General features: G+C 38.4%; 6 protein-coding genes across 14 annotated transcripts in view; 5 read left to right on the forward strand and 1 right to left on the reverse strand.

Annotated features, from left to right (window-relative positions):
• Positions 1 to 19611, forward strand: part of LOC111575996 (plasma membrane calcium-transporting ATPase 1-like) — a 153092-nt gene extending 133481 nt beyond the window's left edge. For 2 of the 5 annotated variants that reach the window (XM_055010767.1, XM_023281472.3), the window contains 5 exons: positions 55 to 266; positions 2882 to 2989; positions 4428 to 4610; positions 11159 to 11309; positions 16420 to 16560. In XM_055010767.1, the coding sequence (XP_054866742.1) occupies positions 55 to 266; positions 2882 to 2989; positions 4428 to 4610; positions 11159 to 11309; positions 16420 to 16424 (659 nt within the window). In that variant the 3' untranslated portion in view covers positions 16425 to 16560. Of the gene's footprint in view, positions 1 to 54; positions 267 to 2881; positions 2990 to 4427; positions 4611 to 11158; positions 11310 to 16419 lie in introns of all 5 variants that reach the window. The other 3 variants (XM_023281468.3, XM_023281467.3, XM_035953448.2) reach the window with 2 other exon arrangements.
• A 14500-nt stretch (positions 19612 to 34111) lies between these two features.
• Positions 34112 to 36748, forward strand: pth4 (parathyroid hormone 4). Its single transcript, XM_035953453.2, has 3 exons — positions 34112 to 34167; positions 35691 to 35773; positions 36410 to 36748. The coding sequence occupies exons 2-3, from the start codon at positions 35694 to 35696 to the stop codon at positions 36690 to 36692; spliced, it is 363 nt and encodes a 120-aa protein (XP_035809346.1). The 5' UTR covers positions 34112 to 34167; positions 35691 to 35693; the 3' UTR covers positions 36693 to 36748.
• A 6214-nt stretch (positions 36749 to 42962) lies between these two features.
• On the forward strand, positions 42963 to 72582 carry cept1b (choline/ethanolamine phosphotransferase 1b). Of its 2 annotated transcripts, none has more exons than XM_035953452.2 (10): positions 42963 to 43159; positions 47902 to 48192; positions 49592 to 49766; positions 52163 to 52310; positions 52395 to 52536; positions 54542 to 54626; positions 58122 to 58253; positions 59918 to 60076; positions 62600 to 62725; positions 68473 to 72582. In XM_035953452.2, the coding sequence occupies exons 2-10, from the start codon at positions 48002 to 48004 to the stop codon at positions 68593 to 68595; spliced, it is 1281 nt and encodes a 426-aa protein (XP_035809345.1). In that variant the 5' UTR covers positions 42963 to 43159; positions 47902 to 48001; the 3' UTR covers positions 68596 to 72582. The 2 variants fall into 2 exon arrangements, with proteins under 2 accessions (XP_035809345.1, XP_023137242.1); XM_023281474.3 differs by lacking the exon at positions 54542 to 54626 and adding an exon at positions 57738 to 57822 and having other exon boundaries at positions 42964 to 43159.
• Positions 72583 to 76815: 4233 nt separating this feature from the next.
• Positions 76816 to 102646, forward strand: dram2b (DNA-damage regulated autophagy modulator 2b). 3 transcript variants are annotated; one of them, XM_035953451.2, is made up of 9 exons: positions 76816 to 77012; positions 77452 to 77556; positions 80648 to 80832; positions 82815 to 82882; positions 90918 to 91060; positions 96073 to 96250; positions 96324 to 96406; positions 98152 to 98244; positions 100390 to 102646. In XM_035953451.2, exons 3-9 carry the CDS (start codon positions 80702 to 80704, stop codon positions 100522 to 100524), a joined length of 831 nt encoding a protein of 276 aa, XP_035809344.1. In that variant the 5' UTR covers positions 76816 to 77012; positions 77452 to 77556; positions 80648 to 80701; the 3' UTR covers positions 100525 to 102646. The 3 variants fall into 3 exon arrangements, with proteins under 3 accessions (XP_035809344.1, XP_023137243.1, XP_054866899.1); XM_023281475.3 differs by lacking the exon at positions 77452 to 77556; XM_055010924.1 differs by lacking the exons at positions 76816 to 77012; positions 77452 to 77556 and having other exon boundaries at positions 80135 to 80832.
• c5h6orf89 (chromosome 5 C6orf89 homolog) lies at positions 101876 to 118296 on the reverse strand. 2 transcript variants are annotated; one of them, XM_055010923.1, is made up of 8 exons: positions 118158 to 118296; positions 116476 to 116710; positions 114804 to 114969; positions 112732 to 112880; positions 111340 to 111491; positions 105197 to 105332; positions 103975 to 104098; positions 101876 to 102895 (listed from the first exon to the last, which is right to left on the reverse strand). In XM_055010923.1, exons 2-8 carry the CDS (start codon positions 116662 to 116664, stop codon positions 102813 to 102815), a joined length of 999 nt encoding a protein of 332 aa, XP_054866898.1. In that variant the 5' UTR covers positions 116665 to 116710; positions 118158 to 118296; the 3' UTR covers positions 101876 to 102812. The 2 variants fall into 2 exon arrangements, with proteins under 2 accessions (XP_054866898.1, XP_023137245.1); XM_023281477.3 differs by having other exon boundaries at positions 116476 to 116730.
• Positions 118297 to 122133: 3837 nt separating this feature from the next.
• nfs1 (NFS1 cysteine desulfurase) lies at positions 122134 to 139773 on the forward strand. Its single transcript, XM_055010756.1, has 13 exons — positions 122134 to 122482; positions 126214 to 126290; positions 126404 to 126520; positions 129604 to 129687; positions 131506 to 131658; positions 131874 to 131967; positions 132062 to 132196; positions 133553 to 133710; positions 133792 to 133897; positions 134821 to 134902; positions 134998 to 135081; positions 136629 to 136718; positions 136906 to 139773. The coding sequence occupies exons 1-13, from the start codon at positions 122377 to 122379 to the stop codon at positions 136967 to 136969; spliced, it is 1350 nt and encodes a 449-aa protein (XP_054866731.1). The 5' UTR covers positions 122134 to 122376; the 3' UTR covers positions 136970 to 139773.
• Positions 139774 to 144179: the final 4406 nt, after the last annotated feature.

Here is a 144179-nt window from a genome sequence, read left to right on the forward strand (position 1 = left end):
ATTATAGAAGATTTTAAATTCACTTTGTGGTTCTTTTCTTTCATTATTTCTCAGGTGAGAAGTTGTTCGACATCGACAGTGGCCGCAATGCTCCCCTGCACTCCCCGCCATCGGAGCACTACACCATTGTGTTCAACGTGTTCGTGATGATGCAGCTTTTCAATGAAATCAACGCGAGGAAGATCCACGGAGAGAGGAATGTGTTCGAGGGCATCTACAGGAACCCCATCTTCTGCAGCGTTGTCCTGGGAACCTTCATCCTGCAGGTAACTAATGCTGTCATATTTCTCTAGATAGATAGACTAGATCATTTTTTCAAGGTATGCAGTTGCTTATAAGTTACATTTCTGAAAAATAAGGACTCCGTCAACCACTTCATTCTGTTGGAAAGGTTATGAAATATTTGTCTTTCCAATAATTGTGTAAGTTGGTTCAGAAGCTCTTGTTCTGGCCACATGCAGTCAGTGAGGGTGGAGGGTCTTCTCTCAGACCCTGAGAGAACACCTGTTTTAAAGAGTTCAATACTTGGTCCAATGGTTTAACATTTACATCAACAATATAACCCATGCCGTTGCCAATTTGCACATCCATCTGTACGCCGATGACATCATTGTCTATACATCTAGTTCCTCTCTCCACACTGCACTGTCTGTGCTACAGATTAGCTTCAGTAACATTCAACACGCTTTTTTCGATCTTCTTATGATGCTAAACATAAGCAAAGCTAAATGTATGGTCTTCAACAGAAACCTCCCGCAAATCGAAAACCCGACCAAATTTCTCTCACTCAACGGCACTGAGATTCAATTTGTGTCCTGCTATAAGTATGTGGGAATTTGGCTTGATTGTTCACTGAACACATATCAGTCCACTCCTCTCCAAAGTTAAATCCAGAATCAGCTTTCTCTACTGTAACAAATCTTCATTCACGCACTGTGCCAAATTCCTTCTTGTTAAAATGACAGTCCTTCCATTATTTGATTATGGTGATGTGTTACACAGATCCGCTTCAGAAACCCTCCTCCATAACTTAGACACTATTTGCCACTCTGCCATCCGCTTTGCTACTGGAGTTCCTTACAACACCCACCACTGCAGTTTGTACACACTGGTGACCTGGCCCTCTCTTCACTCCCGCAGACAATTACACTGGTACACTCTGTACCAGTGTAATTGGTACAGAAACCAATTACACTGGTTTCTGTACATTTAGAAAACCCTCGTTGGTAAAACACCACCATATCTGTGTTCATTACTTCCTATTCTTAACTCCATTCGTACTCTTCGTTCTAACAGTTTCATTAACCTCCACATTCCCTAAGTACGTACCACTCTCAGTCAATCCTCATTCCAGTTTTCTGCCACTAATGACTGGAAGTCTCTGCAACAATCCCTAAAACCTACGTCATACATATCACTCTCGTTGTTTAAAAAATCAGCTAGAGAAACACTTCAGGACCACTGCACCTGTTTTTAGCCTTTCTATTTTAGAAGTCTTTGTGTAATTTGTTTTGTAATACTGTGTGATTTGCTGTATATGTATTCTGTTTTTGTTATTCATCTTGTTGTAGCCACCTCTTGACCAGGTCGTTATTGTCATTGAGAACCAGTTCTCAACTAACTTACCTGGTAAAATAAAGGTTAAATAAATAAAATAAATGCGCAAAGTATCGTGCAAATTATGTTGGTAGAAGAAATAAGATGAAAAACTGTGCTGGTATTTAGAATAAGAAAAACATACTAAAAAGTCTAGGTAGAGTATAAAATAGAAATAATGATAAGCCTATCAAAGGAAGCAGAAGAGGAGAAGAACCTAAAAGAAAATGTTGCTGAACAAACTCTCCTTACCTACCACTATGGTAGCTGATGATGTGCTGTCTACACAGAGCTGATGCTCAGCCTGAAATCAGGGACAGAATGGCTTGTCACAGATGTCCACATTTTGGTTAAAAATGATGTTACTTTTTCATTTCTGAGTTCTCTGCATTTTGTTGGTTTGTACCAGTCGCTACCACAGGAGTATTCTGGAGCCAGTCGCAAAACTATATTATGTATTATAATGCGCATCTGAGCATGCATAATTTACAGCTGCCCTATTTCATTTGGAGATGTGTGTGAACAGCACTCAGGCTGCAGCTTCAGGACAACGCGTGTTATTGTTGTTGTTCAGATTAAACAGAGCGTCAGCCTTCAATACATTTTTGAAAACTGAAACTCTAAAGCAACAATCCATTCATGAGCAATTAAAAATGAAACAAAGAGATAGTTATACATTTGTCTAGTGCTCAAAAAAGGGTGATAAAAGTTTCAAACACAGTTTTCATGTGATTCATTTTGATGGTGTGAACTGAACAAAGAGCTGCAAAGTGTTTCTCGGAGCCAAAACCAGCAACGTCTTTTTAATGTTGAATGACCTCCCTGCCCTGCCTGTGGCACCAGTTAGCACTGCAGTCACACATCTTTGAACAGCTCACAAATACATCAAATATTTCCAAAAACACATCACTGCAGCTCTGAGCAAACAGGAATATGCCTTTGTTGAGGACTACTTTCAGATGCGGATTAACACATATTTGGAGCTGGAATGAGTATTTGTAGCAGCAGGAAAGTGTGTCTGAGATTGAGTAAAAAATAAATTACAGTGTAGTGTATATGTTCGTGGTAATGAAGGAACAGGTCACTCAGTTTAACACTGTGTCTCACTTTTATGTATTTAATTATATTCAGACAACAGTGAAGCTCTTTCTTACAGAGGAACAAGTTGTGTCCGGCTGTGGATACACAGACGGTCCATTTTAGTTTTGTTGGCAAGAAAACAGTATTAAATATCACCAGTGTAATCCTTTAAGACCGTACACTCAGAGTTTCTTTTCATCCACAGATCATCATTGTTCAGTTTGGAGGGAAGCCGTTCTCCTGCACGCCTCTGAACATCGAGCAGTGGCTGTGGTGTGTGTTCATCGGTGTGGGGGAGCTGCTGTGGGGACAGGTGAGACCGAAGCCACAGGTGGTTCTGCTCTGAACAAACAGCCAAACATGAAATAGCAGCCTGACTTCTGAGAACAAACAGCATGTACTGAGGACGGGATAAAGAGGTGGATACATGAGGTTTGTGGCAGCAAACTGTTGCCTGTCACACTGCTGCAGCGTTGCCATCGCGACCATTGCCACGGTAATGAGCTCAGCACATGAAAGCAGTGTGACTCCTGTTTATGAACACCGGGGGAAAACAAACCCAGCGTGTCAGTCCCACTGTGGATACTCACACCGTCATATGCATTATCCAGTTAGCACACAGGCTTAGAAAGCATATGTTATAATATAGAAGAAAAAAAGTTCAGTCATGAGAGGCCTGCTGGGTTCAGTTGAAGGGCAGAGACTGAGAGCACAGAGACAGAAAGAGACTGATCTGAGCTTTGTGGTTTATTTTAGAGGTAAAGTGCCTTTTGTTTCTAACAGACTGAGGGAGGAGGTGACAGAGATATAAAAAGCTGATGTGCAGCTACAGCGGGGTGTGTCTCTCTCCTCTTTTTAAAGGTGGAGTCAGTGACACTGATCCAAGACACATTTTGTCAGTTTCTGTGAACATCTCCTCTGTCTGCAAGCTGTTTGTTCTGGTGCACTACAAAAAATCTGTACATGAAACAAAATGGGTCAGACGGATCTGCACACCAGGAATCAGTGCAGCCCAACAATTCTCCAGAATCACAGACTCCACATTTAATTTATTAATGAACAAACAACAATTCAACAGCTGTTAGATGGTATATGAAATACAATATAATACAAATTCAATATACAAGTACATACGATGAGTATGTTATTTATATTATAAATATGTGAGCATAAAAAGTAATAGAACTAATTACACTTTACAGTATTTCTATCCTTTGAATCCTTTCGACGCATCGCAAAACTTTCTTCAAACGTCTAAACTAGCCGTCGAACTAAAACGAGGAAAGATTCAGCAACTGCACAGGTTATTTCTCGCCTCAAACGCTTTCAGAAATACTTTTTGTTGAAGCGTTTTCAAAATAAAAGAGAAGTTTTGCGGCCAAGCCGCAATGTTGGTCCGATGCATCTACCGGACTGAAGGTCTGAAGGGCTGTCACATGACTACCTGTCACCTGCTAGTGACCGCCCACCAAGCGGGCGATTTTCAGATGCGGTGCGAGTTTTCAGGTGAACTGCAGGCAGTGTTTCCACAGAGAGGAGACATCAAGAGAGACTGAGAGGAAAATCAAACCTAGTGGATCAATAAAAAAAATGCAGTATGGCTCTAAAACAGTAAACAGAGGAGCAAATTGTTGGAAGAAAAATTCAGCATGGTGAAACATCTTTCTATAGCTGATGTGCAGAGTAGAGAGGAAAAGATTATTGATTCTTTTTTTCAGTTTCTGTAAAACTTGTTTTTCTGTGAACCTCAGCTGATCTCGGCCATCCCAACACATCGCCTGAAGTTCCTAAAGGAGGCAGGTCACGGTATCAGAAAGGAAGAGATCCACGAGGAGGAGCTGACGGAGGGCGCCGATGAGATCGACCACGCCGAGATGGAGCTGAGGAGAGGCCAGATCCTCTGGTTCAGAGGCCTGAACCGCATCCAGACTCAGGTACGACCACACAAACACTCAGGTCCAGCTTTCCCACTAACTTCACTTCTGGTTTCACATCACCAGGTTGGTGTTCATGAAGGCAGACACTGTTGCCCTGCTAACTCAGGAGTCTCCACGGGGAAGAACGAGAGCTTTCTGGACTTGCTGTTGTTGATGTTATGCTGTAACTTTTTTGTTTTTGGTAACTTGTCTCATTGGTGAATTGCTGTTTAAAGCTGTGAAATCTTTTAGATAAATTTCTGAAAGCAAACACAACTAACTTTTGAATTCAGCTCCTGACGGATCGTCGACTAAATGGGATGGAAAAGAAGCCGAACTGTTCCAACAGAGACTTTATCAAGATGATGCCTGTGTAGATTCTCAGTCATCCAGATCATGTCAAATTCAGAGGTTCAGTAAAAGACAACTGGAATTCTCTTTTAGCTTCTTAAAGACATTTCAGCTTTTTCAATTCAGAAGCATTTTGGATGAAGGTGAAACATCTCATCCAATAGACCAAAATTAAAAAGAGAAGTTTACTGACAGTCTTGGGATTCATTTAAGATCTCTTTTCCAGCCTCAATATTAGTTCCAACAGCTGACTCCATTTTGGGTCTGGTTTCAAGTTAGTACCCGGACAGGTTAAGCACCACAGCCAACAAATACTCGATCAAATTCTTGATTTAGAGTCACTCTCAGATCATGTACTTTGTCTCTTTGTGACTCTTCAGGCATCTGCAAAAAACTTAAACCTGGTGATGTATATGAATGTGATAAATGAAACAGCTTTGAGTGCGTCAAATGTAGTGTGTCAAAAATACCAGGATATTTTGTCACATTTCAGTCAGATTTTACAGTTTGCAGCCAGGGTGTTTTTCTCATAATTCTGACCCACAATCCTCTGCAGCAGTTACGTCACATATGTCACTGTGATGAACACGAGTTTAAACAAGCTTGAGCCGCCGACAGACAGCGGATTTCACACAATAGATTGCGACAGTCAAAGTTTAAGGTGCAATATTATGTCGAAGTCCTAACTGTATGTACTTTGTCAGGTGTAGCACACACTTAAAGCAACGCTGCTCAGGTTTTAGCTTCTCTCATCAGTTGTTCAGAAACACGGCTCTTGTCATATGTGCATAAACAAACACTAGACTCAAAGAAACGGAGTCGAATCAGGCATCAACTATCAGGGGAAGTTATAATTTGCATATTTATCAGTGCTGCATTTTTTAATGAGAGAGGAGGTGTAGATTTCATTTCAAGAATTTTCAACCAGGTAATTGTGTCTAACTTGATTCATTAAAAAAATCTAATTATTATTCAAAGCAGAGGAGATTTATATGCCTTCAGATATGTCTCTAGGCCGAAGTAGCCTTAGTAAGAGGCATAAACAGAAATGCTTCTCTTCTTGTTTCTATTAAGACAAACCTTTTTCAGACAGCACATAGCAACATCCTTATCTCCTGTTATGAAACACACAGCGGTAACTACAGCAGCTTGTTTCACGGTGGAATTAGCAGCAGAAGAGTAGAGGATGTCTTTATCTGACCTCAAAAGAAAAAGTATATACGTAAACCTCAGTAAACAGCTGATAAAACATCTCCCCATTTTGTCTGGTAATTACATAAATAGAATTTATGTAGCAGAAAACAGTAGGTTAAGAGTAAACAAAACTTCTTAAATGTGTTTTAGAATTCACTTTACTGTTTTCATGTCAAGCTACTTTGCCGAACTTTCTGCTTTTGCCTCTTTAATATTTGCTGCCTCAGGTCAGGCTGAATGGAGCCCAAACCTCTTTTATCACATTTAAAATCCAGCTCAGATGATCAAAGTCAGAGATAAGTTCAGTGCAGCAGCAGCTCGTTAGTTGTCCTACTGGAGCTTCATGTCGTCTCCTCTGTGACACAAACTGTTCAGTTTGTGTTAGTGTTGGAAAGAAATGAAGACACACAGTCGAGTGTGGAGAGTGGAGAGTGGAGAGGTAAAACTGTAGATTCAACACACACTTCAGCTGTTGTACAGTTAATTTCACACTCTGCTGCAGAGCTATAATATAGAACCACTTCATTAAAACACAGAAATTAAAGACAGTGACCAGCGTTTGACACACAGCTTCATCCACTCATTTCGATACATATTTTCAATTTGTGTCATTAGCCTGAGTGACCACACAGAAAATTCCAAAGTCACTGTCTTTGTAAAGGTTGATGAATCGATGACACCAAAGCAGGATTTAGAGAGCACATCTTTATAACTATATTCCTTGAATGGCGTGGAACAGATAAATATTTACCTCCATGATGTTTTTAATCAGGCTGAAGGAATTTCATCTGCTGTCTTTACCAGAGTTACACCATGTGAGGAAGATTCAAAAAGACTTTTTTCAGCTCTTTTTGAATTATTTTTTATTTTCGCTGCAGACGCACTTTCTTACCAAATCCCCCAGTATTCTAGACTGAATCATTCTTTCCAAATTGAGTTATTTAAGTCATCTGCAAAAAATTCCTTTTTTCATATCGCAGAAAACAAAATATCATAATGTCAGATTGTTCTTCATGGTGCAGTCCTGTTTCTTACATAGTTTTCAATCATTTGTAGTTTGACCAGCCCTCTTTTAGTCACCTGTGTCGTCTTCTTCCAGTTTAACATCAAGCAATTGAAAATCAGCTGTTTACATTGATAAAATAACTTCATGCTACATTACATTCTGATTGAAACTGAGTTAGTTTGTCTCCACCAGTTACTCTCCTCATGGAGTGTGTGTTATCCTCCTCCTACAGGATAGTCCAACACTCACTGAGCATTAGCATGTCCACAGGCAGCTCCATTCAGTCCCTATGGGCTTCATTAGCCTCAGTGCTAACACCCACTTACAGTAACAGTAGCCAGTGCTTTGCTCCCACACACGCACTCAGAGTCAGCGAGGTCAGGTGTTTTCCTCTCAGCACTGCACTAACTTGTACTTATTGTGGCCACAGGCTAAACATGTGAATTAATAATAACTAATAAGTTCTTCTGCCTTGTCTTCTGGAGTTTCTCTGTTGGAGCTCTGCAGCTGCAGCTGATCTCTGCTTCCTCACTCAGACTCTCTCACTGATAAAATATCACGATTAAATATTTCTGCAAGTGTTTCATGTTCAGAGACAAAGAACAGAATCTTATCTGACACCAAACTTCAATTCAACACAAGTCACCGATCGAGGATGAAGTCATAGAACAGTTAAATAAAGACAGAAAAAAACGTCAGCTAAAACAACTGACAATAATCAAGCCTTACCTTCAGACAACAGTGTCGGTGGTTCCACCGTCTAGATAAGAGTCTGACCAGGCTCAGTTCAGAATCAGTTAAATCCAAAATAATGCTGTTTGAAGACTGAGATAACCCACAATAAATCTGGTGTTTCAGGAGAGCAGACATTAGCAACATCTGCTTTACGCTGCAGCTTCCAGGGACTCATACTGTCTTTGATACAGCTCCACAGGTGGACAGTGTACAGGGGTTACAGAAGGCTTTAAAAAGAGAGAACTTTACAGTCATGGTACATTGACCACATTTATAGCACGTCTGCTTGTGTCTGTATCGTGTGGGTCTGCCTATAAATGCCATTATCATCAGTAAGATCACAAGTTTTATAATAACCTAAATATGTAATCTCATTTCACAGTTTAAGGGCAGAACCAGGAAATTCTAACTATCTCTCTTCCTTACTTCTAACAATCCTAGTATTTTTCTTATTTTAGTTATATTTGGTGTCCACCACAATGTGGGCAAACTCATGATAATTAACTAAATAATAATAAACTATTGAAACTATAAGGACAGAAAATCTACAAATGATTTGCATTCACACGGTGATTGAAGCACTAACCAACCATCCATGTAACTGTTAAATAAAATAGGAGATAAGGTGGCACCCCGTCAAAGTCCATTACTCACATAAGACGCTGGTGCTGGTTTTTATTAAAAATGCCTGTAAGTCGGAGGCACTGCAGGCTTAACTGAGTCCACCAAATTTTATCTGACAATGGCACCATTGTCAGATTATTTTAGAGTAAAATTAATATAAAATGTTACACACAAAGTGAGCCATTGTGTGCATTGTGACAAAAAGAAACAAAACAAAACTTGAAGAACCAGAGTTTTAGCTACCAGCTGGAGTGACATTAATGTACCTTACAGGTTATTAATGCTTATTTTAATAATACATTTACATGAGCAATCCATCAAAAGGTTTCCCCATATGTGCTGCTGAGGGGACAGAGTTCACCCATAAAGTCCAAGGACACAATAAACCAATATTAATAGCAAATAAGAAAAAGAAACCTGACTCTAAAAAGTGTCTGAACGTGTATATAATATAGTGTCTCATGAATTCAAACAAATCCCAGAGCACATGTTGAGCTACTCAGACCACTGAGAGACACTCTTACAGCACTTTGAACAGCAGCAGAGATGATTGTCTTGATTGGTGGTCAGCGGATGGTGACCTTAGCGCGGCCACCAATCAGAAGCAGGGATGTGGACAAAACCAGGACAAGTTTAAACTCGCAAATGTAGGGCAGAAGCTCAGGACTGAAACAAACCTTCACCCGGCTGTCGTGAAGCCACTGAGCATCGCAGCGGGACGTCATGCGAGAACATAAACAAAGCTCTCCTCCATCATCAGACAAGCTGCAGAGAAACAAGGAAGCTGTTCTGTTCTCTTCACGGCTGCGTATCTGTAATATCAGACTGTCATCCTCCTGGGATGGGAGGATGAGGGAATGGAGGGGGAGGCGCCGAAAGGCTGCAAGCTAATTAGGTTCTTATCTCTCCACACTCCTCTTCCTGTCCTCCTCCTCTCTAATCCTGGTGGGCAGCGTTGTGCCGTTCAACACCTCAACAGTCAAACACAGTGGGGGAATAATTGGTACAAGCAGCACCTCGCTGCCGAAACTTGATCAGTCACTCCAAACGACACATTTCTCCTCTTCCTCCTGTCCTCACCGCTTCTCCGTGCAAGTGCCATCAGCTTGGTTCAGAAGCTCTTTATTCGTTGTTCCACTTCTTCTCAACCCTTCGTTCTATAGCAGTTTATTATGGGTTTTGCAGCTTTTTCTCGAAAAACTTCACCTGCACTGATCTCAGCCTCTTCTTCCGCCTCTCGTCTTTGGTTCTCTTTCATGTTCTTGTGTTTCTCTAGCTAATATTTGCTTTCTGCATCACTGGGAGCTGTGGAAATAAAGTTAAATGCATGGGCTTAAGAGTGCAAGAAGCAACTCCTAATGTTTATGATGTGTCTTCTTTATGTCAAACGCAAAGTCATCTGACATGTGGAAACAGTTTTCAGTACCATCTCTAATATGGCCTGAGTTCTCCCTTAGTATTACTCTGACCTGGGTGAATGAGAATCTTCACAGACGTATGAGCTGAGTTTTGCTACAGATATCAACATGATGCATCTTTTAATTCCTGACAAACATGATTTTCTAATTTTGCCTTGAAAATTATGTCCTTGTGTTTACCTGTTAATAAGGTTTTAACAAATATTACAAGTAGGTCCCACAGAGCAGTTTCACTTCTTCAGGGTCTTCTCCAGTCTCCAGTTACCTCCTCATTGTACAAATGATTTGCATATTAGGATCCAGTCACAATGATGAGGGCAAAGTGGAGATAATAAGAGGACTTAATCCAATGTTCGTGATTTCTGTGGTGGTTTAGAATTAATCTAGATACAGAGCACAGATTAATTTGAATATATTGGATATGAATTCACCCTACAGAAGTTCAGTAACTTACTGAGGACAGTTTTGGTTTAACTTTGTGACCAGAGAAGAACTTGTCCGACTCACCAGATGTAGACTGTAGGTATGAGCCTGTCATTGGCTGCCAATGTCTCATTACTTTCTCTTCTCCTTTCACTATGTACATGTTACTGTTTTTCAATTCCCTTTACTACAAGAAATAACAACAAACTGAGCAGCAACTGAAAATTTCAAGATTAGCCCCTTTGATGACAGTTCAAGCCTCCCTGCAACAAAGGTTCCACCAATAGTCCTTCCATTGCTACTTTGAGTGAACAGTGTCGGTGAATCCTGTTTTTTAGCTCTGCCCAAGTTTATCATGATTGATTTTAAGAAATTAAAACACACCAGAATGTTTTTGCCCTTGGCAGAATGATACTAAGGTGTAGCAGACCATTCTCCACAGGATAATCTCTGAAGACCTGAGAGCTTTTTAAGTGCTGTCTGATTATATTTGCAGCTAAAAATACCTGAACCTGTTGTTGTCTGTCAGGTCAAACTTCTGACAGTGTCCTGATGAACTTATCACCGTCCACCAGTGTTTCCTGCCACCTAACAATATCTGTAAACTGTCTATAAAAAGATCACTTCTGTCACATTCACCCTCCAGATCTGTACTTCTTCAACTTGAACCTCCTCTTCTATCTGTCTGTCTGCATAAAGTGATTACTGACTCAAACACAGACGTCCTTCTCTAACATTTGCAGAAGTCTCTTCCTCCTGGCCGCTTTCTTGCTCTGTCTCTGCTGTCTAACAGTGTGCTGTGACTGTCCTTTCAGATGGATGTGGTCTATACCTTCCAGACGGGGCAGGCAGCAGTGCCCGGTGCCCTGCGCCGCCAGCCGTCTGTTGTCAGCCAGCACAATGACACCACTGCCGCCAAAACTCTCTCTAGCCCCACCCCCGCTGCTTCCTCTTCCACTGCAGGCAGTGAGTCAGTGATGGAGGAAAGAGTACTAGCTGAAAGCTTCACTGCTCTTAACTCTATTCCTTGAACAACATTAACCTGCATGATTCACCATCCCACTGCTCCTGTCATTAACAGGCTTCTGCATGTTCTTAACTAATCTCAGGTATCTGATGTGTCCAAGGTATGCAGAAAATATTACAAGTAGAAAAAACAGCAGGTGGAGTTAGCACGTGAGAGCAGATGCAGCTGAATAGAAAAACAAAAGAAACACTTATGTATCTTAAGATAAAGACATTACAGGCGAGATTTAAAACTGAGCGACATATGTCACCAATTTTTATTTATTTATTTTTGAAGAGTAGCACCACTAACAAAGCTCTTCTAATCTCAGTGTCTGCTAAACTGCTTTGTCTACAGCTGCCTTACAATAAAAGCCTCCCAAAGGTTTTCTGGTGGGAAACTCTTAATGCAGCACCAGCAGGAAATGCTCAACTTGCATTCACAGTAATTAAATAAGAAAATAAAGCCGTGAAACAGCTGCAGGAAAGCGATAAGTGAACGATGATAAGAATCAGAGCGATTCAGTTAGGTGATGCAAAAGCAGCTGAACATCACAAGATTTTTATAGAAAGAGTTACACATTTGGGGAAAAATTCACATTTTCTGTCTTTCTTAATGAGAAGATGGAGATGAATGTTATTAATAGAGCTCAGATACATAACAGTGAGCCTGGACGTGGGCACAATTCAGAAATACAACTGCAATCACCTCTGAAGCTCACCAAATATCAGCACAAAAACAGAAATGCAGCAGCAGCCACTTTACAAAATCAGCCCTTTAAAGAATAATTTGGAGTGAATCTGCCCCAGTCAGAAGATCCTATGAATATGCAGATAACCTGATCTGTGTTTCCACCTCTAACTCTGATCCTCGTGTTTCCTGCTTCACCTTCCTCTGTCGTGGCTTATTCTTGATCTCTTTCTTCTTTTTTAATTTCCATGACTTCCCTCTCAGCCTGCTGCTTCTCCTCCTGCATGTTATGGAGATTTAAACTCTGAACATGCATCTATTAACCCAGAAGAGACCTGCTGGCTGACAAGTCGCTAACAGATCAGCAAGAAGAGAAATGAGGCTGTGAAGCCTTCAGACTCGTGACAGTGAGAAAAATCCCAGTCCTTTTTTCTTTGTTGTGGGTTTTTTTATTTTCTCTTTTCCTTGGAGGCAACAGCCTGGACACCGAGATAATTTTATGGGTTAATCCTGAGCAGGGTTAAATCTGTCAGGCTCAGCAAGTCTCTCATGGTTTAACAGCCAAGAGCTTTTTAACTTGTGCGCTGTGAGTGTGTCTGATGGTTGCATGCATGCTCTAAGCTGCAGTGCTCATCCTCCAGCTCTCTTGTGGTTCAGTAATAGAATGCTTTGAACTGCAGGGTTATTAATTATAATGAAGAGTGTCTGCTGGTGCGTATAAATCAGTGTGATCAGCTGTAGCCTCTGTGGATTCATCACAGAAAACGACTTTAGGCAGAGAGAAGAGAGCAGCGAGGGGACGAACCGATTGTGGCTCCGAGCACGATTATAAATACGCAACAGTGTGCATGTGTGTGTGTTGTTTGCTGGTGTCAGGAATAATTCAGTCCTGAAAGTTTTCCTGTTTGTCAGTTGGTTTGTCTGTATTTTCATTCATGATTTAAAGAGATTGACTCTGGGATTTTTAAAGTTAATACAAGTCAATACAAATTACTGGAGACCAAGAGGACCAATAACTGATATTTAGAACTGATGTTTTGCAGTGAAAATTAAAATTTTAGTGCCAAAACTTAGAAAAACACAAAAATTTTGTCAAAAAGCCTTTATTAACTTTTCAACATTTATCTGTCAGTGCTGACAGCTGCAACAATAAATTAACTATAAGCTATTCTGATAATTAATTAGTTTGAGTCTAAATTCTCTGATTGCAGCTTCTTAAATATTATCATTTTCTGGTTTTCTTCCTCCTCTCTGATGGTAAATTGAATATTTTAGGACAAGACCAAACATTTTTTTTATCTCTGGCAAATGATGATCCACATTTTTCTTCCATTTTATAGACCAAACAGCCAACCAATTATTTAAGAAATCATCGATTTATTGATTTAAAATTAAAACACTGCTTAGTTGCAGCCTTCGTTTTGTGACCATCTTCAAGCATGAATATTATGGGATGTATAATAGTTTGAACAGCAAAACTGCAGCAGTTTATGTATATTAGTCCTAAAAACAATCATTGGTATCCTGGCTGTGTTTCTGTTTTCTGATAATTCACCAAAGAAAACTTTAAAAAATGCATTCTGGGTAAAAATTCAAGGCTCATATCAGCATGTGTGATAGGTGTTTGGTCAGAACAAGTTCTAGACAACGAAAGGATCATTTGGACACACATTTGTAACCAGGATCATCTAATAGACATGATGAAATGTCGTGTTTATCTGCTGTACTGATGAAGTTCTGAGACTCAGAAATGACAGAGGAGGTTTTTCAAAGTGCCAAATTTGGACCTACCTCTATGTACTTCAAGGACCTGTAACAATGAGAATACTTATAGTATGAAAGTAAAATGTTGCATGGCTTCATCAGCTATAATAAAGTTACTGTAAATTAACCCTTTCATGCATAGAGGTCACTACAGTGTACATGTATCAGACTTAAAATGATTGCTCACACTTCACAGGATCACCATGTTTATTTTCATTTTTATTATTTTCCTATAAAGGAGAGACACAGGACACAACTGAGTAACACACACGCAGGCAGTGTAGTCTCGCTCGATATCAGAAGCTGTCCCACTTTTTTTTAGTGCATTAAACAGCAAATAAACGGTAAGCAAAATACAAAGTATCATAACCCTCCTATAAAGGAGTGGCACATAACGAACTACTCGGCTAAAGAAACACAAAAATAATAACAAAATAATATCCACGTTTTGAGAATGTTCACCAAAATAAAATACATTATATTCAAATATTTACTCAGCTACATACAGCTATTCAAAAGCTGTTTTCTTGTATATGCATGAGTTCTGATGGCATAGTTGCACATCAGCTACTACGGTGGATGCTATTGCATCATGACATGCACTGCCACTTATTGGTTAGCCATTACAATTGAATTTTTAAAAAAAGAGTAAAACCAAGATGGCCAACAGACAGCCAGAAACACCAAGTTGCCCATTTTTTTTTTGTTCAAACCTTCTATAAAAGACACCCTTGCAGGTAAGAAAAATATGGTGACATCAGGTAACATCTAATTGCTAAATCTTCCAAGTATTGATTTTATATTGGAAGGAAATTATGATTAATCACAATGAATCACAATCACATGTCCACTAAACTGTACATTGCATCACTAGCTGTATTTCAATTACAATCCATAGACTACAATTGGGCTATTACTGCTGCTGTTCTTAAAAATACTTCATCTGCAGCAACTTTTTTTGGCTGTAAATAAACTTGTTTATGTTTTTAGAATGTAACTTGTAGTTTCTGTATATCTTTATGTATATCTTTGTATTTGGTAGAGCTGAGGAGCACAGCGTAATAGACAGGCCTACAGGATATTGGAGGAATTACCACAGTCAAGTGAGGAGGATGATGCTCCTAGCAGTGAGGAGGACTGGATGCCAGAACAGGAAGGATTAGCAAATACTAGCAGTAGTGACAGTGTAGCTGAGGACACTGAGTGTGGAAAGGATGCTGAGGGAGATGAGGATGCAAATGATGGTGAAGGAGGTGAAGCTGAGGATGCATCACCTAACAGCCAAACCGAAAAAGGCACAAAAAAAACAGCAGAAATGTCTGAAAAACTAAAGATGAGTTTGAGGGACACTTGCCTCCTTTTTAAGGAGAGTGGAAAGTGGATGTTGAGAGAACAGAACCAATACATCTCTTCATGCATCTATTTGCAGAACATCTGATAGATGATAAAGTGCACAATACAAACCTGTATGCACTCCAAAAAGGAAAAGAGAATCTGGCCTTGACATCACAGGAGCTGAAAAGGAGCTGAAAATATTTCTAGGAGTAAATATGGTCATGTCATACATCAGATACCCAAGATCAAGAATGTATTGGTCATCAGAGGCAGGCCTATGTCTCGATTTGATTGTAGATGTCAGTGAACAGGTTTGAGTAGATTCTGAGCTACATTCACTTTGTTGACAACTTCTCACATGACCCTGATAATGCAGATAAGTTCTTCAAAGTAAGACCAGTATTGGATGCACTCAAGGCAACCTTCTGTTCAACAGTCAGTCCTGAAGGATTTCAATCAATAGATGAACAGATGATTCCTTACAAGGGCCGCCTGTCTCTCCAGCAGTACGTCCCCAAAAAGCCCAAACCCCGGGGTGTGAAAGTGTGGGTGAGAGCAGGATCCTCTGGAAACATGTACAGATTTGAAGCATATCAGGGTCCAGCCGGGGGGCGAGGGCAGATCGGTCAGTTGGGAATGGCTGGAGACATGGTCATGCGCCTCTGTGACGACATACAGCAAAATAATCACAAGGTGCTTTTTGACAGTTTCTTTTGCACCATTCCACTCTTTCAGGCAGTCATCAAGGGACATCAAGAGATCTATGGCACTGGCACATGCAGACGCAACAGGCTCCATGGAGCACAACTGAAACTTAAGAGTGAAAAGTAATTAAAGCAAGAAGGGAGAAGATGTTTGTCTGTTGTCACCAATGCTAAGAACATCACTATCATACGATGGTTAGATAGTTCAGTGATCCACTTGGCCTCTTCCCGTGCCAGCCAGTCTCCATTAGATGTGTCCCAGAGATAGAGCAAGAAAAAAAAAAGCTCAACATCCACATCATCATAATTCATACATGAAAGGGTTAACAATCAGCTGATTCTGGGGGGAGACTGACTGATTTTTGATGGAATGAATTGGCTGTTTTGTGATATTTTTCCCACCACGTTCTCATTTGGCTGTTTGACTTGTTGATGTTGTGTTTTGTGGTTTTGCACATCCCTGCCCAGATTCAGGCGCACGACCGCCACATGTCCCATCAACCCCTGCTGTCTGTTTGACATCACTCTCACAAAGATGTAGTCTGTGTGTTGCTAAGGCCTGTTCTCTCTGTTGCAGATTAAGGTGGTGAATGCATTCCGTAGCTCCCTATACGAGGGGCTGGAGAGCCCAGAGTCCCGTTGCTCCATCCACAGTTTTATGGCCCATCCTGAGTTTGTGCCCCTGTCCGAGGAGGAGGCTCGCATCCCCCCCATCGAGGAGACCGGAGACGAGATAGACCCCCTCCCCAGCTCCTCGTCTGGGGCCACAGGAGGAGGAGAGCCGCCCGGCGCCCTCCCCCACAGCTCCGAGTCATCCATCTGAGCTCCTCCTCCCTCCTCCTCCTCTTCATCAGCATCATCTGTAACCCACCAACCGAACTGTCACCCTGAGGAGGGTTGGAGAGCCCACAGTCCCGTTGCTCCATTCATAGCTTCATGGCAAGTCTTGAGTTTATGCCCCTGTCCAAGGAGGAGGCTCGCATCTCCCGCATCGAGGAGACTGGAGATGAGATAGACCCCTCCCCAGCTTCTCGTCTGGGGCCACAGGAGCAGGAGAGCCGCCCGGCGCCCTCCCCCACAGCTCCGGGTGATCCAGCTGAGCTCCTCCTCCCTCCTCGTCCTCTTCCTCCCTCCTCTTCATCAGCATCATCTGTCATCCACCAACCGAACTGTCACCCTGAGGAGGGAAGTCATGTCTCTGCTCATCCCCTCATTCTGCTTCACCTCGTCTTCGCCCCTCGGTCATTCCTGCCACGTTGTGTTTCTTTCATACTGACTGTGGCGTCGCTCTGCCTGTAAGTTTGTCTCTCCGCCACCAGGACACAGTCAGTCAGTAGAAGGTGGAGTCCAGCGTCTCCACAGCCAAACGCCTGTCCTCACTCATCTGTTTTTGTTTTGTTTTTTTTTACTTGACAATCCTTTTTGAAAAGCTTTTAAACTTCGTTGGGTTCAATCTTTGCTGGACTCACGGCAGCATGTTGTGTTCTGTATTCGCTTCATTCCTGCATTCTGAAAAACGGCACCGAATTTTTTAAAGAGTGCAGTGATTCTGATGTACATAAGTTCCGTTCTACACAGCTCTAAGCTGGTTTGGTGTTCAGAAGATTTTTAGGCAAATGCAAAAATGTAACCTTTTGTTTTTTTAGATGTTCACCTGTTGTTTGTTTTAAAAATATTCAACTAATGTTAATTGAAGGTTGATTCTAACTCCTGAGAATGTTTTATGAGTGTCAACACTACAGTCTTCAAGGTTAAACCAATATTATTCCCTTTATCGTGTCTGTACGTGTTGGTTTTTCTTTAGCTGCTGTGTTGCATGTGGAAGAACGGGATGTTCACGACCCAAAAACCGCGAACACAGCGGTGTCCAGAGATCTCGCTTTCTGCTCAGTGGCCGTCTGACCTCATCTCATCCAGTCAGGGTTCTCTGCCCCTCCCCGCCATGGATAGTAGGAAACAGGAGTGTGGTTCAAGTTCCCCCTCTAGTAGGATGCATGTTTTGTTTCATTCGTGTTACGTCGCATGAAAACTTAGGAATGAATATTTGAGATTCTCTTTCGACTGCCATGTGTGTTCGTCTGCAGCAGCGTTTGTTCAGAGCTCCGTGAACTTCTTGTCTGAAGCACAACAGGACAGAAACAGGTTCATCGATATTGAGAGTGTCACTGTCTGCGAGTACAATCATTCATCCTGTTTGGGCCTCGCTCAGATTGTACAAAAGGCAGCCAATGGTGTCACAGTACAGGTAGCTCTGGTGAAATGAGGCCACAACAAGAAAGGACGCCGCCTGTTTTTCCACTGCCTCCCCACAGTCAGCTCACTGCCTGTTCTACTCTGAATTCTGAATATAACAGTAAGAACCAGACAGCGAGACTGAACCAACCAGTTCAAGGACGAAGCTGAAGTTTCAAGTTTCTTTCATCTTTTTCATGTGTCGCTTCTGAAACCTTCTTGTAGTTTGAACACACTGAACACTTAAGTGTCGATGAGTCTGTCTCGGGTCTCAGTCGGGACGTAATCGGAGCTCTGAGTGGCGTCCGGACCGTCTGCCTGTGTTTCACACTAATCTTAGTACCACTTCTGATGTTCCCTCATCTGTCGGATTTTATGAACAGAAACAGAATAAGCTGTCAGTGACATCACACGGCCAGCAGCAGCGAAGGCGTTTGATTACCATCACTGCCATTCTCCGCTCTGCCGTGTCCGATTGACAGGCATCGGCATCGCAACCGCACTGAGGTTTATGGGAGACTGACGATGTCACCAGTCAGCATGTAGAGTTAAATCCACTGTGTCTGCAGATTACTGTCTTAAAAGAAGAAGTAACCATCCTCCAATCAGAAGCGGCGATGCGTCTAATCCCCTCTTAGTCTGACTAGCAGCCATCAACCTCTATACGAACTAGGACGCGGTATTGAAGTAATGTGCTACTACTGCCATATTTCCAACTTTTTGTCACGACTTGGTTCTTCCTCTCCCCTCTGATGAGCTTTTTCTATGTAACTCAGAGCCATATTTTATAGGTTGTCTGTATTGTTTTTTATCTCATTGTTCTCGAGGTTTCCTTTGGACTTTCTCACCCCCACCCTCCCCCTCCTCCCCCGGCCCTTCACTCCAAACACGACCAAAAAACAAGGAGAAAATCTTCAGTCGTCACTGCCGAACCAAGTTTAAAGGACCTCTACAATGTTTACATGAAAAGCGAGTCGGTGGCAGTTCGCCTGCACTTCTCTCATCCGACCACTTCCCTGTCATTCCCTTGCTTTCCTGAATCTTAGAGTTACTATTTAACTAAATGGGGAATCTTTCTTGCATGGTTTTCATATAAAATTCAATGTTTTGCTCATTTTTTACAATTCTTCTGTATTTTTATATTAAGTACTTTTTAATATTTTGGAGATATATGAATATATATGTATGGGCTGAAGAGTTTGGTGACAGTACAGTACATGAATGAGATGAATCTACCGTGGACTCTGTCTTTTTACAGCTCTCTGAATATTTATGCCACGTGTGTCGTCTTGGTCACCTGATGTTAGGGCTCAGAAACCTGCAGTGACTTGTTTACTTCTTGTTGGCCGTTCAATTGGAATTGCAACAATCTGGTCCCATCAGCCCCCTTTTACATGAGTATAACACTTTATCTAAGATGTTGTGGCACACTACAGGCTATGTGATTTCACAGTTATCCAGTTCCATTAGAGTTCAGCAACATGAATACAGCTAACTGTATCAAACATTAAATGGGAGTGTTTAATTATTTATCCAACCTCTGGGTTTGTTTGTTTCTGTACTTTGAAGCTACGGCGACTGATTTCTTTGAATGAGTGGACTGATGCTGTTTTCCAGCCGCCAGGTGTCAGAGCTGGCGACTTTAAAAAGGATCAAAGCTGCATTCTGCCTTAGGCTCCGCCTCCTCTCGAGGGGCGTGGCCAATGAGGGCCCTCTCCACAGCAACCTCCCATTGTCTCAAACCAAACCTGAGAAGGTAATCTGTGCACAGCCTGTTGTGGGACAGTGCAGGTTTAAAAACCGACCCAACACATTTGCCAAAATAAACTTTGTTTTCCGGCTTCAACGACTCCAGAATCTGAGACCCAGAGTGGTATCAGGGTTGACTGAAAACTTACAAGACTGTTTCTATAAAAAACAGAAACCAAACCTGAAAGAAATTCACCTCAATCCCTGTCCAAGTAATGTCCTCATGCAGTGATTCTCTGCTCCAACTGCTCCTGCAACAGTTGTAATGTTCACTGTAAACATGTCCAGAACCTTTAGAACCTTTTAAACAGTCAAAAGCGACACTCAAAGTTGAATCTCAGTCAAGGGAACAGAAAGAAATCACAGGGTGACAAATCTGATGATGCACATGCAACATGTGAACAGCCTCAGAACTTTTTGATCGACCCTCGTGCACTGAATGTAACATGAATCCTCTGTGACTCCCGTCTCAGGTCAGATCTCGGTTGTTAGAAACAGATATCTCGTCCCCCGAACAATGACTTCTGTCTCTGAGTCACCCTGTTTATTATTTGCCATAATTCTAGTATTTTAAGATAATATTTGATGACACAGTCCAGGTATTGACCTTTTAAATGTATAAATTGCAGTGAGCTGTTAAATCACGTTTACACACCCGGGGCCTCGACCAGTCCGTCTCGGACTAAACCACAGACTGCATCATCTAAATTCCAAACTCCTGATTTTTAAATGTAAAACTGAACAGGCTGAAGGAGGCGGAACCTGTGACAGGACGCAGCTGTAGTCATCACCGATTTAAACACGACTGACAGTTTTAGAAACTGTTCCCAGAACAGAGAGTGGGACAAGAGAGGGGGTTGTTACAGCGTCCAGACGATGTGTCATCCTGCTGAGCTCCCAGAGTCAGAACAGTGTAAATATTGTCCTATAAGTGACTGAAGTGAAGCTGCCGGTAAACCGGTAGAGAGGGGCCAATCAGCCAATCACCGCCCAGTTGAGCTTTAACAATGTTCTGCCAAAGTCTGTTCTCTTTTCTTTCTCTGCACAAGTTTGTTCTATGACACCTGCCTCCCCTCACCTGGATCAGATCTTCCTCTGCTCTGCTCTGGCAGCCATCTGTTGGACTGGTTGGACTGGTTGCTCTCATGTCTCCCGATCGGCGCTCAGTGCAGCCATCAGAGACTCTGCGACCTGTTTGTGCTTCTAGTTTCAGCCACGTCACCAATAAAAGGTTTCAGCAGCGGACTGAAAATCTGCACATGGATTTAGTTTTGCGGTTTGTGGACTGTGTAACATCTCAGTTTGCCATCATGACTTCTGAACGGAGAAGGAACTCACTTCTTGTCCAGTCACCGTTGCATTCTGACTGCATTGCTTCTTCTTCAGACCACTGCCTTTCTCAGAAGAACCTTCACATCGACTTAAAAACCAACCAATAAATAAGGTTCAGACAAACTGGAATATCACAGTTGGAAAAGTCATAACTACTTAACATATATATCTATATATTTATATACTATATCTATCTATTTATGTCTGGTATGTGTGTGTGTGTGTGTGTATATATATATATATATATACATACACATATATATTAGATATAAATATAGATATATTTGGTTTCTCAGTTTAACTTCATTGCAAAAAAGACTGAAAAAGATTTTTTCTGTAATTACTATGATACACAGTAATAGGCGTTGGTGTTATTTTTGTATAAACATAATATCATCTATGTGGCATGCATGACATATATACAAATTTGGTGGTTTAAAGCAATATGTCCAACCTGGTGCGATTGGTTCCGTCGTGTTCTGTGTAGCCTAAAGCCACTCTGTACGAAAAGAGATAAAAAAAAGAAAAAAAACTGCATTTGGATAAAACTAACTGTTCAGTATATGTGTTCAACGTTCTGTGTTCTGCATGTTTTAGTACAGAATGAAACATCCCAAATGTTGACTTGTTTTCCAAATGAATCTTAAACACACAACTTCACACACATGTATTTGCACTGTGAGGTGAAACACGCTGAGGAAATTAAAACTGTGTGACTTCTGGTGGATGGATTGATGAAAGATGAAGATTCTTCTTTTGGTTTTTCCATCATCTCAATTTGTCCAAAAACTAAACAGATCTCATCCGCCTCCCCGCCGCCTCATCCGCACTCAGATTTACAGACTGTCCTGAACTCATCACCGCTCAGCTGTGCAGTGGGAGGAGGAGGAGGAGGCAGACAATGAAGGTAAAATTGCCTCAAACATGAGCTTCAGGTAGGCGTTCGCTCTGCGGGAGTCGACATCTCACCGATCACATCCATCCATCCATTATCCTGCTGCTTCTCTGAGAATCAGGAAGATAATGGAGTCAGTCGATCACCTGTTCAGTGTTTGTGTTCATGTCTGAGCCTCACCATTGCTGATGAATCACTGTAGTATCATTTCACATTGTCCATCTGATGTTTAGTTTTCAGCTGTAAACTGTAAGGCTGCAACCACTTTCACTATTGTTTGTTCTTTCATTCATTGAAGTTTTCTGTTTAAAGTGTCAGAAAATCAATCAAAACGCCCAAAACACCCAAGACACGTGACACATTTTCACATCTGAGATTGACTCAGCAGTTAAAGTTAATCTGCAGCTATTTTGTGTAGCCCTTTACATCTTCTAGACTAATCAGAAACTAATTTACCTGCCTGTTGTCCTGTGACATTTAGTGAAATTTAGTGATGACCATAAAAAGTCTAAAAGAACTTTAAAACCTCTTAAAGACTATATTCACTGAAAGCAATTTCACCAAGTCTTTAAGTTCACTAGAGGCGGTTTCAGACTTCATCAAACAAGAGTCATTGAGCTTCGTGGCAGATTAAAACTTGGCGAACATTTTCAGCGGTGAAACACCAGCTGACATTAAACACTAATTACAGGTCTCCAGATTGAAAATGATTCCTGAGGACGTTTCTCTCTTTTTCTTTGTAGATGACACGGTTTTGTCATTGTTTTGTCTTCAGGTTTTTGGTTCTGTTTCTTCTCTGTTTATTATAGCCACGTAGCCCACAGTGCCACCTTCTTTTCTAAAGTGTTTGCAACATTTCAAAAGTTTGGTTTAAATTCTTTCTACAGTTAAACAGAAACACATCTTGGTCTCCCCTCTGTGGACAAATCTGCTGTAAAGCTTTACAGCAATCAAAAGGTGAATTCTAAACTAATATCCATCTTAACAGAGAAAATCAACAAGAGAATTGTCAGGAAAGTTTCTTCAAACCCAGATGAATTAAAAGCAAAGAGTCTGCTGTAGTTTTATTCACAAACTTCACTATAACGCAGCTGAACATTATAAATATGTATGGATGCTTGTAGTATTTATAGATGCTGCATTTATTTGTGTTATTGGGTAGAAGAAACAAGTGACAAAGTGCCAGCATTAAAGTTTTTCATCTCAGTGGAGATGAATGTCTGAGTTGTGTTCACATTAAAGCGCATGAAGCATGAAATCTGCGAGACTAGCCGCTGACAGGATTAAACAAACACTAAGGTCATGACTGCTGCTGTTCATCCTCATTAACTCCTCAGCTCGTGTGTTTTCTGTTTTCTGATCCCAACACAGTGAGCTTTAGAAATCCTTCACTTTAATTGTTTAAGGCCTAAAAGAAGTTACATTATTGTGTGGTATGTTGAGTCTAGAAGTCCTTGGAGTTCTTTATTGTTAAAAGCCAAAGCTGTTACCCTTCAGTCAGAATGTTTGTGCTAAATTTCACATCAATCTGTCCGGTAGAACTTGAGATATTTTGCTCAGGGCCGCGAGTGTCAATGTCGTAGCTGCACCAAAGGAAAGCTGTGAGGATGTTTTGTTTGTGTTGAGATATTTCAGTCAGTTGGACTTGTTGCACCAAACTTTTCTGTTGGGAACAATTAAACCTGAATTACATGTAAAATGTAATGGAATCTTTAAAAATCCAGGTCTTATGAACTGATCTGTTCCACCTGATGTGTGCGTTGATACTTTATTTGTGTACCACTCGATTGTCCTGAAATAAGGTCGCCACTGGTGACCTCTATTTGATGGATTGTTCTGAAATCTGTTGTCCTTAAAGTTGACACAAACATTGACAATTCTTTGACGTATTCTAATGACTTTCCTCCAGTGCTGCTGCGAGGTCGGCACTCGAAATCCTGAGCTGGACGTCTATTTGATGGCTTGACCACAGCAAAGCTTGCGATGACTTGAGCACAAAGCAATGGACTGCTTTGGTCCAGACTAACATGTCTGAACACATTTTAGATGAATTATCCTGAAATTTCACACAAATACATTTGTGCTTCTCCAAAAATGCATGGTGACACTGTAAGTCAGCACTTGTGGTCCTGAATGAAATGTCTCGACCTCTAGGTTACTGATTAACATGAAATTTGAAGCAGACATTAATGATTTTCAGACAGTGCATCTGGACAACTTTCCTCCAGTGCTGCTGCAAGGCCAACACTTACGGTCCGGAGCAAAATATCATGACCTTCATTGGACAGATTGTCTTCAAAGTTGGAGGAAATATTCAACAACAAAGTATCCTGACTATCCTCTCATGCCACTACAAGTTTTAAACTTTGGTCTTGAGCAAAACATCTCAGTCTCTGTTGAACAGATTGTCGTAACATTTTGTTTAAAGACGTGGACTGCTTTGGTCCAGACTAAGGTATCTGAACCCATATTAGATGGATTGTCCTGAAATTTGGTACAAACATTTGCAAATCTCCAACCTCCAACAGTGGACCCGATGACTTTCCATTGCTGCCATGAGGTCTACACTTAAGCTACTAAAGGAAATATTTCGATCTCTATTGGATGGATTATTTCACAATTTGGTACAAAGTGTTGGACTGCTTTGGGCTAAAGATCAACACTAAAATATCTGGACCTATATTAGATGGATTGTCCTGACATTTGGACAACTTTTTCATGGTGAAAAAGGTCGAGACTTTCAGTTCTGAGCAAAATATCTGGGCGTCTGTTGATCAAATTGTTCTAAAAGTTAGAAGAAACTTTTGTGATTCTCCAACAAAGTATCCTGACTTCCCTGTAGTGGCACCATGAGGTTTAAACTTTGGTCCCGAGTCAAACATCTCGACTTCTACTGGACTGACTGACGTGAAATGTAGCATTCTGAGTGAAGGCTAACAGCTCTGGTGGTCCTTTAGGTTTCTATCTAGCGCTACCATCAGGCCAAAGCACTGATTTATGACCAAATACCTGCCAAACTAGGACATTCCAGAGGCCGTGACCTCTTCGTCTTCAGTCCTGTCAGCGAACTCTGATCCTCAGCAGCGATTTGTTCTTGAGCCAAAATAAACCTTCCTGTGCTTCCCTGAACGCTAGAGAGTGTGTGTGTGTGTGTGTGTGTCTGTCGGCTCGGTGGAGTTGTGTTTCCTCAGTGTGTGCGTCACCTTGTCTCCGTCACACATCCTCCTCCTGTTTGCTTCAATCTATGCAACAGAATCCTCCAGTTCGGCTCCGGCGGTTCATTCGGTTCCTCACGTTCTTCTCCCCCTTTGCGCTCTCACTGGTCTGCTCATCTCCATCTAATTCTGCTTTCAGTTCTTTGTAAAGACAGAACCACGACACCTGATGTATGTATGAGTGTGTGTGACGCAGCTGCACACTCATGTTTTCTTTACTCTTTTGTAAGATATGATCATGTGGAATGCCTTGGTCTTAGTGTCATGTCCTTTGAACTTAAGCTGAACAAAAGATGATAATCAAGCAACTGAGTAAAAGGTATTACATAAATATATATAATATATAAATATATATAAATATATACAAATCTATATACATAAAATAAAGCCATTGGACTTTGAAATAAATCTGTGTCACTTTGTGATTCTTTTAAACGTTCAGATTTTTCTGTTTATTGATGTGTCTTGACGTGGGATTGTCAGATCCTCCCCCTCCTCCACTTTCTATATGTTATTGTTTTCAAAACACACTGAAAATGTAAAGTTTAGCAGAGAATTTGGATCATGTAGTAATGACTGGATAGTATTTTTCTTAACACCACTTCTCATCTGACTGCTGCAAATGTTCCCCCAAAACAATTCTACCGTTCCTATTTTGATGAAACACCGTCACTGCTACTTGAGCTTAGCTGTGCCCAAGACGACTGTGATCGGTTTAAAGAAGAAAGGAAAAAAACAGCAGTTTTCCCCTATAATACAGTCAGACCATTCTACATAGCGCTGACTCGGCATTCCAGAAAAGACTGACCATAAGTGCCAAAAACTGCAGCTCCTTCAATTATCGCTTGAGATTCCAAAAACAAGTAAATCCCCACAAACTTCCATTTCAGATCTCTGAACTCCAAGTAGCAGTTTCTCTGTTGTTTTTTTGCTTCTGTTACATTTTTCTTCACTGTGGACTTATTTTTCATAGCAATCGAAAGTCCTGCACGTCTATGGAAACAGAACAACCATGAAGAGAGACAGAGAACTCAGAAATGTCTTCTGTTAGAATGACATAGAAAGACAAAAGTCATAGAAAAAAAGGAAAGACCTAAATGTTTATTTTACAAAAATGGAAAAAACCTGGAATCAACATGACCCAGTGTCTCCAGGTGTTACCAGCAGTAGGAAATAAAAGCAGCTCTACATACTATAGATATTTTACTACTTGTATTTCTATTCTCTCTATTTGTAAACACTGCCGTTGTAGTTCAGCTGAAAACTCAGAATTTTTGTCACGACTGTTGGTCGTAGCTGCGTCAGTCGCGGCTTTAGGATTGTGCCAAGGAGAAAATCATTTTTTTTAGTTTTTCTGCAGAATCTAGTTGGAGCAAAATTAAATTTTAAGTTTTTAAATTTATGTCTCCAGCATGAAGTGATTTTGATGAGATAATCACACTTTTAAGCTCAGTTTTGGTTACATTTTTGACACAAATCTGATTCTTTCTGTTTTTACAGTTGTGCCTCTGATAGATGGTGTCATTTCACAGATTTTTCTTTCATCTTAGCTTGTTTAGACAACATTTATTTAAACCTCACAACAGATTTGGGGTTTCAGAGGGTTGAACTTTACAGCAGAACTAAACCTGTTTAGAGCCTGAAACAAAAAATGTTTTGGTCTCTGTGGCTAATTTCATTATATTACACTATACTGTACTATTCTATACTATACTATACTATACTATACTATATTATAATATACTATACTATACTATATTATGATATATTATGCTATACTATACTATGATATATGATATACTATACTATACTATACTATACTATACTATACTATACTATACTATACTATACTATACTATACTATACTATGATATACTATACTATGCTTTGCTATGATATACTATTCTATACTATACTATACTATGCTATAATATACTATACAATATTATGCTTTGCTATGCTATACTATGATATGCTATACTATACTATGCTTTGCTATGATATACTATACTATGCTATACTATACTATTCTATGCTATGCTATGCTAAACTATACTATACAGGTGGTGATTTTTATAAGAACTCACCTGTTTAAATAGCATGAAGACCTGAAGTCCTGGATCAGCTCCACCTGTTTTATCATTTTCTGATTTACCTGGAGTCAGTGGGGGATGGAGGATCGTCTTCATGGAGAGTTCAAACGTCTTCATATCCAGTCAGTGGAAAAATCTCCTCTTACTAGATCTGTATGAGTTTATGTTCAGATGTAACCTGACGATATTGGGCTTCATCAGCAAAAACTCACATCAGGTCAACAAGTTTGACAAAATGACAGAACACTACAATTTATCAATATCAGAAGAGTAAATGGTTTGAAAAAGATGATAAAAGACCAAAAGAAAAATAAAAAAACTGTAAATGTGTGTTGTGTGTGTGAATCTGTTATTAACGAGTCCGAGTTTTTAAAGTTAATGACAGTTAATTCAATCATTCCTTTCTCATGACAAGAACACGATAATTTGATCGTGTTGTGTTTTGGTTACCATGAGGACTCCGGTGTCTCCAGGACAACAGATGAAGGGACGAGTGAGAGATGCTGAACAATTCAGACCGGAAGAGGAAAGAAAAATAGAAGAAATTTAGTTTGACGGTAAACATTTCATGACGGTTCTGCACATCATAGAGCTGTTTGTTGGTCCTGTGGCTGTAATGAACTGAGCAGCCTGCAGATGGTGCTCTTCAGCAGTCTAAATCTACTGAGGTGTCCGTTACACTGGAGATAAAATCAGCGTTTTAGTTTCCTTTGAGATGAAACATGAAACCACTTTATAAACAGCTGCTCTATGTGATACTGCCACCGTGTGGACAAACGCTGCTTTACAGGACAAAACCTCAGAAAACCTGATTACTGCAATATTTACTCATTTCTGAGCCAAATTTATAATAAAGCTTTGTTTCTATATGACCAGGAATTAGCCTGACCCTTGATGATTTACTGCTGTAATCAAATACAAACTTTTAGCTCCCAGCTGGAATAAAAATCTTATTTTCTATCTCACATGTTATTATGGCCCATTTACATTTTTTATTTTACATCTACTTAACAATAGTTTGACCCGTTAGATAGTCCTGGAATAGAGATGCAGCTGCTGAGGAGAAAAATCCTCAAACACAATAATAATATAACCATAATAGTAATAACAATAATAAACAGAAGGAGTGTGGAGGTGATGAATAAAACGTTAAAGCTGCAGAGTTTTAAATGACTGAAGGTATTTTTGTAAAAGTGTTTGTTTTGGATGGTTTTTGTTGTAGATTTTAGTTCTGTGTGAAAAATCTCAAAGCTTATCTTCATATAAAGGTGTTTTTGTAGTTTTCTGTTCTCTTTCCTCATCTTCTGCTGTGATTTTTATTGTTGATTTGAACTTACATTGTGTATTAGTGTTAATAAATAAAATAAATTAAAAGACTTAATGCAAGAGGGGCTGCACAGTGGCGTAGTGGTTAGCACTTTCGCCTTGCAGCTAGAAGATCCCTGGTTCGCGTCCCGGCTTTCCCGGGATCTTTCTGCATGGAGTTTGCATGTTCTCCCTGTGCATGCGTGGGTTTTCTCCGGGTACTCCGGCTTCCTCCCACAGTCCAAAAACATGCTGAGGTTAATTGATTATTCTAAATTGCCCGTAGGTGTGAATGTGAGAGTGCTTGTTTGTCTTTGTATGTAGCCCTGCGACAGACTGGCGACCTGTCTAGGGTGTCCCCTGCCTTCGCCCGAGTCAGCTGGGATAGGCTCCAGCACCCCCCACGACCCTAGTGAGGATTAAGCGGTGTATAGATAATGGATGGATGGATGGATGGACTTAATGCAAGTCTTGGTATTTATTTATTATTTATTTATCAGTTCACGGTTCAGACAAAACTGATTAAACTTTTACAGCAAAATGTTTCTAATAAAAAAAATCCTGAACCTGTCTTTAGTATCATGTAATCAGATGTTTCTCAAGTCTGCAAAGTTTAATAAAACACAAACTAGAACTAAACTAGCTGCAGTTAAAAAGGCCCAACCTGGTTTATATTCCAGATGTTTTCTGGCCTCGTCCACTTTAAACCTAATTTTTCGGGTATTTAATAGTATAATATGTAATATAACACACACACTAAATACTCCAGGATACAGGATTTAGTTTCAGATTTTTTTTCACATACTTTGATCTACTTTTGTCCGACGTAAATAGAAACTAATCAGTGGAGACTAGAATGACAAATGAGCTGAATTAAATGTGTGATCAACTTAAATAATCAGAATTAATCAAAAAGGAAATAAATGTTTTTTTTACCATCTTTTGTGAATTTTTCAACAAATTTTTCTTTGGGTCGTGACTGATGATTCCTTATAAACAACTTTCTGTCATGTGACCTCGATAACATCTGGAAAACGTTTTATAGAAGAACGTTCTACAGTGTGATTCCTTAACAAATGGTAAACACCTTCCAGGAACATGATTATACACTACTTATTGAGGTTTATTATTACTCATAACGCATTTAATACCTGTTCCCAGCTAACATGGAACGTTCCCACAACATTGGCTAACACTACCTGCAAATTGTAATCAGCTAGCGAGCTACTGCTAAAGGAAGCTAATGTAGCATAACAATACTAGCTTCACCTAATAAGTTCACTTTATTACCACTGATATTTACATTCATATAACATGAAATTAATGTCAAACTAGCAGCAATGTTTAGCTGACAGAGGCAGAGAATGAGCCAATAAAGCATAAAAAATATAAATTTAACATAAAGTCAGTTAGCTAGTTAGTGCTACAGCAAGCTAATATAGCATAGAAAATATTAGCTTAACATAAAGTCAGCTAGCAAGCTACTGCTATGGTAAGCTAATATACTACAACAACATTAACTTAACCTAAAGTCAGCTAGGACAAAAGTAATTGCTTTAATATCATTGACCATTAAATTCATGACTTCAAATTAGCAGGAACAGATAGCTGACAGTTTTGAGGAGTTTAAGCTAGTGAGTTAACAATACAAAAAGCTAATACAGCAAAACATTACCAGCTTAGCATGAAGCCAGTCAGCTAATGAGTGCTACAGCAAGCTAACATGGCATAAAAAATATCAGCTAAACCTAAAGTCAGCTAGTGAGTTACTGCTACGGTAGCTTAACCTAAACTCAGCTGGGACAAAAGCAATTACTTTATTATCACTGATATTTAAATTCATGACTTAAAATTAATGTCCAATTAGCAGGAATTTTCAGCTGACAGTAGTGAGGAATTCAAGCTAGTTAGCCAGCGCTGCAGCGAGCTAATACAGTATAATAATATAACCTTAACGTAAAGTCAGCTAGTTAGCCTTATACCATAGACCATCACTGACCTGGGTCTTTTTACATCAAAACTCAAAACCTTCCTGTTTGAAATGGCTTTCAATACCTAGCGACATGGTGACATTGTATTATTTTTATTTCTTTTAGATGTATATTTTAGTGCTGTTTATTTTATTGACTTATTGTATATGTTACGGGCTGCACAGTGGTGTGGTGGTTAGCACTTCACGCCTTGCAGCTAGAAGATCCCCGGTTCACGTCTCAACTGTCCTGAGGTCTTTCTGCATGGAGTTAGCATGTTCTCACTGTGCATGGTGTGTTTCCTCCCACAGTCCTAAAACAGGTGGAGGTTAATTGATTATTCTAAATTTGTCCATAGGTGTGAGTGTGATTGCTTGTCCTGCTTTAAGTTACTGTATTGTTTAAGTTATTTTCTTGTTTTTCACTGTGAAGCACTTTGGTCACCCTTTGGGCTGTTGTAAAGGGCTATAGAAATAAATATCGCAAAGGGTAAAGGCCATGCGAACATCGGGAGGGTAAACATCTCGCAAAACAAAACTCCTCAAAAAAAAAAGAATATGTACACAATAACAATGATAAAAAAGAATAAAAGAGAATCAAATAACAATTTAAACAAAAAGAAGGGGGGATTTGGGGTGAAATTAATCATTTGGTAACACACCTGTTACATTAGCTGCTGGTAGCTAGCCTCAAGCAGACTTCCATATGATCGTCAGTCATGGTTGAACGTTATTTGGACCCTTTAGGCGCCACAGTTTTTTCAATAAAATATTCAGTTTTGATATCACTTTTTCAAAAGGTTGTAACTTGAAAATGATTAGAGATAAAGGCATACTGTAAATGAGTAAAATCAACAGTATGAGCCAAAGTTTGTGATGGGAGTAAATTCACTCATCTAGTTTGCATATTATGACGTCACCAGGCGGCGGACATATAGATTACATAACTTTTACAGATGTTTATCGATCAACATGGCATTGCTTGGTTCAGAATTTGTCAGATACCTGTCTCCACGATACTCAACAGGCTAATCTAAATGTCTGATCCACTTGTGATACTGTTCTTCATCTCTCAAGCAAACCCAGCCATCATAATCGTCATTTACGGCGGGGCCGTGAACGCCACTGCGGCCTCCGCCGCTATTATCAGTGCATTTTCTCCCGCTATTTCCGCGGTTTGTTGCATCCCCGCTACCCACCTCATCATTAGCGGTCTTATGATCACCCCTGCTACACCCGTCCCGTCCTGCCACCCCGGACACGGTGAAGCAAAGCATCGGCTCCAGTATGTGCTGCAATGCTCGTCCATTGTTAATAGCGCTTCTTTTGCAGTCGTATCTACAAACACCGTCCCAATAAAAATACACAACTGGGCTGTATTGACTCGTCCATTTGCAGTGAGAAACACTCGCAGTGTTCGATGTCCTTCTATGTCAAACCCTCGGCCATGACTTCACAGCGCCATGTAACTGTACTTCGTGATAGTTGGACAGCTTTGAAGAAAAGATTTCCAGTTTGTTTTTAAAGTCCCCTATACAAAGAGTCTGCTGCTTCAATGAATGCCTCTTTTATCATTTCTCCATCTTGTAAAGACTTATTGTGCTTAACGATGGAGTGACTCACCCAGAAGGAGGCTTCTGTAGCTGCCTTCACTTTTGAAGTCAGAAAAATGACAGCTGTCTGGATAACTGTGATTTTAGTTCCTTCACCGTTCTCTTTCTCAGCTCGCTTTTCGGAGGGACTTTCATGTCGCAGCTTTTATGAACAGTCCCAAAGTGTCGCTCCACATTTCCCTTCTTTGGAAACGCAATGGTCGACTGACAAATCAAGCAAATGCACTTTGAATATGACATTGTGAAAAAAAATTCTTCCTCCCAATCCACATGGAGGTGGTAAGTTTTAAGTTTCTTACTTGATTTGACTCCTGCACTCATTTTAACCCTTTCTTTAGTGACAGTAATTTGAAAGGAAAACTCGCTAGTTTAGCTTGCTGGAATTAGCAGTGGCTTGTGCGGTTGACTGCACATGCGAGGTGACTCTGTGTCCAAAAAATAAAAAATAGATCTCAGACTGGCTGCAAATGCTGTATGGAGGATGGATGATAGACTAACATCTTTTTATGTTTTTTTTTTTGATTGGCATGTGATCTACCAACACTACCTTTGCAATCAACCAGTCGATCGCAATCAACATATTGGGCACCCTGGTCTGGACGGTAACAGAACATTCCTTCTTTGTTGTCATGGAACATTGTCCTCAAACGTTCTTTAAAGATTTGAATAAAATATTTCTTCTTTCTTGGAACTCGTAGGTAACGTTAGTTGATGTTGTGTTAACGTTCCACAACATCAACTAACGTATCCGTTAGCTGGAAGTCCTTGATAACATCTGGAAAACATTTTTTGAATGTTGGTTTGAGAATGTTCTGTCTTTATTATCATGGAACATTGTCCTCAAACGTTCTTCAAAGATTTGATTAAAATGTTTTCTTTTTATTGGAACTCATGGGTAACGTTAGCAGATGTTGCGGCAACATTCCACGTTAGCTAGAAGTCCTCGATAACATCTGGAAAACTTTCCTGCATGTTGGTTTGAGAATGTTCCTTCTTAGTTATCATCATATTTGAATAAAACATTTCTTCTTTATTGAAACTCATAGGTAACATTAGCAGATGTTGGGGAACGTTCCATGTTAGCTGGAAATCCTCAAAAATGATGAGAACTTGTTGCCAATGTTGTAGGGATGTCAGGTGGAACATCATCTGAACGAGACTCTAAATCCATTAGAATGTTGTTTTTGCAGTCAAACGATAATCTGCCTCCTGCTGTGACAAATGAAGTTTAATGAGCTTCTTCTTTCTCACTTTCAACAAGTTCTGTCTCTGTTCTTTAAATGTTCTACCAGCTGCATCATTTGAAGGTCTGGCGTGTAAATTTCCCCTGGCGTGGGGAGAAATAAAGAACTTTATCTTATCTTTATCTTTAAATCTCTGCTACATTTCTCAGTGATGGAAACCGGTCCTGGAGGTGGTTGTCAGGGCGACCGGATGAGTGATGCTGGCTGTGGCGGCGCCGTGACAACCGTTGCTTTGGTTCATTAGCTGGTTGTAAACCAAGAAGCTGCTCCGGGCCTCAAACATCCCAACCACAGAAGTTTGAGTCTGCAAACGGTTTGCTGACGTTCTGCGGTTCTTCTGACTCATCGCTGAGAATCTTCATGTCGGTGGAACCAATCAGCCTCAATGCTCCTCTGAAGGCAGAAAAATAATCCTTCAATTGAATCTGATCCTTTAGAAAACACCAGACGCAGAGATCACCAGTCAGCGATGACGTTTGTGTTGAGGAGTGGGAGGTGTGTGTGTGTGTGTGTGTGTGTGTGTGTGTGTGTGTGTGTGTGTGTGTGTGTGTGTGTGTGTGTGTGTGTGTGTGTGTGTGTGTGTGTGTGTGTGTTGAAGGTATAAAAGGTTTGCAGGTCAAGTCTGAAGTCAGTTTAGTTTCTGATCTTGAGAGGAGCTGCAGGAACACCAGGGACGATGTGAGTAGCTTTACAATCTTTAACGATGCTCTGAGTGTTTACTGAAGTTTTTTATAGTTTCATTTTGTTTGAACTTCCTGTAAATGTGATGATTTATGATCAACAGTCAAAGAAGTCAAACTTTTCCTGTTGGAACTGATGTGTGTTTTTATTTGAAGAAAGCCGGCGTTGGACTTTTCTACAATTCTGAATAATAAAAAATTTAAAGTAATATCTGAACATTTTCCAAGTTTCCAGTCCTACTTCTGTGAAAATTATTAAAACAAAAACATTTAAAAATAACAATAATATTCCAACAACTTACAAAATAGCATAAAAACCCAATAACTTTCCATAATTAAAATATGTTTTCCAGCCTTCATTTTTACCTGAGATGATGTTTATTTTTAATGTTTAATAGCAGATGTTTACATGACAACCCTATAATATAAATATTTAATGATAAATGATATAAATGATGATTAAAAACTGAATATTGACAGATTACAGTGCTTCTAGTTTTTATGCTCCGATGAAAACATTCATTTAACATTTTTGCTGAGAAGAACTCTTTATTTGTAATTATACAAGATGTTTCTCATTTAACGAACAAATCTACAGATTATTTTTACAGTTTAAGTCGACTAACATGGACGGAATCAAACTCAGAAGATCTGAAGCGTTGGAGTGGCTGTATGAGACAATTTTATCTTTTTGAACTCAACAATCTGATTGATCAGCTGATCAATCGATCTGTTTATTATCAGAAAATCTGTAATTCATTTATAATTCAAAAACAAAACAACAACAAAATGCATTTTCTTTTTTCTTTGTTTTAAAATAAAAAAATATAAAACAGTTTCAGATGTCTGCATCAAAAAAATAATCGTCTTGTTTTTATTAAAAAATGTATTTTAAGCCAAAAATATTTTATGTGTCAACGCTCAGAAACACCTCATAGTTATATCTTCTGCCAGTCTTTTATTTGTGACCTTAAAACGGAAGAAAAGTAGCTAAAAACTACATTCTAAGGAGGTTTTATTGGGACACAGCTGAAGCACTGTTTCATGTTTTGTATATTTCTATAATTAAATCATTAATTTCACTCAAAGGGTTCCAAACTGTAGGTCGGGACCCCAGAGAAGGTCGCAAGACAAATATATTTTATTAGATTATCAATTGAACATTTTGTTGTGAAAATTTTAAAAATTTACAAAATGTCTCTCATTTAACCAACTAATCGGTGTAAAATTACAGAACAGAGAACAGAGTCACTGATTATATGTAATTTTGTAAATATATTAACAATATTACAGTTAAATTGAACAGTTTCATTATGCAGTGTCAAAAAGAATTATCTGAATTCTTTATTTAATCTTCTATGATGAAGCACAGCTGCAGATTTCAACGTTATTTTTTATTATTTTATTGATGTTTTTGTGTCTTTCAGCATAAAATATCATAAACAGACTGGTTAAAATAAAAGTTGTTTTTAGTGTTTTTCTCTTCAGAATCATCTCCTGATGTCAGTTTTTTTCCTGCAGAAGATGCCGATGTCCAGCAGATCTCTGGGATGGTTCGCTGTCATGATTCTTGTTTGTTCAACCGCCTGGTGTCAGAACGACAGGTGAGGAGGTTGTTGTTTTTTCTCATTTATTCTCCTTTTCTCTCCTTTATTCTCCTTCATTCTCTTTTATTATCATTTTCACTTCTTTATTCTCCTTTATTCTCCTTTATTCTGTGTTTCTGTTTCAGTTATTACTATTAGCAGCTGATTTTAGCTTTAATATAAAATGTTTTAACAAGTTGTTGATCTGAGTGTTGATGAGTCTGAGTTTAAAGTCTCTAATCTTCTTCATCTCTTCCTTCTTTTCTTTCTTCATCTCCCCTCCTCCATCCTCTCCTTCTTCTCCTCCTCCGTCCTCTTCCTTCTTCATCTTCTTTATCTCCTCCTCCTTCATCTTCTTCTTTTTCTTCTTCACCTCCTCCTTTTGTTCTCCTTCTCCTCCTTCTTCTCCTCCTTCTTCTCCTTCTCCTCCTTCTTATTCTTCTCCTCCTCCTCCTCCTTCTTCATCTTCTTCTTTTTCTTCAACTTCTTCTGATCCTCCTCCTCCTTCTCCTTCTTCTCCTCCTCCTTCGTGTCCTCCTCCTCTGCCTTCATCTTCTCCTCCTTTGTCTCCTCCTCCTCCTCCTTCGCTCTTTCCCCCTCCTCCTCCCCCTCTCCCTCCTCCTCCTCCTCCTGCTCCTCCTCCTTCTCCTGTAGTCGTCGAGCTGTAACTGAGCACCAGCTGATGCATGACCGTGGTAGAAACATCCAGAGTCTGAAGAGGCTGATCTGGTTGTCCAGCGCCATCGAGGGTCTCCACACAGCTCAGACCCGCTCGGCCACTCTGGGACCCTCCAAAATCCTGAACTTGGCTCTGAATCCGGCTCTGGTCCCGGCAGGTTCTGAACCCGGTCAGGTCCGCAGCCTCCTCAGAGACTTCTTTGAGCCGAACCTGAGCCGGCTGGAGAACCCAGAGATCAGCAAAATGGAGCTGAACTGAGACAACACATGTTCCTGTGGTCCTGTTTGTACAATAAATTTACAACAACTAAACAACGTCCTGTTGATTATTTTAACCTCATTCAGATTTCTGTTCCTCTGGTGTCTGTAAAACTCTGGTGCTTCATTAGTTCAGAATCTGCTCTAAGTTGTGACCAGTTGAGTTCAATTCACTGGACTCAAGAAAATAAATTAAATAAACTCAAGATATTAAGTTGAATCAAGCAGTTACAGACATAAGTAGAACTGTTTTGTACAGAAAACCTTCTGAAAAAAGTTCTTCTAATTTTTTCTTTTAGTTCCTATAATGTTCTTCTTTAAGGTGGGAAAACTAAAGATGTTCTAAAATGTTAAATAAACAAGTTACAGGCAAACTAGTAGAGAACGTTCCCACAACATCTAACAATACCTACAAATAATAAGTTTTTAAAGAAAACATTTCAATCAAATGTTCAAAATGGTTTTTCAGAACATTTTCATCCAGGTAATGTTCTGATAAAGTTAATATAATGTTTTAATGTCAGCATTCAGAGGAAGTTGTCAGGAACACAGATGATTTTATACGATAACCAAAGAGAAACAAAACAAAAATAATTAAAGGATAAAAAACTAGCTGAAGCAACTTAATTTTGTCAGAATAATCTGCTTAATTTGCGTAATTTTCATGTAAAAACAGTTTTCATGAGTGTTTTCAAGTTTCACAGCTTCTCATTAAATTATGTTCAACCACCAAACTACACTGAATTAGGAAAGTCAGCTTTTCCTCCAATCAAATTTATCTTTAATTACTTCATGACCGACAGCAGAAACAGTTTACTTTCTCATACAAAACATTAAGTTTCTCCCACTGGTATTTTCATGTTATCTAAAATAATTTTTTTGTGTGCTTTGTGTGTTTTTACTGTAATTATGTGGGCAGCTTTTAAGTAGATAAACATTTTTAAAAATTGAGCAAGTTTTTTCTTTTTTTCATGTTTTTGATTATGTAATAACTTTGAATAAATGAATTATAATATACTATATTACTATTATTATCATCACTATCATAATAATAATAATTATTATTGTTGCAATTATTGTTATATAATAATAATAGTGAATAAATTATTATTATTATTATTATTATTATTATTATTATTATTATTATTATTATTATTATTATTATTATTATTATTATTATTATTATTATTATTATTATTATTATATTAGTAATAATAATTATAAGGTAAATGATAATAATAATTACTCTTAATCTTATCATTTACCTTCTCTATTTCTTTTTTACTGTGGTTGAGGGAAAAATCATCGTAATGGACTTTTTTATAATAGTCATAATAATAATAATAATAATAATAATAATAATATAATAATAATAATAATAATAATAATGATAAAAACAGCAGTAATAATTATTATTGTTACTAATATGCTATTGTCATCATCAACATCATTATTATGATCATCATAATTATCATTACTATAATTTTTTTTATATTATTGTTGTTATTATCATTACTGTTTTTATTATCATGGTTTTATTATTGATATTATTATTATTATTCATTATTATTATTATTATTCATTAGTCATGTTTACATTTCACTCAGTTCTGCTTTTCTTAGTTCTTAGTTGTTGCTTGGCTCTAATTTTGCTTCTTTTGTTCTTTTTTGCCCTTTAATATCTTATTTTCTAAGTCTTTATTTAATGTCCACTGTTGCACGAAGAGAGAGTAACGAAATTTCGATTCTTGGTATGTCATGTACATACTGAAGAATTGACAATAAAGCTGACTTTGACTTTTGACTTTGACTTATCATTATTATTATTATTATTATTGTTATTATTATTATTATTATTATTATTATTATTATTATTATTATTATTATTATTATTATTATTATTATTATTATTATTATTATTATTATTATCATTATTATTATTATTATTATTATTACAATAATTGCAATAATAATAATAATTCTTATTATTATTATCAGTTGCCTTCTGTTATTATTATAATTATTATTACTATCATTAATATTATTCTTTTTATCATTATTGCATTACTATCATTATTATTATTATTATTATTATTATTATTATTATTACCAGTATTATTTTCAACAATATAATGTGAGCAAAAACACATCAGATGTGGTGACGGCAGCATGTTTGGGTTTAATTCGGCCTTTTAATTTAATTTAATTTAATTTCATTGTTTTTATTTAATAGGGACAATGCAATTAACATAGCTTCAACACAGTTCATGAATCCGATGTGTTGCATGTAGAGTTTTAGCTACAGCTAATTCTCAACTCCTATCCGTAGTTGGGCTTTTAAAAACAACCAAAACATACAAGATCACAATCCTTTAAAAGTACAATATACAAAAAACCTAAACAAATACAACCATAACTTACAGAATTAAGTTAAAAATCCTCACAAATCCATAAAACAAAAGCAAGAAGGAAAAGAAGAAGTAAAATCTTACAAATCAATCCAATTTAACTACTTAAATTACAATACTTTAAAAATGAGTACAGCTCTGGTTTGCTTTAAGCCACGCCTTAACTTTTTCTGTGAAGGTTTTAATATTAGTTATTGGTTTTATTTCAGTTGGTAATATGTTCCAAAGTTTGCAACCTTTGATTGAAAAAGCAGGCTGTCCAAAAGTGGTTCTGCGGCGTTGAATCCTGCAGTTTCCTTCCACTGCACTCCTCATTACTCTATTATTGTTCTGTCTTTGAATATATTGATGAAGAGGTTCAGGTACAAGGTTATTGATAGATTTGAATACTAATTTTTAGAGCTTCAAATCATCTTCATCCTTCACACAGAGTGAATGTTTATGTGTGTTTGAATGAGAATTTTGTAAATCTGCTAAAGCAGATTTCTGCAGCCTCAGAAACCGACGAGATTGAATGAAGGCAGAAAGAAGTAAAATGAGATGCAGAACGAAGACTCCAGATCTTATTAAGTGTTGAATATTTTACATCATCAGGATGGATTTTATGTAGCTGAGAAATGTGCACGGTCATTATTATTATTATCATTATTATTTCCTGCTCTTACAGCAGAACAGAAGCAGGAAGAGTTTTAGTGTGGAGTTTAAACAACATTTCTGGGTCAGTCTGATTCATTCTCAGGTTTTAAAGGATGTGTGAGAGTAAAACAGGGATTTAACTGTCTGCAGTTTTTTAATCTGTTTCTCTTAAATATGTAGATGTGAGCTTGTGCTGCTGGTTTCTGTGTCAGCTTGGCATCAGTCTTTGCTAGATCAGATTCAGGAGGGATCAGAAGGATTTAAGCTGCTTCTCGACCTTGTAGTGGGACTTTTATTGTGAAGGAGAGGAGCTGAAATCTCAGAGGAGTTAATGAATGAGAGCGTGACGGGTGCGATGCCGTCGACTTGAAGCGATTAGAGTATTTAAAACCAGCTTTGGTGCCTGCAGCAAAGACATCAGGACAGAAGAAAACACATCAAACTTCTCACATGCAGTTAAGAAAACCAAAGACTCGTGTTGTTGTTTTGTTCAATGATTTCAGCGTCCGAGGTTTAAAAAATAGATAAATCCTTATGTATTGTGTTAACTAATTCGCTAATTATTCTGCAAAGTTACAGGCTTCGTTAGATGAAGTCCAAAACCTCCTGCAGCCCAGTGCAAAAAGAAAACTGAATTAGCTTTTAAAATGTGGATTATTTTTGCTCTGGAGAGAAACCTTCATCAGTTTTAGCTGTGAAAAGTTAAAGATCGATACTGCTCCTCTTTTCAGCACATTCATTCAAGTCTCTCATGTCTCAGGATGTTTTCAGTCTTTCAGCTCCAAAATCCACAAATATGGCTGATTTCTGGCTGTTTCAGTGTCTGTAGCTTTAAATGCTGCTGTTAGGCCCCTACCCCTTCAGGAAGTAGACTCTCTCTGTGCAGTAGTTGTGTTGCCCCAGATCAGGAAACATTCCCACAACACTAACATTACATACAAGTTCTAATAATTTTAATGAAGAAAAGATTTCCATGTTTAAATGTTCAAAGAGAGTTTTAAGAACATTTTCATTTCCAGTAGTTCCTGTAGTTCATATAATGTTTTAATGTCATTTTAAAAAAGGAGAAACGTTCTCAAATCAATATTTAAAAAATGTTTTGAAGATGTTTTCGAGGCCTCACATGATTTTCTTCAAAACTTTCCAGTAATTTGACATAATAAGAAAGATGGAGCAAATGTTCTCACGCTGTTTTAGGGATGTTGTTGAAGGAATAGAACATATAGAATGATAAAATGTTCTCAAAATGTTTATTTTCAGTGTTTCAGCTCCAAAAACCACAAAAATGGTTGATTTCTCCATGATCGTTTAAATCCTTGTTTTAGTTGTTAACAGGCTGTTTCAGTGTCTGTAGCTTTAAATGTAGCTGCTAGGCCCCGCCCCCTTCAGGAAGAAGATTCTCTCTGTATAGTTGGCTAACATCACGTACAGAACATTCCTACATAGAATATCCCTCCTGTTTTAAATGTTCCTGACAACATCCTGTGAATGTTAATGTTAAAATGTGATATTAACTTTAAATCTAATGAAATTCTGAGTGTTTCAAGAAGATTTTCATTAAATATAAAGTTAATATAGTGTTTTGACATCAACATTCACATGATACTGTAAGGAACATTTAAAAAAGAAGGGACATTCTCAAATACATTTTCCAGATGTTTTCGAAGCCTCACATAATTTTAAAAAAAAAATTTCCAGTACTGTGACATAATAAGAAAGATGAAACAAATGTTCTGCGGTTGTTTTAGAGATGTTGTTGAGGGAAGAGAACGATAAAATGTTCTCAGAGTGTTTATTATCAGTGTTTCAGCTCCAAAATCCACAAAGATGGTTGATTTCTCCATGACTGCATGAATCCTTGTTTTAGTTGTAAACAGGTTGTTTCAGTGTCTGTAGCTTTAAATGTAGCTGCTGGGCCCCGCCCCCTTCAGGAAGAAGACTCTCTCTCTATAGTTGGCTAACATCACCTACAAGTTCTTAAATTTTTTTTTAATGTAAATGTTTTAATCAAATATTCAAAGAGCATTTTAAGAACATTTTCATTTTCAGTAATGTTCCTATAAAGTTAATATAATGTTTTAACATCAACATTCACAGGATGTCATCAACAACATTGAAACAAGGAGGAATATTCTCAAATACACATCAGAAAAAACTTTTCCAGATGTTTTCAATGTGACATAATAACAACGATGGAACCTTCTGGATGCAGTGTTCTAAGGATGTTTTAGGGATGTTTTTGGGGAAATAGAATGTATAAAATGATAAAATGTTCTCAGGATGTTCCATGATAACAAAGACTGTTCTCAAACCAACGTTCAATGTTTTCCAGATGTTATCGAGGCCTCAGATGACAGAATGTTTATTAACGTTCCTGTAATGTGATGTATTAAAGGTGAAACATTTTGTCTTTTTTTGAGGGAACACGCTACAGAATGTTCTTCTATAAAACATTTCCACAATGCTAAAAAAGTCAGGATGTTGTTAATGCGACATTAAAGAAATAACTGTTTGAAGAAATTATCGAGACCTCAGATGAGATACCGTTCTTTATTAGATGTTCCTGTATATTAAAAGAGATGGAAGGTTGGAGGATGTTATCGGGGTAACAAATTAGAATTTGTGTCAGCTAGCAGAGACACAGAGATTTCTTATGAAGCTACATTGAGATACGTCTTGGATAATGTGAAGATTCCTTCAAAACAAACCAATGTCCTACACCAAAAATGTTTTACATTCATTTTGGGAACTGGCTTTAACATAACCTTGCAGAAATTACACCTGTGACAAACTTATTTAAGTAGTTCAACAAAAATCACTACAGATAAACCTTAATTATTTTCATTTTCAGTAATGTATTATACTGATATCTTATGGCTTTTCCACTAGTAATTTGGTTTATGAGCAACATCTGGCAAAGGAAGTTATGACAGGAAATAATAAAAGGAAATAGCACAATCTTATCCCATCTCATCTCATCTCATCTCATCTCATCTCATCTTCTTTCTATTATTATTATTATTATTATTATTATTATTATTATTATTATTATTATTATTATTATTATTATTATTATTATTGACTGAAAATTACATCCTTTGTCCAGTAGAGAGCACAAATGTGCCTTAACAAGATGATGTTTACCTGAGCATTTTGCCTGCGAGACTAAACTCTGGGCAAATCTTCCTGGCAAACAATATCCGGCATCGCGAGATTTGGAAGGCTAACGATAACTAGCCTGCCGTGTCCACCACAGTGACACCGGTTGTGGAGAACCACCTACAGCTGCAGACGCTGCTCCGGTTTTCCAAGTTCAAGAGGGAAAATCCAAAAACTGCCCACCCGTAGAGAGGTGCCGTTTGTCGGCTCGAAGCGCCCTCACCGCCCCCTGGACTGTCCGCGGCTCTCGTCCTTTCCTCGGCCAGGTCAGTCGCTGGTTCGGCAACTCGCTAGCTGTCTGTGGGTTAGCCTGTTAGCTAGCTTCGGCTAGCCGCAGTCATCACGGGGGTATCACAGCACACGTCCGGTTCAATCAATATCTCTAATGTGCAGCGGTATTTTCAGCAACACACGTATGATGAAGATGTATTAAGCTAACTGCAATTGATATATTTAAAATTAGTAAACTGACACAGGTCTTCCGTAGCTGCTCGCTGCGCTAACCAGAGCTAATCTAATGCTAATCCTCATCCAAACTGATGGGAAGGCAGCTAACAGTGTACTAGTTAGCATTAGCACAGCGCCCAGGATGTTTGCTGTGGTTGGAGGCTCGTCAGCAGCTCATGTGTTGCTGACAGTTACAAGAAGTAGTTTACAGACTCAAACGGAGCTCTTCAGGTGAACGTGTTTGATTCGTACAGAGTTAACAGTCACTAACTGAGCCTGTCAGCGGTGTTTAGTGATTTGTGCTGATTCCAGGTGATCAGTTTGACAGTTTATTGCAGTTTGCTCCAGATGTGATCAGTTACAGCAACACTGACATGTGACAGTCCACAGCTCTGCTGGCTTTAATGCGAAATAAATGTCTTTGTTGACTGCAACTCTTTTAGCTTCATTCAGCTTCTGTTGTGTTTCATACTATCAACAACATGTAGCCGAGTCTGTCAGTGATGAACACGATTTATAAGATACTTAATTTATGCTACCGTTCAAAAGTATGGGGTTACTTAGAAATGTCCTTATTTTTGAAAGAAAAGCATTTTTTTCAATGAAGATAACATTAAATGAATGATAAATCCAGTCTAGACATTGTTAATGTGGTAAATGACTATTTTAGCTGGAAAAGGATGATTTTTAATGGAATATCTACATAGAGGTACAGAGGAACATTTCCAGCAACCATCACTCCTGTGTCCTAATGCTACATTGTGTTAGCTAATGGTGTTGAAAGGCTAATTGATGATTAGAAAACCCCTGTGTAATTATGTTAGCACATGAATAAAAGTGTGAGTTTTCATAGAAAACATGAAATTGTCCGGGTGACCCTAAACTTTTGAATGCTAGTGTGCATTATGATTCTGTTTAGGTTTCTGATAAGGCTGGGGAATAAAGCAGAAAAATGCATCCAGATAAAGCCATTTCAGCTAGTATGGATTACTGCTGATTATCAGAATTAGTGGTAGCCTGACTATCAGGGGCAATATTTTGCATTTTTCCAGTTATCAGTATTTTTCTAAGCCGATTATTGTTGAATACTGTGGCTTAGATGCAACTTCTTCTTCTCTCTGTCTGTCGTTGCTCTGTCGTCTCACAAATGTCCCTCCAGCAGAGAAACGACCTGCAGAAACTGAACAAGAAGCACACGCCGTCGCCACAAACCAGGACTTTAGCTTCTTTGACACGGCTACGTTAACAGCTAAGTTAATAGGCTGCCGCAGATTAAACTGAAACGGTGTCTGGAAAACAATTAAATGATAATTTTTTAAGATCTGAACGGTGAAAGATGAACAAAACAGCAGAGCGAACTACAGAAGACAAACTGATCAATCTTATCCAGACATCCTGTAATGCTCTGATGAGATCCCACCTGTTGCTAGCGTACATATTCAGTTAAAATAATCCTTATTGATGAAGATGTTTAATTATGAATCACAGGCTCTCTGTTAAAGTACAACATGTAAAATAAATCCACTCCAAGTTCAGTTATCTGTCTTTCTTGGTTACCAAAAATCGGCATTGATATTGACCCTAAAACACTCGATTGATCCTTCGTCAGACTCAGAATCAGTTTTATTGACCAAGTGTATGAAAACACATAAGGAATTTAACTGTGATGTTTTATTTGATCACAGAAAAGAACACAGGTGTATTTAAAGAAGATCAACAGGTCACAGAGGGAAAATAAGTGTTTGACTACTATGTACAACTATAAATATGTGTAAAACAGTATATTTGATGTGGACCAGAGTTTAGTGCGAAACAGTTTTAACAAAAAATACTGAAAATATTTAATTTTTAATGACCTGTTTTTAAGAAACACCAGCATGTTGAATATAATCACCTGACTTTGACTTTGACAACTTTAGCCTTTTAATCAAAATAAACACTTTATAGTTTTAATGTTAATACAACAATGAAAAACACATAAATAAAAATAAGGATTGAGAAATGACCTCATCTGGACAAACATAAAAAACAGAATGAAGGTAAAACCTGAGGCCTGAGGGCAACGAGGACAAATTTATTTAAGCAAGCTTTGTGTCTTCGTTATGTGGTCGTTTGTATCTGATGCATTTAAGAGAAAATATCAAACATTTCTCTTGTTGCTGCTGAATATGTCTCTGTTGTTGTGACTAGAGGTCGACCGATATATCGGCCGGCCGATATTTTGGGCCGATATATGGACTTTATTCAATATCGGCCATTGGCCGATATTTACAAATAAAAAGCCGATTTGTGATCAGGCACCCGTACGGGCAGCTGCTGCGACCGCTTTTCCCTTAGAAGGACCCCCGGCACTGAGAGAGCGGATAATAATGTAATGTTTAACTGCACTACATTAATATAATTTAATTAGCATTTGTTACAGTTTTTATTTTGTGATCATGTTTATCTTTTATTCTTGAACAAGTAATTGCACTTTCAGGTTACTTTTTAATTGTATTTTTTGTAAACTTTAAGTATTTTTTTATGTTATTGTACTTTTTCACTTTTTGTGTTCAATAAATGTTAGAGTTCTACTAGTGTATTTAATTTGTAATATATACATGTATATACTTTTAGTGTTTAAATTGCCTTTTGTAATCGATGTGCTTTAAAAAAAAAAAAAAAAAAGGATTATCGGCCTTAAAAATCGGCTTCGACAGTCGGCTTTAGATATCGGCTGAAAATTTTTTCAAAAATCGGTATCGGCATCGGCCTTTGAAAATCCCATATCGGTCGACCTCTAGTTGTGACTTAGTTTCTGGTCGTCTTTCCAAGAGTCTCTGTGACTCACCCGTCTCCATGCAGGTTGGTTTTCTTAGTAACTGCATCAGTGGTTCATATTGAGGTGTGTCAGGAACAGTGTGTGAACACAGATCTGGATTTCTGGAGAAATGAGGATTTCCTGCTGGGTTTAGACTACAAAGCTTGTTCGAACAAAGCTCCTCCGAAGTCCAGCAGCAAATACTTTGGTTAAAACTCTTTTGATGATGACTTATAAAAGTGTGGATGACAGAGAATCTCCTCGTCCCAAACACTTGTTCTATGTACCTGGACAAGTTAAAGCACGGATTGCTCTTATCCTGTCGATTTGATGCTTTATGATCCAATGTTTATTTTAATTGTGTTAAGTGTACACACCTACAACATACCTGCATTAGTAACTAATCAATTTTCACAGCAAAATAGTCCTGTACCTTTATCAGAGTTTATATACAGCTCATCTGTTGTTGCAGGAAGTGCAGGATTTAAACCGACTCTTTGTCAGTATCAACAAAATAGTACAGTTTTTAACCAACTGCAGCATTTCAGTGTGGTTCACCTGCAAAATATCACAGAAATAAACATTTAACAACAGTTTTTGAAACTTCAGGGAGAATTTAATTGAAGTTAGTCTTAGTAGGTTATTTATTCTGCAGCTCTTTGGTTCATGAGTTCATGTTATCATTGTATGAGTCAGCATCTGGATTATAGCTGATACCAAGCCTTGAATGGATTCACATGTAAGAGGGAAATGTTTAGCAAATGTACTCGATTAGAAAAATTTAAATCCAGTATGTCAGCAATAAAACACTCAGCTGGTAACATGATGCTCTCACCTCATGATCTTCACCCTTTGAAGCAGCTTCCGAGTGTTTTTTGCTCATGTAACATGTGATGCAGCTATAATGCCATAAATCATAACAAACATGTAGAATAAAGCATTTTGATGAGTAGTTTAAGGACACTCTGAAAGTAGAAAATCTGGACTTCTTTTTTTTTTTACAGTTTCTAGCTGATGAGTGAGTTTAAATATGCTAGCAGGTTTAATGAGGAGTATCGTGCATTTTAAAGTGATTTATAGATTACTGTAGATACTGTGATTTCTGATTAACTGCCAGTAATTTTCTGCCATCCCTCTGGGTGTAGATCCTTCAACTGTGAGGATTTACTGATTTTCAGTTTCATCGTACAGCTAAAGGAATATTTGGGAGTTTTGGGCTGTTGGTCAGACAAGAAGATGCTGCCTTTGACTTTGAAGAACTGTGATGGACATTTTATAGACCAGAAGATTAGCAGATTAACCGAGAACATTTTAACCAGACTAACGGGTGATAAATAAATAATATAAGATTAGTTGCCACTTAGGACAATGTTTTGTGGGTTTGAGGTAACTGCTGTTACACGTTGAGATCCATTCAGAGGGTGATGTTGTGATGCTTTAATGTTTTGATGTTTTATTGCTGTGATGTTTTCTTGTGACGTTTTCTTGTAATGTTTTCTTGTTGTGATGTTTTATTGTTGTGACGTTTTATTGTGACGTTGTGATGTTGTCTCGTGACGTTTTATTGTTGTGATGTTGTGTCATTGTGATGTTTTATCGTTGTGACGTTTTATTGTTGTGTTGTTGTGATGTTGTGTCGCTGTGAAGTTTTATCGTGAATTTGTGATCTGATGTTGTGTCGTTGTGATGTTTTATTGCTGTGATTGTTTACTGTTGTGAGGTTGTGATGTTTTACTGTTGTGATGTGATGTCTCTATCCAGGAACCGTCCAGCCCCAGCAGCCCCACTGTGGATCTGTCGCCCTCAGCAGGACAGTGGCAGAGGCAGAGCCATCGGGGACCGGACCAGGCAGCAGGGCTCCATGAGCACCACGGGGCAGCAGCAAGGGGGGGGTCTGCGTTCCCGCCGAGGCCTTGGCCGGGACAAGGACCCTGGGCAGGGCATGGGCATGGAAGCGACCTGCTGGCTGGCCCCCGGAGTGCTGCGTAGGCTGATCGAACTGCCCTCACCCCCCCTGTCTCGACACCAGCTCAAGAGACTGGAGGAGCACAGGTAACTAAAAAAACAGACTTTACCTGGATGTATGAATGGGGCAGTAGAGGGACGAGGTTATTTATTCCTGTCACACGTTTCCTCACTGCAATGTAAAGTCCTGCAGCTCTATGGAAACAGAGCAACCATGAAGGAGGAGAGAGAACTCAGGAAGGTCTTCTATACAGAATGACACAGTTAAAATGACACTAATAATTTAAAAAAAGGGAAAATTTTACATCTTTGATTATTTATTTTACAAGAATTTTAAAAACCTGGAATCAACATGTCCAACATTTTTCTAGGCTCAAACAGGTCAGGTGTTACCAAGACTGGACAAAATAATGACTCTGTATAGTATAGATATTTAACTACTTCCATTTTACTTAGTTTCCATTATTGTCTTTCATCTGCTGTGTAAAAGCTGCACTTCAGAGAAAAAAGATCCTGAATTTCTGTCACATGACTGTTGGTTACAGCTGAGCCACTGATGGAATCCTGGTTGTTTCCTGGAGCTCTGGATTTTTTTTTTTTTTTATTTATTTATTTATTTTTTTTTTTACAGAATTTTGTGTGAGCAAATGTTTTATTTCTGGTGGGTTTTCATTTGAGATACGTAGAATAAAGTGAAAGTGGTGAAATATCAGAATTGTAAGCTCAGATATGAGTACAGATGAGATGTTTTGTTGATCACAGTTGAGTCATTAACGTCTTCTTGGTTGTTCCGAGGTGCTCAAATTTTTTTGGTTTTTTGCAGAATCCGTTGGGAGCAAAGGGTTTCTTTTTTGGCCATATTTTAAATGAGATATGTAGAATAAAGTGATTTTGATGAAACATGTTGTCAGGTTGGATCTGCTTGAATTTCTCAACCAGCCTGATGAGTATTTCAAGTGCAGTTGTAAAGTTCAGAATTTGGCTATTCCTTCTGTTTTTGCAAATTGTGGTTCTGCTGAATCACATTATTTAGTTTTTTGTAAAAGGCAGCATCTCTTCCAAACCTTTTGGTGGAGTTTAGGCTAAGATAAAGTTAGTTATAAAAGTTAAAATTAAAATTGAAGCTCCTGCAATTTTACAATCTCACTTCCTTCTCTGTTTCCAGTATAAAAACAAGTATTTGTTCAGCTGTAAGGAAAGGAAAGGTTTATTTGTATAGCACAATTCATACACAAGGCAATTCAAGGGGCTTTACAATGGCAAAGAAATACATAAGAAGAAAAATTATTTAAAGGTAGACAGATTAAAATCATAGAAATTAAACATAAAAGTAGACATTAACATCATAAATGTGCATTAAAAGACAAGATAATAGATTGAGCATCTAAGAGAAAGCTGCAGGAAGCGGTGTTGTTGTGATGGTGGGTCGTCATCATGATTAGAAGGTAAATCTCCACAGTGACCTCCCCTCTCCGTTGTCCTGCAGGTACAGCAGTGCTGGGCGTTCCCTGCTGGAGCCTCTGATGCAGCGTTACTGGGAGTGGCTGGTGGGACGAGTCCCGGCCTGGATCGCCCCCAACCTCATCACCATCATCGGCCTGGCCACCAACGTCTTCACCACCCTCGTCCTCGTCTATTACTGTCCAACTGCCACTGAGCAGGTGAGTCATTATGAAACCAAATCACACAAACAATACTGTTTTAAATCGTTTATTAACTCCACCTGTTTGTAATTTGACAGTTTTTTTACTCAACTGTTGTATAGTAATTGTATTATATGTGTAATGTCTATAGTAGTCACCATTCCTTCTAGTGTTGGTAACATATGGGAATAGCTGGAATAATGCTGGATATGTTTATTAAATCTGTCCTTTTTTTTGCACCACAGACCGGTTTCAAGGAAGACAACTTTCTACAGATCAGTCATTGCTTTCATAACAAATAATTATGTATTTTTTAAATTTAGAAAATGTGTCCTAAACAAATTTAATATGTTTTTTTGCTGAATATGTATTTACGCTCTCTGGAGATGTTTGTTTTCCATTTATTCTGGCAGGGACAATCTAATCATTTTTCAAAATAAAACACCCTGCAGACTCCACCGGAAACAAAATAGTAAAACAAAACATTTCTATTCCTTCTGTGCGACCCGGTGGTTGGGGACAGCTGGACTGCAAGGTTTTTGATTTTCTGTTAAATAAATAAGAGAAATTCAACTTTGTCTGAAATTTGACAGGAGCAAAAGAACATCCAGAAACTGCTGTTTGGAGGGTTAAAAGTAACGGAAGCTGTCAGATAAGTGTAGGGGAATAGAAAGGACAATGTTTTCCTCTAAAATGAAGTCCAATATATTTAAGAGCCTCAAACTGATACTTAATTGCGGTTAAATACTGTACTTGAGAGAAGGTGTTTGGTGGTTTTCCACTACTGTCGGTCCTGTGAGCTGCGGGAAGCTTTAAATGTGGAATAACAGCAGAAATTCAACACAATTCATGAATGAAAACCCTCTTAGTAGCATTTTCAAGACTCTGCTAGTCTGTGGAATTTATCATGACAAAAAAATAAACATGGAAAAGTGTTGAATTTCCATTTACAGCGAATTAGAACATGAGCACCTCAGAAATCAGGGAAGTTTTTACAAAAATAAGATCAAATATACGTATAAAACAGGAGGATGCTCAGTTTCTGCATGAGAAATGATTTATTTCAAAGGCGCCACCTAAAATGTTGAGTTCGCCATATTTTCCTCAATGACTCCTTCTGTTTCTGTGGAGTTTTGTGTTTTTCTGTCTCTGAGATTTGTGATGCCCAACCACCACAGTGGAGGCGGCTGAAATTTCAGATGGAAACACTTTACACAACCTCCCGGTTCCTCTGGACGATCCACATACCTAAAAGTCAGCCGTCCTCTTAGGAAATACTTTCAGCCAAATGTTTGGGGATTTATTTTCTGTTTATTTATTAGAGGGTATAAGATTGATTTCTACTATTGAGAACATTGAATCAGTGTTTTTAGGTTTTTTGGGAGTTAACCTTTTTCAAATTCACTTCATCATAACACCTGTTTTTAGCTGTTTTACCATGTCATTGTTGCGTTGTTGGGTCAGTGTTTTTTGGCTCCAGTCGTTGGTCAGCTCAGTCATTTTAACAGCAATTTGATTCAGACTTTTATGAAACTTTTTCCTTCATAAAAGCTTCTTCCAAAGTTATTAAATGATCCCAGAACAAAATGTCTGTTAGCTTCTCTTCTGCCTTCTGTGCTCACATATGCTATGTTGTAATATTTATTTAACAGATTAAAAATATATTAACGCAGAAGACAAAAAAGACTAAAGGTAGTTCAAAAAACAGAGAGCATTGTCGGGGTTTAGCTAGCAATGGGCACCATGATGATGACTTCTGTGGCAGTTAATGACCGTCAGCCAGAGTTCCTCTCTTGCATGCAGCTGTATCAGGAATGAAGACCATTGAGTTCATCAGCTGTTATCTATTATTGATTAATAAGGCTTCCAGTAATCAGTTAAGAAATGTGTTCAAAATTTGCGTGCCAAATAATATCGTCTGACAAACTCACCAAACACAGGAGTTTAAAGATATCAGCTGTGGTGATAATTCAGTTTTATTTACAGAGACTTTAAAGCTGCTACCAAAGCCAGAGAACAATCACACAATTAGGGAAAATGAGTTCATTTACTTAGAAATGTCCTTATTTTTGATAGAAAAGCATTTTTTTCAATGAAGATAACATTAAATGAATCAGAAATCCAGTCTGGACACTGTTCATGTGGTAAATGACTATTCTAGCAGGAAACGACTGATTTTTAATGGAATATCTACATAGGGGTACAGAGGAACATTTCCAGCAACCATCACTCCTGTGTTCTAATTCTACATTGTGTTAGCTAATGGTGTTGAAATGCTAATTGATGATTAGAAAACCCTTGTGCAATTATGTTAGCACATGAATAAAAGTGTGAGTTTTCATAGAAAACATGAAATTGTCTGGGTGACCCCAAACCTTTGAACAATAGTGTAAATCTATATATTGTTGTTTCAGGCTCCTCTGTGGGCGTACCTGTTGTGTGCGGTGGGTCTGTTCATCTACCAGTCATTGGATGCCATCGATGGGAAGCAGGCCAGACGCACCAATAGCAGCTCTCCGTTGGGCGAGCTGTTCGACCACGGATGCGACTCCCTCTCCACCGGTCAGTTGGTTTCCTATGTGACTTAGCTCTGCCGTGACTCTACAGCTTGTTGACCTGACGGCGTTGTTGTGTTTGTGTCTTCAGTGTTTGTGGTGTTGGGAACCAGTATAGCGGTGCAGCTGGGAACCAACCCAGACTGGATGTTCTTCTGCTGCTTCGCCGGGATGTTCATGTTCTACTGCGCCCACTGGCAGACATACGTGTCGGGAACGCTGCGCTTCGGCATGTGAGTTGACAAAAGCTGCATGTTTTCTTGTTATTTTATGCTTGTTGACAGAAATTTCCAGCCAGTTGTGTCTTGTGTTTCTCATTTCTTTATATACCCGAATGTTTCAACACTGACCTCAGAACCTTAGAATATGTTTCCTTTGTCATGCTTAAGAAAATAATCCAAATGTCCGTTGGATGCACTTTTATCTCACTGTTGTCTGAAGACAGAATCCTGCAAAATAATTTAACCCTCTGAACCCCAAACATTTCCTGGGTGTTTTCATCTTCTATCTCCTTTATCTTCATTGTGGGTTCATTTTTCACTGTAATATTAATTCTTGAACCTCTATGGAAACAGAACAAACAAGAAGAAGTAGAGAAAATTCAGAAATGTCTTCTGTGCAGTAAGACACGGAATGACAGAAATCATAAAAAAGTTGAATTTCTTGAGTAGCTTCTTTTACAAAAATTGAAAAAAACCTGGAATCAACATGTTTGACTTTATTCCAAGTGACCACAGATGTTACCAAACTGGATAAAAAGTGGCTCTACATACAAAATATATTCAACTATTTACATTTTTAATTTGTTTCCTTGAAATTCCCTGATCAACAAACTTACAAAAATTTGAGAAAACTAATCAATATTCTAAACATTTTTTCAAGTGTCCACAGGTGTTAGCAATACTGGAAAAAATGGAGGCTCCACATAATGTATTTATCTATTTAAATTTTATATCTGAATCTAAATGTAAACACTGCCTGCAGTTCAGCTCAAAATTCCTTAATTTTCATCAAACAGCTATTGGTTGTAGTTGAGTCATTAATGGGTTCACAGTTGCACTGAGGAGCTCAGAATTTTTAGTTTTTTTTTTTTTTTTTTTACAGAATATTTAGATTTTTGTTTAGTTTCCATACCCATCTCCTATCTGCTCCATGTAAACACTGCCTGCAGTCCAGTCTAGAAGCTCCTGAGTTTGCCATGTGACCATTGATCACAGCTGAGTCAATGATGGCTTTTCAGTTTGGTCAAGGAACTCAGAATTTTTTGTTTTTTACAGAATCTGATTTGAGCAAACAGTTTATTTTTGGCAGTTTATTTTTATTTGTTAGATGAGACTGAAAACAACTGATTTTGATGAAATATCTTGATTTTTAGTCTGGGTCTGGTTTGGGTTTCCAACAGATAAGTAGTTCAAGGACCTTCAGGAAGTTTAACATCCCACGAGTCTCTCCGTTTTCACAGTTTCTGGCTGTGATCAAGGTGTAATTTTGGCCATTTTGTGAAGATCACATGATTTTCAAACCCGCCGGCCGGTTTTGGGTTCAGAGGGTTAAACTAAGCAGAAGAAAGTCAGCTTTATTTCCACCTGGTAAGAGTCAGCAGCCAAACATTCACAGCTAAGGGTTGTTTTCTTAGTTTATCTTTGTTTTTGTGCGTTTTAATGTGATTATTTCCAACCAGACTGATTTGGTTAAAGCAGTTCTCCATGCAGAAGTAAAGGCAGCATAGTGTTAACCACATACTGCCTCAGTTCTTTTTCTGAAGGTTGAAAATTTTTTTAAAAATTACCTCTAATCTTCAAAATAAATCCATGAAAACTGGATAAACCCTGAGAAATATTATCTATTTTTTTTGTTTGTTCTGCCCACCTTTATTTCAAATTCAGACTTGAACAGCTGCTTCTCTTTGAGGATCGATGTTTCTTCATGGTGCATGAATATGTGATTCCAACATTATTCTAACAAGCCAACACCTGCTGTTGAGGCAGAAGAAAGCGTGAGAATAGTGGAGTGCTGAAAGAAAACTGCTGTTTATGTGAATATTTAATCTTCTGGATAAAGTTTGAAGCATATCAGGCGTCTGTGAACAGGTTTTATCAGGCTCCTGTTGACTTCAGTCCAAAGAGAAGTTATCAAAGCGGCTGAACTAGTTGCAGTCTTTTGTTTGTCCTTTCACTAGACGACAGCAGGTACATGTCCAGGCCTGCTGGAGTAAATGTGGATGTGTTCTGTGTGTAGATTTGACATAACAGATGTGCAGCTCTGTCTAGCAGGACTGCAGATGCTCACAGCCACTGTGGGTCCCAGTCTGTGGAACGTGATGGTAAAACCTCCTGGCTGCTGCCTGCATGGCTCGCTGCTGTCGGCTTCCACAACCAACACTGACTTGCATGGAATAAAACGCAGAAATTCAATTTCTACAATCTGTTCTGCTTAAAGGTGCAGTCAGTAAAAATGTGGCTCCTTAGGGCGCCCGTATAGCTCAACGCGTTGAGCGGGCGACCCATGTACAGGGCTGGTCCCCCACGCAGCTGGCCCGGGTTCGATTCCCGCTCGCGGCCCTTTGCTTCATGTCTTCCCCTGACTCTTCTCCCCTGTTTCCTGTCTCTCTCTCACTATGCCTATCCAATAAAAAAAGCCGACAAAAAGGCCAAAAAAAAAAAAAAAAAAAAAATGTGGCTCCTTAACCCTGCGGGTCAAATTGACCCGTTTTAACATTTGAAAATGTGGGGGGGGGGGGGAAATTTCGCAGTGAAACTTCTGATGTCCACATTTTCAACATTTCTGAGAAATTTTTGAACATTTTTTGGTGGAAAAAAAGGAATGCTAAAAAAAAGTTTCTTTAAAAACACCCCCCAAAAAATCACCCACAATCCAGCGAAATTCGCTGGATTTTTGGTGATTTTTTTGGTGAATGTTCTTAAAGAAAATATCAGAAGTTTTACTGATATATCTATAATTACTTTAGATATTTTTAGGATTTTTTTTGGAAGCCTTTTATTCATTTTTGGAAAATATTTACAAGAATTTTCTTGCAAAATTAGTTTTTTTCAAAAAATTTTACATAAAATTTATCAGGGAAACTTTTAAGGAATTATTGGAATTTTCTTCCTGAAGGTTTTGCAAATTTTCAAAAATTTGGGGATTTTTTTTTTTGCTAAATTTTTGGATTTTTTTCAGACAATGAAACAATATTTTTTGGTGCCCGTAAATGAAGACAACAGGAGGGTTAAAGACATCGGCTGAATGTGATCCCCAGATAAAGTTCAAAAGTTTAGGGTCACTTAGAAATGTCCTTATTTTTGAAAGAAAAGCAGTTTTTTTTTTTCAATGAAGATAACATTTAATGAATCAGAAATCCAGTCTAGACATTGTTAATGTGGTAAATGACTATTCTAGCTAGACTATTGTCCTGATGAGCTGTTCTCATGTAAAATTATTGTTTGTTCTCCTCTCTATACAGTAAATTAATCAAAAATACAGTCTAGATATTGTTAACATAATAAATGACTATTCTATATCTACATATAGAATATCTACATAGGGATACAGAGAAACATTTCCAGCAACCATCACTCCTGTGTTCTAATGCTACATTGTGTTAGCTAATGGTGTTGAAAGGCTAATAGATGATTAGAAAACCCTTGTGCAGTTATGTTAGCACATGAATAAAAGTGTTTTCATGGAAAACATGAAATTGCCTGGGTGACCCCAAACCTTTGAACGTTGCTGTATGTCTTTAACTTTCTACTGGGTTTTACTAAATTAGTATTTACTCCCATATCATGTTAAATATTGTTCATAACTGAATATATTTGGATTTAAATCAAACAAACTATATTTCTACACAGTGTGTTCAGTAGTAAATCTCTTTATGTCACACAGTCATGCCTGAAACTTTTGTCAAAAATTGCTTGAGAATTCAGAGGCCTTCATTTTCTGGTTGCTTCCTACTTGTCCATTTTGGTCTCATAAATAATAATCGTAAATCAACAGAAAGGTACTAAGGTGTTAGCAGGGTGTATACAAATGTTACTACACAGGCCAGCGACCAAAATTCATATTTATTCGTCCAAAGGAAACAGTCAAACCAACCAGCTGTGTTAGATTTAAACAGCTCAAACCTGACCAGAAACCTGCTATTCCACAGGGTCACGGATGGGAAAGCTTGTTGGAGACAATTTCTTTAACAAAAAACAAACTACTACAACTAAACAAACAAACTGCTCAAGAAGAGTCAACAGATTACAGAGCTAGTTCTATTTTAAATTGGATTTAACAAAGTCTTCATATAACATGGCTCAGCTTGTGTTTGGGTTCAGCTAGATTTTTTTCTGAGTCTGAAGTGCACCTGGATGTCCTGTTTGTAGAAAATCCATCAAAGTTTCTCCAATTTAGGAAGAACAAGAAGAACGGGTGAAACAAGATGGAGTGTCTCAGAATTTTAGAAGAAAGAATTTTCTCCAAACACAATATCCTTTAGCACTCTAAAGACAAACAGGTTTACTCTGAGGATAAAACCCCAAAGACATAAGCTAATCAGTGTTGTATCTGCAGTCAAATGCAGTGAGGGGTTCACAGACCTGTATATAGAGGAAAATAAACAACTCTAGCCCAAGGTAGCAACTCCTCAGGACAAAACTCATTAGTTTGCCTTCATCTTAAACATAAAAGACGCTCCTTTGAAGACAGCAATGTTTGCGTTCTAGCTAAAAAAGGCAGATGGTTTGAGACAGGCTTGAAAGAATCTGTGTTTTTGTAGGGTAAACACGTTAATCCTCACAATAATGCAGCCTTAATATTATTTATTTATTATTGTTCTGTAATTTCTAATACCGTAGGGTCTTGGCTGTAATATTACATTAGTTTGGTTGTTGTCCAAAGTCCTAATACGTGTTATAGTCAGGTAAAATAGTGTTTTAAAATCATTTTGTAGAGTTTTACGCAGGTGAACATGCACCATATTTAACTCTACAGGGCCTGAACACCAATATTTAAACTTGTTTGGTTAATTCATAATGCCACTGATAATCTTTCTTTCTGGAAAACACTTTGATGCCGCGGCTGTTGTTTTAAATGCGCTGTATAAAAAACACTGACTTGACCTGAATGCAGCAACAATAGATCCCAAACTGAAGCATTATTAAACAATATTAGTTGAAAAAAAATCCCCAAATCCTCTTCGGTTGAGCAGATGACTCACTCGGCCGTCAGACCTTTAAAAGCCCAGAGATGATGTTTGTTGTTTTGATTTCAGAGCCAATAAAATGTTACTGATCGCACCTTTACTGCAGCTGCTCCTGTCGACTCTTTTGCCTCCAAATGTTGCTCAGAAGCAGCGGTGTGTGTTGTGGAGGATGGCTGCAGGACGACTGTGTGCTGGTCAACGTCACTAATCCTCACTTTAAACTCTCTGCTTTCTCCTCCCACTCAGCATTGATGTGACTGAGGTGCAAATCTTCATTATAATCATGTATTTGCTGGCCGCCGTGGGAGGATCTGCTTTTTGGCAGTCACTGGTAATTCTGATAGCTTCTAATTCCTACAGATTCAGATCAATGACAATGATGCCGTAATTATGTAACAATAATGTTTATCTTGGTAAGTCTAGTGTAATTATAATGCTGCTCTAACAGTCATGTTTTTACTATAATGATTACAAGTAATTTAGAAAACTCTGAGCGCTTGTAGCATTCCCTATCATAACTCATGGTGCTTTCATTGTTCATATACAGTAAAGACACACAGAAACTTACAGTAGAATGATTTAATGTGTGTTTTATTATCATCTTCACTCTGTTAATGTCTTGATTCCCAGATTCCGATCCTAAATATCCAAATGAAAATGATCCCCGCCATCTGCACGTTTTTAGGAGCCATCTTCTCCTGCACCAATTACTTCAGAGTGATTTTTACAGGAGGTGTGGGCAAAAACGGATCCACAATAGCGGTAAGTCTGGAAACTTTGGTGCTGCTTTTGATTCCTTTGTGGTGCAAGAACAGAATATCTGAGGTGTGTGCACAGAGTGGTTTATTAAATTTTATTTATATAGCACAGATTCACAACATATGTCATCCAACAGCTCTTAGCATAGTAAGGTACAGAGCTTACAAATTATGAACAGAAAACCCAACAATATAAAGTTGCCTATAAACAACAGTGGGAAGGAACGAGAAAAAAAACACTAGAACAGAAAGGAGGAAAAAAAACCTCTGGCAGAACCAGGCTCAGGGAAGGCATCTGCCTCGACTGGTTGGGTGAGGTAGGGATGAGGGGGGTTTGACAATGAATCAAAACAGCAGAGAGCTAAAGGGAAAATGGTGAAATGTTTTTGTGCTCCACTAGTGTAGCACCAAGAGCAAGTTGTAAAAATGTAGTAAAATCATCAGAGTATAAAACTTCCAGCACAGTGAGAGTTTTTTGTGAATGTCCACGTGCAGTCCAAATTTTTTTTTGCATAGCAATAAAATGTTGACGGTCATCTACTGCTCATGTATAGAAAGGAATATACATGAAATACAAAAAAAGCCCTTCAAGAGGATGAAAAGTAGAAAAGAAAGTAGCATAAGAACTACGTGTCTACAGGAAGTACAAGGGTTGATCAAAAAGTTCCAGGACTGTGCCATTTAAAGAAAAAAAAAACCCCCCCGAAGCATTCCTGATCTAAATTTAACCTCCATCTGTCAAAGTTTCTCCTCGTGCAGTGATGCTCTGCTTCCAGAGCTCCTGCAACACTTTGACTCTCCCTGGAAGTCCTTTTTTTGTAAAGATGTTAAACTCCATCAGTGACACTGAATCTCCTACAGTGCATCTAAACGGCAACAATTCAGCTGGATGTTTATTTTATTTTCACAGGAAGTGAAAGTTTTGAAAAACTGACGAATCTGCTGTGACATGTAAAAAGAAATCCTTCAAGTGGACAGAAAGTAGAAAAGAAAGTAGCATAAGAACTACGTGTCCACAGGGAATACGAGGGTTGATCAGAAAGTTCCAGGACTGTCCCATTTTTAAAAAAGAAAAAAAAAATCCTGGTATAAATTTAACCTCCATCTGTCTAAGTGTCTCCTCGTGCAGTGATGCTCTGCTCCCAGAGTTTGTTTTCTCTCTGTCAAAATTTGGAAACATCACAAATCTTGTGTGACATGTTTGCCACAAACAGTCCTGGGACTTTTTGATAAACTCTCAGATAATCGAGACTGGATTTAAGTCGTCAGTTTTAGATTCAAAACTTGAGGAATAAGATTTCTACCCCTGCTGTGTGTGTCTTTAATTTGTTTGTAAACGGGAAACTAGGATGTATCTGGTGCTGGTTTTAGCTTCTCATTTTCACATTTTATTACCTATAGTTAATTAATTGTAATTTTAGTTTCCTAGACTTATAAAAACTGGAATCCCACGCACTGTCCAACTTACAAACATAAATTTATCAAAGCAACATTTCGGTACCGAAACGTTGCTTTGATAAATTTATGTTTCCAAGTTACATTCCAGTTTTTTGTTGGATGTGCTCATCCCTCTCGCTAACGCTAATTTTACTCTCCTAATTTTATGTCTATTATGCTCAAATTAAAGTACAAGCTTCATCAGATGTTCTGTTTCTCATGTGGCTTCAGGGAACCAGCGTCCTCTCTCCAGTCCTACACATTGGCTCCGTCATTATTTTGGCCATGATGATATACAAGAAGTCTGCTGTCCAGCTCTTCGAGAAACATCCGTGTCTTTACATCCTGGCGTTCGGCTTCGTCTCAGCAAAAATCACCAATAAATTAGTTGTAAGTCAGACTCATTTATTTGTTTTTGTGATTCCTGCTGCAGATATTGGTCTCCTAAATGCTCAGAAAGTAAAATTAAAAAGTTAAAGGAACACTTTTGACATTTTTCAGTCCAACACAGAGCAGGTCCCGCATGAATTTAACTGTTTAACCCTCTGAACTGAGGAGTTTCTGAGCTTTTTCTGTTCCTGTCACATTTTTGTGCACTGTGAACTCATTTTTCAATGCAATATAAAGCCCTGAACCTCTATGGAAACAGAACAACCATGAAAAGAAGAAGAGAGAAATGACAGTGCAGTTTAACGCAGTTAAAATGACAGAAATCATTAAAAAATTACATATATTTTAATATCTTTATTAATAGTGTCACAGTTTGGCTGAGATTTCACAGAATCTGGTGCAAGCATTTTATTTTTGGCAATTTTTTTAAAAGTTGAGACATGCAGATTTAAATGATTTATAATGGAATACCCCAATTTCAAGCTTATATTTGGTCAGTTTTCCCAAACTGTAACAGCATGTCACAGATGAGTCATTCGAGGAATGTCACGTGGTTCAGAATCAACAATTTATTTATTTTTTTTCAAATTCTTCCTGTGATAAATGGTGTAATTATGGCAGTTTTATTTTATTTTTATCAGGTAACAGTCCTTTAAACCTGCCTGCTGGTTTTTAGTTTTTCAGTTTTTTCAGATTTGTTTTTTTTTTTTTTTGTTATGCGTCTGAGTGAAATTCTTCACTGTGTAAACTTGAATAGACAAACATCAAATATTTTGCATTTTTAAAGTTAGTACAAATAGTATGGTTTTATTCACATGTAAAACAAGAGTTCCTGTTTGAGGATTTTTAAACGCCATGGTTCTTGAGCGGGGGAGTCAAACTCATTTTAGTTCAGGGGCCACATTCAGCCCAATTTGATCTCAAGTGGGACGCACCAGTAAAATCACAACATTATAATCTATAAATAATCACAACTCCAAATTTTTCTTTTTAGTGCAACAAAGTACATTCTGAAAATGTTCACATTTAAGGAATTACCTTTTTACAAAACATTATGAACAATCTGAAATTTAAGAAAAATAAACTCTATTTCAACAACATTATGCCTCAGTTTATCATTTAAACATTACAACTTCCACATGACCGAGTGTCTACAAAGGAACAAAACATTTAGTCACAGCTATGTGGAACTGATATAGTATTTTACTTTATGATCAAAATGACAAAAGTCAGACAAAAAAAAACAACCAAAACAATACAAAATATTACAAAAATGAGACAGAGCAAAAAAAATGACACAAAAAAATTTGACAAAAACTTCCAAAGCAACAAAAAAATACACAAACGACTATGAGACAAAAATTACACAAACCTGACAAAAAAAGATAGACGTGAGAAATGAAATGACAAAAAAATAGACAAACAACACAAATGAGAAACAAAGCAACAAAAACATGAGACAAATGACAAACGTCAGACAAAAACAACAAAAAACAAGACACAAAACTACAAAAGCGAGAAACAAAATGACAAAAAGTGAGACAAGCCACATGAAACAAAACAAAAATGAGACAAAAAAATGAGACAAAAAAGTTACAAGGCAACAAAGACAATAAAAAGATGAAATTACACAAATGAGACAAAAATGACAAAAGCAAGAAACAAAACGATAAAAAAGTAGACAACGACAAAAGCGAGACAAAAAAGAAACAAAACGACAAAAATATGATACAAACGACAAAAGTCAGACAAAAAAAGGCAGGAAAATGAGACAAAATACTGCAAAAATGAGACAAAGATTACAAAAGAACAGCTATCTAGTATTTTTTCTGGTCAAAACAACTTGTCATGGTCTAGAAATTATTTTAAATTTATAGTAGTACTAATTTATAATCTGCAGTTAACTTTTTCTCTGGAATTTTTACACTTTGAGGACCTGATTGGTCCCTCTTGAGGACAGGTTTTGGCCCGTGGGCCGCATGTTGGACACCCCTGTTCTAGAGTCGACAAATTTAACAGGACTATTTGTTTGCTGTAATTCCATCTGGTTTGCATTTTTTATTTTAATTTTGCAGTTTTGAGCTCAACATTATGTTCCTGTTTGTACCAGTTAGTTCTGGTGATTTAGATTAGAATAAATTTTATTGTTTCCATCACGAGTTGCCAAAGCAACTGACTCGTGATGATTGTGAGCTCAACAAATTGAGCTCATAAACAATTCAACGTAACAAAAAAACCACTCAGAGTTAGAGATGATAAATTTCAAATAACATGGATGTAAAAGGGAAGCCACCAGAAATACTTTTGAATCTCTCAGGTTTAAGATGGTTGACACAGTTGGGGAGATGCTGGAGAAGCATTTTTACAAATGCTTCTCCCGCATCTCCCCAACTGTGTCAACCATCTTAAACCTGACATTCTGAAGAAGAATTTGTAAAAATCTTCTGGTGAAGACAATGCTCTGCAGAGGTTGTTGCACACAGAAGTTTAAACTGCTTGTCTTTTTGTTCTTTCCGTCCTCAGGTAGCACATATGACAAAAAGTGAGATGCATCTCCACGATTTAGCCTTCCTGGGACCAGGACTCCTGTTCCTGGATCAGTATTTCAATAGTTTTATCGACGAGTACGTGGTTCTCTGGATTGCACTGGTGAGTACGCAGGATCCTGTAGATAGATCACGGATGTTCTCGAGGTATTTTGACTTGTCAGAGCCGGAAACGTACAGGTGGAACTAATAATACTGATGATGATCCAGAGTTTGGTGAAGTTAGTGTCCAGTGTTGGTAGTTTTAACTGAACTTTTCCTGCTGTGACAAGTCAAAATTTCCCATAAACATCAGATATGGTTGTGTTTAATCAGCGATGTTGGTGTTTATTTAGAAATGGGCTGTTTATATAAATTATTTTCAAGTATCGCATCAGAAAAAAATTAATTACAGCTGCAAAATTCAAGCAGACGCTACTAATTTTGCTATCTTTAGGTTTTTTTTTAATAAGACTCCATGTACTGCATGGAAAATGGAAAAAGGTTTTCCAAATAGATTCTCAAATGCTCTAAGTTCATCGGCCAGCTGTTTCTAAACATCATCTTAAATGTCTGATTCCAGCCGACACTAAGGAATAATTCTTACTTTCCAGGTAAAAATAATTCCTGGAGACTTCATTTTTCTGTGTAGATGGACAAAATACAGTTTTCTTTGTTTTTTTTAGCAGTTTGCAAACAACTGGTTTTGTTTCGAGCTTATTCTACTCTGTTTATTCAGGTTGCGTAGCCTACAGCGCCACCTAGCAGCCGAGTTTATTTAAGCCAAACACATTTTCTTCTTTGATTATTTTGCATCATTTTTGCGTCAAATTTGCTGGATAATTATATTGAAATGATTGTTGTTGACGTTAATTTTCTGTGTTGTATGGAAGCCCATTATCACCATGAACAGAATTTACTTTAAATGTTACCACAGACAAAAATTTAAACCGTTATAGTATATAAAAACGGTAAATTATGGGATGCAAAGCCAGAATGATGAGAAATTAAATCAAAGTTGAGACAGTAACTCACCATTATTACACTGCGTCAGAATAATGATGTTGACCCTCTGAACTTCAAGTAGTTTGTGGATTTTTTTTTGCTCCTGTCACATTTTTCTTCACTGTGGGTTCATTTTTCACTTTAATATAAAGCCCTGAACCTCTGTATAAACAGAACAACCATGTGAAGAAGGAGAGAGAACTCAGAAATGTCTGCAGTATGACAGTTAAAATGACAGAAATAGTTGAAAAAAAAATTGAATTTCTTTGACTATCTGCTTTACAAAAGTTGATAAAATCTTAAATCAATGTGTCCAGCAGATATTACTAACGCTGGAAATAAAAAATGGTGACTCCACATACTATAACTATTATACAGCTATTTACATTTTTAGTTACTTTACGTACTTGTTTTCTCTCTGTTCTGTAAAACCACTGCCTGCAGTTCAGCTTAAAACTGTCAGAATTTTGTTTCCCATGGCCGTTGATTGTAGCTGAGTTAGTCATGGCTTCATGGTTGCACCGAGGAGCTCAGAATTTACATTTTTTACAGAATCTAGTCTGAGCAAATGGTTAAGTTTTGGTAAAGAGACATTAACAGTAAAATTATTTTGGAATTAACAGTTTATTATTTTCCAAACAAATACAAGTGATATTAAGAACAAATAACCAAGTGAAATGATAAAAAAAAAAACAAAACAACCCAAACGAAAACACACAAGCACACACCACCACACTGACACCGCTCAATAATCAATTATACACAAAGTGCAGATCATTGACATAGTCACACCAAGTGGGCCATCAGTTCGAAGTCAGCCAGTCTGTAAAGGGGTTCCATGTAAGTTTGTGTTGGTCCAGTCTGTCTAGTAGAGTACGTCACCCTCTCATATGCAGCTAGCTGTGCCATTGTTGTCATCCATTCTTCATAAGGGGGAGGATGTTTTCTCCTCCAGTGTCTTAGCAGTATCCATTTAGCTGTTGAGAGAGCCAAAATAATCCACCTTTTTTCAAACCATGAAAAGTCATTGTCTTGAAGCTCCGTGGTTGATCCCAACATGGACACTTTTACAGAGATTTGAAACTTTTTGTGTAGGACTTCAAATATCATCTGCTGGATGTTGTTCAACCAGTCTTTAAGTGCGGGACATGTCCAGAGTATATGGAGTATAGAGGCACCACTTCCGCCGCATCTCCAACAAGTCTACTGGTATCAAGTTCCATTTATGAAGTTCTGGTGTCCGATGCCATCTGTGTATTATTTTCAGTTGAATGAACCTATTACCCATTTCTTTGTACGTTGTGTTAATATTCTTTAAACATGATTCCCAGTCCTCAGGAGATATGTCCATCTCCATATCCCCTGCCCAGTGTTTCTTAACCTTGAGTAAAGGGTCACATAGTTGTTCCTGTAACAGATCGTTAATCTTGCGGGTTTGGACATACCTCCAGTACTGATTATGTGGCAATTTATATCTATCCATTACTTGGTTAAAGCTTAAGAAGTGTTTGGTGTTGCTGTCGAATAAATGTAAAATATAGATTATCCCTGCTTTTTTCCAAATAGTCCAGTTAACTGTTTTTTCTCCAATTAGAATTCGCTTGTTATTCCATAAAGGCACATGAGGGGATTTGAAGAAGTCCCAACGGCCTGCTCTATGTAGTTTATGCCACATTAATTTAGTGTTGGCAATAATGGGGTTGTCATTCTGTAGTGGTAGCTTTGTGCCGAACAACTCAGACCAAGGGGATAGCTAACTTCAGCCTCTATTTGGAACCAACTTGGTTTATCCCCTATCTTGTCACTAGGTAGCCATGTCCTTATGTGCTTCATATTAAAAGCCCAGCAGTACCATCTAAAGTTGGGAAGTGAAAATCCCCCTCTCTTTGTGTGGGCCTGTAGTTTCCTCATTCCTAGACGGTGATATGAATTGCCCCACAGAAAGTCTAAAATGAGAGTGTCAAGATCCCTAAAGTGGGACTCTGGGATATTCAGAGGAAGGTGAGATAACATGTAATAGATCATAGGTGCAGTCATCATTTTAATGGAGTTTATTTTCTCCCAGAGTGAAAGATGGATTTTAGTCCACCTACTAAAGTCTGATTTCATTTTCTGAAACAGTGGATTGATGTTCTCGCGGACCATATCTTTATAGTCTGGAGTTATTTGAATGCCTAAATATTTAATGCCTTTCGAAGCCCAGCGAAATTTCCACCGGTGGAAGGGGGTAGATGGGCAGTAGCCTGATATAGGCATGGCCTCAGACTTGTCCCAATTAATGCGATATCCAGATAATAGCGTGAACTCTTCAATACAATTTAATAATGTGGCTATGGATTTTTCTGGTTGCATTAGTAGCACTAACATATCATCTGCATACAGTAAAAGTTTGTGATGTACACTGTCTCCTGTGATCCCATGTATATCTAAATGGTTCCTCAGTTTCTGCCCTAAAGGCTCCAAGGCAAGCACAAACAAGCCCGGACTCAAGGGACAGCCCTGTCTTGTGGACCTATACAGCTGGAATGGATTAGATATAAGATCATTTGTTAAAACACAGGCATAGGGGGTATCATAGAAGGTTTTGATCCATGTTATAAAATTTTGTCCAAAGCCAAATCTTCTGTTTCAAAAAGATAACTCCACTCTACACAGTCAAATGCCTTAGCGGCGTCTAGTGACAAAGCGATTGTTGGATGGGTGGAGTCATATGCTAAGTGCTGTAGATTGATTAGCCGTCTAATAATATCAGAGCTATAACGATTTGGGATGAAGCCTGATTGATCCATGTAAATTACACTCCCAGTGACTTTTGACAGGCGATTTGCTAATATTTTTGCTAAAATCTTTTGATCGCAGTGGAGCAGTGAAATGGGTCGATAGCCGCTATGGTCTAAGTCATCTTTCCCCTTTTTGTGAATAAAAGATATAACTGCAGTGTGCATAGACTGTGGTAAGGTACCAGCTTTAAATGCGTCGGAGTAAACTTCGAGCAATATAGGGCTTACAATATCTTCAAATGCTCTATAAAAATCAGCAGGTAGTCCATCCAGCCCGGGGGATTTATTTGGTGGCATGTTTCTGATTGCCTGAGAGAGCTCATCTATTTTTATCGGTGCTTCTAGGAAGTCTCTGTCAGTTAATTGTGGAAGATTAAGATCAGTAAAAAAACTATCAAGCTTTTGTTTATCCAGATCACCTTGTGATGAGTAAAGAGTATTATAAAATGATTTAAATCTTTCATTCATCTGCTTAGAGGAGGTAGAAATATGTTCATCTGGCTGTCGCGTGCCAGCTATATGGTTCATGCTGTCCTGCTGTCTCAAGCGGTAGGCCAATAGGCGACCAGGTCTTTCTCGCATCTCCCAGTATGTCTGTTTGGTTCGAAACAAGGCATATTCTGCTTTTTTATGATATAATTTATTTAACTGAAATTTAGTGGCAGTTATCATGTTTAGTGTGGTCCTATCCCCGGTCCGAGAGTATGAGGCTTCAAGTGTTTTAAGTTCAGTCTCTAATGTGTTGGATTTCTCGTTAGCCAATCTCTTTCTGAAAGAAGCATAGGAAATAATTCCCCCCCCCCAATAAGCTTCCAATGTGTCCCACCAAATAGAGATGGCACTGTCCTGCTTATTGTTTATTTCCTTAAAAAGTGACGTTTCCTTCCGTATCATCGCAAGGAATAAATTATCTTTCAGTAGGGATACATTTAGTCGCCATCTCCAGCTTTTAGGTGTCTGTGAAAATTTTGTCAGGCAGAGGAAAACCGGGGCATGATCTGAAATGATTATGTTACCTATATCCGAACTAAGAGAGTAATCAACTAATGATTGAGAAATTAGGAAATAATCAATCCTTGTGTAAACATTATGGGGAGAAGAAAAAAATGTATAATCTCTCCCATCTGGGTGTATTAACCTCCAAATATTTTTTAGGCCCAAATCAGTGGCAAGTTGTCTGATGGCAGCTGCTGATCTGTTTTCTGTATTCCGTCTAGGTAATGATCTATCAAGATCCTGACTTAGTATTTGGTTAAAATCTCCACCTAGTATTATCTGAATATCCCCGAGGTCCAGGAGAAGCTGTGATAAACTGTGAAAAAATTCTGGTTTATCGAAATTAGGTGCGTAGATATTACAAAGAGCAATTGACGTATCCAATATTTGACCCCACACTATCACATATCGACCATCTGGATCTATTAGCACATTTGTTTCACTAAAGTTAACTGCCTTATTAATCAAGATGGCAACCCCTCTGCTTTCACTATTTCCTGGGCTTGAGAAGACCTTCCCCACCCACGAGCACAACAGGAAAATTATTTTGATAAAATGTCACAATTTTAATCCCAGATTTGGTAAAATTTTCTGACAATGATTTTAGGAAAATTGAAAATCTGATCATTTTGTCTTTTTTTTTTTTTTTTTTTTTTTTAAATACAGTTTTTGACTCGGATAAATAGTGTAATTTTGGTGATTTTTAAAATATAACATGCCTGATGGGTTCAAAGTTCAGAGGGTTAAGTCAAATATATGATTTTGTAAGCCTGAACATACACTACCAGGCAAAAATTTGGAAACACCTTCTCATTCAATGCTTATTTATTTGTATTATTTTCAACATTGTAGATTAATACTGAAGATTGACAGTTTTTTGTTTGGAACATAATTCCATATAGTTTGGATGTCTTCAGTATTAATCTACAGTGTGTAAAATAAATTAAAACTATTGAATGAGTCAAAAGTCATGAGATGTTGTAAGAAAACATTAAGTTCTCTCCTGCTTTTCCCTCCTCCTGGCTGTAATGGGCTTCCACTCCTGTTTTCCTGCCTATAATAAGTGATGGTGTTTCTTTCTCTCCGGCAGATCATTTCCTTGTTTGACTTGGTGCGTTACTGTGTCAGTGTTTGCAACCAGATTGCCTGCCATCTTCACATTTTTGTTTTCAAAATCAAGCCTTGTTCACTGCTCAGTTCTGCTGCTCACTGAGGACACGCCGGCCATTACTGACTCTGTCCCGCCCCGATAGTCGCACTCATCTTTTCTTCCCTGTTTTCCACATAAAGATGCAGGGGGTGATGTGGTGTAAAGTATGTGCTTCTGCCAACTGAATGTGAGGACAAATAATATATATTAAGATACTGGAATATTACTGTCATTTTGTTTCTTTTTCACCAGTGCAGAATTGAATTTGTACCAGTTTCATCTTCTGCCCCAGTAATAAGAAATCTCCTTCTGACAAACTGACGGTTCCACAGAGCAGATGTTTCAGGTGCTACTCGCTGAGTTCAAGGAGAGAAACTTACGTGTGTTTTAACTGTTCATGTGCAAGAAAATGTATAGGTATGACTCTTTGCTTTCCATGATGATAATTTTTGTAATATTTGCATAACTTTACCTTTTTGCTATTGTAAATACCAAACTTGCAGTGTCTGTGCTTCTCTTTTAAGTTAAAAAAAAAAATCCTGCTTGGCACATTTATAAAACCTTCCTTTATGTATTTTAAAACGACCTCATCCTCTGCGTGTCACGCAAAACTGTGCCACTGTTTCCCGGCAGCAAGACGATGTTTTGGAGGAAAAACTTAACGTCAACTTCACGTCCTCAATGTGCAAACCTTCAAAAATATTCACTGCCAGTATTTTCTCAGTTACATTTGCACATTTGGTCAATTTAGGTGGGACTTTTGTGTTTGTTTATTGTCCTACTACTGGCTTATATGTTCATTAGGGTATTCTACACTCTACTGTAAGATTTTCTCTCACTGACTGATGTTTGTAGCTCTGCAGGTGTTAATCAAAGGTTCAAACATTATTGACTGGACTTTTGATCTCAACAGAGAACTCAGCTGCTCAGGGTTTCTCACATTTTGCAGCTGATCAGAGCAAAGATCAGGACGTTTTATAGTGGAGATGCACAATGTGGCTGCTTTCATTCAGTACTGTCAAGTTTCAGGTCAGTCCTCCAGCTGTTACTCTGCTCTTTGGCACTCCTCATCCATTTACTTCATTATTTTATTTTTCATTAGTGTCAATAAATCCCACGAAAAGACCAAAACCAGTGTGTTAGTCCACCTCTCCAAACTCTCTGTAGTCTGTTTGTTACTACTGAAGATAAAAACCTGTAAAAACAGCTTGCAATTTATTGTTTGAACAGTCAGTTATGTCCGCAAATGGTTCATACTTGTATGTTTTAGCAAACAAAACAGAAGAAATAGCGCATTTGTGCTCTAGTATTCCAATCAAATGTTTCTCGATCCTATCAGTCATTTCCCCACATTAAACACACTTCAAGTGTGTTGAAGTTTATAAAATCACTCCAGTGTTTATGCTTGACAACTGAATAACTCTGCATTAAGAAAAATGCTGCATTTCTGCATCGAAGTTCTTCCTTAATGTTCTGTAGGTGTTCAGGAACCTTGTTGTAAAGCTCCACTGTCTGAAATGTAGTGTGAAATGAGTGGGATGTACTGTGACTCCACCAGCTCCAATAGACAGAGAAAACCTAAATTCTCCACATGCATGTCAGTGAATGTATTGTAAATGAGCTGTAGTACCTGGTTGTTCTACCAGGTGGAGCCTCTTACTGTTTGATTCAATAGAAGTTACAGGTCGTCACTCAGGCCTTGTCCACACGTAGCAGGGTTTTTGTAAAACCGAATATCCTGTCCCCTCCGTCTAGAAAAAAACTTACGTACACACCACCTCGTTTTTAGAAAAAAACTTCATCCACACCTAACCGCATAAGTGTGTTTTTAAGCACATTCATAAGCATGCCGGACCTTTAGGTGGCAGTAGTTCCCCAAATCCTAGCAAGGTGGTGGAGAATAACCATCCTTAACGTCGTCCTTCGCCTGTGTTGTTGAATGTGGAGCAGTATCTGGGCTTGTAAAAACAAGCAAGTAAAAAGCACCTGTACAAGAAACAGCGCCCAAAACCTTGTGAGAGCATCCATACTGTTACCGAATGTAAACACAGGTTGCATATGTGACGTAAGAACATATTTTGTCGCAGGCGGTGACGTTTCGAAATGCAAAACCTCGGTTACTGATGTCCACATGGAGACGCATAAAACGGAGAATTCGCAAATCTTCACTTTGGTCAGAGTTTTTAAAAAGAATCGTTTTTGATGGCGTAAATCTGCGTTTTCATGTGGATGATAGGCCGAATCGTAGAAAAATATCTTCGTTTTGTGAGATACCCGGCTACGTGTGGACAAGGCCTCAGACTACAGGCAGCTCATGTTGGCAAGCAGAGAGCACTGTGGGAGTTTAGCTAACAATGGGCACCATGACAAAAACCTCTGTGACATTTAATGACCTCTGATCGAGTTGTTTAGTCCTACAAAAACAGCGTTTCTTCATTCAGTCTGTTACTTAATGTTATTTAGATCTTCAGGAACGTTAGCCTAAAGTTCTAGAGGACACTCAGAAATACCGTGTTTAGAGGATAGGATGTACTGTGACTCCACAAGCTCCAACAGATGGTAAAAACCGGTTTTCTCCACCTGCATGTCAGTAAATGTATTGTAGATGAGCTGTAGTACCTGGTTGTTCCACCAGGTGGAGCCTCTTACTGTTTATTACTGTAGAGACCAGAGGAGGCGTCACTAAGACTACAGGCAGTTTATGTTGCTAAGCAGAGAGCATTGTGGGGGTTTAGCTAGCAATAGGCACCATGACAAAGACTTCTGTGATGCATAATGACCTCCGACCGAGCTGATGTGTTTAAGACAAACTTAGATCAACAAAGATGGAGTTTTTGTATGATGAAACAGAACTCTCTTTGTTGACTCAAATATCAACATCAGCACAAGACAAATGTCCACTGTACTCAACTTGTGTTATTGATGAATACAGTATTGATGGATATTGTTACTGATTGATGTTTAAGAAAATTATGTAAAATTTGCATTCATGGCAAGAACGTAAACGAAGAATCGGGCTGAGGTTTGTGTCGATGAGTTAAGAAGTGCCTCTAGTGTGGCCTTTCTGTGTGGAACGTCCTGTGATTTATGAGGTCAGTGTTTTTTTTTTTGGATGAAAAATGCAGTTTTCAATATCATGAAGTAGTAAGAGGCTCCACCTGGTGGAACGACCAGGTACTGCAGCTAAGCTACAATACATTTGCTGACATGCACGACCTTCTTCTTCTGTTCTGACTCACCGGATGTAGACTGTGGGTATAAACCTGCCACTGGTCGCTCATTTTCATTTCATTTGTTACAATATTGAAAACCCTTTCTTATAATATATTTAATATATTTCGTCTCCCTGCTGCAAATGTTCCACCAAAAGAAATCTTATTATTTTAAGGAAGACCAAAGCTACATCCTTAACTCCTCCCACAACGACTGTGATTGGTCTAAACAAATACAAACGAGTCAATGTTTTTTCCTTCTATAGCAGGATGATAATAAGCTGCAGTCTGACCAGGCAACTGATTCTGCCTTATTGGTTAATGTGTGTTTAATTAGGTATTTCTCACCATTTGTTGAATAACTCACCACGTTCTTAGCACAAGTGGCCAAATTTTGCATTTTTTTTAACCAAAACAATACAAATAAAATTAGATTTTTTTTTGAGTCAAAAAAAAAAAGAATATTTACATGTCGAGTTTCTGTTTTTGTTCTGTGTAGTTTTTATCAATAAACAAAACCACATGGGAATAAAATCTATCCGGCTCTGAAACACAGATTTGAACTGTCAGTAGATGTTTGGGTTCTTTTTCATGGGATTTATTAAAAATAAAGAAGCATCGAATATTACTTAAAATGAGCAACGTGTGTTGCAGATTCACTGAGCCTTACGCTGTCGAAATGTTAAAGTCTGGTCGGCATTATTTTTCCTCCACAAAATCCAACGTGGTCACATGTAGGCGACTGAGCAGGAGATGAGGTCACACAATGACGTCACAGTTTTTACGGTGGTGACTGACGAGAATCTGTTCAAACTTAATAAAAGTCTGTTTATTTGAAGTGTGGCTGCCACTCGCTCTGCCTCCACCTCTGATACTGTTACAGCAGCTCCACGTTTGTCCCCAACAGACGACTGTAGCGTTTTCTTTGCTTTTGCATATTGTGCCTGTTTTTTTATGTTTTATCCACCTGCTGACTCTGTCTTACTGTTGCTGCCTCTGCGGTTTGTTTAAAATGATCTACGATGCCAAGTGTCAACTGTAGTGAGAGTCATTCATGAAATTGGTCCTAAACCCAATGCAATGAGTTCAGGTTCAGTTATCTGGATAGAAAAAAAGACTGTTGGCAAAACAAAGGTTTCCACACACCAGTATTAAAAGGCAGCTTCACCCAAATCACTGAAAAGTTCATCCTGTAATGACTGAAGGTGGAATATTAGAGGTTAATCCTCTGAACTCCAAGCAGTTTTTACACATTTCTCTTCACTGTTGGTTCATTTTTCACTGCAGTGTAAAGTCCTGAACCTCTACAGAAACAGAACAACCCTGAAGAAGGAGAGAAAACTCAGAAATGTCTTCTCAGTTTGACACAGAATGACACAGAAAAACTCAAAATTTTCAGATCATTTCATTTCCAAAAATCGAAATAACCTGAAAGAAACACATCTAACATTTGGTCCATTGGTGTCTCCAACACTGGAAAACAAAAGGAGGCTCCACGTACTTTAGAGCAGTAAAACACAGCCTGCAGTTCAGCCAAGTCATTAATTGCTCAATAGTTGCATCGAGGAGCTCAGAATTTAGTAATTTTTCTACGGAATCTGGTTTAAAAAATGGTTAATTTTTGATTTTTTTTCCAATGATACATGTAGAATAAAATGATTAGGATATATATTATCATGATTTCACGCTTAGGTTTAGTTAAATTTTATGAAACAGAACCAAAGTCACACATGAGTAGTTCAAGGACTAGTCTGAAAGTGGGAAAATTTGATGATTCTTTCAGTTTTTACAGTTTCTGGCTGATGAATTTTTGAATTTTGGTGCCAACATGTTTTGGAGTTCAGAGGATTTTTATATCAGGTTATTTATCATGAGAATTACATGACCGTTCTGAGCAAGAAGCTGTACTTAAAATAAATTGTAAGTCAAATCAAGGACAAAAGTCAAAAGGACGATACAGATGTGTATTTTGGAAACATTAAGTGTAATGTCACAGTGATAGGAAGAAAACAATCTAATGTTTCAACCTTTTAGGGGAATGTAATTGAAAATAATATGAAAATAAATTCAGAATTTTACTAAATTAGTGTGACATGTCAAGAATTAAGTCTCAGTAGTTTGAGAAAAAGAGGGAAAAGTGCCAGTTTACAAGAAATTTTGCAATGCTGAAGGAACAAAATAGTCAACATGAGAATAAAATGAGAACTCTTGCAACATTTTGAGAATATATTGATAGAGCCACGATGAAAAGAGATGCTGCTACAAGGTCGAAAATAACATTCAGATGATAAAGACGTGTTTTAAAGAGTAGAAAAGTCTGTTTTTACAAAAATAAATTGCAATATTGAAAGAAAGCATCAATATGAGAATAAAGTTGTAATTTTACAAGAGAACAGCTGCAATATTATGAGAATAAAGAAAATCATGATTGTTCATAACAGATGAGAGTACAATGAGGCAAATATTTCAGTATTTTAACAATTAAGTCTCAGTACTTTGTAAGAATCACAGTATATCGAAGTAAATTTTTAGTTTCTGAATGGAAAACTACAAGAAAAAATGTGCAATATATTGAGAGATATGTCGGTATTGTCTCTGGAGAGGCGACAGTGCTGCTCTAGACGAAGGATTTAAAGAGAAAAAGGCAATATTGTTTGAATAAGTCCTAATTTTACAAAAAAAATTCCAAAACTTTGAAATAAGAAAAACATTTTCAAGATTTTTTTTTTCTTTTTCGTGAGTAAAGTGATTTTATGAAGACAAAGCTGTGATTTTAAAAGAGAAATTGTAGATTTTTTTCTGATTATTGCTCAAAATCTGAACAAACTAAATTCTTTGTGTTTTAACACTAAAATCTCAACACGTGAAGTAAAACTTGATAAAAGTGTTTTCTTGTGATTTGGGTGAACGGCGCCTTTAAATGAACACGTTTTGTAGGCGGTGAACTAACAGATCAGTGTTGACTCTCAGTCCCAGAATGTCACGTAGGTTTTTTTGTTTATTTTCTACCATGTTTTAGGAGGAAATGAAAATGCATGTGTAGTTTCTGCTGAGAGTTTTTGTCCAGCCTCTGGTCGTCTGGTTCCTGCTCGACTCTCATTGTTTCCAGTAGAGTTTGCCTTAAACACGTCTGTTTCCACTGAGGTTTGTGTTGCAGTTTGTGTTGTGTTGGCCGGACGCCACGCTCAGGTATCTCACCGTCACAGTGTGTTCTTGTGGACGAGTGCAGGAAACGAGACACCTGACAGTCTCTCCTCCACCTACCAATGCAAATAAATTCATACTCTCACCTGGACGCAGCTTCCTGCTTCTGTTTTACTGGACGGATTCAGCTGCTGCAGGACTGAAGCATCTTTTAGCACCGAGAGCCGTGAGTTATGAAGGACGAAATGGTTTGATCTTATATGATTGATTGATTTCATTATTTTTGTGTCATGCACACAACCCTCATAGGTTTATAAGACACCAATACATCCAAAACACACATTATTCTGCTGCTCAGTTCTCAAACTAAACATGTTGCCTCTTATCCCAGGACTGGCAAAGAAATTCTGCTATGAAAAAGGTTCCTGTTCTAAAACACAACTCAAGTTTTTCATGGTCGTCCAACCAAAAGAAATCAAAATGAATAGAGGACATCTTCCTGAAAAGTACCTCCCTGATATCTTCATCTACAGGACAGTAAAACAGAAACTGATCCTCATTCTCAACTTCATCTAAATTACACAACAAACTAAGTCTGTCCTTCTCTGGACCAGCATTAAACCCTTCAGCCTCTAAAGCTGATGGTTCCTGAGTGTAACTGGCCATACAGGGATCTCTGTGTTTAGCTTAAACTATACTTCTCATAAGGTTCCACGCCGTGTCTGTCCTTTATAAGACAGTTCGGAATTTCAATCAACATATCATTTATCTCTAAACCTAAGGAACATATTCCACCTAACCTATTATGAAAAATAAATGATGAGTTGTTCAAATAAAAATAAAGATTTTATTTTTAATGTTTTTATAATTATAGGGACACTGCAAAAAAGCAGAAAAACAAATATTTCAAGGGAAAAAAATAGACTAATGAGAATAAAATTAAAATTTGTGTTACAGCCTTTAAATTTTTAAGAATTAAATCCTAGTAGTTTGAGAATATCAGGATGTATCTTGAAGTGCATATCTGTGATCAGAATTGCAGGATATTTTCCATCATTTCTGAGTCTCATAACTTCATCAGTACAGTAGATGGACACATTAAATCTTTAGAGTGGAAAAACACAAACTCTGTTAAAAGCTGCAACCAAATAAAATTTTACTTCCACTCCAGATGTCAGAAATTAAAAAAGAAATGTGTATATTATCTGAAACAATGATAAATCATTTTAAAAACTATATTTAAATCAGCAAAAATAATTTTATTTTACATATATTTGCCATTAAGAAAACTATACCGAGGAGAGAAAAATGACAAATAATTAATCCAGTTTTATGATAATATCTGGTAAAATCACTGAAAAAATATTAATGTACACATTAAGTGTAAAAAAGACAAAAAAGTTTAAATTTTTTTTTTTTTACAATGAATCATTTTGTCCTTTACATCATTTCACTGAAAATTACACCTTTTGCCCTGTACTTAAATCAGGAAAAAAAATATATATATATATTTATATTGCCGACTACACAAAGGATGGAAAATAGGTGAAGAATTTTGATGGTATTTTACAATTTTTCACTCCCGGATACTTCGTGGTAAAATCATCCCTCAAAAAAGGATTAAGTTATATGTTAAATGTTAAAACAAAAACAGGTCAAAACTGTTTTTAAACAATAATTGTTCTTTTACACAGGATGATTATGTAATTACAGTTTTTCTGCATTGAAATCAGCTAGAATTACCATTATTTTACAGATATTTTGACAGTTTTGAAGGTAGCAGTATTTCACCGTGTTCCACTCTATTTTTTTTGGCTCGTTTGCTGCCAGGTTTCCACAGTTTTACTAGTTTTGCTGCAGATTCTCCTATGAGGCAGAACTCAGGTCACCTAATCCCACTGAATGTCTGTCACTGACAGGCGCATGCGCACTACGTCAGTTAGAGAGGAACACGGACGTTAGTGTGAAATTTAAAAGTTTACTCTTTAAATGGCGGTTTGGAGTCTCACGGAGGATTAACGGAGGATAACGGAGCTCTGAACGCCTCAGTCCGGATCTGAGCCGTGTGTGTTCGGTGCTTTTACCGCTTCAGGAGGATTATGGTCGCCGGGAGGCTCCAATAACGTGAGTGTCATTATCTTTATTACAAACAGAGTCCGTGTGACTCCGTTCAGTCTGACAGCTGCTCAAAGGAAACCGTTTAAAACTTTGTTAAAACCCTTTTAAAACTTTATTTTAAATACGTAGAATACATTACTGTTACTATTCAGCTGCTGTTGGTCTCTGGAGGCTAACCTTAGCTAGCTAGCTGCTGCTGACTTTAATAATGTTTATGAACCAGCTAGGTTAATGCTGTTCTTTTATATTTAATGTATAAATATAATAAGGTCTTCAGTATTCAGGATGAGCTGTTTTATTTCTAACTGCTTGTTGTTTTCCTCCATTAATGAAGCTTGGTGTCATTTTGCGGACTAGCTGTTAAATTGTCAGTTTTTTAAATGGACTCTGGTTGTCAGATTGCTCTCAGCTACTTTTACAGACTTTCTCTGTTTCACTTCCTCAGATCACGGGGATTTTCCAAACCTGTTTGACACTGTGCTGTTATCTTTTTATAACTCACTGAAACACATGACAAATCAATCAACTGTTATTTATCTATTAGTTTCAGGTGCTCAGACTTTACTCTGTTATGATTTATTGTTGTTAAACTAATGTTTCATGCTTTATTCAAACATCTGCATATCAGATTTTCATGTACACTTTTGAACTTTGAACTGACTAATTTAGGACCAATCTCCATAATTAACAATACTGTAGGGAATTAACCGTGATATTTATCATTGTCAAGTGTTGACAGTTGTATTTTATAGAGTTTTTAGGGCTTTAATCCTTAATATTTAAATTTCTCATCTAAATTCACACCATGAATAATTAATTAACTTAAATATTCATACTTGGGTTCATTTGTAATGCCAGTCTGATTTGTTTTTAACTTGGCTCAGGGACTGTTGTTTTAAATCTTCTTTATAAATAAGAACAGGCCATTCTTTAACTTCCTCATTTATACAATTACAGGTTGTTAATTGTTAGTTGCAGCTCTATGCTTTGCTTTAAAGTACCAGTACCTCACAGTAAAAATACTCTTATACTGCATGAAAAATCCTACATCAGTTAAAGTACATAACAGAAAAATGTAGTTTGCAGTAAAAGTCCAGTGGCTGTTGGTTAAAGTCTTTGGTATAAATAACAATAAGCACAATAGACTTCCTCATTTATACATTTTTAATGTATATAAATTATAATATATTACACATTTACAGGCTGTTAATTGAACAACCCACAGATTTGACATCGATTAATTTTTTGTTTGGTAAAAATGTCAGAAAATTAATCCGTCAAAAGCTTTTTACATCATTTAATATTAGTATATTAATACAAAAATCTTAATTCTCTGATTGCAGCTTCTTCAATGTGAGTGTTTTCTAGTTTATGCATTAATTTTGTTGATAAAATGACAAAAAATAGTACAAAATGTTGATCACAAGTGTCCAAGGTGAAGCACATACTTTTCGTTTTGTCCAAACAACGTCTAAAATCAAACGATATTCACTCTAAATAAGCTGTAGGTTCAGTAAAAAGGCTCTGGTTGATAATTTGTGTGTGTGTGTTTTTGTTTTTTTAAAGAAGTTTAGTTACTGTCACCAAACATGTCACAGTACTTAAATAGAGTCTCAAGTTGTTAGAGCAGAAACTAGTGACCACTAGGTATGAAAATAATCTAAATATCAGTTTTATGATTTTTGCTTTATTGTTTGAGCCATAAAATACACGACAGCAGTAAGGAAAGTCTGTTACACTTCCTCTTCCTGTTTTGTTCGACTGACTGTCCTAAAGATAATCAGTTCTGTGTGACTCTAAAGTGAAAAAAAAGCAGGAAATCATTGAACTGAAGCAGCCGGAGAACATCTGGAATTTTTGATTTATGAGCAAATTAAATAATTAAATGAACAGTGAATTTGTTGTTGGCTAATGTGATTTGGTTTGACGCAGAACTCCTGTTTTTCAGTTTTCAGATCCGTAATTGGAGCTGAACTCTAAGCGTGATTAATGTTTAACAGATGGGATCCAACAAGTCCAGAGCAGAACAGAAAGTAGACTTTTATCTGATTAAATAGTAATGTTTATTCATAGATACGTACTCCGTAGAGCTGCAATTATTGGTCAAATTGTCAATTACTAAATTTATCGTAGATTATTTTTCCTAATTAAAACGCTTTGAGATCCTTTTTAAAAAAAAATAATAATAATTCTGATCTTGCGACTTCTTAAATGTTAAATGTTTCTGGTTTCTTTCCTCCTCTGTGATGGTAAACTGAATATCTTCAGACAAAACAAGATGTTTGTCATCTTACACTTTAAAAAAAAACAGATTTTTCACCATTTTCTGACATTTGTTAGACCAGAAAGCTGATTAATTATTTAAGGAAGTAGATGACAGATTCCTCAAAAATGCCGAATCCTCAATAAAAGTACTCCATTACAAGTAAAATTCCCTGCATGAAATATCTTACTGTAGTAAAAGTACACAGCAGCCAAGTGTAGTTTGTAGTAAAAGTCCAAATCTGTTCCCTCTGACTCATATAAGATCAGATTATTAACAATGAAGCACCAGTGTGTCCGCAGCAGGTTACTTTGAAGTACTTTATGTCCAGTTTTATTTACAAGATAAATCTGATTAAAACAAGAAAAAAAATCTTTTCTGACCCACAAATCTGTTTTCAGTTCTTGTCTGATCTGTGATTTTGGCTGAGAGGTTGGATCATTAAAATAAAACCATCTGGAAAACCTCTGTTTGGTGGAGCTTTTAACAGCTTAACCCTCTTGTTATCTCCACTTATAGGCACCCAAAAAAATATTGTTTCTTTGTCTGAAAAAAATCCAAAAATTCAGCAAAAAAATTCCCCAAATTTCTAAGAATTTGCAAAACCTTCAGGAAGAAAATTCCAATAATTCCTTAAAAATTTCCCTTGAAAGTTTTATTTTAAAAAATTCCCCCAAATTTGGCAAGAAAATTCTTGTAAATTTTTTCAAAAAATGAGTAGAAATCTTCCAAAAAAATCTTAAAAATATCTAAAGTAATTATTTATATATATCAGTAAAACTTCTAATATTTTCTTTAAGAGCATTCACAAAAAAATCAACCAAAATCCAGCGAAATTTGATGGATATTGGTTGATTTTTTGTGAATGTTCTTAATTTTTTTTCATTTTTATTTTTTTTTCATTTTTAACATTTCTTTTTTTCCACCAAAAAATATTCAAAGATTTCCCAAAAATATTGAAAATGTGGACACCAGGAGTTTCACTGTGAAAATATATTTATTTTCCACATTTTCAAACTTTAAAACGGGTCCGTTTTTGTGAGCAGACTAGAAGAAACCACAGAAGCTTTAATTTGTAATTTTGTGTTTTATTTACAATCTTCTCGCGTTATCTGTTGTGCTGAATCTGCATTTTTACAAATCTGTCAGATAAATGAGTATAAACAACAAGATTTGCCTCTGAAATGTGGTACAGTGGAAAGAGAAAGTAGCAAAACGTGGAAATACTCAAGTATAGTAAGTCAAACTTGTACTTAATTACAGTACTGGAGTAAAAGTACTTAGTTACTTTCCACTGCTGCTCTGACTATAGGTTTTTATTAGCAGAGTTGAGAGTTGAGAATAATGATGCTGTGTGTTGTTGTTTTGCACATGACAGAAGGAACCAGCAACACACACACACACACACACACACACACACACACCAACCACCATGTGGTGGTTCCAGCAGGGTCTGTGTTTCCTTCCTGCTGCTCTGGTCGTCTGGACGGCGGCGTCCTTCGTCTTTGCTTACATCACAGCGGTGGTGCTGAGACACGTGGATCCTCTGGTGCCCTACATCAGGTACACAACTGATACACACACACAACTTAAATACACACCACTAACACACATCACACAGTTATATTTAATGAAGCTGTGCTGAGTTCTACCTTCATACTATAAATATTTTCATAGTTAAAGTCCCTTAAAGTACATGGAGTTGGGTCCAAAATTTACACTTTTTAATACTTTTTCCATCATTTCTGAGCCTCAGAACTTCATCAGTCGAGCAGACACATGACATTTGAGTTCTGTTAAAAACTGCAACCAGATCAATTTTACATCCATCCAGATGTCGCAGTCTAAAGAATGAATCTGATTTTTTTTTTTTTCTGTAACCAGCTTTGAGCATCAAAACTGCAGCAGTTTAATGACAGTGATGTAGACTAATTCAAAATTTGCAAGTGTTAAATGTGGCTATGTTAGAAAACTGTTGAGCCACAGAATGAATTCTGTTTATTAGCTGATCCTGGTATCACGTGTGTAAAAATGATCCCACCTATCACATGCTGATATAAGCCTCGAAAGTTTACCCAGAATGCACTTTTCCCCTAAACTTGATCAGAATGACTCAAAAATTGTGCAAAATGACTCAAAAGATGTCCTAAATACACCCCAAAAATGACTCAAAATTGTCAAAAGTGCTAAAAAGAAAATGTAGGTAAAAAAGATCCTTTCACTGTCTCTAACTTGTTCTGATCAACCACCTACCACATATGCTGCTGAGAAACTTGAATTTTTACCCAGAATGCACTTTTTAAAGTTTTCTTTGGTGAATTATCAGAAAATAGAAACACCTGGGATACCAATGATTGTTTCTAGGACTCATAGACATTAAACTGCTGCAGCTTTACTGTTCAAACTAGGATACATCCCATGATATTGCTGGTCAAAGTTGGTTATAAAATTGACTCTGTCATTTTGGATTCATTCTGGACTTTTTAAAAAAAAAAAAAAAAATACTTTTGAACAATTTTCCATTGATTGTGGACACTTTCTGGTGTCCACACCAAAAAGTTCCCTTAGGACAGATTTAGAATAATTTTGGACAGTTTTATGTCATTTTAGTACATTTTTGATTCAATTTTGACTTTTTTTTTTGTTACATTTCAAAAAGGTTTTCAGTATTTTGGACAATTTAATAATCATTTTTTGCATTTTTTTTGTCATTGTGGGAAGCTTTGGAGAAGTTGGAGGTAATCTGGTAAATTTTTGGCTCATTGTGGACAAAAACAACAGAAACACATCCAGGATACCAATGATTGTTTCTAGGACTCATAGACATTAAACTGCTGAAACTATGATACATCCCATAATACTGATGCTCACAGTTGGTTATAGAAAATTGGTTGGAAAGGTTTTGAGCATTTTGGATGTGTTTGAGGGGCATCGGACAGTTTTTTTTTAAAATGTGGACAATTTTGACGTAATTTTTGACATTTTTTGATCGTGTTCGTTCATTTTTAACTCATTTAAGGCAGGTCTTGATTTATTTTGGATGGTTTCCGAGTAATTTTGGAAGCATTTCAAGGGATTTTGGATAAGTTTTACGTATTTTGGAGAATTTTTGAGTCTTTCTGGGCAAGTTTTTACCATTTTCTGGAGGTTTTAAAGTAGTTTAGATGAGTTTGAGCTATTTTGCACAATCTTTGGCTCACTTTGAACAATTTTTTTAATCAGTTTTGGACAAACACGACAGAAACACATCCAAGATACCAATGATTGTTTCTAGGACTTATAGACATTAAACTGCTGCAGTTTTTCTGTCCAAACATACTAAGTTATTGTTCATAAATAATCAGCTGATTCTCAGGGAGTCGGGGGGGAACTGATTGATTTTTCATGGTCCAAGATTATCTCAAGGAACATTTTCATGAATTACTTGACTGTAAACATTAACAAATACTTACATTTTTCACATGAAACACTTTCTCATTCATTAAAACTTTTTTTAAAATCTAAACAAGTCAAACTTCCTTTCATGAAGGTTTGTTGTGTTGCAGTGACACAGGAACGATGGCGCCAGAGAGGTGTGTGTTTGGCATCATGTTGGACGTGTCGGCCTTTTTAGGTAAAGCACACACACACACACACACACACACACCTACACACACACACACACACACACCCACACACACACACACACACACACACACACACACACACACACACACACACACACACACACGACTCCACAGGTCTCTGAACTCTGCTGGAGATTTTTCCTTTAATTTGTCACCTGTCTAGACAAAACTGGCCGGATTGAGGATGACCGGATATCAGACATTGAAACTGTGCTAAATATTCAACTCTCTGAACAGTTTCAGGGCGTTTTTTTCCTCACTATGGTTAATTTTTCACTGCATTGTAAAGTCCTGAACCTCTATGGAAACAGAACAACCATGAAGAAGGAGAGAGAATCAGAAATATCTTCTGTGCAGTTTGACACAGAATGTGAGAAATCAGAAAATCAAAAAGACAAAAGTTAAATTTCTTTTTTTATCCTACAATAATGGAAAAATACCTGCCACATTTTTCCAGGTGTCTACAGGTGTCACTAACACTGGAATAAAAGGTGTTTCTCCATGCTGTACATATTTTATTATTTGCATTTTTAATTAGTTTCCATACTCATCTTACCATATTCCATCTCCTCTCTGCTCTGTTTAAACACAGCCTGTAGTTCAGCTGAAAAGTCTCTAATTTTTTTCACATGACTGTTGGTCACAGCTGAGTCTTTACTGGCTTCATGTTTGGGGTGAAGAGCTCAGAATTTTTAGTTTTTACAGAATGTGATTTGTACAAATGGTTTATTTTGGTGAATTTCTAAATGAGACGTAGAATAAAGTGATTTGGATGAAATGTCACAGTTTTAAAGTACTGGATTTGGTCTTCCATTTGAGCGGATCATTAAAAATGAGTAGTTTGGGGGGTCACGTGAGGCGCGCAGCCGGTGGGATGTAACTCTTTCGCTTCCCCACTGGGCTGACCTAAAAAGAATATTTTAAACGTATTTTGCCAAGTGCTGTAACTCAGAGCATTATTGGCACGGTCTGTTATGTCTCTGTAAAACTTCTTCGCCATGTCTGGTTCGACTAAAACAAGAGCAAGTCGCAAGAAAAGCAGCAAGACTAATGCTAGCACTGTGCTTGCTAGCAAAAACAACGAGCATGCTGACCATGATGATACGATGCTAGAGGCTACAACTGACGGAGAGGAGGTGAACTCGCATCGTGATGACTTCATAGTGGAACGAGTCACCGCCAACATTGCCAAAATGCTCGACAGTAAGCTGGATGTTATGCTGAAATCAGTCACTGAGGTCTCCGAGAAGATTGACAGTATACTCGAAAGAATTGGAACTGTGGAGCAACGAGTTTCAGAGTTGGAGGACATGTGTCAGCTAACGCCCCGCGGCTGGACTCTGTGGAGACTGCACTCAAGAAGGCAATGTATCGACTGGACAACTTGGAGAATCAAAGCAGACGACAGAATGTCAGAATCGTTGGGTTGTAGGAAGGCATGGAGGGCAAATACCCAGTTGCTCTCTTTGAGAAATGCATCCCTGAGATTTTGGGCATGCAGGGTGACACGGTCAAGATTGAAAGAGCTTACCGCGCTGGACCACCGCAGAGAATTGGTGATAAAGATGCTTCATGGGTTGTTCTGGTGAGACTACATAATTACACTGATAAGTTAAGGATCCTGTACTCAGCGAGAACCAAGGGCAGAATAAAGGTGGAAGGCCGAGACATCTCTTTTTATCAGGACTTCTCTGCCGAAGTCGTTAAGAAACGGAGGGAGTCTGCTAACGCGCGCCGCCTGCTACGTGAAGCTGGCATCAAATACGCCTTTGTATACCCTGCTGTGATTAAAATCATTCACCCAAACGGAAAAACTTCATCACTCTCCAATATGGAACAAATTAATGACTATATTAAAAGACTCCCGGTGTCCCAGTGAACTGGCTCACTTCTGTCAGAGGATCAGTGACACAAGCGCTGACTGATAGTGTGACCATTGCTGAACTGTCAAGGGAACGGCTGAGAGCCCTCATCACATGAACATCTGACGGTTGGCACGCTCCTATAAGAAATACTGTGAAAATGTTAAACCTGAATACTTGAGAAGTTACTCTAATTCTGCTGTCCAGAATAACACTTGCGTTTATTCTTGGTAAATGTGGCATTATACGCTGGACCTTAGCTGCAGTGGCCCAGAAGGGGAGGAGGGTTGTGTGCTTCTTTTTTTTTTCTTCACCTCTTTTTTATCCTGCCTCACTGACCCCCAGGGTTTATACTCTAGAGTAAGACAAGATTAGTGACTTCTTTTTTGTTAATGTTTTTGTTCTCCTCTTTTGAACTGTTAAATACTCCAAGCTGTAGGTTGGGTTTTTGCTTGGAACTATTTCTTTTGGTATTCAGAGTTCAGAGTCAAATGATAGCTGGGTCCCATCTACATGAAGCAGCATTTTTTGTATACAGTATGTGTCCTTTCTCCTTTCTTAAGCAATTGCATATGAGTATAAAAATTTGCACCTGGAACATAAAGGAATCTAATAATGTCATCAAAAGAAAAGCTGTCCTGAAGTGTCTCAAAAAAGACAAGATCCAAATTGCATATTTGCAGGAAACACATTTAAACGATACAGAACATAAGAAGTACCTTAGAGAATGGGTTGGTCAGGTATATTTTTCATCATATTCAAAAAACAAGAGAGGCGTTACCATATTAATAAATAAGAACCTACCATTTACTGCTACTGATTCATACAAGGATACTGACGGAAGAATTGTTCTGGTTAAAGGAATTTTATATGGTGAGACTGTCCTGTTGGGGAACATTTATGCTCCTAATGTTTGGGAGGAGTCATTCTTTGCCCTGCTTCTGAGGCCTTGTCCACACGTAGTAGGGTTTTTGTAAAACCGAATATCCTGCCCCCTCCGTCTAGAAAAAAACTTATGTACACACCACCTCATTTTTAGAAAAAAACTTCATCCACACCTAACCGCATAAGTGCGTTTTTAAGCCATTCATAAGCATACCGGACCTTTAGGTGGCAGTAGTTCCCCAAATCCTATCCAATCAGAGTACGCTTCCATCTCTAACGTCACTTCCACGAAATATGAAACATGGCGCCAGGCTCGTTCGTGTGGAACGATAAGGAGGCAGAATTGCTCTTAAACGTAGTTTTGGAATATAAAGTACAAGAAACGGCGCCCAAAACCTTGTGAGAGCATCCATACTGTTACCGAATGTAAACACAGGTCGCATACGTGACGTAAGAACATATTTTGTCGCAGGCGGTGACGTTTCGAAACGCAAAACCCCGGTTACTGATGTCCACATGCAGACGCATAAAATGGAGAATTCGCAAATCTTCACTTTGGTCGGAGTTTTTTAAAAGAATCGTTTTTGATGATGTAAATCTGCGTTTTCGTGTGGATGATAGGCCGAATCGTAGAAAAATATCTTCGTTTTGTGAGATACCCGGCTACGTGTAGACAAGGCCTTAGTCAGCTTGCTGAAATGGACTCTCCCAATATAATTTTAGGAGGAGACCTCAACTGTAGTTTATGCCCAATATTGGACAGGTCTTGACCTCACTACACTCAGTTTAAAAATACAAGAGCAATTAAAAATATCATCAAGGAGCTGCACCTGCTGGATGCCTGGAGACATGTAAACCCTTTCTCTAATAGCTACATATTTCATACTCTACCCCACTCATCAGCGTCCCATATTGATTATATGTTAATATCTAAATGCCTTAGTCACTTAATAGAACAATGCGACATTGGCCATATCGCACTCTCAGATCATGCCCGTTACTCTAGTGATGCGTCCTATTAGACATGCAGAACGATCGTTCTCCTGGAGACTTGACACATTATTGCTTCTGGATTCTAATTTTATTAAATTTTTGGAAGAGCAGACAGATACATACTTGGAAACTAACGACAAAAAAGATACCGGCCCAAGAATTGTATGGGAGGACTATAAAGCCTATATGAGAGGCATTATCATCTCATAGGCAAGCCGGAAGAAAAAAGAGCGAGCAGCTGAACAATCTGAAATGGAAAAAAAAATAAAAAATTAGAAGCATAGTATTACGCAGTAAAATCAGAGGATGTCTTAACGGAACTGAAATCTTCCAGAGCAGCACTAAACGATTTAATAGCAAGGAACGCTGAAAAAGATATCTTATTTGCTCAACAAAGACTTTTTGAATTTGGCAATAAACCAAATAAGTTATTGGCATGTCTAGCAAGGAAAACCCCCGCTTAATCTTTTATCTCAGTAGTACAGGATGAGAATGGTCATCGCCAAATGAATAATCGCCAGATAAATGATAGATTTAAAAGATTTTATGAAAAATTGTACAGCTCAGAGACTGACTTAGATAAACTCAAGGAAGGGAACTTTTTGAACGGTCTAACTACGCCACAGTTACCAGATGATCAAGCTAGCCTATTAGAAGGCCCCATCACCTTACTAGAAATTGACAAAGCTGTATCATCACTTAATTCAGGTAAATCACCTGGAGCAGATGGCTTCCTTATTGAATTTTACAAGGTGCTGAAAGGCAAGATAAATAAATTACTGCTAAGGGTTTTCAATAAATCTTTTGAACTGTCAAAACTCCCGGAATCTATGTATATTGTGAATATAACATTAATCTTAAAAAAACATAAAATCCAGAACTCTGTCCATCTTATTGACCAATTAGCCTCCTCGGAGTCGACATGAAAATACTATCTAAGGTACTGACGCATAGACTAGAGCAGGTGGTGACTCACATCGTAGGGGCAGACAAAACTGGATTTATTAGGGGTCGAATGTCCTCTAACAACACAAGACGATTAATTAATATTATTAATTTTCTTAATCACTACCAACTTCCTGGTGCCATGGTCTCGAGGGATGCTGAAAAAGCATTTGATCGAATTGAATTGGAATGCCTGTTTGACATTTTGAAGAGATTTGGCTTTAAATCCTGCTTTATAGATTGGATCAAATTATTGTATAAAATGCCCACGGCCTCTGTCTTGACAAATGGCCTTGTATCAGCACCATTCAAGTTAACAAGAGGCACGGCCCAAGGAAGTCCATTATCACCGCTCCTCTTTGCCCTGGCGATAGAGCCATTAGCAATAGCTAGACAAAACCAAAATATTAAAGGAACAATTATAGGGATGAAAGAGCACAAACTTTTATTATACGCAGATGATTTACTTTTGACTTTAACAGACCCAGCTAACTCAATACCGGCACTGATTGAATGTGTTCAAGAATTTGGGCACATATCTGGGTATAAGGTCAATTTTGGAAAATCAGAAATAATGCCTTTAATCGGTTGTGGCCATGCTGAACCGTCCTTCATTAAACCATTCTGCTGGGCCCCTACAGGCCTTAATTACTTAGGAGTTAAAATTACACCCAAAATTGATCATTTATACATTTATTTAATAGGGACAGAACAAGAAGCATTGTTACAATAACCGATGCCATGTTCATAGGTCAATAGCTAACAGCTAATTCGCAGACCAGGTCCCTGACACATACAAAAACAACAATAAATACAACAATCAATGTTACATGAATGTATACATTAAACACATTTACATATAATAAAATGTTTATCAGTGCTCACAGTTTTGGTTTGATTTGAGCCATCGTTTGATTTTACAGTTAAACTCATTCAGATCTGTCATATGTTTCCGTTCAGCAGGTAAGGTGTTCCAGATCTGTGGCCCTTTCACTGAGAATGCACTCAACTCTATGTCGAAAATATTAACCCTTTGATCAAACACATTCAAGAAAAGATGAGTTGGAAGAACCTCCCCATATCCTTTCTTGGGAGAATAAATTTAATTAAGATGATAATTCTTCCTAAAATAATGTACCCTGTGTCAATGCTCTTTCTGATTCTGAAAACAAATGATATTAGAGACATTAATAAATCTATGTCAGACTTTATATGGGCTGGCAGAAAACCCAAAATTAAACAACATTCTACAGCTCCCAAAGGAACGAGGTGGATGGGGTTTGCCCAAAATCAAAAACTACGTATTATCAATTCAAGCCAGAATAATTTCTTTATGGATGGCTGGAAAGGCTGACATGCCATGGCTTGAGATAGAGACAGTAGTCTGCCAACCCTTCCCCCTAGTAAACTTATTGGACAAATGTGGAAGAGAATTACCAGCCATAACCAGAGATAACTTTTTAATTACAAACATAATAAAAATATGGAACACCCTCAGAAAAATTTTTCAGAAAACCCATTCATTTAGCTCCCTTACAACATTGGTGGTTAACCCAGAATTAACAGCAGGAGGAGCAGGACCCAACTTTAAGAATTGGCAGGAATTAGGTATTAAAAGAATCTATGATCTGTGGGACCAAGGGACCTTTAAAACATTTGAATCTTCAAGAACTCAGTATAAAATACCCACCAATGATTTCTATGAGTATTTGCAAATCAGACACTATGTGTACACCAAAATGAATATTCTTAGTCCTTCATATGACTTTCAGTTACTTGAAGGAACGCTTCTGGAATGCCAAAAGCATAAACGCTTTATATCCAAATTTTATTGTAAGCTACAAAATTTAAAAGCGGACAGGCTTGAACCATTAAGAACATCTTGGTGTACACTACTCAAGGTAGAAATTGATGAAGAATCATGGAAAGAAATTTTACTGTTACCCTCTAAATTATCGATATGTAATAGATACAGGGAGATGCAATATGAGATTTTACAAAATGTTTATATATCCCCCTATATTTATAGTAAATACACAATAGGAGCATCCCTAAACTGTCCAAAGTGCAAAACAATTGTAGGGACCAGATTTCATTGCCTCTGGGAATGTAAGGAAATTAGGCTGTTTTGGCAGGCTGTATATAGAGAGATCGGTTTAGTGATAGGGCAGCAACTCCCTCTGAGCTCACTACTGTGCCTACTAGGACTCATACCAGATTCTTTGAAGGTACACAATGAGATAGTTCAATCTCTTTTAATGTTGGTGAGGAAGGCTGTAATGACAAAGTGGGTTGGTGTCAATCCCCCCTCTATTCAACTGTGGAAGTCTCTAATATCTGAGGTAATTATCTTAGAGAGATTGAGGTACTGTATTGGTGGTAGAATTCATCTCTTTACAGCAAAATGGGGAAGAGTGATTAATTTTTTAGGTATTCAGTGTAGAATGAAATGAACAGACTTGGTTAAAGGATTGGTCTGCCCAGGTATAAAACAACCCCTTACTTGCTGTACTTTATTCTTTTCTGCATCTAGCTATTTATTTATTTTTTGTTGTTGTTGTTGCTGTGAATTGTATCTTGGACGCACTATGACTGTAATGTATATACTATGCTGAACTCTTGTTTTGTTTCATTTGTGTTGTGTTTTTTCCCTGTTCTGAAAAATCAATAAAAAGAATGTTTAGAAGTAGTTTAAGGAATGTCTGAACATTGAAAATCCAATGATTCTAGATGTTTTCCACTTTATTATTTATTTTTTTGTTTATTTTTTTTTAAGGATGACATCTTCATGCGGCTGCACAGTGGCGTAGTGGTTAGCACTTTCGCCTTGCAGCTAGATCACTGGTTTGCATCCCAACCTTCGCAGGATCTTTCTACATGAAGTTTGCATGTTCTCCCTGTATATGCGTGGGTTTTCTCCGGGTACTCCGGCTTCTTCCCACAGTCCAAAAACATGCTGAGGTTAATTGATTCTAAATTTCCCTGTAGGTGTGAATGTGATTGTTTGTCTCTATATGTAGCCCTGCGACAGACTGTTATCTGTCCAGGGTGTCCCCTGCTTTCGCCCTAAGTCAGCTGGGATAGACTCCAGCCCCCCATGATCCTAATGAGGATTAAGCGGTGTGTAGATAATGAATGGATGGAATGTCTTCATGACCACCAGCAGGTTTTGGAGTTCAGAGGGTTGATCATCATCATTTTTTTAAAAGAATTTATTATCTGTGATTGTAGTTTAGTCTCATGCAGCTGTTAGATATTCTGTCTTTATGACTTAGCAGTGTATCTGTCTCTGTAAAAGACAAGTATATAAAAGCTGTTATGTGTGTTGTGTCTGCAGGTATCGCCACAGTGTACGTCCGTTACAAACAGGTAGAGGCTCTGACAGGTGAAGACGAGGTCAGACTCCGCAGACTGAACCTGTTTGGGCTGATCCTGGGTCTGATCAGCTCCTTTGGGATGTGTGTGGTGGCAAACTTCCAAGTGAGTTCAGCTGGTCTGGGATCAGTTCACACCACTGATCCCAGACACTGTGTGTGTGTGTGTGTGTGTGTGTGTGTGTGTGTGTGTGTGTGTGTGTGTGTGTGTGTGTGTGTGTGTGTGTGTGTGTGTGTGTGTGTGTGTGTGTGTGTGTGTGTGTGTGTGTGTGTGTGTGTGTGTGTGTGTGTGTGTGTGTGTGTGTGTGTGTGTGTGTGTGTGTGTGCGCTCGCGCTCGCGCGTGCGTGTGTGTGTGTTCGCGCGTGCGTGTGTGTGTGTTCGCGCGTGCGTGTGTGTGTGTTCGCGCGTGCATGTGTGTGTGTGTGTGTGTGTATATATATATATATATATATTAGGGCTGGGGCTTTAACACGTTAATTTCGTTTAATTACAGTGAAAAAAATAACGCGTTAAAAATAACGCAATTAATAAGCCAGTTCGGAATCTCGCCGTGCGCAAGGTATGCTGGTCCCGGGTGACAGGTCGGGATACCCCAGATCATAAACATGGCCAAGTGCGACACAGATATTGATTACTTTGAGCATTGTAAAGTCAATGCTTTAAAGGAATTTTGTAAGAAACGAGGATACAGTGTTATCGGGAAGCGAAAGAAAGAACTCGTGTCCCTTGCTTGGGCATTGTCATTTCAAAAGGCCCCAATAGTTTTAACAAAACAGCAGGAAAGGGAGGCTGTCAACCTTGATTATAAATCCCTGCTCGAGATCGATGTTTACGGGTGTCACCTGAGAATTCCAGATCCTTTAGAGCTCAGAGAAGGTTGGGAGAATGAGTCGACAGCAGCAAATAAATGGCCACCCTGCATGTACATAGATATCAATAATTATCTGATTAGCAAGGACGAGCAAAACTTGCTAATGAGACTTGCTAACGACTACAAAGTCGGCACGACGTTCTGGATCTTTTCTTTCAGTAGGAAATGTGACAAGTACATAAGGCGGGTCACATATACAGCACGAGGTTCCTTTATTGCACTCGTGAATAGGGCAAAACTCTTCCATCCACTTCTTTAGCCCACGGATACCGTTGTGGCAGTCCCGCACTGAACAATGGGGACCTGGCATATTGCCTTAAAAAGACTTAAAGCAGTGTTAACACTTCATAGTCGCTACAAATAGCAGGTCGTTCCACTGCGATAGTATGAGCTTGTTGGGCAGAAAGTTTCCTTTTAAAAATCTTCCTGATGGCAGCTTGGATAAAAGCCTGGTTGTGTGCAGATTGTACAACAAAGAGTTTTCTGATCACTGCGTCACTTCAAGCCGACGTTATCACCTCAATGTAAAACATGTTGCTGTTAGCACCAGAGCTAACGTTAGCTACGAGTCATGCTAACGGCTAACGGTGTAGCCATCCCATAATAGACCACTTTTCTAGACAGTGCTTGAGTTTACAGAAAGTCTTAAAATATTGAATAAAATCGCTATAATTGCACTTAGATTTGCAATAATCTGTGAATGTAGCAGACAGATGAAAAATGCAGATAAATAGAAATGAAACATTTTTGTGGTTTAAGTTTTTACTCCGTCGAGGCTCTGCCTCCTTGGAGGAGGAATAACCTAAACAACAAAAATATCTCTTTTAATAACTTAATTATAAACTTTTTGTTTGTAAAAAAAAAACTACATAAATAAAAATTGATATTCCTATAAAAAGAACCATCAAAATTCCACCATTTATCAGACCCAGAAAAGATGAAAACAGAATGAATCTCTGGATTTTCAACTTTCTGAAGCTCCTTGAACTACTTATGCTGATTTTATGTGCCATACAGTGGAAAAAACAACTAAATTCAGGCTTTAAGTCATCAAAATCGCTTTTTTTTATATGTTCCATTTTCCTTTTTTAAAATAAATTTTAAATTATAAACGGGTATATGTCTATTCATTGATTCAACTCTCAACCACAATTTTATTTGAATTGAAAAACTTCACTTATTGTGTCAAATATTGCTATTTGACAAAACTGCAATTATTGCGATTAATTAATTACAAAGACTGTAATTAATTAGATTAATTTTTTAATCGCGTCCACCACTAATATATATATATATATATATATATATATATATATATATATATATATATATATATATATATATATATATATATATATATGCATATGCATGCACACATATACACACACACACTATATTGCCAAAAGTATTCGCTCACCTGCCTTGACTCGCATATGAATGTAAGTGACATCCCATTCCTAATCCATAGGGTTCAATATGACGTTGGTCCACCCTTTGCAGCTATAACAGCTTCAACTTTTCTGGGAAGGCTGTCCACAAGGTTTAGGAGTGTGTTTATAGGAATTTTTGACCATTCTTCCAGAAGCGCATTTGTGAGGTCACACACTGATGTTGGACGAGAAGGCCTGGCTCTCAGTCTCCACTCTAATTCATCCCAAAGGTGTTCTATCGGCTTGAGGTCAGAACTCTGTGCAGGCCAGTCAAGTTCATCCACACCAGACTCTGTCATCCATGTCTTTATGGACCATGCTTTGTGCACTGGTGCACAGTCATGTTGGAAGAGGAAGGGGCCAGCTCCAAACTGTTCCCACAAAGTTGGGAGCATGGAATTGTCCAAAATGTCTTGGTATGCTGAAGCATTCAGAGTTCCTTTCACTGGAACTAAGGGGCCAAGCCCAGCTCCTGAAAAACAAGCCCACACCATAATCCCCCCTCCACCAAACTTTACACTTGGCACAATGCAGTCCCACAAGTATCGTTCTCCTGGCAACTGCCAAACCCAGACTCGTCCATCAGATTGCCAGATGGAGAAGCGCGATTCATCACTCCAGAGAAGGCGTCTCCACTGCTCTAGAGTCCAGTGGTGGCGTGCTTTACACCACTGTATCCCACGCTTTGCATTGCACTTTGTGATGTATAGATTGGATGCAGCTGCTCGGCCATGGAAACCCATTCCATGAAGCTCTCTGCTGAAGCACTGTTCTTGAGCTAATCTGAAGGCCACACAAAGTTTGAAGGTCTGTAGCGATTCACTCTTCAGAAAGTTGGCGACCTCTTGGCACTATGCGCCTCAGCATCCGCTGACCCCGCTCCATCAGTTTACGTGGCTTACCACTTGGTGGCTGAGTTGCTGTCGTTCCCACACACTTCCACTTTCTTATAATACAGCTGACAGTTGACTGTGGGATATTTAGGAGTGAGGAAATGTCACGACTGGATTTGTTGCACAATTGGCATCCTATCACAGTTCCACGCTGGAATTCACTGAGCTCCTGAGAGCGACACATTCTTTCACAAATGTTTGTAAAAGCAGTCTGCATTAGTGTTGCTTTCGTCAATGAAAATGACGAAATATCTTCAACGAACCTTTATCACTTGACGAAAACGAGACGAGACGAAACGTAAATGGTGGTTTTGTGACGATAACTATAATAAAATATATAATACAGTATTGTTGAAGAATAAAAACGAGACGAAATTCGGTTTACAAAATAAAAACTCTGCTGAAATGTCTCTTCATTTTTGTTGACCAAAACGAGACAAGACGAAATAACATTTAAATGTTTAGTCGCATTTATTATTTTGCAGTATTTCTGTTCCCCAGGCTGTGACGTCGCACTGCGCTGACGCAGGCGACGTCACTTCCTCAATCTCCACTCGCGGCATTGTTTAGATGCATCTGCGGTGGGAACATGGCCGGGCATTGTTCCCCAGCTTTCGGGCAGCTGAGGAGAAAACGAAGAAGTGATATATGGACATACTTTGTTTACATACAAGTGGAAAACAAAACTGAATGTGTCGTGGAAAAAGACGGGGAGAAATGCGGCTACAAAATAACAGGGAAAAACAGGATTTTTTATTTAAATTTATGTGTGTACCTACATGTTTGGTTGGTAAAATAAATGTGTTGACCAGAGCATCTTCCTTGTCTGGAGTGAGTATATTCTTGAGTTTATAAGTTAACAATAATATAATAATAAGATAACCATGTTTAATTTGTGAAATGGGTTTGACTAAAAGAAAAAAATGGTTTTGTCTATACTATACAAGGAAATTATACTATATTGATTGGGTTAAATAGAATCGCATTACTAAAAAGAGAGTAAAACATAATTTTCATTGACTAAAACTAGACTAAAATGTCATCAGTTTTCGTCGACTAAAACTAGACGAAAATAGTCATAGGTTATTCTAACTAAAATAAGACTAAAATGCTCAGACTTTTAGTTGACTAAAACTTGACTAGACGAAAAAGTGACTAAAACTAATAACTAAAATGTCAGCTTGACACAAAGACTAGACTAAAACTAACAAAATCTAAACAGGCCGCCAAGAACAACACTAGTCTGCATGCCTAGGTGCTTGATTTTATACACCTGTGGCCATGGAAGTGATTGGAACACCTGATTCTGATTATTTGGATGGGTGAGCGAATACTTTTGGCAATATAGTGTATGTGTGTATATATATGTCAATAAATATATAAAAAATAAAATAATTCATAAATAAGTCTCTAAATGAATACATAAGTAAAGTAAATAAATACATCAATAAGTCAATAAATACATACATCAATAAGTAAAATAAATCCATAAACAAGTAAAATAAATGCATGAGTTAATAAATAAATACCTAAAATAAATCCATGAATAAATCAATCAATAAATACATGAATAAGTCAACAAATGATTATTAAAGGAGAATAAAACAAACAATTTAGCAAAGTTTAAAAAACAATTAGATGTTAAAAATAGATAATAAAAATAATTTAAGATTAAAAATATAAATAACCTTTAGATTTTTTTTATGTTTCAAGTTGTTATCCTGTTTTGCCTGTTTCAGTATTTTAAGCTATTTTATTTAATTTAAAAATGTATTTTATAAGTTGTATTTTGTCTTGGTGGTACATGATTCCGTTTCTGTCTGATGACGTCGTACTTTGGTCCAGTCAGGTTGTTGTTTTATCTAGTAATATAAATAATTTAGATGGTATTTCATTAGATTGTGTTTGTGTGATTGGGAGCAGAAGACCACTCTGTTCTCGATGCACCTGGTCGGGGCCATTCTGACCTTCGGGATCGGAGCTCTCTACATCCTGGTCCAGACGCTGCTGTCCTTCCACATGCAGCCTCACGTCCACAGCAGAACCACCTACCTGGTCCGGCTCACCATCGGGTTGTGGACGCTGGGCAGTATCATCAGCAGTATCCTTAAGGCCAGATTCTGTCGTAAACACATTGTTTATTATGAATGTTGTGATCCTTAATGGCCCATCAGTGTTTGTGTCGTCAGTCATCATGTACAGCAGCCTGTCAGGGGTGGACGTCCCTCGCAAGCTTCACTGGACTCCTGGAGAACCGGTCAGTACATTTATCTGTTTACCACCGCTAAACACTTGTGTATATTGTTTGTAATTTCCCTTATTTGTCTTCATTTATTTCTTTAACTTCCAACCAGGACCCAAGTACTAATTTTGTGCCACCTCATGTGAACACTTGTGCTGGCATGACAATAAAAAACCTTGAATCCTAGGAAAAAAAAGGAGAATATTGCCCTTTTTTGTAGTAGTAGTGTCGATCTGATATCTTTCTAACTTTCAGTACTGGTGCTTTAGTTTGAGAAATATAAAGAATCCCACCAGCGTTTGTCTAAATTTGGAGAATTTATTATTTAACCTTCTGAACCCCAAAACCCCCAGTGGGTTTAAAAGGAACATTAACTTTAAGAAATCCTAAAAATTACACCCTTTATCAGCCAGAAACTGTAAAAACAGAGATAATTGACAGATTTCCGACAGTCCTTGAACTTCTCATCTGTTTCTGTCATGAAACTTAACCAAATCTAAGCTTAAAAACGTCGTTTTTAAAACTCACTTTATTCCACATTTCTTATTTTAAAATTCAGTAAAAACAGTTTGATCCAACCTGATTTTGTAAAAAGCAAAAGATTTTGCGCTCCTCGATGCAACAGTGAAGCCATCAGTGACTCAGCTGTGACCAACAGTCATGTGAGAAAAATTCTGAGATTTTTTTTTTTTTTTGGTTGAACTGCAGACTGTGTTTTTTTACAGGGCAGATAGGAGACAAGTATGGAAACTAATTAAAAATGTCAGTAATAAATGACTGTATGTATAACTGAGCATCGAAACAGTTTTTTTTAATAAGCTGTAAAAAGTCATTAAATGAGGTTTAGGTAAATCTCATCTCCATCCCTTCAGTTTGGGTTTTACCTGATTTTTCCTCAAAAATGTAACATATTTATGGTAATAAATCTGGGTGAACATTTCATATGGGAAAGTAAGAAAAGTGTGATTCTGAATCTGATACACAAAAAACTTCAAACTAAATTTGCTTTTAAAGCCCTCATTTATGTTTAAACAACATTACTGATATTTTTGTTTGACTATATTTTTCTAATGCTGCACAACAAGCTGCACAGAACCTGTTAATATTACTGAAGAACTGCAAATAATGAATATTTTCACTTTTGATTATTTTTCTACATTAATTAGTTGTTTGATCTCTGAAGTGTCAGAAAATGGTGAAAAATGTCAGTGTGTTCCTAAAAGATGACAAATGTCCTGTTTTGTCCAAAGATATTCAGTTTACGGTCATAGAGGAGGAATAAAAACGAAAAATATTCACGTATTTTTACTTTTTTTTGTTGAAAATGTCAAAATTACCAACAATTAATAGATTAATTGACAATTATGGAAACAAATTAAAAATGCACATAATAAAATGACTGCATTTTATCATTATTTTCCCAGTAATGCTAACATTTGTGAACACTTGGAGAAATGTTGGAGCTGTTTACTCCAAGTTTTCTTTACTTTGTTTGTTTATATGATTTCTGTCCTTCTAGCTGTGTCATACAGAGTTCTCTCTCTTTCTTCTTAGTTGTTCTGTTTCCACTGAGGTTCAGGACTTTAAATTACACTGAAAAATGAACCACAGTGAAGAAAAGTGAGATGGGAGCAAAGAAAATGTCTGCAAACTGACTGTAGTTCAGAGAGTTAAACCAGGAACTGATGAGATATTTAACTAATAAACTATTATGATACTTCTATTACTGCAGTACTCAGCTCTTCTCCTTTCTCCTTCAGGGTTATACGGCTCATATCGTCAGCACAGTGTCTGAGTGGTGTCTGGCCTTCTCCTTCATCAGCTTCTTCCTCACCTACATCAGAGATTTTCAGGTAATTTGTCTCATCTTTTCCACAAACACAGCCACTGCAGGAAGTCTGTTGAGTTCTGGACCAGATGCTAGAAACAAAATCCTCATTTTCTCATTAAAATAATCAGTTTTGTGGAGAGAAACTCTCTGAAGGTTCAAGACTTTAAAGGGTTTTGTGGAAGTTCAGCAATGTTGAGACACACTGGAGACTCAGATGACTTAGGCGGTGAATAATGTTTACTGATACCAGGAGAAGTGACACAGACAGAGCAGCAGTTCATGCAAGCAATACCAGCATCAGTTCTGAGGATTCTCTCTGATCTTCAGGTATATATTGCAGTTGGGAGAAGGTCAGATTTAGACTACAGACCAACATGGAGAGAACATACGTGCAGGAGGTCCTCAGTTTTCTGACATCCTCAACCTACTGCGTTTCATCGTTATGTCGGAACTGGTTATGTGGAACTAGTTGGCGAATGGAGCGGATGAATACGTCGTCACGCAGTGCTATAAGACGGCTTTGTTTACATTCTCTGGTTGTACGCCACCTTGGATTATGCTGCATTCACTAACTTTTGCCCTTCATTATGGCTCCCAAGCTTTAGTCAGACTCTTCTGATGGCAGTTTTCTTATTTTAAAAACTGCCATCAGTTTTTTTTATTTTCTTATTTTAAAATTAACAAGAAGGAACAACAGGAACAACAAACAGTTTGCTCCAACCTGATTGAAAATAGGTTTTTATTCAGATACTTAATTCGCTACTTTTGTAAAAGCTGTTTTAGTCTGTGCAGACTTTTTACACCTGGATTTGAGCAGTTTTTTTTATATTCTTTGAGGAGAAATACTCCTCAAAGAATAGAAGAATAGCATCCATTAAAGAGGAAAAATAAAATAAATAATGCAGAAATAATCAAGTTTTATGCAATGTTCACCATGTCAGAGCTTCTTTCAAAAAGATGATTCCAGCTCTTACTGTGTGAACTAACTCATAAACAACTGTCAAAAATCACCTCCAACGAGTGACATTGGGGACATTTGTCAGATTTTACCATTTCTAATACGATACTTCAAAATTTGCAGAATCATTTAGTGTGGAATTTGCTGGCTTCCTCCCCAAAACTGAAATAATAGGAATTGAGAACAAAAACAGCAAAAAAAAAAAAAAATCTAGTTTGTTTATTGAGGTTTAATTTACTCAGCATGAGAGACAGTTTTGTTTATCAAATAATCAGAAATAACATAAAAATACAGAGATTTTGGCTTTAATATGCAAACGTTGAGCAGGAAAACCTTTAAATTACCACATTAAACCTCATTTATTTAATCCCAGTGTAAAAACATCAAGCTTACAGGGGTTGTATGTTGAATTATTTCTACTCAGTAACCAAACGAAGAATAAAATCCATCCTCCACCTGTTACTCTAGAAGATCAGAATGAGAGCCCCTCTCACTACAAAACCACACAAACATACCCAGTCATTCAATTTAAGATAAGTCCTTTATTTCTCCCCACGCCAGGGGAAATTCACATTGTTACAGCAGCTTATGTAGCAATAGACGTAGTAATAGAAATAAAATAATAATAGAACAGTAGTAATAATATTTACAATATGTACAGGGGTGAGAAATGAGGATGAAATAGTACAGTATTGACACACTGTAAGACAATGTAGTATAAAGTGGCTTAAAAAAAATAAAGTTTAAAAAGTGCAAAGATGTAGCAACTATTTAAATCTGGTATTATGTCACACAAATGATCAAAAACAACAACATCTCACACACAAACAGGTCAGAAGAACCTAAATTCAAACTCAAATAGAAAATTAAGTTCAGAATTAACTAAGTAAGAGAAAACTCTAAATAATGTCAGTTCTGTAAATGATAATTTCACTTTAATTCAGTTTTGAGACGCCAGATTAACGCCTCTAAAACTGCAAGTTGTCCTTCTAATGTTTCAGTATTTGAGCATGTACAATATTTAAAATAAGTGATATTAAAATAGAGAGTTTTTGACATATTGGTTTGTATATTTTCACATTTTTGGTAAAACCTGATGAGCCGTTTTGAGACTTTATTCTAATCTGCTTCTTATTCGTTAACAGACTTTAGTGGCATCAATCCATCCAAACATCTTCTATTCTTGTTTTTGTTTTTCTTTAAATCTAGAAAATTATCCTACGAGCCGAAGCCGTGGTGCAGAGCAGCCACCTCTATGATTGGCCACACGGAGGCGCCACAGCGTCGAATCAGAACAAACGAGACTCGTCTGAATCTTCTCCTCTGCTGGCAGGATCCACGTGACCGGCAGCCTGGCCTCCTGTAAAAAATGCTTCTACTTCTATTTTCACCTTTTTCTAACTATTTGAAAGCTTTTTATGTTGTTTCTAAAGACGGTGGAGGCTTTTAAAGAGTCGGTTCACACAAAGAAATTCTCCCTATATTTATACATATTCAGCTTCTGTAATGGTTCTGTACCTAAAGCTCACAGCACCAGAAAACATAAGCAACAGACTCCAGTAATCCAGTAACTGATTTTAAAACCAAATAAGACGCTTTTGCACCTTTTCCTCAAACTGTGTCGCCGTCGCTGCACTTTATATAAAAATCATTCTAAGATTTTTTACCGTCATTTAAAGGATTTTAGCGGCACTTCTTTTACCATCTGTGAGTCCTTTGGAGGCCATTTGGTAATAAAACTCAGAGTTTCTATCCTGTTAGTTTCTGTCATTTAGCTGCTTTATGCATTTTTAATTATTATTTTATGGCAGTTTGCAGGATTAGAACTGGTCTGATAACTGATAAATGAGGTGATGGTAACTGACCTGTAATATGATGCTGCAATAATCAGCTCAGGAAATATTAGTATTTTAATATTTATAAAAGCAATACATTTGTATAAACAGTAATAATTTGCTGATTTTCCATTTAATTTCCGTGTCTTTAAACAGTGATTTTAGACTTCAATACGCTAAACTAGCAGTTAAAAAGCAGTTCAGTCAGCTGGTCAGATGTTTTCTTACTTTTCTTTCTGCAGTTTAAGATTTTACTTTATTTATGGAGCACAACAAACTCAATTAAAAACAAACTGAGCATCAAAACAGTTTTTAATAATTGCATAAACTGTACAAAGCCACTAAATTAGCTGGATACCATCTCTGCAGTTTTTTTTTTTTTTAATCTGCTTTGTCTAAAAAATGAACCATATCTATGTTATTACAATTATCATAAATTAACAGCCACACAGTGAACTGGGGGGATTTGGATCCAGTTTTCCAATAATGGAGCCTGATAATCAGACAGAGCTTCTATTTCATGTTGTGTTCTGTTAACGTGACATTAACACTGACTGAAGACATACATTAATTTAACCCTCTGAACCTCAAAACCTGCCGGCGGGTTTGAAACACATTTTATCTCTAAAAGGAAGAAAAAAGATGACACCATTTATGAACCTGAAGCCTTTTGCGACACCAATCCTTTGGAAAATTGAGCCAGATCTCAGCTTAAAATCATGATATTTTGTCAAAATCACTTTTAAAACATCTCATTTAAAAACTCGACAATAATTAACCCCTTGCTCTAATCAAATTCTGTAAAAAACTAAAAATTCAGAGCTCCTCACAGCCATCAGTGACTCAACTACGACCAACAGTCAAGTGACAAAAATTCATTGTTTTCAGCTGAAATACAGGAAATGTTTTTACAGAGCAGAGAGGAGACATGTATAGGAACTAAATAAAAACATAAATAATTAAATACCTATAGTCTGCAAAGTCGCCATTTTTTCCAGTGTTGACAACTTTCCTTCAAGACTAATGAGTTTTTATTTAATTTAATGCATCTAAACAGTTGGAAAAAATGCTATACAATTTGATTCCACATATAGATATATTATTTTTTAAAATTAAAACATTTTATAACTGTGTAAAATAACACACAAGATATTTCTGAGTTCTCTCTTGTATTATGTTTCCATAGGACTTTAGATTGCAGTGAAAAATGAACCACAGTGAGTAAAAGTGAGTCTACAGTGAGGGAAAATTAGCACACCATGATGACAAATGAGCCCATGATGACAAAAAATAAGCTACAGTGAGTAAATATGAGCCCACAGTGATAAATAATTAGCCAACGGTGATGAAAAGTTTAACAACAGCGAACAAAATTAAGAAACTGTTTGGGGTTCAGAGGGTTTAGAGTCTTTAGGGTTAGGGTTAGATAATTTTCTGTTTCTGGCACTGAAAAACAAAAGTGTCCATTTTTAAAATCTCCATTCAGGGGAAGAGTCACTTATGAGCAGCAGATTTATTATTAAATCACTAAGTCAGTCGCAGATGTTGGTGATTCCGATGATTTAGCTTGAAGGTATGGCACGAGCACAGAAGATGTTCAGCCATCAGAGTCGTTCCTGGACCCTGGGAACTTGCAACAGTTTCCGTTATCCAAACGTGAGCAGCGGTTTCCAGCCGTCCGAGGACGAAAACCACCGGGTCGGGGGTTGTAAGGCAACAGTGGGCGGAGCCACAGGAAGCTCCCAAACGCCTCCAACATTCACTGACGATCTGCCAAGTCCCAAAACCGCTCGGAGGCTAGAAGGCCGAACCGTCGCAGATGATGTTCTGGCCTCGACCCGGGAAGAGCTCCATCTGCCAGTACCGAGGGTCAGCGTACACTGCACAGGTGAGAGGAACGACGGTTATAGGCTTAACTGCTGCTTTTTATTATCATAAACACTCCTGTAAATCCAACTACAGACATTTCATCTAAGGTTGGATATCAGTTGATTATCGTCTGGCACGTTTCAGATAATCTGTATGGTTGATAGATTAAATGTGCTACTTCAGAGGGCCGCACTACGAAGCCAGCTCCACAGTCAGGCTTTCTTTGTGTAATTCGGCTCCACAAAAGATAACATGACGGTGTTTATCAACTTTCTTTCTCAACTCAAGTTTTCTGCTTCAAACTTGCTTCTTCTGCACTAAATAAAACAATCGTGTTCAGCAGTATTAGTTACCGTGGAGATCTAGCTGTGCAGCATCTGTTACCATGGAGATCTAGCTGTGCAGCATCAGTTACCATGGAGATCTAGCTTTACAGCATCAGTTACCATGGAGATCTAGCTTCACAGCATCAGTTACCATAGAGACCTGGTTCCACAGCATCAGTTACCATGAGATCTAGCTGTGCAGCATCAGCGACCATGGAGATCCTGTCAGATTAAAAGGGAGCTACCGTCCTGATACAGAAAACGTTCGGTTCAATATACCTCACTAACCCACTAATCTGGCTTTGTAGTTCAGCCCTCTGGTCTGGAGATAATAATTTATACACACAGGACAACAATGACATTTATTTTTCTATTATCTATTAGAATTATTGGTCAACAGGGCAAAATATATATCGTTATTATTATTATTATTATTATTATTATTATTATTACTATTGTATGAAAGTTTTATTCGTACGTGCACAAAAACTACTTGTTATCTCACAGTAACTGATGAGTGCTGACGGCAGTCAAAATATATTTTTGGTAGAAAAACACTTCTGTCTTACTTCAGTAATTCACTAATAAATTCCTGAACAGGTCAGTCATCCTCCCACAGTTCAAAGACATCAGACCACCAGTTAACTAGTGAATAAATACATTTTTATCATGATACTGATTGTAGAAAACTGTTGACTAGTCTGATATTTTTGGCACAGAACCCTTTCTTGTATTGACAGTCTGTCTTGTTCTTGTTGTGTTACCCATGTCTCCAGGTGTCAGCCACAGGTTAAAGGAGCTGCAGTGTTTCTGGCAGCGTTGAACCGGCAGAACTCGGACCGTCGGCAGCCCCTCGCCCACCACCAGCCAACCCAGCACCCTGACACCCTGAAACACAGGAAACAGCCCAGGTCAGAGGCTGAGGGTTCGTTTGTAACTCATGATGAGGGAGAATCTGCTGAATGAAGGCACCACTTCAACAAACAGCATTTATACACTAACATTTAGCAATAATAAGTGTAAAACTGTGACTTTTTAAGGTGAAAGCTCGAATACATTACAAAAATAGATTCATCCTCTGAATCCAAAATCCTGCTGGCGAGTTTAAAACATGTTATATTTTTATAAATACATCATTTATTTGCCAGAAACCCGACAGAACCAGCAGATGTTTTGTTTTCCAAAGATCCTTGAGCATATCACGTGTGACTTGCTGTTTTATTGGGAAAATGTTCCATATTTGAGCTTAAGATCCTGATAATTCATTAAAACATTTTTATTCTACATGCCTCATTTATAAATTTGCCAAAAATAAACAATTTGCTTCAATCAGATTCTGTAAAAAAAAAAAAAATCCTGCACTCCTTACCACAACCATGACGGCATTAATGAATCAGCTACGACCAACAGTCATGCGACAAAAATTCAGTGTTCAGCTGAACTGCAGGCAGTGTTTTTAATCACACAATTAAAGCTTCACAGTTGCACCTCACAACTCAGATTTTTTTTACAGAATCTGGTTTAAGCAAACTGATTATTTTTAAATGAGACATGTAGAACAAAGTAATTTTAATTAAATATCACAATTTCCAGCTTTAATTTGGTTCCATTTTCTGACTAAACGCCATATTACAGACACATAGTTCAAGGACCGACGGACAGCTGAAAACAGACAATTTGTTCTGTTTATACAGTCTGTAGCTGTGACAGATTTGGGTGATGTTTTTAATAAAATAACACGGCTTTGGGAAAATTATTCAAGTATACTGTGTGTTGTTACAGTTCAGGTACCATTTGTGCTGCCAGTGAAGTTTTTATTGCTGTTATTTTTTCATTTATTTATTGTGGAACTGCAGCATCCAAAGCTGGATTCGTCTTTTTTTTTTTGCACTTTTTCCGTCTCTCTGTGTGAAGACGTCTGGATCGGTCGACTCAGCTGGACCCAGGTGGACCCAGGTGGACCCAGGAGGACCCAGGAGGACTCACCTTGCTCTGGGAGTTTGTGCTGTGTGTGACCAGGCAGCGCTGCAGGATGGTTCCTGCACTGTCCAGCAGGGGGCAGAGTTCAGCCTTCGGGAAGAGCCACCGTAACACCTTCTCCCTGGTCCCAGAGCTGAACCTCCTGCACACAAACCATCAAATACCACCGCAGGCTGTTTTCATACAGTCGTATTCCACACATTTTGAAATAATAACCTCATTAAATAATCAAAACACCTTCCTCAGTTTTGCGAAACAGTCAATGAGCTTCATTGGAGATGGAAACAAGTTCTCTGAAAAAGTTCTGACATAGCAAACATTGAGCTCACATGAATGATCAGCTGTTTCTGGACAGAATGAAATATGCCTGATACCTGCTGACATCTAAGAATAATTACAACTTTCCAACTGAAAACTTCTGTTTTTCATATAGAAAAAGTATAGAACTTTTGTCTGAGCATTTGTACATTGTGTAGAGCATAACACGAGCAACAGAGGTGATTGTTTGTACTTCCTTGATAAATACACCAGGGGTCAGCCCAGAGACTTGGTACGTAGCTGTCAACACATGCCACCTGACAGAGGTTATGAAATGGCAAAGAATCTGTTGGAACAACATTTTGGTGATGAATACAAGATCACTGCAGCCTACATGGAAAAGGTGCTCAGCTGGCCACTAGTGAAGGCGGAAGATTTAAAATCTCTTCAAGCTTATGCTTTCTACGTGAATGTTGCAATGCCATGGAACATGTACAATACATGGGAGAGCTAAATATGCCAGCAAACATGAAAACATTGATCTCAAAGCTCCCATACAAGCTAAGAGAAAAATGGAGAGCCTCTGTTTGTGAAGTCATTGAGAAATCGTAGGCCACAATTTACAGACATCGTCACATTCATTGAACGTCAGGTAAAAATCATTTCCGATCCTGTCTTTGGAGACATTCAAACCACACCAGCAAATACAGGAAGTAAATCTGTGAATAAATTAAGGTCAAACCCACAAAGCAAACTCAGATTCAAAGGAGACAGCTTTGCAACTGTTACCACCACTGAAACACCAATAGTGGAAGATCTAGGAAGGTTTAAGCAAAGTAAGGCATCTGCTCACACTCCTAACTATATGCTGTTTTAAAGGTCACACATTGGACCAATGCCCACAGTTTGACAACAAAGCACACCGGGACAAGCTTGCTTTTATAAGAACGAAAGGAATCTGTTTTGGCTGCCTTCACTTTGGACACCTTAGCAAAGATTGAGAGAAGCGCTTGACTTGCATAAAGTGCAACCAACACCATCCCAGTGTTCTGCACATTAATCAAAATGAGAAAGCAAGCAGCACGGATACCAACCAACAAAGGAAACCATCAGTAAGCAATGCACTAGTCTCTTTAAAACCATGTGGACAAACAGGGGCCGGTAACAGTGATGGGATTTTGTCAATCTTGCCTGTGCAGGTGAAATCTAGCAAGGGAGGCAAAATAATCCATGCTTTTCTGGATCAAGGCAGTACCGACACATTTTGTTCAGAAAATCTCATGAGAAAGCTGAACGTTACTGGAAGGAAAGCTCAAATTACCCTGTTAACCATGGGAGCAAAAACATCAGTATCCAGTTACATGCTTATGGACCTGGAGATCTCAAGCCTCACTGGAAAGCAGTTTTATGACCTGCCCATGGTTTACACCCAGAAGAGGATGCCAGTGAGCACAAATAACATTATAAAAGAAGAGGAGTTGGCCAATTGGCCATATTTGAATGGTGTTGTAATTCCTCACATTCAAGCAGAAGTAGAGTTGTTGATTGGAACCAATGCGTCTAAACTGCTTGAACCATGGGCATTAACAGTCGTGGCAATGGGCCATATGCCATTAAGACCCTATTGGGATGGGTTATTAATGGTCCCCTTTCAGGACACAGAGAGGAACAGTGCAAGAGTGGCTACCCTGTTGCTTCTGTGAATAGAATCTCCATTACGAACTTGGAGCAGTTGCTGATCAATCAGTACAAACATGATTTTAATGAACGGTCAACAGAAGACAAAGAGGAAATGTCAAGGGATGACATGAAGTTCTTGGAAATCATGAAGGATTCATGCAAGATCCAAAATGGTCATTACACCTTAGAACTTCCCTTTAAACATAAAGACATCTCTCTGCCAAACAATCAATGTGTTGCTAGGCAATGTATTCTTGGATTGAAAAGAAGGTTTATGAGAAATGAGAAGTTCCACCGAGAATACACCAACTTTCTCAACGATATAATCAGTAAGGGATATGCTGAACGTGTACCTGAATAAGAGCTGGAAAAGTCTGATGGTAAGGTGTGGTACATTCCGCACCATGGAGTGTACCATCCCAAAAAGGAACTCTGTGTGTTGTTTGTGATTGTGGAGCAGAGTATAAAGGGAAATCTCTCAATAAGGAGCTTCTACAAGGCCCTTACCTCACCAGCTCTTTGTTAGGAGTCCTTATCCGATTCAAACAAGAACCTGTGGCCCTGATGACTGATGTTCAAGCAATGTTCCATCAAGTCAATGTGGCACAGAAAGATCATGACTTCCTTCGGTTCTTGTGGTGGCCTGAGGGCGATATCATCTCAGGAACTGGTAGAATATAGGATGACTGTGTATCTGTTCGGGGCGGTGTCTTCTCCTAGCTGTGCTTGTTATGCCCTCCAAAAGACAACAGGAGACAACCAAAACAGTTTCCCTGATGATGTAATTGACACAGTCACGAGGAACTTCTACATGGACGACTGTCTTAAAAAGTTTACCATTAGAAGATGAGGCTGTTGAAATGGTAAAGGACTTAACTATTTGTCAAAAAGGAGGCTTCCATTTGACAAAATGGATGAGTAACAACCGTAAGGTGCTGCTATCTATTCCAGAACAGGAAAGGGCAAAGAATCTCTAGGAATTAAATCTGGACAGAGACCAATTGCCAGTAGAGAGAGCCCTTGGACTACACTGGTGTGTTGAAACAGACACCTTTCATTTCAAGCTGTCACTCAAAGAACAGTCTCCTACTCGACGTGGTATTTTATCTGTGGTCAGCTCAATCTATGATCCTTTGGGATTTCTTGCACCGCTCACACTTCCCGCCAAGCTTATACTGCAAGATCTGTGTAGGAGGAGCTACGGATGGGATGATCCGATCCACCAAACTCTAGAACAGCAGTGGACAAAGTGGCTAAGAGAACCGGAAAGAGTGGTGGCATTCAAAGTTGAAAGATGTATTAAGCCAGCAGACTTTGGGATATACATGTGTGGGCAGTTACACCACTTCTCTGATGCTAGCGAAAAAGGCTATGGCACGGTGACATATCTTAAAATATGGAACAACAGCAACCGTTGTCATATCTCTTTCATGCTAGGCAAGGCCAGGTTTGCCCCACTCAAGCAAGTGACGATATCTCGCTTAGAGCTCACTGCTGCCGTGCTTGCTGTTCGTTTGGACACAATGCTTAAAACAGAAATACAGCTTCACCTTAAAAAATCCTGTTTCTGGACCGACAGCACTTCAGTTTTGAAATATATCAGGAATGAAGACAAGAGATTCCACACCTTCATGGCAAACAGGATTTCAATCATCAGAAGGTCAACCGATGTTTCACAATGGAGGTATGTTCATACCACCCAGAATCCTGCGGACAAAGCCTCAAGAGGAGTCAAAGTGGATGACTTGCTGACCAACAGAACATGGATTGAAGGCCCTGAGTTTCTGTTGAACCTAGAGGAACAATGGCCATCTATTTGCTTGGAGTACAACATTACTGCTAATGACCCTGAGGTCAAAAAGGAGCTCACCACCAATGCAGTAATTGTAAATACACCAAGTCCCACACACCAACTGATCACATACTTCTCCGACTGGAAGCGCTTGAAGAGGTCAGTTGCTTGGATCCTGAAAATAAGGAAGACTCTAATGGAAATGAGTTAACAACGAAAAAAAATAGGTCATGAAGATGCAGATAAAGTGAAACAGGATATGCAACACATTAAAGCAAAATTAAAAAATCAGAGTTTGACTTCAGACGACCTGTCAAAAGCAGAAATGGCAATCATTCGCTTCACGCAGTAAGAAAGATTCCACGAGGAACTTTCTGTGCTGTCCTCTGGAAAGGGTGAAGTGAAGAAGGAGAGTTCCATCTACAAGCTGGACCCCATCCTGGAGGATGGCTTAATTCGAGTAGGAGGGAGACTGAATAGAGCAGCAATGTCTGCAGAATCCTGTTGTCCTCGCAAAAGACCTCCATGTATCCAATTGCTACTCAAGCACATGCACAAGCAGGTGGGCCATAGTGGGAGAAACCATGTTCTCTCAAGGTTGCGGAGAAAGTATTGGATCACTTGTGCTAATACAGCAACACGTAAAATCCTGTCTGACTGTGTCTTCTGCAGGCGCCATAGAGGGAAGTTGATTGAGCAGAAGATGTCAGACTTGCCTCTAGAGCGCATTGTTCCTGATCTTCCTCCATTTACCAACATTGGAGTTGATTATTTCGGTCCAGTTGAGATCAAAAGAGACCGATCCATTGAAAAATGCTATGGAGTCATTTTTACCTGTATGGCATGTAGAGCAGTCCATTTGGAGGTTGCCTACTCACTGGATACCGACTCCTGTATAAATGCTCTATGCAGGTTTGTTTGTCGACGGGGACCAGTCTCTCATATACGATCCGATAATGGAACCAACTTTGTTGGTGCCGAAAGAGAATTGAGGGAAGCTCTTGCTGCTTTAAATCACAGCTAAATACAGTCAGCGTTTCTGGAGGAAGGAATGAAGTGGCGCTTCAACCCACCAGCAGCCTCTCATCACGGAGGTGTATGGGAGCGAATCATGAGGATGGTTAGACGTATAATTACCTCAGTCTTACACCAACAAACCTTGAATGACGAGGGGTTTCATACAGTACTGTGTGAAGTTGAAGCCATCCTGAATGACCACCCCATAACAAAACTGTCAGGAGATCCCAACGATCTGGAAGCTCTCACTCCCAATCATATTCTCACCATGAAAGGAAAGCCAATCCTACCACCTAGCTTGTTCGAGAAGTCTGACCTTTACCTCAAAAGGAGGTGGAGAGAAGTTCAGTACATCTCAGACCTTTTCTGGAAATGCTGGTTGAGAGAATACTTACCTTTGCTACAAGAGCGGCAGAGGTGGAGCAAGAAGAGATGGCGTCTTGTCCCAGGAGACATTGTACTTATTGCAGACTCTACAGCGCCACATGGTTCTTGGCTGCTTGGAAGAGTCCTGGAAACCTATCCAGATAGGAAATGATTGGTGTGTTCTGCAACAATAAAGACTAAAACTAGCACACTGGACAGGCCAGTAACCAAACTTTACTTGCTTCAAGAAGCTGCAACCAAAACAGTTTAATATATACAAGACTGTATTTATGAAATTATTGGCTCCATTATGAAATTTATGTTGAACTGTTCATGCCTCCTGCATTCTCAATTAGGGGCCGGTGTGTTGGAGCCAAAATATGATCTCTTTGTTTTGATTATTGTGAGTGTCGGTATGACTGTGTGGGTGTGGCTTTAGGAGTCACGGGGTTGTCCACCGTAGGGAGTGGACTGCATATATACCGGCTAATGAATGAATGAAGTCAGGTGTGCAGTTCGGAGGATGAAGCCGAACAGTTTTCGACTGTGCTCAAACGCCGTGTCAAGCAGGTGAATGTTGTCAGGTTGTATAACATTGGTTTATTGGAGACTTAATGTTGACTGAATGATAACTTACCTGCAATTGCCATCAATAAATGAAACATCAGTAAAAACGAGCACAGACACTGTTTTAATTTGAAGCCGCACGCGTCAGACTAAAGGACACCAACTGTCACCTCAGTGACTACAGGTAAAGTCACTACAGTATCAGAAAGGTTCCAAACGGTTTGTACTTCCAGTAAAGAGCTTTTTTGAATTACTTTTTCTGCAGATTTACTCCCCTCCAAAATCACCCCAATCATTCTAACAAGATTAATTCTTTCCAAATACAGTTATTCAAGTCATTTGCAGAAAAACTAAATATTGCGGTATCAGGTTTTTCCGATACCCTGCAGCCCCGACTGGACCTGATCAACCCTATAACTGAGAACCCAGTGGACCTTTGAGAACCTCTACTGTAAACACAGATCGGTACCAGAGCAGGGTGAAGTTTGCGGGTCCCTGAGGGAGTCCGAGGTTGTGGTTCTGCAGATCGTCATCCTCCTCCAGCAGGATGGACATGGAGCCTGAATGGGCCAAGTAGAGCTCCTCGAGCTGCTGCCGCTGGACGCTGAGGGATTCACCGCCCTGCACAGACCAGCAGGACACACACAAACCAGTAAAAACACACACAAACCAGTATAAATACACACAGAAACCAGTAAGAACACATAGGAACCAGTATAAATACACACAGAAACCAGTAAGAACACATAGAAACGAGTAACAACACAAACCAGTATAAACGCACACACAAACCAGGAAGAACACATAGAAACCAGTATAAACACACAGAAACCAGTATAAACACACACAGAAACCAGTAAGAACACATAGAAACCAGCATAAATACACACACAAACCAGTAAGAACACATAGAAACCAGTATAAACACACACAGAAACCAGTAAGAACATACAGAAACCAGTATAAACACACAGAAATCAGTATAAACACACACAGAAACCAGTACGAACACATAGAAACCAGTATAAACACACACAAACCAGTAAGAACAGACAGGAAAGGGTTCAGTCAATCAAAGTTCAGCAGCCCAAATGTGACCAAAGTGGTTTACAGTAAAAACAAGAGAATAACTTAAAAACAAAAGAGTAACTGAAAACAGAGACAGCAGTAAAATATAGAATAAAACTACAAAAAAAAATGAGCACTTCCATACCGTGTCTTTGTTCTGGTCACAGATTTAAAATGTTTGCGACAATAATTCATTGTGAAGCCGATAAAATCAGCCATGAGTTGATGGATTATTTCTCTTCTGCAACCTTAAAGTCTCCGAAAATTAATTTTTAAAGGAATTAGATGAAACTAAATGACAGACAAACACACCGGGTGCTTTTTATTCCACTCATTTATGCTTCTACACGTTCCCTCTGATCTGATGAAATCTGATGATTCTTTCCGTTTTCACAGTTTCTGATTCTTGTAAACGGTGTCATTTTTGCGATTTATTTTATATATTTATTTTAGATAAAGTGCTTTCTCTATTTGCAGGCAGGTTTTGGGGTGCAGATGGTAAAAATCGGTCCTCAAACTGACAGAAAACCCTGATTTGGTAAAGACAAAGTGTGTGATAATAATGATGATTAATTACTTAAGCCAGTAACATAAATCTGTGATTTGGTGACATTATCCAGCAGATTTCTGTGTTTCTATTTGGACAAATGTTGATAAATGCATTCAGAGAAAAACTGCAACTTTCTACAACTCTGTCTCCACTCTTTTTTTGTTTATAGCTGTTGCTAACTAAGTTTGCATCCATGATTGTGACATTCATGAGGCGACCGCAGAGGCCGAGTTGACCTCTGACCTTCAGCAGGACCAGCTGTGGACCTCGTCGCAGCGTCACGGTTCCTCTGAGGCTCTCTGGAACTTCCAGCACAGAGGAAATCTCTGCACATCCAGAACAGTTGACCAGGTTCTGCCTGAGAGAACCGGCACTCCACCACTCATGGAAACCTGCAGCACAAACAAGAACAATGACATCACTGAAGTTCATCTGTACGTCAGTGAGGACAGGTGAGATGTTTAAACACTGAAGCTCAACATAAATACAACTTTCAACATATCTGCATACAGTGATTCATTTATTTTAATAAATTATCTCAAAATCCCACTAAAATCACATTTAGTCATCAGTTTATACAGTCCAGAATAATGTCGACACGTGAAGAAGAAATGTGGCAAAAACGTACGACTGTAGTCAGAAAATCTGAAACTGAAATTACTAACTAATCAACACTGAGTCCGCTGTACATCTCAGTTTTTAAGCACAAAGAATTACAAATAATGACAGAAAAAGTGAGTATTTACAGCATATTAACTCTCTGAACTCTAAGACCCACCAAGGGGTTGCATATGCGTTGTTTTTTTTTTTTAAATGTATAAAAGATCACCAAAAATACATTGTTTATCAGCCAGAAAATGCAAAAACAGAAAAACACTTTCAACTTTCCAATCTTCTTTGAGGTAATCGTATATAACATGATGAGAATTCAAGCAAATCTAAGGTTAAAATTATGGTATTTCACATATTTGTTATATATCATTTAGAAATTCACCAAAAAAGAACCATTTGCTGGAACCACAGTCTGTACAAAATAAAAACTTCTAAACTCCTCAGTGCAACTGTGAAGCCATGAGTGGACTCAGCTGTGACCAACCGTCATATGATAAAAAAATTTGGTGTTTCTGGCTGAACTACAGAAACTGTTTACACAGAGAGGAGAGCAAACTAGTCTAAAATGTAAAAACTTAAATATCTGCAGTATGTAGAGTCATTCTGTGGTTTTTCCAGTGTTGGTAACAGCTGTGGACACTGAGGAAAATGTTTGATGTGTTGATTTTAGGTTTGTTTAACTTCTTTTTTTTTTTGATTACTCCACCAAGGAACACGGCAGAGTTATGTGACGATCGGCGTTGGGTTGTTTGTCTGTCAGCAATATTACTCAAAAACAGACCAACGGATTTGGATAAAATTTCAGGGAAGGTCAGAAATGACACAAGGACCAAGTGATTAGATTTTGGCAGTGATGCAGCTGAAAGTTTGGATCCACGGATTTGTTAAAGATTTCCGTATCATTGTGAGATAGCGGCACGGCATCACTGTAACCATGACAACAAGTGAACACTACGTCAGCTGCCTGCTGATGATCACATGATTGTGATCCTACTACAAATCCACCACTGAGGACTTATTTGTTGGAAATGATACAAGGACAGAGCAGCCTTGGCAGAGTACTGCACTCTCTGAGTGCTTTTCTTGTTCGTTTTTTGTAATTTCTGTCATTCTAACTTTAATTTCTAAATTCTCTCTCCTTCTTCATGGTTGTTCTGTTTCCATGGAGGTGTAGGATTTTATATTGTAGTGAAAAATTAACCAGCAGTGAGTAAACTCAAGAAAGAAGGGGCTAGATAGACAGACTGATAGATAAGACAGATAGATAATTCATATTTCCCACCGAGACGATCATTTTCAGTTTAGCAATGTCCATTTCCAGTTGCTTGGTTCTGCCACTACCATATTAACTGCCCATTTGTGCATGCATGACCTTAAGTCTATTTGGACAAACTGCCCGAAATGCATTGCCAGACACGTTTCAGGGATTTTTGAGTCATTCTGTGCTGCAGATGCATTAATTGATTAAAACTAAAAGTTTTAATCAGATTAATCATGATGATGGAATAATCCACGTTAACGCGTTAATTTTCACAGCCCTAGTCATAAATATAACAGGAGCAAAGAAAAAACACCCAGAAGCTGCTGTTCGGAGTTCAAAGGGTTAAAACATTTCAACAGATCTTTGCATGTGTGTTTGTGATTGAGACCAGAAAGTATACTGTAGTAACACTACAGAGACTCTGAGCTGTCAGGCTTCTCACCCTGCAGGTTGTACTTCTTGGCAATGGGCAGAGACAGCAGGCGGACATGGCTCAGAGGAGACGACCAGTTGTAACAGCCCAGGTTGACCAGGCCGAGCTGGGGGGCGCTCTGGGGGTAGGTGAAGGCCAGAACCACCACCAGCAGGAAGCCCACCGCCACCACGAACTGCACAGACCATAAACACATCACAGCTCTGAGAACCAGCTTCAGGCCACACAGAATAAGAGGAGCAAAGCTTTGAGGACAGAACTTCACTTACAGTCAAGTAACTGATTTTACAGCAAGAAAATAAAATATTCTCACGAAGAAAAATGATCTTATTGGATTTTCACACATAAAATCTTTCTTAAAACATTGTTCAGTGGCTCATATGTACAATCTGTCAAACTATTACTACTAAATTAATTCATTTTCTGAACCACAAATCAGCACAAGAAGCATGTTATCTTTAAAAGAAAACTGCCAAAATAACAGCATTTCTCAGCCAGAAACTGTAAAAGCAGAAACAAGTGCCAGATTTTCAACTTTTCTGACGGTACTTGAACTTATCGAGTGACTTCATTGGTACAATTGACCAAATCTAAGCTTAAAATTATGATATCATTTCATTATGTCTCTTCTTTTTAAATACCAAAATAAACTGTTCAAACCAGCTCTAATAAAAAACTAAAAAAATCTCCATTATTCTTTAAAACTAAAAAGCCACAAGTGACTCATCTGTGACCACCAGTCACAACAAAAATTCTGACATTTTTTTTTGGCTGAACTGCAGGATATGTTTACACAGTGAGAAGACAAGTATGGAAACTAATTAAAAATAACTACACATAAACAAATAGATCAATAAATAAATAGTTAAATATCTGTAGTATGCAGAGCCAACATTTTTCCATTACTGGTAACACCTGAGGACACTTGGAATATTGTTAAACTTGTTGACTTAAGAATTTTATTAATTTTTGTAAAATAAATAGAGAATTCCAACTTTTGTTTTTCTTTTTTTATTATTTATATCTGTCTAGCTGTGTCATACAGTACAGAAGAGATGTCCCAAATAGTCAGACCATTCTCTAATGCCAGCACTGTGTAGAATGGTCTGACTGCACCTCAGATTATTATAGGGGAAAACTGCTCTGTTTTTGTTGTTTTTATTCTTTAAACCAATCACAGTCGTCTTGGACAGGTGTAGGACTTTATATTGCAGTGAAAAATGAGCTCACAGGGAGGAAAAATTGTGACTGAAATAAAAAACAAATAGAGAAACTGCTGCTTGGAGTTCAGAGGGTTGGAAGAGAAGTTTGTGGGGATTAACTTGCTTTTGGAGTCTCAATTAACCATTGAAGGAGCTGCAGTTTTTAGCACTTATGGTCAGACCATTCTCTAATGCTGAGCCAGCGCTATGTAGAATAGTCTGACTGCACCTCAGATCATTATAGGAGGAAAACTGCTCTGTTTTTGTTGTTTTTCTCTTTAAACTAATCACAGTAATCTTGGGCAGGTGTAGGACTTTATATTGCAGTGAATAAAAAGCCCACAGTGATTAAAAAAAAAAAAAAACTGACAGGAGTAAATATACACTGAAAAGCTGCTTGTAGTTCAGAGGGTTAATCTATTCTATCTCCTGCTGACTGGAGGCTTCATCTGTGTCTTATCTGCTTTGGGATGCCTGACCTTGATGGTGGCTCTCAGGATCGGAAACTGAGGAGGTTCTCTTCTGGGCTCGTTGGTCTCCAGGACCTGCTTGATGAACCTCTCGATCTCCCTCTCCGACATGCCGTAGCGATATCCCGACTGGCGGAGGATGTCGATGCTCTCGGACAGCTTGTCGTAGATGCACGGTTCGCTCATCGTGGTCCCCATGGCGGCAGATTCTCGGTCAAAAGCGTCAATGTTCAGCTGCTGGAGGCTGCAGGAGCATCATGTCATCTGTGAGGGTGTCCAAGATGTTAGGTATCATAACCAGCACTTCTAAACGTTGCTGACATGGTGCAAATTATTACATCTAAGGTGAAGAAGCCGGTGTCTTTTACAGAGGAACTTTGGCCACTAGTGCTGAACAATTTGGGAGAAATATCTAATTTTTCAGAAAGATATTGTAATTCAATTTTCTAAAGTCAAGCTTCTGTTTAACATTTGCTGTCTAATATATTCAAAGTTGCCACTTTGTGCCTCGTATCAGCAGATTAATGAAAGTCTCCAGAATGTTTCTTTCAGTGTTTTAGCTCCGAAAATAACAAAGATGCTGCATTCCTTCTTGGCTGTATAACTTCTGGTTTAGTCCTAAACAGGCCAAGTCGTTTTTTATTGACTTCTGCCAGTTTATTTCCATTTGTCACTGTGAAAAAAATCTGCAGAAAATGATTCGATGGGGAATTTTTTTTGTTTTTTTTTTTAAATCTTGGAAGACATTTGATATATGGAGCTAAAACTTGACAGATATAAATATCTATAGTTTATGTTGTATAAAGTGAATCAGAGGAAGGTGGAGCAGAAGGTTCTGATGAATTCTGATGGATTAATAATACTGAGAAGGAGTTGTAATGAATATTTTTTTATTATTTATAAATCTGCTGTTTGGTTTCAATTAGCAAACAGACATTTGGTCTATAAAATGTCACTCAGGTCCTCAACCATATAAAGGCAGCAAATATTTCCTCTTCAGAAGCCACAAGTCGAACATTTTCTTCATCCGAACAACGACTTTAGACTTTATCGTTCAAACGTTTCTGGACGTTTTCAGGAAACAGTTAAACTGTAGCTTTATATGCTGCTGGCCCCGCCCCCTTCAGGAAGAAAACTCTCTCTGGTTGACAGAATCATTGGTTCCTCTATTTTTGTGTATAAACTTTTCAGTGTTTTTAAAGCTAGAGAGGGTGTCAGGTTGAGGAGAAAAAAATATTACCTTGAGATTGTCACCGCTTTAATTTTACACCTGTTAGTTTTTATGACAAACACGATACAATAAAAATAGATTGACACTTTTTGTGACCTTTAAACACAGATGTAGACGCCAGATGTAGCTTCCAGATGTTAACATATGAGGAACGACAAACTAGTTTTATCTGTTCTCCTTCTGTTAGCTGTCATCAGAAACAGGAACCATTTCAACTGTCATTAATTCAACCGAACCACAACAAACCGTGACACCACATTAACTAACGTGATATTAAACTACTTTAACTTGTGAAGGTTTAACCGTGTTTGCTTGTGTGCTGCAGAAAATGCTAAAAAGAAAAAAGAAACCTGAGCTGCGTCTCCTCTGCCCACTGACAGGTTAGCTCGTCTCTGTTAGCCGTGCAACACTTCCACTTTCCGACCAGAAACAACCTCCACAAGCGGCCAGAAGTTCTCACCTCAGACTGAGATCCTCCACCGAGCCGGACACCGTCTCATGTCTACCGCTGTTACCGCGAATAAATCTATTTTACCGGATAAGTAGCTCGTTAGCTAACGGGTATGTCTGCCACTAACGGAGGCTTCTGCTGCTTCTTCTTCTTCGGCTATTATTGCCGGGTAGCGATCAGTAGCGCCCCCAGCTGGTGAGAAGTAACGTCTGACAAAAATAACCTGATAGTTTTTCTTCACTAATTTTTCCCATATTTTTCAAACACGAAAAATATTTAACAAAACTACATAAACTGACTGTGAATCCACGTGTCTAATTTAAAAAACATTAAAAACACGTAACTGTGATTAACAACAAAATTATTTTTTAAAAGAATATTGTTCCTTTAAAAAAAACAAAAAACAAAACATAAATACAATCAAAATCAGAACTACAATATTTTATTGCCAAGTAGGTTTTCACAAACAAGGAATTTGAATTGGTGTTTTAGGGCAGTCAAACGGTAACATACAGATTAAAAGTGCTGCCAGTCGTAGTTAAAAAAAAAAAAAGTGTAATGATTAAAAAACGTGTAATGGTTAAAAATAAGTGTAACAGTTAAAAAAATAAGTACAACGGTTAAAAAATAAGTGTAACAGTAAAAAAAAGTGTAACAGTTAAAGAAAAGAAGTGTAACGGTTAAAAGAATGTGTATTGGTTGTAAAATAAGTGTAATGGTTAAAAAATTAGCGTAATGGTTATAAAAATAAGTGTAACACAGGTTGACTAACACAGAAGAATTAGTTTTAGATGCCTCGACAGTTTGAAGGTAATCAATAATAACGAATATATTAGTTTGGCAGCGTAGTACACTACTGCTATTCTCTGCTATTTTACAGTATTTTTGGTGCTCCAGTTACTGGAATATTTCTGTTTAGACTTATTTGTTTGTTAAATGAGAGATATCTTGTATAATTGCAGAATTTTTTCCACAACAAAAATGTTCAATGCATGTGTTAATCAGTGTATAACAACCAAACATTAGTAATTTGTCAAAATGCAGTTTTTGTCATTATTTGATTGCAGGATTACTGACTAGTGTATCAGTGATCACAGCTGGATTCGCTTCTGTTGCACTGAGTTTCTACTTCTGGGCCTGAATTTGTATTTATCGTCCTTCTAAAGTATTTGTTTATGAAATAAGAAATATCTTGCTGTTCAACTTAGAAAAAGTTCCGTTACTGTGAAGTAATACATTTAAATGATTTCGTGCAGGGCTGCACTCACTTCTTTTGTAAATATTTAAAAAATACAGATTTTTCTCTGACTAAAGTAAATAATCTGTAGAGAACAGAGGCTGAACTCGAAGTGAACCTTTGGATTGAGATAATCAGGAAACAAATAAATCTTTGGACCCCGCCCCTAACGGGACCAAAACAACCCAGATCGACCAATGAGAGAGCAGACTGTGGAAAGGAAGTACCGCCCCCTGTTTCCGGTACTTGTGCAACCGTGAAACGGCATCGACTGGGAGCTGCGTCAAGTTCACCACATTTAGAGAGAAGCAGGTGCAGACTGGAGGAAACTCCGCAGTAAAACTATTGTTTGTTTTTCTTTGTTACTAAACAATCAGGGTAAACAAAATGAAACTCTAACAGAAACTTTAAATAGATAAATCAAATCAAGATAGAACTTTATTCTATCTTTAATCTTTAATTTATCCTGAATTAAGAAAAATAATAAAATTATTTACAAATCGACAGCTAACAGTCCACAGTATCATTTTTATATTAATTATGGAGATTGCTTGAATTAATACAGAGCTAAAGTTGCAACACATATATATATGAAAACCTTCAAATCTATGACCTTACACATAAAACAGTTTAACGTTTGGACATCTTTACAGAGGACATTTTGCCTCTAGCCTTTAGATCAGGAGACAAGGAGGAGCTGAAGACTGTGTAGAGGGAATTAGAGAGGAATATCCGGGAGGGGAAGGATCAGTACAGGAGGAGGATAGAGGAATAGCTGCAGCAGAAAACCACCAGTGGGGTCTGGAAGGGCCTAAAGACTTTCTCAGCCCACAAGGCGCTGACTCCCAGGCTGTGGGGGACCAGGAGTGGGTCAGTGATTTGAACCTGTTCTTCAATAGGTTTGATCAGGCTCCTGCAACCCCTGTCCTCTGCACCTCCAGGACACTGCCCCTCCCCCACCCTCACCTCTCTTTTCACAGCCTTCAGCACACAACCACCCCATCAAATATCAAACACCCAGCCCCTCTCCTCTAGCCTTTCCCTCACATCAACCCAGTTGAGGAATGAGCTCAAGAGGATGAAGATGAAGAAAGCTGCAGGTCTGGACGGCATCAGCTCCAGGCTCCTCAAGTCCTGCGCAGACCAGCTGTGCAAGATAGTTGAGCACATGTTCAACATGAACCTGAAGCTGAGGAGAGTACCACAGCTGTGGAAGACATCCTGAGTGGTACCAGTGCCCAAAACATCGAACCCCAAGGACCTCAGCAGCTACAGGCCGGTGGCACTGATGTCTCATCTGATGAAGGCTCTGGAGAGGCTGGTCTTCGCCCATCTCCACCCTCTAGTGAGCTCATCGATGGGCCCGCTGCAGTTCGCCTACCAGCCTGGCATCGGGGTGGAGGACACTGTCATCTTCCTCCTGGTCAGAGTTCTGTCCCACCTGGAGACACCTGAAAACACTGTGAGAATCATGCTCTTTGATTTCTCCAGTGCTTTTAACGCGATTCAGCTGATTCTCCTGAAGGACAATCTGGAGCTCACAGGGGTGGATCACCATCTCTCGGGCTGGATAATGGACTACCTCACAGACAGACCACGGTTTGTGAGGACATGGGACTACAAGTATGACATGGTGGTCTGCAGCACAAAGACCCCCAGGGAATGGTCTTGGCTCTGTGTCTTTTCACACGGTACACTGCAGACTCCATGGACCACTCAGCCAGCTGTCGTCTGCAGAAGTTCTCTGATGATTCTGCGATCGTCGGTCTCATCTCAGATGATGATGACCAGGAGTACAGAAAACTGAACATCTCAGCTGCTGACAAAAGGAAACTTGATCGGCTGATCAATAAGGCCAGCTCTGTTCTGGGGAGTCTCTCGGACCCAGGGTAGGTGGTGTTAGCCAAGGTAACATCCCTGCTGGACCGTGTCCAGTGCCCTCCAGTGCCCTCAGTGTGTCGTACATGTGTACGACACACTGAGGGCACTGGACAGCTCCTATAGTGACAGACTGAACACTCCAGGTGTGTGAAGGAGTGTTACCACAGGTCCTTCCTTCCTGCTGGTATCAGATTCTATGATCAGCACAGCTCCCAACAGACTGCACACATTCACTTAATGACAGCTAACTGTTATGTCCAAATACACCCAAGTGCAATTCATTTGTGTACATTCTTAAATTTTGCGTTGTTATAATCCTTGTGTATTTTTTCTTATTTATATTGTATATGTAGTGTATATATCTTATGCCTTTAATTTATAGTTGTGTTCTCTTGTTTTTTTTTTGTCACTTTGCTGCTGTGACATTGCAAATTTTCCTTTGTGAGACTAATAAAGGATATTCTATTCTATTCTATTTGATATTTTTCTTGTTTATTTTTATTTACCACACATATTTGCTTATTAATCTGTATTTATGGTGGTGGGATCTGTACTCGCTCTGCTGCAACAACCAAATTTTCCCTCGGGGATTAATGAAATATTTCTATAATTCAATGTTAACAAACTCTGACATAGACGAAGCTACTGAAGAGGCCACCACTGGCATCGGCACCAGAAGTACACGTTCTAAAATTATTGGACTATAGTATTTCTATAAAACTTAACTATTATAAACTTGACGTGAAATTATCATTTATTTATTTTTGAGTACTTTTTTGTTTTAATTCTGAATTTCTTGTTTATGCAATAGTCTTTTATTTTGAAACCAGAAGTCATCGTGCTCGTTGTTACGGTGTATGACTTGATAGACGGACGGTAACCGGAGGGTAACCGGATGGTATGTAACTGACAGGCGGCAGCGCTGCTCGGAACAAAACGAACTTTTCCCACACTGAACCACGTTTATCGTTAAACGGAGGATTTCTTCACTTTCTGCCACTAAAACCGGCGGGTTGAACTGGTCCGAACCGGTTCTCGCTGCTCCGGCTGTTGCTCCCCGCGGCTGTTTGTTGACGGAGGTCAGCGGCTCTCCGCCTCCGATCCGACCAGATGCTCTCCCCGAGCAGGACCGTCTCCTCCCGGCTGCTGAGGACCGGCTCGTGGCTCCCTCTCTGGCTGGGCTCCGTGCGGAGCGCCGCCAGCTCCCTGCAGAAAGGTAACGGCAGCCCGGAGCGAACCGGTTATTTAACGATCAGCTAGCATGAGGCTAATCCCGAAGTGACGCAGTTTATTGGGGGGACACGAAACTTCAGAGCTCCTTAAAGCGGAGCCGGTAAACGTTAAATAACGACCGGAGAGAACCGGGATTAAAGTTCAGAAACACTTATAATATTAAACTAAATAATTTAAAATCCCACAAACGGCCCACGTCGTTTATTAACTAGTTAATAACGGGTTAGTTTCAGTCATCACAAGATTCACTTTTGGTTTCATTGAGTTTCTACTTTGGAGTCTGAATGTTTAATATAGATTTGTAAAATATTTGTTTATGACTTTTCATCAGAGCAACCATTTTACTGTTTACTGTACTGCAAAACAAAAATAACGCAGTTATTGAGAGCTGATGCAACATGAAATCATCTGACATTGAAGGGACACAGCACATGGATGGACTCATTTATTTTTACTTAAATATAAACACGTATAACTAACAATATAACTAATTTAGCAAGTAGAAATGTCAGACATTTAGTTGTTTTGGGTTAAATTTTCTTTCTTTTCTTTTCTTTGCCTTTCTTTTACACTTTCTAAAAAAGTGAATGTCTAAGATGTTTAAATTCACTGTAGGTTGGACAAAACAAGGCTTATAAAGACTACAAAATGCATTTTCTTCTTGAACTAGCTAATGAACACTACATTTTCAACAATGCGCTAACAATATATTTTATGTAGCACGTAGAAATGTCCAATCGTCTGCTGATTATTACTTTAACTAACTGATGAACACTAAATTGTCAATAATTTCAATAGTGAACTAATAATATATTTTATTTAGCAAGAAGCAATGTCAGATATTTTGTTGTTCTGAGTTTCATTTTCTGTTTTTTCATTTTTTTTTATAAGTGACTGTTCGCTTTTTCACTTTCACTTAATGGTTGGATCAAACTACACTTAATGTAATGAATTTAACAAGAAGAAATGTAAAATATTCTGATGTTTCAGGTTTAATTTTGTACTTTTAAAAAGTGAATATATAAGATATGTTCACGTGTTCACATTCAGCTTAGGTTGGATCAAACTAGACTTTAAAGACTAAATGTATACTTGAGATAAATAAATGCCAAAAAAAATCAGATTTTTACTTGACATAGTTGATTAACACTAAATTGTCAACAATTGTACCTGTTGACTAACAATGTAATTCATTTAGCTAGAAGAAATGTGAAATATTCTGATGTTCTGGGTTTCATTTTCCTACTTTCTTTATTTAAAAGTCAATGTTCACCTTTTCACTTTCTCTCTAAGTTGAATCAAGCTAGACTTTTAAAAACTAAATGTACTCTTGAGACAATAGATGCAACAAAAACACGAAAAGCACTCAGAGAGCGCAATACTCCACCAAGGCTGCTCAGTCGTTCGTTGTATGGTGATGAGTACATTATATATGGATACCAAATCGCATGACCTAAATATGTAGCGGGCGGCGGGAACTGATGAGACTCAGAAACACCCCCACAATTTAATCAATTGTTCCTTGTCTGATTTCCAATGGATAAGTCCACAGCGGTGGATTTGTACTAGGTTTGCAATCATGTGATCATCAGCAGGCAGCTGAGGTAGTGTTCACTTGTTGTCATAGTTACAGTGACACCATCCCGCTATCTCACAGTGATACAGAAATCTTTAACAAATCTGTGGATCCAGACTATAAGCCATATCACTGCCAAAATCTAATGAGGTGGTCCTTGTGTCATTTCTGACCTTCCCTGAAAATTTCATCCAAATCTGTTAGTCCATTAAGTAATGTTGCAAACAGACAGACGGACAAACATACGCCGATCGTCACATAACTCCACTGCATTCTTTGGCGGAGTAGAAAAAAAAAATCAAGATTTTTACTCAGAATAATTGACTGACACTAAACTTTTCATAATTTCAATATGTAACTAACAATATAGTTTATTTTGCAAGAACATTTAGTCAAATATTGTGATGTTCTGATTTGAAATGTCTGGCTTTTTATAATAAAAAACAAACGCACCAACAGTAAGGTCTAAAATCTTCACATTCATTCATTGTCAGTCAAACCAGTCAAGAATTTCAAAGACTAAATAAATACTACACATGAATAGATCGGAAAGGAGAAGTAAAATAAACATGTAATACAAATATGCTCTGATCCAATTCAATCTCATCAGACAGTTTTCCTGCTCGGCTGCACAGCTGAATGATTCAACAACTACTGACCTGCTTGGTGCAGATTTTAGTCACACAAATCTGTTTAAGCTCTGAGTAAATCCAACTGAAGGACTGTTGTTGGATTTTTTTAGTTTTTTTTTTTTTTTTTAAACAAAAAGACAGATTCAGGTTTCTCTTTTAGTAATAAAATATTTCTCTGTGTGGTTCCGCATAAACTAAAAACCAGTTTGTTACAACTGGAGATTTTGAATTTAAATTGTTTATTTACTTTCACTTTAACCCAGGTCTAGGTTGTAATAATTGAATTCATGGTTTATTAGAAATTGTTGTGATGAAGCGCTGAAAAACTATGATTTAATAAAAAAAAGCTTTAGATAAACCTTTGTTTTTCTACCTTTTTATTCTGCCTCTTAACTGATTTAGTTTGTTTATTATTATTTGTTACAATCAATTATATTTTTGTCTGTTTATTTATACATTTCAGTCTGTTTTTATCTGTTTTAGCATATTTTTTATAAAGTATTTGTTTCTGACGGTTCATCAGAGCAAATATTTTACTGTTTAAATGTACTGTAAAATAACAAATAATAATATAGTTATTGAGACTGACGTGACACAGATAATGCATGGACTCATTTTATTACCTACATATATACAAGACTTTTAAGAGTTAATGTATATTATGTGACATTAATAGATGCAAATAAAATCCCAGATTTTTATTTAAACTAGTTGACAAACACTAAACCGTCAATAATTTCAATAGGACACTAACAATATAATCAAAATAGCAAGAAGAAATGTCAAATATTGTGCTGTTCTGGGTTTAATTCTGTATTTTTTAAGAGAATATATAAGATATGTTTACATTTTCACATTCAGTGTAAGTTCAATCAAACTAGATTATAAAGACTAAATGTTTACTTGAAATAAATAAATGCAAAAAAAATCCAGATTTTTACCAGAACACTAATTTAATTTGTTTATTGTTATTTGTGAAGATCAATTGTATTTTTGCATGTTTATTTAGGCATTTTATTCTGTTTTTGTCTCTCTTTTGTCACCTCTTCTTTTCTATTATGCTCTCTGAATTTTCACTTTTCTTCCTCCTGGTTTTCCCCTCATTGCATTAACCTCTGAACTTCAAAGCTGGCTGAAAATTAATATAAATCAACAAAAAAAAAAAAATCAAAAGAGGCCAGCTTTACTAATTGCAGACATGAAATATTAAATCAACTCAAACCCTGTGACAATTTTTCTGTTTTTTAATTCCAATTAACCCATAAAAAATACAGAAAAAGGTCATAATTAAATTGATGTCTGGCAATATTCTGCATTTTATCTACGTTTTTTTATTCCTTTTGTTCCGTAAAACAGTTTTTTATATTCTAGTCATATCAAAACATGCTTTTAAATTGTAATAGTTTCACATAATTTTCACATCTTTATCTCAAACATATTAAACTTCATTTTGTGTGGTGTTAAAAGGTTCTTAAATTAACTCAGAATCTCTGTTTTGCGTTGCAGAGTTGATCAAGAAACGTGAACTGGAGAAGGATGAGCTCCGCCCCCTTTACATGGACTTCCAGGCCACCACTCCCATGGTAACGGTTGCCGACCTTGTTATCATGGTTACAGGCTTTGCTAGCGGATGTCAGAAAGAGAGACATTTCTAATTAAACGTAGATGAACTTAACGGTTTAATGTTTGTGATTAGGACCCACGGGTGCTGGACGCTATGCTGCCGTACCAGGTGAATTACTACGGCAACCCGCACTCCAGGACTCACGCCTACGGGTGGGAGAGCGAGAGCGCCATGGAAACGGCCAGGAAGGTAGGGACACAGGAAGTAGTTTCTGATGTAGCTCCAGGAATCTGCACAGAGTCCAAACTCTGATTCAACGTTCTCACCAGGCAGATATTTACATCAAACATCATTCTGACCAGTTTAAACTTATTTCAAAAATCTGAAAAGGACAAAGGAGACATCTTAGACCAGGGGTGTCAAACATGCGGCCTGCGGGCCAAAACTCGCCCGCCAGAGGGTCCAATCTGGCCCGTAGGATGGCTTTGTAAAGCTTAAAATTACAGATAAGACATAAACTGCAGGTTGTAGATTTGTAAAACTGTAAATTTAAAATCATTTCTAGACCATGACAAGTTGTTTTGATCGTAAAGTAAAATACTACATTACTCATTGTTCTTTTGTCATTTTCTGTCTCATTCTTGTAATATTTTCTAGTTTTTATTATTTTTAAAATCTTTTTTAGTCTGATTTCTGTCAATTTGCGTCTCATTTTTGCGATATTCTGTCTTTTTTTTGTTTTTTTGTCTTTTATTGTCTGACTTTTGTCATTGTCTCATTTTTGTAATATTTTCAAGTTTTTATTATTTTTCTTTTACATCTTCTCCTAATCTGACGTTTGTCAGTTTGTGTCTCATTTTTCTAATATTTTGTCTTGTTTTTGTTGGAGGTTTTTTGTCTGACTTTTGTTGTATGTCTCATGTTTTTATCGTTTTGTGTTTCCTCTTTGTTTCACTTGTGTTTTTTTTGTCTTACTTTTTCCATTTTGTGTTTTGCTTTATTCGTTGTTTTGTGTGTCATTTTTGTTGTTTTGTATGATTTTTTGTCATGTTTTTGTCATTTGTGCATTTTTTTGTCGCTTTGTAACTTTTTTGCCTCTTTTTTTTGTTTCATGCCATTTTGTGTCTCATTTTTGTCACTTTGTGTTAGGGCTGGGCGATATGGCCTTAAAAAAAAAAAATCTCAGATTTTTTCACAAAAAATCCCGATTCACGATTTTTTTTTTTTTTTTTTTTTTTTTTTTTTTTACCCCCTACCTATTCTCAGCACCCCGGAGTCCAGTCTACTCCATGCAAATAAGCTGCAGCCCTCTCCAGGTAAACACACCGGATCGCAGCTGGAAATGTGCTGCATGTGGCATGCTGGTCCGGTTGCGGTGCATTTCCCGCTGCGATCCGGTGTGTTTACCTGGAGAGGAATGCAGCTCATTTGCATAAAGTAGACTGACTTCTACTTCAGTGGTTCCCAACCTGTGTGGCTTGGCTCCTATAAGCTGCACCCCAGCCCCAGCGCCCCACCCACCACCACCACCATCCCCACCACCACCACCACCACACTCTGAACTACGGGAGCCCAGCGGCAGGCGCTGGTGGCGGATGTTGATGAGAAAATCGATTTTCATTAAAAACAAATTGACATTAAGTACAAACTCCAATTAATCGATAATATCGATTTATCGCCCAGCCCTACTTTGTGTCTAGTTTTTTTCTAATATTTTGTCTTGTTTTTGACGTTTTTTTGTCTTTTTTTTGTCGTCTTGAGCATCAAGTAAAATACTACATCGTTCAGTTCCAGATGGCTAAATGTTTTGTTCCATTGTAGACACTCTGTGATCTGTAATTTGTAATGTGTAAATGATAAACTGAGGCATAATGTTGAAATTTCACTTATTTTTCCTAAGCAATTTCAGGTTGTTCATAGTCTTTTGTAAAAAGATAATTCATTTTCAGAATATACTTTGTTGCATGAAAACAGTGGTAAACATTTGGAGTTATGCTTATTTGTAGTTAGTTATGCTGTGATTTTACTGGTCTGAGCCACTTGAGATCAGATTGGGCTGAATGTGGAACCTGAACTAAAATGAGTTTGACATCCTGTCTTAGACTGAGGGGAAATAAAGGAACTAGAACCATGATGACTCAGAATGAAACTGTAGCTGAAACTGGAATTAAAACCAGCCAGCTGCAGGTATCCACAGTGAAACACGTGGACACTAAAAGTTATTTTTCCTGGTAGAGCTTCTGTGTGCAGATCTGAGTTGTTCTTGTTGACCAGGAAGAATTAGATGACAGATTCCTGCATCACTAGTCGAATTATTAAATGTTAAAACGGAGCACATTTCTGACCAAACTCACCACAGCAAAACTCTGCATTTCAGGTTGGTGCTTTAAGAATCTCTCAACTCACATCTATTACATCTACAATAGTTTCTTATTCCTTAAATGTGTGTTTATGTGCTATATGCTCAGTTCTGATCTTTTTTTTCGTATTAATTCAACTTTTTTTTTTTTTTTAAATTCGGAGGACATTGAAGTTTGAAGGCCTCATTCGCAGTGTAGCCGAGTGCAAAAATACAAGATTTAGGCACACAATTAAGTAGGGCTGGACCCGAATATCCGAGTATTTGGCCGTGACGGTGGTATTCGAGTATTTATTTTGAGATTCGGATATTCGTGATTAATCAGGGCCAACTATCTGGAGCCCAGAAATTGCTATTCGGGCCAGCCCTACAATTAAGTGACTTGGAGAGCAAAGAAGATAAGATAAACTTTATTGATCCCTCAGCCAGGGTAATTCACATGTCACAGAAACTGGATTTTAAATTACAGATATATGTAAAATATGATGAAATTAAAAACTTAAATTGCCCAAAGAATAGAAATCATTGTTTTGTTGGTGATTTGTATTAAATATTCTGTTTGCAAACTGCCTCACCTGTGCAGGGTTAACAGAGATGTGAATCACCTCACAAACACCACAGATTTATTCCAGTTTGCCTTGAATAAGACGCCTCCATAAAAGTTAAAACAATATGAGACTTTTTCATGTCTCTGTTTACTTCGTTGCTCTTGTTGCTCATCTCCTTGTTTAGTTTTACAGAGCTGTGAGGTGGTGAAACAAGCAGAGAAACCAGGAAAAAAAAACATGAATCTGAGTGTTCTTGTAGTGTTTCTACAGCCGGAGATCAGATATGAGTCAGATTTAGGACCACATACTGGATCCAGCTGGTCCAGATCTGGAAAGTCTGAGTTGATTCTTTAAAATGATCAGAAATAATCAGATCTGTGGCTCCTCAGGACGTAAACCGCCAACTGTTGTTTCTCTCTGAGCAGCAGGTGGCTGATCTGATCGGAGCTGATCCCAGAGAAATCATCTTCACCAGCGGAGCGACCGAGTCCAACAACATGGCCATCAAGGTACCGTCTGCTCTTCATCACCAGGTTAATTTTTTACTACAATCTAAAGTCCTGAACCTCTGTGGAAACAGAACAACTACGAAGGAGGCAGAACTCAGAAATGTCTTCTATGGAGAGAAAAAGACGATTTATTTTACATAAATGTAAAAAAAAACAAAAAAAAAACATGGAATCAGCGTGTCCACAGATGTTACTAACGCTAGAAAAAATGGTGGCGCTACCTACAACAGATATTTAACTATTTATTGAGTCAATTACAGTCGGTCCTCGGTTTCCGATGTCCTCGACCTACGGTGTTTCGTCGTTACGCCAGAACTGGTTACGTGGAGCTAGTTGGCGAGCGGAGCGGATGAATACGTCGTCACGCGGCACTATAAGACGACTTTGTTTACTTTCTCTGGTTGTATGCCACCTTGTATCGTGCTACATTCACGAACTTTTTGGTCTTTATTATGGCTCTAAGCGCAAGTCAAACTCTTCTGATGGCAGTGCTACAAAGTAAAGGAAAGCCATCTCAATGGAAGCGAAATTAGATAGAATAAAACACTCAGAACAGGGTGAAACACAGGACGGACATCAGTGAAGTTGTAAAAACAGTGCAACATATTGTAGTGACCCTCTGTGATGAATGACCAACATTGACTTAGGTCGACCCCTAGAAACGGAACTCTGACCTAAGTCGAGTACCCCTTGTATTTGTTTACATTTGTTTATTTTGAATTAGTCTCCATACTCGTTTCCCCTCTGTGTAAGCACATCCTGCAGTGCAGCTGAAATAATATCTCAGTTTTTGTCATGTGATTGTTGGTCACTTGTGGCTTTTTAGTTTCACAGAAGATTGGAGCATTTTTTGCTTTTTATTAAAGCTGGTTAGAACAGATTATTTGGGATATTTTTTTTAAATGAGACTTGATTAAATGTCAGAATTTTAAGCTTAGATTTGGTCAGTTGTCCCAATGAAGTCACACAATAACAGTTTTCATACTCCTCTCTGCTCTGTGTAAACACTGCCTGCATTTCAGCTGAATTTTTGTCGCTTGACTGTTGGCTTCTCGGTTCCACAAAGGAGCTCAGAATTTTGATTAATTAAATTTTTTTTTTAACAGTCTGGTTAGAGCACACAGCTATTTTCTGAGTATTTTTAATGAGACACGTAGAATAAAGTGTTTTCGATGAAAAGTTTGACCAAACTGCATGTCACACATGGTTAGTTCAAGGACGGTTGGAAATCTGACGATTCTTTCTGTTTTTACAGCTTCTGATTTGGATAAATGCAGTAATTTTGACAATTTGTGTTACAATAAGACACCTTTCAAATCCGTTGGGAGGTTCTGGGGTTCAGAGAGTTAAGAACATAGTGAGAACGTTAGCAAAACAGCAGTAGGAACAGAGATAACCACTAAAAATGCATTGAAACGAAAATTCTGCCACTTTATTTTAAATGGCTTCGAGCCCAGGTGGCATTATTTGAAAGCACCCGAGCCTCACAATTAAAACTGTGTGAACAACGAGAGAAACTAGAACCACAGCAGCTGTGGTTCTCTGCTTTATGTTTACATAATAGAACGTTCTATGTCAACTGTAGAGGCTCACACTTGTTAAATTCCTCTGTTCTGCACTTTGTCTATACTGTTATAGTTCAACAAACTAAATAGTTCCACAGTTTTAGACTTTTATTTTTAGAAAAGATAGACATTAACATGTTATGAAGCAAGAACACAATGAGAGCTCATGAACCAGAACAAAACAACGAGAAAAAACAGAGAGAGAACTTACAAGAATGCTGGTTCTAAACCAGTGTTGCTTCATGTTCTGCAGGGTGTCGCCAGGTTCTACCAGGCCAAGAAACGTCATGTGATCACCACGCAGACCGAACATAAATGTGTCCTGGACTCATGTCGAATTCTGGAGTCTGAAGGATTCAGTGTCACCTACCTGCCGGTCCGGACAGATGGACTACTGGACCTGGAGGTACGCTAGCAGAACATTTAGAGAGAAAATGAGCAGAACAGAAGCAGAACATTCAGACAGAACACAAGCAGAATGTTCCAATAGAATGTGAGCAGAACATTCAGAGAGAACACGATTAGAACACAAGCAGAACCTTCAGAAAGAACACGAGCATAACATGAGCAGAACATTCAGATAGAACATTTACTGTATTATTAAACTCTGGTTGTGTTCAGCTGCTGGAGGCCTCCATCCGTCCAGACACATCTCTGGTGTCGGTGATGACCGTCAACAACGAGATCGGAGTCAAGCAGCCCATCAAGGAGATCGGTAACCATGGCAACACATAAATTGCGTTGTTGGATCGGAGTTTCAGTGATGCAGCATAAATCAGACCACTGAGCTCCATTCTTTCTGTCCACAGGGAAGATCTGTCGCTCTAAAGGAGTCTTCTTCCACACCGACGCTGCTCAGGCCATCGGGAAGATTCCCCTCAACGTCTCCGACTGGAAGATTGACCTGATGTCCATCAGCGGCCACAAGATCTACGGACCCAAAGGTAGTAGGCTGGATGTTGAAAACCCCAGAACGTCTCCAGAACTACACCATTTATCAGCCAGAAACTGTAGAAACAGAAGGAATTTTAGGATTTTCAATTTTCCTTGAACTATTCATCTGTGACGTGCAGCTCTGTTAGAAAACGTCTCCAAATCTCAGCATAAAATCGTGATGTTTCATTTATATCAATCTGCAATTTTCAACAAAAAATGTAAGTTTTCTCCCTAATGGCTCTCAGAATTTTTAGTTTTTTACAGAATTTTGGTGCAAGTTCTATTCTATTCTATTCTATTCTGTTCTGTTCTGTTCTGTTCTATTCTGTTCTATTCTATTCTATTATGATGTTTTTGATGAAATATCACAATTTGAGCTTAGATTTGGTGACGTTTTCTGGTTGAATGCCATGTCAAAGATGAGTATTTTTAGGGTCATCAGAATCTCTGTTTTTTTTTTTGTTTTTTTTTTTTTTTTTAATTAGTTTTATGTTTTGTTTTTTACAGTTTTCGGTAGATAAATGGTATTTAAAAAATGATGGGTATTTGGATTCAGAGGGTTAAGTAAAATTTTGCTTAGATTTCTTTCTTTCTTTATAATTAAAATCAGAGGGGTCAGTAAATTGACACAGTTTAACTTTGATGAATGTAACATTCTATAAAAACATATGATAATTAATGATGATATTAATATTTTTTAAAGGCAAACTCAAGACCTACCTTTTTAGTCAGACTTTTGATTGATTTTATTTATTTTTTACTTTTCTTAGAACTTATTTTATATAATAATTTCTCTTTTTATTTGCTTATTTACACATTTTTGTCTATTTAATGTTAATTAATTCATTTTTACATCATCCTTGACCTGTATTTCTATTGCTATTTTAATAACAGATAGTTAATTTAGTAATCTATGTTACTTCATTTCATCTCATCTGGTGTCTCCTCAGTTCCTCAATCCCTGTATTTTGTAGATTTCTTTTTGTTTTGTTTTGTCTTAATAACTTGAGTTTGAGGGTAGGGTGTTGTTTGTGCTGTTTAAGTACATTTTTATTGTTATGAAGCACTTTGTGTTGTATTGTATTTGTCTGCAAAGTGCTATAAAGGAAGTATGATCGATCGATTAATTGATAATGAAGTTTTTAAAAATTATGCCTCACTACAGCGTGAGTTCATTGAACAAAAGGGAGTTCTGCCCTCTGAGGTTCTCCACTAACAACCTGCATGGAAGTCAGATCACCAAAGTGTGTGTGTGTGTGTGTGTGTGTGTGTGTGTGTGTGTGTGTGTGTGTGTGTGTGTGTGTGTGTGTGTGTGTGTGTGTGTGTGTGTTTGTGTGTTTGTGTGTTTGTGTTTGTGTTTTCAGGTGTTGGAGCTCTGTACGTCCGTCGCCGGCCAAGGGTTCGTCTGGAGCCGCTGCAGAACGGCGGCGGTCAGGAGAGGGGTCTTCGCTCCGGCACCGTGCCCACCCCGCTGGCTGTAGGTCTGGGAGCCGCCTGCAGCATTGCCCAGCAGGAGATGGAGGTACAACAAACACAAAACACTCGACAAACACACACAGGGGTTACACACTGGTATAATTAATGTTTATGTGTGTGTTTGCAGTATGATCATCACCGAGTGTCGATGCTCGCTAATCGTCTGGTGCAGAAGATCATGTCAGAGATTCCTGATGTCATCATGAACGGACATCCAGAACAACGCTATCCTGGTAAAGACACACATACATAAATACACACACTCACACACACGTAGTAGCAGTAAAACTTCATGCAGATATTCCACAAATTTCAACTAATCTCAGCTTAGACTCTCATACAATACAGACACAGTCTGAATGAAGAATTTTCTGGAGTTTTAAAATACCCCGTGCAATATTATTTATTATTATTTAGACATGTACTAGACTCTACACAGGTACTTTTTCTACTTACACAATACTTGTGCAGTATAGATAATAAGCTGTGCAATTTTAATAATTATGTCAATATTTCTGTTCATGAAAGAATTTCTGCTATACCAACAAGTGCAATAATGTTATTTCTGCAGTTAGTACCCATGTATATCCTGGTTTATTTTGGTTATTTTTTATTTTCTATTATACAGTGGTGGAAAAAAAGTTTTCGGACACCCTTGAAATTTTACACAATCTCAAATTTTAACATGAAACATTTGTGGAAAAATCTTTTTTTGTTTCAAAAGGTGTGGCTGCATGAGACAGACACAAACAAATACAAATGATATTTTTTTGTTTATTGTTTACAAGAAAAACTAACAAAACTAAATTCTACCAAAATGATCCAATACTCAAAATTTCTTATTTTTATGGAACCAATCAATTTTAAGTTTTTAATGACTTTTTAAGGGTTTGTTTAGTATCATGGCTGTAATTACACTCAAAGAAATTGCACTTGAAGACCGAAGACTGATTCTTAATGCAATATTTCACAAATGTATGGGGTGTCCAAAAACTGTTTTCCACCACTGTATTTCCTAAATGTTTGCACTATCTTTGCTGAAAGTTCACCCACTGTGGGATTACGTAATAAAGTCTTATCTTATTGTAGCTTATCTTACCTTACCTTACTTTATCTTATCTCAGTGAAGTTTGTTTATTTGTGTTTCTGTTTTCAGGCTGTGTCAATCTGTCCTTTGCCTATGTGGAGGGAGAGAGTCTGCTGATGGCCCTGAAGGATGTTGCTCTGTCGTCTGGGAGGTCAGACACAAAGTTTGAACTTTAGTGTAAATAATCCTTTTTTTTTTTTTTTTTTTTTTTTACATTTAAATAATAATATGTGTGTGTTTGTTCAGTGCCTGTACGTCAGCATCTCTGGAGCCGTCGTACGTCCTCAGAGCGATCGGAGCAGATGAAGATCTGGCTCACTCTTCCATCAGGTACAAACATTTACTGTAACCCTGATAGTGATGCTACTGATAAACTTAATGATCTTTTTATTACAGTCTGGATTATAATCAAGTTTAGCGTCACTCAGATATTATTTATTCATGAGTTTAACCCTCTGAACTCTCAACAGTTTCTAAGTATTCCACTGAAAACTCTCTGAATTTTTGGCACGACTGTTGCTAACAGCTGAGTCATTAACAGCTTCATGGTTGTGCTAAGAAGTGCAGAATTTTCTGTTTTTTTACAGAGTCTAATCGGAGCAAATTATTTATTTTTGGCAAATTTCTAAATGAAATATGTAGAGTAAAAATATTTCAATGAATTATCAGAATTTTAAGCTCAAATTTGGACCACTTTCCCCATGAAACAACAAATCGCACGTGATATGTTCAAGGACCTTTGGAATATCTCCTGGTTCTGTCGGGTTTCTGACTGATAAATGGTATAATTTTGTATAACATGCCTTTTGAACTTGCAGGCAGGATTTTGGATTCAGATGATGAATCTGTTTTTGTAAAATGTGCATAGAGAGAAGCACAGAATTTATTTGGTTTTACCGAATCCATTTAGAGCATGTGGTTTATTTTTTACTTAAATTTCAATTGAAACATGTAGAATACTATGATTTTAATGAAATATCATGGTTTTAAGGTGAGATTTGTTTAACTTTTCCTTTGTAAAGTTGCTGTGCCGCACATGATTTACTAAAGAACTGTCAGAAAGTTTGCAGTTCTTTCTCGTTTTACAGTTTTTACAGTGTTCTGGCTGATAAACTGTGTTATTATGGTAATTAAAAAACAAACAGACATACACTACCATTCAAAAATTTGGGGTCACTCAGAAATGTCCTTATTTTTGAAAGAAAAGCAGATTTTTCAATAAAGATAACATTAAATGAATGATAAATCTAGTCTAGACATTGTTAATGGTTTAAATGACTATTCTAGATGGAAACGGATGATTTTTAATGGAATATCTCCATAGAGGTACAGAGGAACATTTCCAGCAACCATCACTCCTGTGTTCTAATGCTACATTGTGTTAGCTAATGGTGTTCAAAGGCTAATTGATGATTAGAAAACCCTTGTGCAGTTATGTTAGCACATGAATAAAAGTGTCAGTTTTCATGGAAAACATGAAATTGTCTGGATGACCCCAAACTTTTGAACGGTAGTGTATATTTTAAACCTGCTGGAAGGTTTTTGGTTTCAGAGGGTCAATAATCAACCTGCTAATAGTTTTGATTCTAATGTTGATCAGAGTTAGGATCATAGTACAAAATAATTAAATGAAAGGATATTTAACCTGTTTTTATAATTGTTCTTCTACTATATTTAATTAGCTGGTTCTGTGTTGTGCTACTAACTGTAGAATGAGTCACTTAAAGCTGAACTTTCTGTCATTTCCAAGCCTCACAGAGACTCACAGACCGGAAGCCATTTTTGTAACTTTAATTCTGCAGCCTTTTTGTTCTCTGGTTGGACTTGAGTTGATTTACATGCAGGTTAATGTCCGTCTTTGCTTGTATTTTTGGCAGGTTTGGTATCGGCAGGTTCACCACAGAGGACGAGGTTGACTACACAGCAGAGAAATGCATCCAGCAGGTCCGCAGACTCCGAGAGATGAGGTGAGTTCAGCTCGCTTTGAACTCTGGTAGTTTTTTATCCTTCAGTTCCTTCTTGCTCTCATCATTTGACCAGGCAGAAAATAGGTTTCTGATGCCACATTTCCACTCCTGGTCACTACAGCAGACTGTTTTTGCACAAATTGGAAACCACTAGTAACTCTTCTTCCTCCCTGTTTCTCTCCTTCAGTCCTCTGTGGGAGATGGTTCAGGAAGGCATCGACCTGAAGAGCATCAAGTGGACGCAGCATTAGTCTCCTCCCACTCCGATGAAGGTTCCCAGGACTCCTGGGGACTGACCAGCTTCTTCTTCCTGTACACAAACACGCACAAACTTCCTATCCGACTTGAAGTCTGTCTGTAGCTGTAGCTCTGTCTCTGTAGAAGTTCCTCCGCTTGCTCTGTCAGGAGACATTGCTCAGTCAGTTGACCAACGCACAGCAATCTCCGCTTGTTGTATTTGTTCTGTTGTGCATCAGTCTGTTGCCCAACAAGTGACTCGTGTGTCTTCAGTGAAAAGTGTCACACACCATTGATTTGTCAGAGATGCGAATTGACAGTTGTGGGTGAAACGCAAAAATATTCACTCGTTGCTTCAAAATTGACGGTGGATTTGGATCGACCGAACATCACCTGCAGACAGAGATTTAGGACCAAGTTCTCACAGCTGCAGTAACTCAGAACACGACAGGAACACACCAGCCGGCGACATGTAAAGGTGCCATTTATGAATAAAGTTTACTGAGGAAAAACACACACATTTAAATGAAAAGGGAAAAAAATCAACTTGACTGACTGAAGAAGAGAACCTTTGAGTCTCTCTATTGTCTGCTCACATCACTGCGCAGTGATTCACTGCTTCCACCAAACTCTGACCTGCATCAGCTCGTAAAACGTGACAAACTGGGAATAGTACTTTTTTGATAATTTCCCACAGTCGCTGCAGTGTTTCCTTTAGTCAGCTCTGTTTGGGTTCCTGGATTCACTGATGAGTGGTTTCATGAAGTTGCTTAGCTCTCAGTTCATTCATTCAGCTCTGAGCATGTTCACATAAAAACAGGAGTTTTTCTTTATAACCAGCCACAGGCAGCGTCATCAGAACCACGAGTGACAGTTTGTAATATGAGAATAAACAGGAAACTTACATGACTGATATCTGATGAGACGTGTCAGAAATATTCACATAAGTTTGACTTTATAATTTACTGAGCTGGTTAAGAGCATGTTGGATTATTAAGCATCAATAATTTATCTGTTTAGTAAAAATTGGTTTTAAACACGGATGTTTCCTCTCTCTGATCTGATTATCATGAAAAGATTCGTGATTCTATTGATCTATAAAATGCATCTTTGTTAATGAGTCAGCAGTGAGGTTGTTGACAGGTTTTGATTTTACAGCTTCTGAATTTTAATCTCCTGTAAAATGAGATTGGTGTGTAAGCGGATATGTCAGGACTAAGGTCAGAGTGTTAGTGTCGTCACTGGGGTTCTGTTTAACCTGCTAAGTCACCGTGGTAACTGATGCTGCACAGCTAAGTCACCATGGTAACTGATTCTGCACAGCTAAGTCACCATGGTAACAGATTCTGCACAGCTAAGTAACCATGGTAACTGATGCTGCACAGCTACATCACCATAGTAACTGATGCTAAGCAGCCAGATCACCATGGTAACTGATGTTAAGCAGCCAGATCACCATGGTAATTGACGCTAAGCAGCTTGGTCACCATGGTAACTGAAGCTAAGCAACTAGATTACCATGGTAACAGATGTTGCACAGCCACATCACCATAGTAACTGATGTGATGCAGTTAAATCACCATGGTCACTGATGCTAAGCAGCTAGATCACTATGGTAACTAATGCCTCACAGCAGCAAAACCAGATGCGTTCGTCTGGTTTAACTGCAGAAAAAGCAAAGATATGTCTTTGTATCTGGCCCTTATTCACTACCAAGTCTGTTTTACCCTGCTGGTTCTGCAGCTAATAGAAGACAGGTTAGAAAACTGATCACTCTGTTGGTATTTAGCACGGAGAATATTCAATAACTAACTTTAATTTCACGTAAATTTGTCCAAAAACTAAAATCATTGAAACATCTTCTTCATTATGGGACAGAGTCACACCTAAATGTTTACATTTGAATAACTGAAGTTTAAAGTTTCAGAGCTCTAATGTGCAGCTGAGTCACTGAGTGGGAAAATAAATATATTAACTTACAGCTTTAATAGTTTTCCACCAGCATTCATCTCCAGTATAACAACCTGTTTACGTAGGCGGCACGGCATTGGTCCATTTTGTGCAGGAGAAGAGTCACGTGATGTTTAAAACATTCCTTTAATGGAAAAACTGGTTGTCAATGGAAGTTATTTACAACCGTCTGATATCTGTTATCTCTGATTCAGGCTTTGTTGAACCAGCTAACACAAAGACAGTCTGGATATGTTGAACTTGCTTCATAGTGCAGCCCTCTGTTACCATGGTGATGATGGCTTCATGATACCACAAAACTTAAACTAAACCCCGAAAATGGCCACTAAACTGCTGATCTCACTGTGGGATCTCGTCAGCAGCATTTCCAGTGGTTAAACCCGAACAACGTGCAGCGTTTCTTTCCCTGTGGTTTACCGGGATGTGATGATTCGCCTCATGATCCTTTAAGTCGGAACTTTTCACTCGATTCGCGTCTCCTGCACTGTTTTCATGTTATTCTCCGTCTGTCTAACTCTTCAGTCTTCTCTTCACGTCAGTGTTTTATCAGCATGTCGGTGAAATGTTCATCTCAACAGTGTTAGCAGCAGCAGTTTTCTGTCAAACTGCAAAAAAAACTAAAGTCTTCTGTCACAAGTCTGAAGTGGAGGATGGAAATTTGAAGATGATCCTGAAAGTCTGACAACAAAAAAAGAGAGTTGTTTGATAAATGTGGGGTGGACCACACTACTTTGTGTTCCTAGATGTATTTTAAGCCTCATATTTATTAGCCTGCAGCTTCTTCTCCTGTTACTCGTCACTACACATTAGTATCCAATAAATCGCTGCTTCATGGTTATGCAATCAACTTTTTGTTGTGTTTCTGGTTTCTGTTTGCTTATTTTTTGTATGTTTCACAGACCAACGCTGCACAACCACAACATTTACAGCAGAGCCTGAGCTGGTTTCACATCCACTTTAATTCATATGTCTTAGCAACTTAATACAATACAAGAAATGAACACTTTTTTTTCCCACTTATGTCAATGCAAAGTTTCCAAAACAAGAAATTCTTCATAAACAAAGCACTTGAAAATGTCCTGCCCATCACTGAAAACCTGCTGATCAATTGAAATATATGCTAGTTATTTAACAAAATTATTCCGTCTTTAAGCATTTTCTTGAGCTGAAAATGATGAGAACAACTCTTAAAATCATTAAAATTATACCGTTTGATGCCACATACTGAAATAGACTTCTGTTTATGAAGTCGTCTCTGTGTCCCGATGGTTAAAATTACATTTTCTCTTTACCAGCAGTCCTTTAAATGAACAATTTATGTACATTTCCTGACAATATTCTGTTTTTCCCCAAACATAACTACAATAATAATCCTGGTTCTGATGGTACAGTCTGTCCATGCATTGTTTTTCCTTTAATTAAACTTATGTATAATTCTTATAGTTCATTTTTTCATTTTTAGAAATGTCTTAAACAACTTTATTTTTTAATGTCTGCTCTGTTATTGGACCCTGACACTGCACTTAAATATGCATTTTAAACCATTCTATCAATAGACAGATGTTTTGAACCCTAAAACCCACTGGAGGTTTTCTTTTAAAAACTATTTATCAAATCAAAAATTGTCATAGCAAACAAATTGTCCAATTTATAACTTTCTGACAGTGTGACCGTATCGTGTGACATACAGTTTGAAATATGTCAGAATCAGAATCAGAATCAGAATCAGAATGAGTTTTATTGCCATTGTTCATGAGGTTCACAAACGAGGAATTTGACTCGGTGCAATGCTGCTACATTAAACATTTAACAAATAGTAGAGATAAAAATAAAGATAAAAATAAAGATAAAGATAAAGTAAATACTATAATAAAAGCTAACATCTACTATAATAAAAACTAACAACTAAGTACACTGTACAACAAAAAAGTGACTAAGTGAATAAAGTGACCAGTAGCAGCAGGTGGTGGGGGCCACCACGTAGTGCAAATATTGTAGTGCAAAAAACAGTGGTAATTGTTGATGAGTCGGTGCTGAGCTGCTGAACATAGGCACGTGTGTGTGACGTAGAGTCATCTAGTGTTCATCAGTCTGATGGCAGAGGGGAAGAAGCTGTTCATGTAGCGGGAGGTTCTGGTCCGGATGGACCTTAGTCTCCTGCCTGAGGGGAGGGGGGTGAACAGTCTGTGTCCAGGGTGAGAGGGGTCGGCAATGATCCGACCTGCACGCCTCCGGGTCCTCGAGACGTACAGATCCTGCATAGATGGAAGTCTGCAGCCGATCACCTTCTCAGCAGTGCGCACAATGCGCTGCAGTCTGAATCTGTCCCTGATGGTGGCTCCAGCGTACCACACAGTGATGGAGGAGGTGAGGATGGACTCGATGATGGCCGTGTAGAACTGCACCAACATCTTGGTGGGCAGCTTGAGTTTCCTCAGCTGCCGCAGGAAGAACATCCTCTGCTGGGCCTTCTTGAGGAGGGAACTGATGGTCAGCTCCCACTTGAGGTCCCGGGTGATGGTGGTGCCCAGGAAGCGGAAGGAGTCCACGGTGGAGATGGGAGAGTCAGTGAGGGTGAGGGGGGGTGGTGGGGCTGTGACTTTCCTAAAGTCCACGATCATCTCCACTGTCTTCTGGGCGTTCAGGTCCAGGTTGTTGTGGCTGCACCAGGACACCAGCCGGGCCACCTCCCTCCTGTAGAAGGACTCATCACCGTCTGAGATGAGCCCGATGAGGGTGGTGTCATCTGCGAACTTCAGCAGCTTCACAGACTGGTGGCTGGAGGTGCAGCAGTTGGTGTACAGGGAGAAGAGCAGGGGGGAAAGTACACAGCCCTGGGGGGAACCGATGCTGATGCTCACCGAGTCCGAGACAGTCTTCCCCAGCCGCACGTGTTGCCTACGGTCCGTCAGGAAGTCGATGATCCACCTGCAGAGGGAGTCGGGCACGTTGAGCTGGGACAGCTTGTCCTGGAGCAGAGCAGGGCGGATGGTGTTGAAAGCAGAGCTGAAGTCCACAAACAGGATCCTGGCGTAGGTTCCTGGGGAGTCCAGATGCTGCAGGATGGAGTGGAGGGCCAGGTTGACTGCGTCGTCCACAGACCTGTTGGCTCTGTAGGCGAACTGCAGTGGGTCCAGGAGAGGGGTGGTGATGGTCTTGAGGTGGGACAGGACCAGGCGCTCAAAGGACTTCATGACTACAGAGGTGAGCGCCACAGGTCTGTAGTCGTTGAGTCCTGTGATCCGTGGCTTCTTGGGGACGGGGACAATGGTAGAAGATTTGAAGCAGGCCGGCACGTGGCATGACGCCAGAGAGGTGTTAAAAATGTCCGTGAAGACAGGAGCCAGCTCCTCCGCGCAGTGTCTCAGAGTGGAGGGAGAAACACCATCAGGACCTGGGGCCTTGCGCGGGTTCAGTCTGCTGAATTGTCTGTGCACATCCTGCTTACAGAGGGAAAAGGCATGGGGGGATGTGGGGGGGACTGCCTTTGATGAAGTGACAGTGGCAGCAGTGGAGGTGCTGGGGGGAGGGGAGGTGCTGGGCACAGCTGACGAGGTGTCAAAGCGGGCGTAGTGCTGGGACAGTTTCTGACAAAGGGCTTTGTCGTCCTGTCCTTTAGGAGCCTGAGGCCGGTAGTTGGTGATCTGCCTCAGTCCTCTCCACACAGAAGCAGAGTCATTAGCAGTGAACTGCTGCTGGAGTCTCTCTGAATACACAGTCTTAGCTCTCCTCAGCTCCCTGCTAAAACGGTATTTAGCCTCCTTGTAGCAGTCTCTGTCTCCGCTCCTGAACGCTGCTTCTTTCTCCTTCCTAATCTGTCTGAGTCTGGGTGTGAACCACGGCTTGTCATTGGCATAACTCACCCTGGTGCGCGTTGTCAGAATGCGCTCCTCACAAAAGTGGATGTATGAGGTCACAGTGTCCGTGTACTCGTCCAGATTGACTGTGGCTCCTTTAAACACGTCCCAGTCAGTTGTCTCCAAGCATGTGCGCAGCTCCTCCACAGCCTCACCAGTCCACTTCTTTGCTTTGCTCACAACAGGCTTTGTGAGCTTCAGTCTCTGTGTGTAAGTGGGGATGAGGTGGACCATCACGTGGTCTGACAGTCCCAGTGCAGCGCGGGGAATCGCGCGAAAAGCGTCCTTCACTGTAGTGTAACAGTGATCCAGCGTGTTCTCCTCTCTGGTGGGGCATTTAATAAACTGTTTATACTTGGGTAGTTCGTGGCTCAGGTTCGCCTGGTTAAAGTCGCCAAGTACAATAACCAGGGAGTCCGGAAGGGCCCCCTCCACTTGTTGAATCTGATCCGCCAGAGCGCGTTGAGCCTCACGCACGTCTGCCTGTGGCGGGATGTAAACTGCGGCCAGAACAAAGGAGGAAAACTCTCGTGGGGAGTAAAAGGGCTTGCAGTGAATGAAGAGATATTCCAGAGCAGGAGAACAGTGTTTTGAGATCACAGTCACATCCGTGCACCAGCTGTTGTTGATGTAGAAGCACACTCCTCCACCTTTGCTTTTCCCCGAGAGCGCATCGCGGTCGCCTCGCAGCAGCTGAAACCCCTCGAGTTGGAGCGCGCTGTCCGGTGTGCTCCCGTTGAACCACGTCTCCGTGAAGCACAGGACACACGAGGAGGAGAAGTCTTTGTTCTTCATCAGCAAAAGCAGCTCGTCCACCTTATTGCAGAGTGAGTTGGCGTTGGTCAGGAAGATCCCAGGTAAAGCCGTGCGCGAGCCTCTCCGCCGAAGTCGTGCAAGCACACCCGCTCTCTTCCCTCTCCTTCGTCTTCTCACTCTTTTGACTAAAAAGTGAACCAAATCGGCAGCGGAAGCTAAAAAAACTGGAAGTAGGTCCGTGGGGGTGATAGTCCTGATGTTCAGTAGCTCCTCGCGAGTGTAAGGGCAGGCGGACACACAATTTACGCACAAAAACAGACAAAACAAGGCGCAGCGAAACACCAAGGCGGCCGCTCGGGGCGCCATCTTGTTGTGTCTAATCTAATTGTGCTACTTTATTAAAATCTGTTTATTTTGAACATCTCTTAAAAATTCACAAAAATAAACCAGATTATATTTTTTAAAAATGTAAAAATCTGAGTTTTTTGGTTGAACTGCAACCAAGTTGTTGGAAGATACATTCAGCATGGTCAGGGGCGGATCTACTGGGGTGGCATAGGGTGGCAACTGCCCCCCCTAGAAGATGCCTTGCCACCCCGGCTGCCACCCCAGTTCTGAACGATCTAATTCGAAAATATGT

This window comes from Amphiprion ocellaris, chromosome 5, assembly GCF_022539595.1.
Source record: "Amphiprion ocellaris isolate individual 3 ecotype Okinawa chromosome 5, ASM2253959v1, whole genome shotgun sequence".
NCBI classification, from domain to species: domain Eukaryota; kingdom Metazoa; phylum Chordata; class Actinopteri; family Pomacentridae; genus Amphiprion; species Amphiprion ocellaris.

What these genes read in the sequence shown, in the direction of transcription:
- pth4 (XM_035953453.2), top strand. Translation starts at nt 35,694, where the DNA reads ATGCCGATGTCCAGCAGATCTCTGGGATGGTTCGCTGTCATGATTCTT. An exon ending in GCCTGGTGTCAGAACGACAG is followed by an intron (nt 35,774 to 36,409) that starts GTGAGGAGGTTG and finishes CTTCTCCTGTAG; the next exon opens with TCGTCGAGCTGTAACTGAGC.
- cept1b (XM_035953452.2), top strand. Translation starts at nt 48,002, where the DNA reads ATGAGCACCACGGGGCAGCAGCAAGGGGGGGGTCTGCGTTCCCGCCGA. An exon ending in AAGAGACTGGAGGAGCACAG is followed by an intron (nt 48,193 to 49,591) that starts GTAACTAAAAAA and finishes GTTGTCCTGCAG; the next exon opens with GTACAGCAGTGCTGGGCGTT. An exon ending in AAAACGGATCCACAATAGCG is followed by an intron (nt 58,254 to 59,917) that starts GTAAGTCTGGAA and finishes ATGTGGCTTCAG; the next exon opens with GGAACCAGCGTCCTCTCTCC.
- dram2b (XM_035953451.2), top strand. Translation starts at nt 80,702, where the DNA reads ATGTGGTGGTTCCAGCAGGGTCTGTGTTTCCTTCCTGCTGCTCTGGTC. An exon ending in CCTCTGGTGCCCTACATCAG is followed by an intron (nt 80,833 to 82,814) that starts GTACACAACTGA and finishes GTTGTGTTGCAG; the next exon opens with TGACACAGGAACGATGGCGC. An exon ending in GTGTGGTGGCAAACTTCCAA is followed by an intron (nt 91,061 to 96,072) that starts GTGAGTTCAGCT and finishes GATTGGGAGCAG; the next exon opens with AAGACCACTCTGTTCTCGAT.
- c5h6orf89 (XM_055010923.1), bottom strand. Translation starts at nt 116,664, where the DNA reads ATGGGGACCACGATGAGCGAACCGTGCATCTACGACAAGCTGTCCGAG. An exon ending in TCCTGAGAGCCACCATCAAG is followed by an intron (nt 114,970 to 116,475) that starts GTCAGGCATCCC and finishes TGGTCTGTGCAG; the next exon opens with TTCGTGGTGGCGGTGGGCTT. An exon ending in GCAAACTTCACCCTGCTCTG is followed by an intron (nt 105,333 to 111,339) that starts GTACCGATCTGT and finishes GTTTGTGTGCAG; the next exon opens with GAGGTTCAGCTCTGGGACCA.
- nfs1 (XM_055010756.1), top strand. Translation starts at nt 122,377, where the DNA reads ATGCTCTCCCCGAGCAGGACCGTCTCCTCCCGGCTGCTGAGGACCGGC. An exon ending in TCCAGGCCACCACTCCCATG is followed by an intron (nt 126,291 to 126,403) that starts GTAACGGTTGCC and finishes GTTTGTGATTAG; the next exon opens with GACCCACGGGTGCTGGACGC. An exon ending in CGCAGACTCCGAGAGATGAG is followed by an intron (nt 136,719 to 136,905) that starts GTGAGTTCAGCT and finishes TCTCTCCTTCAG; the next exon opens with TCCTCTGTGGGAGATGGTTC.